The 144,179-nt window shown below is 45.4% G+C and overlaps 1 protein-coding gene and 1 long non-coding RNA gene across 3 annotated transcripts; both read right to left on the bottom strand.

Annotated features, from left to right (window-relative positions):
* Positions 1 to 6,973: 6,973 nt before the first annotated feature.
* On the bottom strand, positions 6,974 to 12,682 carry LOC135183357 (uncharacterized). Of its 2 annotated transcripts, none has more exons than XR_010305524.1 (3): positions 12,520 to 12,682; positions 9,854 to 10,063; positions 6,974 to 7,095 (listed from the first exon to the last, which is right to left on the bottom strand). It is a non-coding gene; the product is annotated as an uncharacterized LOC135183357 (long non-coding RNA). The 2 variants fall into 2 exon arrangements; XR_010305523.1 differs by having other exon boundaries at positions 6,974 to 7,092; positions 12,520 to 12,679.
* Positions 12,683 to 31,418: 18,736 nt separating this feature from the next.
* Positions 31,419 to 142,298, bottom strand: ADGB (androglobin). The gene is made up of 35 exons (XM_064158188.1): positions 142,045 to 142,298; positions 136,520 to 136,670; positions 132,340 to 132,432; positions 130,382 to 130,453; positions 128,922 to 129,110; positions 124,213 to 124,352; positions 123,233 to 123,319; positions 119,331 to 119,533; positions 115,795 to 115,920; positions 112,481 to 112,575; positions 108,716 to 108,890; positions 106,345 to 106,435; positions 103,600 to 103,744; positions 96,958 to 97,003; positions 94,606 to 94,765; positions 92,052 to 92,115; positions 87,911 to 88,013; positions 85,753 to 85,894; positions 80,376 to 80,490; positions 77,975 to 78,142; positions 75,939 to 76,077; positions 69,108 to 69,242; positions 67,907 to 68,000; positions 63,725 to 63,859; positions 63,380 to 63,533; positions 58,122 to 58,309; positions 56,210 to 56,394; positions 51,529 to 51,713; positions 49,949 to 50,060; positions 42,414 to 42,601; positions 40,137 to 40,292; positions 36,909 to 37,017; positions 33,597 to 33,684; positions 32,802 to 32,985; positions 31,419 to 31,848 (listed from the first exon to the last, which is right to left on the bottom strand). The coding sequence occupies exons 1-35, from the start codon at positions 142,296 to 142,298 to the stop codon at positions 31,651 to 31,653; spliced, it is 4,869 nt and encodes a 1,622-aa protein (XP_064014258.1). The 3' UTR covers positions 31,419 to 31,650.
* Between the last annotated feature and the right edge of the window lie 1,881 nt (positions 142,299 to 144,179).

The raw sequence follows: 144,179 nt of genomic DNA, 5'->3' as shown, positions 1-144,179 counted from the left end.
TGGAACCTGCACATTTAATGCACTAGTGGTGTATCCCAGGGATCAGTGCTGGGCCTGGGCCTGTTCAGTATCTTTATTGATGATCTGGACCAGGGATTGAGTCCAGCATCAGTAAGTTTGCAGATGACACCAAGTTAGGAGCAGGTATCAATATGTTGAAGAGTAGTAGAGCCCTGCAGTGATGTTGTCTGTGACATGAGGGAGCTGGGCCTGTTTAGCCTGGAGAGGAGGAGGCTCAGGGGTGATCTTATTACTGCCTACAACTACCTGAAGGGGCATTGCAGCCAGGTGGGGGTTGGCCTCTTCTCCCAGGTAACCAGCAATAGAACAAGGGGACACAGTCTCAAGTTGTGCCAGGGTAGGTCTAGGCTGGATATTAGGAAGAAGTTCTTCACAGAGAGAGTGATTTCCCATTGGAATGGGCTGCCCAGGGAGGTGGTGGAGGCACCGTCCCTGGGGGTCTTCAAGAAAAGACTGGATGAGGCACTCAGTGCCATGGTCTAGTTGACTGGCTAGGGCTGGGTGATAGGTTGGACTCGATGATCTTGGAGGTCTCTTCCAACCTGGTTGATTCTATGATTCTATGATTCTATGATTCTATGATTCTATGATTCTATGATGTTGCTCAAAATGTCTTATGTGCTGTCACTTCAAAGATCCAAGCTAGACTGCCAGCCCATGAAATCACTTAGAGAGCTGGGAAAAAAACAGAACAGCAGTTCTGGAGTTTGTACCCAGGCTTACTGGGTAATGAGGTCTGTTCAGCAGGAAGCAGTGGGTAGGATCCAGTTCTGCCCACACAACCATATGATATCTACTGGTCATGCTGGGAACTGTGTGGCAAGGCACCTCGGGTGCTGCATGTGAGATCCATCAGTACAGTTGTGCAGTTCCTCTGAGGAGTGCAGGAGATGCCACATGTCTGGACTTTGATAAAACCCAGTCCAGACTTAGTCACAAGGCATACACACATCATTCCTCTCTGTATGATTCCGCACTGGATCCTAGGATCATGCAGGAGTGCATGTGGGAAAGGTGTGGGGTGGCCCTTCCAGCTATATTTGTACAGGCCAAGTTCAGCACTGTTGTCATTTAAGCTTTCCTGGAGCTCACAAGCTCAACAGAACAAAATTTAGGATAGAATCATAGAATCAACCAGGTTGGAAGAGACCTCCAAGACCATCCAGTCCAACCTAGCACCCAGCCCTATCCAATCAACCAAACCATGGCACTAAGTGCCTCAGCCAGGCTTTGCTTGAACACCTCCAGGGACAGTGACTCCACCACCTCCCTGGGCAGCCCATTCCAATGCCAATCACTCTCTCTGCCAACAACTTCCTAACAACATCCAGCCTAGACCTCCCCTGGCACAGCTTGAGATTGTGTCCCCTTGTTCTGTTGCTGCTTGCCTGGCAGAAGAGACCAACCCCACCTGGCTACAGCCTCCCTTCAGGCAGTTGTAGACAGCAATGAGGTCAGCCCTGAGCCTCCTCTTCTGCAGGCTGCACACCCCCAGCTCCCTCAGCCTCTCCTCACAGGGCTGTGCTCCAGGCCCCTCACCAGCTTCGTTGCCCTTCTCTGGACACCTTCCAGCACCTCAACATCTCTGCACCAATTCATTATTCCATTTTCTGCTGCCTGCTGGCATTGCTCTCTACCACTGGCAGTGATTTTGCCATTGCCTTCTGCAGCATTATGCTTTGCTAAGCTGTACGTTATCTCTGCTGAACTGCCTGGAAACTGCCTGCTTTGAATTCACCAGGAGCAGGCACCAAGCAGCTTCACGTGACAGGCTTGCACAGCCAGAGTGACATCATGCCAAGACTGCACATTGCAAGACATCCTGCCTGCACCTGCCAAGACAAGGAGCCCTGGAAGGGGCACACAGATCATCCAGAGAAATCAGGATAAGGCCAGAGACTGTCTGCCTCTTTTCCCCAGCACCCTGTGAATCCTGGGAAGAACCAGAAGCCTCAGCAGCTAAGAAGACACCACCAGAACCCTTTACAAGTGTTTGGGTATTGTTTGAAGCTGTAGTTAGTCCCAAGGAATCAGGAGACTAATATTTTGTGAGTAAATACTCAAAGCTTCTTTAGCAAAATTCTGTAAGCACTTAATTAAATCCTAGCCCCTTGCCATAAGCAGAAAGGAGCTCCTCGAGTCCTTGCCCTAGTGGGCAAGTGGTATAACTGACCACAGGAATCTTCCCTTCCAGTTTAGTTGAGTTCATGCTGTAATATTGCTAGTTATTTCTTAAGCATTCTAGATCCCATGTTATCACCTCCATAATGCTTCCATGACCCTTGCAAAATCAGTGGTTGGGGTGAGGAGACTCCTGGACATTGAAAATCAACACACAACATTAACTTTGAGAAATACCAACTCGCAGTCCATTAGTTACCCCCTCCACTACACCCTCCCAGGTGCACATCTCTGGTGGCTCCATCCACATGCCATGGTGGTGACTGTTTATGGAGCTGGTACTACTCCTGCAGAAATCAAATCTCCCAATTGGGAACTGTGTGGCAAAGTAGGAGACCAGGTGCAAGGGAACCATATTCCCACATGTCTGGTGGCTCCATCCACATGCCATGGTGGTGACTGTTTATGGAGCTGGTACTACTCCTGCAGAAATCAAATCTCCCAATTGGGAACTGTGTGGCAAAGTAGGAGACCGTGGTGGGAAGACATGGAGGCAATGCACATATCCATCAAACTGATCCTGTTCTTTCTTTTACCTATTGCCCTAGCTGATTCTGCTTTGGCAGAGGGTTGGATTTGATGAACTCTAGAGGTATCTTCCAACACCTAACATTCTGGGATTCTTCCTAAGCTGAAGATTCCTACCTTTGCCCATGTGAGGACATTATCCAGCTGCTTAGATCCAGTCCTGCATGCAGAAGGGCCTGTACTGAGAGTGGGGCTGAAGCTGTCTGCAGTGAGGAACCAGCAAGAATCATGGTTGTGCTGGAGCTCACAGCTCCTCATTGTAGATGACTTTGACTGTGACCCTGCTCTGAAGGCAGCTTGGGCCTCTGTTTTGGTCCCTCTTCATTTGCTAGAGAAGTCATGAACACAAGACTTTTCCCTCAGATGTCAGCAATACCCAGTGATTATTCCCCTGCTCACTTAGAACTGTTCAGCAGCTGAATCACTTCTCAGCCAGCAATTGTGAGCTCAGAGATGGAGACATCTGTTCACACAAACTGAAGGTGTGGGAACAAATTAACTCTAGGTTTGGGAAGGGGTGAAAGGGAATGGGGAGATTCATTTTAAATGCAAGTTTCTCCAGCCCTAAGGCAGGCAAGACAGGCCAGAAAAATGCCCCACACTGCTGTTGGAAATGGACTTCTCTAAATCACACAGAACCAGGTTTTGACCTTACAACAGGAAACAAACCTCACAAACAGCACTAAAGCTGCAGGGTTGCACCCTATTGTTATCTGTTGCCAGTCCAGTTCAGATCTTCATTTTGTAGCTTGGCCTGAGCAGCTGACCACATTCCGTGGCTGTGCATGGCAATGGGATTTGATGTTTGTTCTGGTGCAGGAAAGCTTTCACCAGGGTGAGATGATGAAGGACTCATCAGTCTGGAATTGCTGGGTCCTGATGGCTGAAGCACTAAACAGAGAGCCCTGTTGGTTTTCCCCCATTTCTCCTGCTCTCCTCTATGTCTGCTCAGTGTATTTCCTAAGCACAACAGACTGCCTCTCAGCATCTGAGCTGGCTTCCCACCGCTCGCTGTCTCATGGAAGTCTATTCAAGAACAGTCCTCGCATGCTCGCCCCGGAGCCGGTTTGCAGTCTGCCAAAAGCTTCACGGACAAACACATGGACAATCAGCTACTTAAAAGCATCTTTTCCAGGGGAGTACTCTGCATTCTTAATGGCAGTTTTCTGGAGGTTAATTAGAATATGTCCAATTTTCTTTGCATTTCCATCACCACCGCTTCCTTGCAAGCTGCTATAAAGCAGCACAGACCTTTACAGCTCTTACCTCTCGCAGTGACAGCTTTAGGCTTGGCAAAGGATGAGCAGGGAATAAGGGAGGAAGGGGAGAAAGAATTGTCAGGCCTGAGGTGGAAAAAAACAGTGAGAATCTGTAACCTTGCAGAATTCATCCCCAAGTGTTACCCCTGCAGCCTTTCAGACAAAACCCTTCCTTTCCAGTCTAAGGTGCCCACATGCCCTCACCATCATGCCCTCTGCAGTCAGTGTTAAAGAACATAAAAGACCAAACCACCCAATAGACAAAACCCCTGAGGGCTGGCATCACTTGAAAAGAAAAGCATGGGGCCTCAAAACCACATTTTGAACCTATTTCTCCTTGCAACTCGTCTGATCTGGACAGCTCCATACTCTCTTTGGAGTAACTGCCGCATCCTCAACCTGTCATTGCCCTCCCCACTGAGTATGTCAGCATTCCCAGTGTCTTTCACATCTGTGTGTGGTCATGTCAGGAGCTCTAAGAGATGGCTAACAATAAGAGAAAATATCCACAGGAGCAGCAAGCACAGATCTTTTGCAGTGTGGTTTGGTCTTCGTGTACTTCTGGTACTTGGGGTCTGCTTTTGGTTAGATTTGCTAGCCCTAGGAAGAGTCAGAGCAGAATGCTCCAGTGCATGCACACTGAGGTGCAATTAACAGTCACCCTTTCTTTCCTTCAAGGGTAAGAACTAGAAGTGACAAATTAAGACTTGCTCCACTGCTGCCTTTTGTAGAACCACAGGAAGATTTGCACACACAGCTGACTGAAGTAATTTTCATAGCATCTCCTGAAAAAGAGGAGGAGATGAGAGCTCTGTCTGCCTGTCTTGACAAGGGCTCAGGAAACAGGATGTTTAAGCAAAGGCAAAGGTCATACCACTGTAGTTGTTGGGGAAGAGAACAGGTCCCAGAGCCACTTGGGTCTAAGGGAAAACACAGCACCGTGGTGCTGAGAGTCTTCTTACAGAGAAACCTCTGAAAGGGGCCTTGTTTTCAGCTTCAAAGTGAGACAGCACAGCTGTAGGAATTTACCCTGGAGTGGCAACCCTGTGAAGGAGAGATATTCAACATGCATTAAGACTGGAGATGAAAAGTTACCATGACTGTCCAATGCAGATATTGAGGAGAGGTCCAAACCTGAGCCAGAGCACCTGCGAGGTGACACCTGAGTGTTAGCTCTGCTCTTCACTTTGGCTCAGTACTGCAGACAGACTACTGCAGACACACAGACATAGGGGGCACTCAGCAGTTTGGTGAACTAAGTGGACTTCACAGAATCATAGAATCAACCAGGTTGGAAGAGACCTCCAAGATCATCCAGTCCAACCTAGCACCCAACTCTATCCAATCAACTAGACCATGGCACTAAGTGCCTCATCCAGTCTTGTCTTGAACAGCTCCAGGGAGAGCAACTCCACCACCTCCCTGGGCAGCCCATTCCAATGCCAATCACTCTCTCTGGCAACAACTTCCTCCTAACATCCAGCCTAGACCTCCCCTGGCACAACTTGAGACTGTGTCCCCTTGTTCTCTTGCTGCTTGCCTGGCAGAAGAGCCCAACCCCACCTGGCTACAGCCTCCCTTCAGGTAGTTGTAGACAGCAATGAGGTCTGCCCTGAGCCTCCACTTTTCCAGGCTGCACACCCCCAGCTCCCTCAGCCTCTCCTCATAGGCCTTACGTTCCAGGCCTCTCACCAGCTTTGTTGCCCTCTTCTGGACACATTCCAGTACCTCAACATCTCTCTTGAAACAACATCCTGCAGAAGAGGTCTCTGTAATCAGGCAGCTCTGAATTCCCAGCAACCGTTGCATGCTTGCTCACAGGTTAGGTACCAGGGCAAAGTCAAAGGAGAATAACTAAAACTCTTTAAAAGGCTTTCCTCCAGAGTCAAAAATGTAGCTAGGCATTTGTACAGGATTGGCTATCATTATAAGCAGAAATTATCATCTTACCATCACCTAGCTATGAAGTGCTTGTTAATCTTCCTCTCTTGATCAACTTAATTAACAGATCTCAGGATAAATGGTTTAGTTATTTACTGGAGAGCTGATTATTTTGTGATAAGCATCCTCACTGTTTGTGTTCAGTTGATTAAACTGTAGAATAAGCTGAGGCCCTGTGTGAATTGATAACAGCAGTTCCTCACACTGGGGAGGTATTTGTCAATCCAAAGTGTCCTGCATTCTCCAACATGCCAGCATTCAGGTGAAAACAACAACAATGACCACCAAAAGAAGAAATAAGGGGTTTAGAGTATAGGAAAGTCAAGACCTTGGCAGCTCTCACAAGCCTTTCTCACTGGGAAAAGGTTTCATCTTTGCAGACATGAAGGTGAGCCAATATGCACCCCAAAGCCAAGCTGGAGCAGCACAGCATTACTGCAGTCAAAAGTGGAAGAAGAATCCTTGTGGCTTCTGAGGAAGCCTGCTAGTGCTGAGGTTGCTTCAAAGCAAAGTTATATCAGCGAAGCCAACGGAGGATTTGGAAGTTAATGCCAAGGCAGAGCAGCAAAAACTTCCTGGCCTGTGCTCGCTCTGCAGAAATGCTGTGGTTTCCTTTGTCCTGACATAGCACAACTTCTTCAGCAGCATCTAAACCACCACCAACAGAAAAAGGAAGACAGAAGAAAGCTACTCTGAAATGCTGTGACATTTTGCTGGTGCCGTTGGAGTTGCAGGAGATGATCACTGCCTGTTTTCAGCGGCTTCTGGAAGGGCCATTTAAAGATTTTTCCTCATCCAGCATCTTAGCTGTGCAGTTTGGCTTCAGAATCCCATGATGAAGAAATCTTAGACGATAGCAAGCTGTAGTTGCATGTGTATTGATGAAATTCCCATTGGATCACATGCACATTATGTATTGATCTTCAGAGAGCAAAAGAGATGAAGGGATTTAAGTCAAATTTGTCAGTGTCTTTTATTTCTGCATTTAACAGCATTGTATACTTCAGCACAATGCACAGAAACAGAAGCACATTCCAGGACAATTTCCAAGTTAAGAATTTATTTTGGTTGTTTCCTGCTGTCTTACAATAATTCTTTCAGGGAAACAAAGAGCCTCTGGGCACTGTACAACTGACCAGAACAGTCACCATGTCAGCCAACTCTGCTAGAACAAGGAATTGCATCAGTGTGGAGCTAGGAAAGCCTAGGGTCTCATAGAGCTGTGTTAGACAACCCCTGGTTGCACTGATCTTAATTCCTGTATCTTGCTTTCTCTATCTATTTAGTGTTTAAATTTGGGGTCATAAATATTCCCCAGGGCTACAGGCTGGGGACAGAGTGGCTGAGAGCAGCCAGGAAGAAAGAGACCTGGGTGTATTGGTAGTGGAACATGAGTGAGCAGTGTGCCCAGGTGGCAAAGAGAGCCAATGGCATCCTGGCCTGGATCAGGAACAGTGTGGCCAGCAGGACAAGGGAGGTTATTCTACTCCTGTGCTCAGCACTGATCAGGCCACAGCTTGAGTGCTGTGTCCAGTTCTGGGCTCCTCAATTCAAGAGAGATGTTGAGGTGCTGGAAGGTGTCCAGAGAAGGGCAACAAAGCTGGTGAGGGGCCTGGAACACAGCCCTGTGAGGAGAGGCTGAGGGAGCTGGGGGTGTGCAGCCTGCAGAAGAGGAGGCTCAGGGCTGACCTCATTGCTGTCTACAACTGCCTGAAGGGAGGCTGTAGCCAGGTGAGGTTGGTCTCTTCTGCCAGGCAACCAGCAACAGAAGAAGGGGACACAGTCTCAAGCTGTGCCAGGGCAGGTCTAGGCTGGATGTTAGGAGGAAGTTGTTGGCAGAGAGAGTGATTGGCATTGGAATGGGCTGCCCAGGGAGGTGGTGGAGTCACCATCCCTGAAGCTGTTGAAGAAAAGCCTGGATGAGGCACTTTTGTCCTCTCAATTCCCTTCTCTCATCAACTTCAGGAGCACTGCAGTTACACATAACTGCAATATCCTCAGTTCTATCTGCAACACTTTCAATTTGCCAGCTCCACTTCTATCCCTGCTGCAGATTTCTATCCCCTGCGCTCAGCACACCTGCAATCCCTCAGTGGCTTTCCTGCATGCTCCTCTCTGCCCTTGCTATGCACCCATCCCACCACCTCACCTGTGTTTGGTCTCGATTGGACAAAAAGCAGCAAGTAATTGAAGCAACTGGGAGCTGTGTATGTAGTGACAGGCCAGTCACTTGGCTGACCCAAGGCTGCAAGGCAATGGCTAAAGCCTACTTCTCCCTCAAGTGTGGTCTTCAGTAAGGTCTCTTTACTCTGTAAAGAGTCTGGAAAAGCCTGGAGGAACTTAGTATCTCCGAGATATCCATCAGCTCCTTTGCCAAATTTAGCTGATGTGTAACAGCTGATGGGAAGGGAAAAGGAGAAGACTGGACAAAAAGTGGCAGGCAGACCTGCCACATCATCTTAGCTTTGATAGCAAAACAGACTTCCAGCCAGCTCTGAATAATGCTACGTCCTCAGATGCTGTGTTCCAGTTGGTTTGCCTTCTCCTCCCCAACAGCCTCACTGCCCCTCAGAGCAGAGGCAGTTCAGTCAGCCACACAGAAGGATGGGAAGCTGCTCTGAACAAGAATGCATGTATGCTCCTTCCTCCACCCAACAACCAGCCTGGAAGTATTAAACCAGATGTTAAAATATTGTTCACACATGTGAATTATCACAGCCTGATTCCACTCATGACACAAGTGGTTTATAAGTGGAAAACAAGATATTGGTGGCACAACAAATTCATGATGTCAGATTCTGGCTGCAGACACTTCTCTTGGGCAAGAGCTCCCCCTCTGCTCTGCTGACACCCCACCTAGAGTACTGCAGCCAGTTCTGGAGCCCCCATTACAAGAGGGATGTGGAATGGCTGGAGCATGTCCAGAGAAGGGCCACGAGGATGCTCAGAGGGCTGCAGCAGCTCTGCTGTGAGCACAGACTGAAAGAGTTGGGGCTGTGCAGTCTGCAGAAGAGGAGGCTCCCAGGTGACCTTCTTGTGGCCTTCCAGGATCTGAAGGGGGCTACAAAAAAGCTGGGGAGGGACTTTTTAGGCTGTCAAGGAGTGACAGGACTGGGGGGAATGGAGCGAAGCTGGAGGTGGGTAGGTTTAGTCTTATTATGAGGAAGTTGTTGAGCATGAGAGTGGTGAGGCTGGCATGGGTTGCCCAGGGAGGTGGTTGAGGCCCCATGGCTGGAGGTGTTTCAGGCCAGGCTGGCTGAGGCTGTGGCCAGGCTGATCTAGGGCAGGGTGTCCCTGCCCATGGTACTGGATGATCCTTATGATCCCTTCTAACCTTGACTGATTCTATGATTCTAGGACGTTCTCCCAGAAGTGTCCTTCTAACTGCAATGCAATTTGAGGCAGCATAGAGTGTTTGGGATAGTTTTATCCCAGCATTTAACCATATTGCTCTGGGAATATTTTCATTATGAGGAGGGATAGGTGAAGATGCAGGGAGCCAGCTAAGTTCTTTATAGGCACATAGGAGGGGAAGGCCCTCATTGTCCTGTGCAGTTCCTGGTCAGAGAGCAACAGGCACCATGGCATGTGCAAAGCAATTCTGTGCTTCTTTCCTCTCTCATTAGCGCCGCTTGTCCGTCCTTGTCCTCTGAACTTCTTCCTCTCAGCCCCTGCTCCAATTCTCACTGAAGTGAATCACACAGCTTTTGCATAGTGCACATCCCCAGGCAAAACAACCCATGGAAATGCAACTGCAGTTTAGCTGCAGTTTGACTTAAAGCTGCTCAGGCAGACGCTCTGGGGGGGTGGGCTTTGTTGATTTGTTTGTTGCGTATATGCTGCCTGTTCATTTTTACTGCTTGTCAACTTCCTCTCTATAAAATCTGTGTGAGAGCTGAACTACCATGTTAAAGGGAACTTACCAGATGGGGAAAATATGGCTGATTAAAGTGGCTGTTTCCATGTTTGCAGAGTGTTGTGACACATCTTCACGTTGAGTAAGGTGATTGGCAGAGAAACAACAGCAGCGAGAGCTGATGAGTGTATGCGTCATGTATAAATGCCTGGAGCTGAGTAGAGCTTGGTTCTGCAAACTTCACAGGGCTCCCAAGTCTGAGTTATTGTAGATCTTGCTGAAGGAAAAAAAAGAGTAGTAATAATAATAGCAACAATAATTTAAACATATATTTATAATTCCTGCTTTAGACTACTAAAGACAACATGAGAGAAAATCAGGGAGATTGTCTCAGACATGGAATTAAGGTTATCCTCACATTACAAGTGCTCTGCAGCAGGTACACTGCTGTTTAGTCCTGTTTGTGTTATATCCTTTCTTTCCATTCCAGCAAGGAAGGATGGATTTCTCTTGAAGCCTGAGTTTCTAGATCTGTCACAGACTTTGAGTATGATCTGGAACTCACATCATCTCCTGTTCCTTCAGCACTCCATCTACAACTTGTGGGTAACACTTGATATGGGAAAAAGGGCTAGAGAGCACAGAGTGCAAGAACCTAGTTAAGGCATTAACTGTGTGAGCACTGATGTAAAGCAGCATCAATCAGATAAACACAGAGGAGGTGGGTTAAATCACTGAATAGAATCATAGAATCAGTCAGGGTTGGAAGGGAACACAAGGATCAGCCAGTTCCAACCTCCCTGTCATGGGCAGGGACACCCTACCCTAGAGCAGGCTGCCCACAGCCTCAGCCAGCCTGGCCTTAAACACCTCCAGCCATGGGGCCTCAACCACTTCCCTGGGCAACCCAGTCCAGGCTCTCACCACTCTCATGCTCAACAACTTCCTCCTTAGAGCCAGTCTGACTCTCCCCATCTCCAGCTTTGCTCCATTCCCCCTAGTCCTGTCACTCCCTGACAGCCTAAAAAGTCCCTGCCCAGCTTTTTTTGTAGGCCCCCTTTAAATACTGGAAAGCCACAAGAAGCTTAAGCTTGAGAGAATCTTGAAACACTTATGGAGAAAGAGAATACTGTGTTCAAAGATGAGAACATTGGAGACTCCAGCCAAGAATGTGGCCCCTTCTGGGCAAGGGTCAGAGCAGACAGAGATGCAGAATGTCAAAAGCAGAGCTGAGAATTAAGGAAGTGTTTAGACAAGAGTTTCTTCTGAGCCAAACAGACCCCAAGTTTGCCTGGAGGGAAGGCAAGGTCACCAGACTCTCTGAGCCCTGGGACCTGCCTGCCATGAAATACACCCCTGCAGCACTCAAGCCTGCTCCACCTGTGAGCTGCCAGTTACAGCTTTCCTTAGGAGCACCTGTGCACTGCTGAATTCACTGAAGAGTTAGTTAGGTTGTTGCATGGGGCATTAAACGCCTGGATAACTCTAGGAGATCTCACTGAAAACAAAGGGCATTACCTGCCACTGCAGCTAGCAAAGCCCTAAGGGTGAAAAAAAAGTCATCTGAAATGAAAGGAAGAAAAGTGCTTGTAGCAGCTCCTGCAGGGAGCACCTGCAGAGAGGGAAGCTGCTCTCCAGATTGCACTGGAAGCTATGTTGTGTGCTGCTCACGCATACACTGTGCAATTTCCCTCGGGCAGAGCAGGGGAAGAAGGTAAATCTAGGTGATGCAGGGATGCTTTTCAGCAGAACTCTCATAATACAGCAAGGGAACGAAGCTTGGCTGGAAGATTACGGAGGGGTGGGACTGGCTGTTGAATTCCCCATAGAAAAATTGAAGTGAGACAAGGGCAAACAACAGAGAGGTTATGCTAACGCTGGGCTGAAATGATGAGTGTTCAGGGAAGATGGCTGAGCTGGTTGCTGGGTGACAGTCCCCTGCTCCCAGACCTCAGAGGCAGCAGAAATACCAAATTCCTGGAGGCCAAAAACGGGCACTGAGACTGGCTCTAGTTGCAAGGGCATATTTATGATGAACACAACATTCTTTCTATTTCTGTCACCAATGTTTTTGTTCCCTAAACCTTGCTTGATACCCAAAGAGTTACTCTGCCTGTGTCTCAGGTCTAACTGAAATGTCCCAGAGACTCAAACATAGGTAGCAGAAATAACAACAATTTATAGGATGCCTTTCCCTCTCCCCCCTCCTTTCCCAAAGAAAAGGACTTAGATGTCTACAACTACCTGAAGGGGCATTGTAGCCAGGTGGGGGGTGGCCTCTTCTGCCAGGCAAGCAGCAATAGAACAAGGGGACACAGTCTCAAGTTGTGCCAGGGTAGGTATAGGCTGGATGTTAGGAGGAAGTTCTTCACAGAGAGAGTGATTGGCATTGGAATGGGCTGCCCAGGGAGGTGGTGGAGGCACTGTCCCTGGGGGTCTTCAAGAAAACCCTGGCTGAGGCACTTAGTGCCATAGTCTAGTTGACTGGATAGGGCTGGGTGCTAGGTTGGACTGGATGATCTTGGAGGTCTCTTCCAACCTGGTTGATTCTATGATTCTATGATTCTATGATTCTATGTAGAGAGAGGAAAGATAAAGCACACCCAAATAAGCAATCCCATTTCAATTTGAAAGTGAAAAGAAGAAAAGTTTAACAAGAAATAAAAGTATTTGAGGTAGGGAAACTACAAAAGGAATAGGGAAGGGAAAAGAAGGTACCAAACATATACATACGACCAGATGTGATGGCAGTGGTTTGTCCTCCTCAAGGGTTACGGCTGCGTGGTGAAACAAAGAGTAGCAGGACACAGGGTGGTGATGCTGGCAAGCAGGGAAGCAGGGCGAGAGAGAGGGAAACAGGCAGTTCCTCTGTGTTTTATAGGGGGTCTAGGCAGGAGGCAGGAGTAGGCTAACCACCACACCTGGTAGTGTTTGTGGAGAGGTCAAGATCACCTGGGGTCAGGGTCAGGACCACTCCCCCAGGAGGGTTAACCTTTTACAGCCTGGTGAAAGGCTTTGCAACACATAATCATTTTTAAAGGAACAACCAACGATGTGCAGCTCTGGTGATGGATTTTCTTTTGAATACTCTTACAAATGGGAAGAATAATGAGACTGTGAGGGATTAGGCAAAGTGAATAACCTGCATTAATTCTGCTGTCCAGGCAATGATTGTTAACAACTATGGAAACTGTTTATTAATGCTCAAACTCGCCAGAAAACTTATTTGCAGGTTCAAAAAGTACACAGGTTGGAAATGTATAGAGGCAGGGCACAGGCAAAACCTGAGCACTTATTGAGCACTTATTGCTTAAAGTGGCAAACACAAATGTGATACTGGAAGAGGCTTTTGAGTGTTTACTCACAAAGTATAAATCAGACAGTACCAAAGCAGTGGAACTTTGTCTTATTGGCCACTGAGACTTGATTCTTCTGGGGAAAGGAGGCAGCCAATCTCTGACCTTGTCTCCTGGCTCCTCTGGGCAATCTGTGTATCTCCAGGGCTTCTAGTCTTGGCAGGAGACTTTCAGGTGCAGGCAGGATGCCTTGCCATGTGCAGTCTCAGCACAATGTCATGCTGGCTATGCAGGCTGATCACGTGCAGGCATTTGGAGCCTGTTCCTGGTAAGCTCTCCAAGCAAAATTCAGGATGCAATATGAGGCAGCAGCAGCAGCCCTGTGCTACCTGCTTATCCCTTTATCAATATCCAGCCTGAGACTAGTGGGGCACTGGATGTAGATTAGCTAGTTAGAATGGCACTTTGCCAGGCCTCACCACATTAGGTGAAACCAGGGGTTTCACCCTCCCCTCCCAGGATTGCCCCCTCCCAGCACAGGAGGAGCAGGGAAACACCTTTTGGCAAGCCATCATGGATAAGCCCATGTTTGCCCCATCAAGCCTGCCACCTTGCTCTGGTGTGCTAATGTATGAGCTAGCTGATGAGCAACAGCTTACAATCCTCCCTTAGTTCTTCCCTTGGCCTGCATGAAGTGCTTTCAGCCAAAAGTACCATTCCTTCAGACGCTTTTCAACTTGTGCAAGCTTGGTTTTTCCTTCTCAGACTTGCTAGCAGAGGATGCCTTCCCACTCCAGGCGTGTTATGAAAGGAAAAACACAGTATGGGATAATTTCTGCGCCAGAACATGAAATGCAGATGAGCTTGGTGGCATGAGGTAGGCAAAATAATCCATTTCAAGGGACACTTTGTCATCTCTGCAGTTGAATATTCAATTGTAGCCACTGGCCAAGAATTCAATTACCAAGGTGTCCTCTCTTCTAGTTTAGTTTTTGCAGCCTGATATGCAAAGGGCAGATACACTTCCCTTGACAATTCTCTTTCAGTCACTCTGAACATCTTAGTTGAAGCTTTAGCTTTCAGCATCACTCTGCTTCTGTTGGTGGCCAGTTGGCAAGGGAGACAAAAAAAAGAGCAATTACTTAATGGTTACATAATTATTTGCTGCTGAATTTGCAGAAAACTCGGACATATGGAAACTATGTTTAAAATCAAATGTGTGTCCAGAGAACAAAACACGGGCATAAACTGTTACAGTATTTGACTGTGTCCAGGGAAGGGCCAGGAGGATGCTCAGAGGGCTGCAGCAGCTCTGCTGTGAGCACAGACTGAAAGAGTTGGGGCTGTGCAGGCTGCAGAAGAGGAGGCTCCCAGGTGACCTTCTTGTGGCCTTCCAGGATCTGAAGGGGGCCAACAAAAAAGCTGGGGAGGGACTTTTCAGGACATCAGGGAGTGACAGGACTGGGGGGAATGGAACAAAGCTGGAGGTGGGGAGAGTCAGAGTGGCCACAAGGAGGAAGTTGTTGAGCATGAGAGTGGTGAGAGCCCGGCATGGGTTGCCCAGGGAGGTGGTTGAGGCCCCATGGCTGGAGGTGTTTAAGGTCAGGCTGGATGAGGCTGTGGGCAGCCTGCTCTAGGGTAGGATGTCCTTGCCCATGGCAGGGAGGTTGGAACTGGCTGATCCTTGTGTTGCCTTCCAACCCTGACTGATTCTGTGATTCTATTTGCTTCTAGATGTGCAGATGTGAGAAAACACTCATGGAAACATAAACAGAAGCAGCTCATTCTGCACAGTCATGCTTTTCCCTTTCCTGGTATCCATGAAAGGTGACACTTTTAGTTTGTAGCTCTGTGACCAGCGCAGCACTGGCACTCCAGGCACACAACTTTCCTTCAGGCAAGTGGCATTTGAGAGAGAGTTGCTGCTATGTGGTGCCTGCCGCTGGGCAATCCAGGCACTGGAACTCCTGATTTCAATGCTTCTGGAGGTCAGTGCAGTACTTGGAGGTGGATAATCAGCCTGACTTTACTCCCACCTACAAATAACAGAACCCATGGGGATGAATTGTTTTACCTTTCCCCCTTGAGTTCAGACCACAATCTGTTCTCTCTTGCTAGGTCCATTGACACAGGTACAGCTTCTGCCAAATGCCCTTGACTTTGCTAGACTGCTTCCAAATGATTTACTGATTGTGAGTGAAAAGAGACACATTCTCTTGAGCAAGAGCTGGGAGGAGGCTAATATTAGTCTGGTGCTAGCAGTGGGTAAGGCACTGAAGTAGATTTAAACAAACAAACAAAGTAATTTTCCAGCCTGACAGAACTGATGAAATCAGTGCCTTCTTTTGACATAGTACTCTTCTTTGCTCACTCTGCTGGTGAGTGAGGCAGCAGGGGCTGGACTCCAGTCAGCTGCAGCACAGCAAATAACGCTGCTGCTGCCTGCGCTGCCAGGAGCTCCCCGAGTTTCAGTCACACCATCTGTGGCACAGTCTCTCCTCATTAGCACTGTCCTCATGAAGAGAGAGGACTTCACATAGCCAGAAGGTGTATGGCTGTGACAAGCAATGCTTTCCACTTTCACTCAGAAGGGAAACTTACACAGCATCCATGCAGACCCAACAGCATCTGGAAGCCCTCCCCTGCCTCTTGCCGTATCTCGTCTGTGGACAAGGATGAGTGTCTCAGCCCATCCAGTTAGCTTTAATGCAGCACAGCTGACTGTCAATTGCTCTAGGACAATTAACTTGCTGCAGCCTGAAGCTAAACCCTGCTGGAATCCTAGAGAAAGTGCTGCCCATCCCACGGCTTCCAATGGCCAGGGTTGAAACATCCCCATCCTCCTAAAATTACACTCCCTTCTTCTCGATCTCATTTATTTCTCATCACTGTGACTGTGATTTCCTCCCCCTCAAGCCCTCTCTCCCTCCTACCAGCATACTTTGCCTAATTCCTCCCGAGACGCTATCAGCTGGGATGATGAGCAGCTGAGCTCCCTGTGTTACTGCTGACCCAGCCTGAGACCTGCAGGGTCAGCTTTTGCCAGGAGCAGAAGAGGAAGGCTGGTGAGCTAGCTAATAACCAGAGCCAGCAGCTCTCCATCGCCCTCTCCTTTGTGGCTGTGGACACGGAATGATGCAAGGGAAAAACCCACATGCTTCTCTGCCCTGGGCTTGCCAAAACCCTCTGACTGCCTGCCTGATCTGAGCCCTGTCCAGCCCCCTGCTACACAGCCAGCTGGCATCTTTGCAGAGAGGCTCAGTGCTTTTTATTAGGTTCTTTGCTGGTTCTTTTTCTCCCCTTGCATGCAACTCCAGCATAAAGAAACCTGCGTGGCTTGACTGCCTAAGGCCTACTCTAGTCCAAAATGCTGCAAGGCTGTGTGAGCTGAAGGCACCACCTGAAAAATAAAGAAGCATGCCCTTAGTTTCTCTCCCTGGATCTTCCCATGTTCACAGTATGGTCCCTGTGACCGCAGTGCCTTTGGATTCAGAAGCTAATCAGCGAGCAGCCAGAGGCACAGTTTCATTCTGCATATTCAGAAGCACTCACCCCAAAATGGTGTGTTCAGTATTGCTTGTACAATGAAGGATGCTCTGGGGAACAGAGAAAGTGCAGGATTCACAGTGTTCATCTTTCCACAGCACACAGAAAGAGCAGCAGAGTTCAGGAGGAAGAGGGTGATGACTGAGGCTGTCAGGCTCATGAACCTTTTCCACTGCCATGCCAGCTCCTGGCAGCAGCAGCACTACTGTAACTAACTGGATGAACAACTGGGCAAGGCTGGCCCTTGACAAATGCTAAGCCACACAGGGCTGTCTAACTTAACATGGAAAGAGCCAGCATTAGAGGAAACAGCAGTGAGCCAGGAGACAGGCTAGGGACAACTGCAAAAAGTGAGGAAAGGAGGAGTTCTGCTTTGAGAAGGGAGTTACAGCATTCTTTGCTCTGTGCTGCTAGAGCATCCTCTGCTCACAGCTTCAAGAGAAGAACTAGAAGCATGCCTTTACTTAAGCAGAGAAGTGCTTCTCTGCCACTGAACTGGTGGCAAGATGCAGAAGGAACAATGTGGTTCCACATATTGGCAGTATCAGACATGCTTCTTTCCTTGCCATTTCCAAAGGACCATTGGGTACTCTCACAGAGAGAGTGACTGGCATTGGAATGGGCTGCCCAGGGAGGTGGTGGAGGCACCAGCCCTGGAGGTGTTGAAGCAAAGCCTGGCTGAGGCACTTAGTGCCATGGTCTGGTTGATTGGACAGGGCTGGGTGCTAGGTTGGACAGGATGATTTTGGAGGTCTCTTCGAACCTGGTTGATTCTATGATTCTCTGTCATTTTGCAGTGTGATTCCTCCTCAGATAAACACTTACTGAGTTAAGAAGAGGAAAAGCCTTCTTTTCTCCTTTGGCATAGGGTAATAAGATGCTGTGGTATCTACTTGTGCTGTGCATGGTGGGAGCAGGGCCAGGAGGCCAAGCAGCAACCCTTCCTCCATCCACCAGCTCCTATTCAAGTCTCATGATTTTAGTACTTGGAATTCTCCCTAAGCCTTTGTCCTTGTCATCAGCTCAAAATATGGGAAGTTCACCTTTGTCTCAAAAATGTGTTATTTCCAGATCTGCACTTGGAAATCCATCACTGGGCATGCTCAAGGGGATCCCAACTGATGGAGTAATTCTACAACATGATCTCTAGGTGACTTGTGGGCATTCAAAGTCTACCTTTCCTCAGAAGACCATCACAACACCTTAAGCTGAGCTTATTGCATTGCAATTACTGTGACAAGCTGCCACAAGGTAAAGTCAGGAAAACACAACAGCAGCCAGCACTTCTCCACTCTTTTACCAGCTTAGCCATCACTCCCTGTGTGTTCACCTGCTGCTCCAGGTGAGATGGTGTTTTTCCTTTTGTACTTGACTGATTAAAAGACAATGACTATGTTTATACTCTGCTTCACAGTTCTGCTTCACAGATGCATCCAGTTCTAGAGCTCCTATTCCAAGAGGAATGTGGAAATGCTGGAGCATGTCCAGAGAAGGTCTATGAGGATGCTCAGAGGGCTGCAGCAGCTCTGCTGTGAGCACAGACTGAAAGAGTTGGGGCTGTTCAGTCTGCAGAAATGGAGGCTCCCAGGTGACCTTCTTGTGGCCTTCCAGGATCTGAAGGGGGCCTACAAAAAAGCTGGGGAGGGACTTTTCAGGCTGTCAGGGAGTGACAGGACTGGGGGGAATGGAGCAAAGCTGGAGGTGGGGAGAGTCAGAGTGGAGGTGAGGAGGAAGTTGTTGAGCATGAGAGTGGTGAGAGGCTGGAATGGGTTGCCCAGGGAGGTGGTTGAGGCCCCATGGCTGGAGGTGTTTAAGGCCAGGCTGGCTGAGGCTGTGGGCAGCCTGCTGTAGGGGAGGGTGTCCCTGCCCATGGCAGGGGGCTTGGAACTGGCTGATCTTTGTGGTCCCTTCCAACCCTGACTGATTCTACGATTCTGTGATTCACAAATAAATCTGGATTTGTATGTGGAAGTGTCAAAAGAGTTTGGGAGAAAATGTACTCTAGAATGCAAAGGGCTTGACTGACCATTCCTGCAATGGCCTTTCCTCCTTTAGAATCCATACTCAACTCCTGGGAAGCAAGGTGGATGCTGGTGGTCATTATACCCAGGGAGACAGGCCCTTTCTAGGTCTCACTAGATAGGGCAGGAACCCATTAATGCCTGCTGCTTGCTTCACTGTGGTTGGCTGATACTATTTTCCATTATTCTGGATAAAATAAGTCCCAACAAAGGAAAAAAAAATCTAAAATAAATTATTATTATTATTATTAATGTTACTATTTATTTATTTATTTATTTATTATTTATCATATAAAACATTTTATGACTTATTATATGATTATTAAGAACAATTACACTGTTAAATTAAATATTACTACCTACATCCTATGCTAGGTTGTTGAAGTGGGGCAGAAACAAAATGCGGTGCCCAGCGCTCTGTGTGGAAACCAGTGGGGAGGTGGTGGCCCTTGGACCGTGATTGAGTGGGTTCGTTTCACCACTAGATGCCACTCGTGTCTCTTGGAAAGGAGCCTGCTGCCCTCACCGTTGGCCTCAGGTAGCAGAGACATCGAAATCTGAGCCGACTCTCCTTTCCAGGTGGGAGCTCCCTGAATACCTCTGGAACATAGTCAATGCCTGATTAATGCAAGCAGTTGTAGATTAGAAAGCCTCACTTTTTCGTTTTGCAAAAGTCAGGTGAGGAAAAAATGAGTTGACTTCACATTTTGGTTTTCCTGCAACAGCAGGAACACGATGTGCTGTCAGCAGGAGAGTTCCTTGTACTGAGTGGTGGATGAATGAGAGGAGGCAGTGATTTGATTCTACGATTTGGTTGTCAGAAGCATGGTGTGCCCACGACCCAGCATATGCAAGACCCCAAACCATGAAACCATGGCCATTTTGTGTCTCCCACCAAACAACACTTCCCAAAAGACACAATGCTTAAGTGAGTGTTATTGATAATACCCAAATCACTCTCTGCAAAACAAGGACAACTCCTTGCCATCCAATGCTCAGAAGACAGAAATCATTCCTGCATGCAAGTGCATGAACGCTGTGGGGTAACATGCTGCAGCCACTACTGCAATGGGAAACGTTTCATGGAATCATAGAATCAGACAGGTTAGAAGAGACCTCCAAGCTCAGCCAGTCCAACCTAGCACCCAGCCCTGTCCAACCAACCAGACCATGGCACTAAGTGCCTCAGCCAGGCTTTGCTTGAACATCTCCAGGGACAGTGACTCCACCACCTCCCTGGGCAGCCCATTCCAATGCCAATCACTCTCTCTGACAACAACTTCCTCCTAACATCCAGCCTAGACCTCCCCTGCCACAACTTGAGACTGTGTCCCCTTGTTCTGTTGCTGCTTGCCTGGCAGAAGAGACCAACCCCACCTGGCTACAGCCTCCCTTCAGGTAGCTGCAGACAGCAATGAGCTCTGCCCTGAGCCTCCTCTTCTGCAGGCTGCACACCCCCAGCTCCCTCAGCCTCTCCTCGCAGGGCTGTGCTCCAGGCTCCTCACCAGCCTTTGTGCCCTTCTCTGGACATGTTCCAGTATCTCAACATCTCTCTTGAATTGAGGAGCCCAGAACTGGACACAGCACTCAAGGTGTGGCCTGAGCAGTGCTGAGCACAGAGGCAGAATAACCTCCCTTGTCCTGCTGGCCACACTGTTCCTGATGCAGGCCAGGATGCCATTGGCTCTCCTGGCCACCTGGGCACACTGCTGCCTCATCTTCAGCTACTATCTACCAGCACCCCCAGTTTGCTTTCTTGATGGCAGCTCTCAGCCACTCAGTCCCCAGCCTGTAGTGCTGCTTGGGGCTGTTGTGGCCAAAGTGTAGAACCCTGCACTTGGCCTTTTTAAATCTCATCCCATTGGCCTCTGCCCACCCACCCAGCCAGCCTGGCACTGTTTCCTCACTTGGCCAGGCAATTAAGTTGCAAGCACAGTCAGTCAGTAGGGCTTTCCTGAGTGTATAATGCAGTAGGTAAAGAGATAAAGATAGATCCTTTTAACCATGTAAGCTTTCTGCAATAAACCTGAGTGTTCACTCCTCTGGCAGTAAATCCACTTACCTCCTTTTAATCATGATGATGAAATCAAAGATATTTTACTTGTCAGTTCAAAAACTCATGAGGAGAATATTTACCAGCAAGCAGAGTGTTCTTGATACTGAATCATGGGATGGAAACTCAGAACCCTTGAGCTATCCCCTAAATGTGCCAGCATAAGAAGTCTAGTTAAGACTGTTGCAACGCTAGAAGAGTCTGAAAGCACTCCAGACCATCAGTCCTTTGTTCCCGCGGCAGAACAAAGCAAAGGCTGTGTGTGTGATGAGAGCTGTTACCATCCAAAGGGGAAATCAGCTCATATTAAGGAGCCAATTTACAGGAACAGCTTGTTTGCTTTCGGACAAACAGTACTGCCTGCGAGAGCCCCAGCTCAAGCACAGCTCCTGCTGACTTCAGTGGGAATCTGGTATGAGTCAAAAGTGGAGGCTCAGTAGTGCTCCACAGAGAAGCATATTCCTAATTATAGCAAAGATTGTAATTGGAGACTTTCAAAGTCAATCAGGCTGTTTCTGTTAATATCAGTAGCTGTCTGCTGGCTAAATTGCCTAGGCTAATTCTTTCTTAACACCTCAGCCATAAGACTCATCCTTAGACAAATGCCATCTCCTAATATATACAGCATCTTAAACACAATGAGAGCTTCAATCTGTTTCTTAATCTCTGTGATATTCTGTCTTGTTGCCCACATACTGGGGAAAAAGAATAAAGTTTACTGTAGGCAGAAGACTGCATGGACTCTTCCCCAACAGAAGTTTCTGGCAGTCCCTGAGAAGTGATAGGCTTCTGCAGACCTTTGGTGCACACTGGAGAAGAGGAGGCTCAGGGGTGACCTTATTGCTCTCTACAACTACCTGAGGAGTGGTTGTGGCCAGGAGGAGGTTGCTCTCTTCTCTCAGGTGGCCAGCACCAGAACAAGAGGACACAGCCTCAAGCTACACCAGGGGAGATTTAGGCTGGAGGTGAGGAGAAAGTTCTTCACTGAGAGAGTCATTGGACACTGGAATGGGCTGCCCGGGGAGGTGGTGGAGTCGCCATCCCTGGAGCTGTTCAAGGCAGGATTGGACGTGGCACTTGGTGCCATGGTCTGGCCTTGAGCTCTGTGGTAAAGGGTTGGACTTGATGATCTGTGAGGTCTCTTCCAGCCTTGGTGATACTGTGATACTAACATCTGAAAAGTAAGCAATAGCCAAAGTTTCAAATGAATAAGCAAAGTGTAGCTCTCAATGCTCCAACCTACAACTTTGCTGAAGAAAATTAGGATATAAATATGTATCATCAGATTTGTAAGTGGGGAGGGGGAAAGGTCAATCAGATGTTCAAAAACCTAAACAGCCCCTGGTATGATTCAACTTACTTGTGGAGTTGACTGCTCATGCTGTGCAAGAGTGCTTGGGAAGGGAGAAAGCAGACCTCTGCTTAGCTCAGCCTCCCCTTTTCCTCTTGTACAAAAGGCAGCTTTGATACCCCAGCTGGAGAACCTCTCCAAGGTCAAGCAGATGCACATCCAGTCAAGATGGCACTTCTCCTGTGTCTTCATTCAAGGTAAGGGCCTTCAGCTCATGCTTCTCATTGGCACACGCAGGGTCAGTGATACTGAATAGTACCCTGGAATTGCCTCGTGTATTTTCATGCTTGCTCATTCCCAGGAGCTGTTTTAACTGGCAAGTGTGGTACTTGGAGATGGCAGCCCATGTTGTCAGAGCTGGACTCCATTAGCACTTCAAACTGGCCTGATTTTCAGTGCCCCAGTTTGAAGCAGGTTTCTCATCTCCTTGCAAAATTGAGTCATTTTTAGAGCCCTACCTTCGGGTAAGTGATTAGGAACATCCTGACCTGCCTTCAAAGTGTAATGTGTTACAAAATCAGAAGGACAATTTATGGGACAGCAGATAGTTCCCTTTTCAAACTACTGAGTCTTTAGTGCATTGTAGCCCTAGAAGGACTTAATAAAACAAATGACAGCTACAGCACAATGAAAGGCAAGAGGCAGAGTGGGCAGCAGGTATATTATCTGATTTATCCTGATCAGCCTGCTGGACAGTTTGGAAGTTCACTGTACGACACTGCTTGCAGCAAGTGACCATCAGTATTTCAGCTACACCTCTTGTACTGCAGTGAGATCAATACTGTGCACCAGTGTCAGCCTCACTGAGGGACAAAGGCCAGCTGAGCAGTCCTCTGGCCTGAGGATGAGCATTGGAAACAAAAAGTAGGAAAGGCTTCCAGGACTCAGAGGCTTGAGGGAGCTAACACTAACCACAGACACCGCCTGCAATCACGGGGCTTGCAGCAGAGACAATTCAGCTGTGGGGTAGCTGAGCCAAGCAGTCACACAGGAGGCTGCTGAATCATTGCATCATAGAACCAACCAGGTTAGAAGAGACCTCCAAGCTCATCCTGTCCAACCTAGCACCCAGCCCTGTCCTCTCTTTTAACTCCCAAATCGAAGTGAGACTATTTATTGGGGTGTGTTTTACCTTTTCCTCTCCACATCTAATTCTTTTTCTTTGAAAAAGGAGGGGGAGAAGGAAAGGCATCCTATAAACTGTTATTGGTGCTATTAACTGTATTTGGGTCTCTGGGAAATCTAAACTAGAACTGAGACATAGGTGGTATACTAAACACACATGTTCCTCTTGCTAAGGTCAGTGAGAAGACTGGAAATGGAATGACAGCTCATCTTGCTTTTGTTTTCTGTGAGCCCAGTCTGTAAATGGTATGGCATGGAACTGCATTCTTCTTGGTTCTGCCAGGTGTCCAGATTTGGGGTTTGTTTTTGTTTGTTGGTTGCTTTGTGGTAAGGAAAGCAGAGTTGTTAATAGAAAGCAAATATGGATGTAGACAGCCAAACACCCTAAACTGAGGGGGAAGCTCTTCAGCATGAGAGTGGTGAGAGCCTGGCATGGGTTGCCCAGGGAGGTGGTTGAGGCCCCATGGCTGGAGGTGTTTAAGGCCAGGCTGGCTGAGGCTGTGGCCAACCTGATCTAAGGTAGGGTGTCCCTGCCCATGGGAGGGAGGTTGGAACTGGCTGATCCTTGTGGTCCATTCCAACCCTGACTAATTCTGTGATTCTAAACATCACTTGACCATCTCAGTCTATGCATAAATGGTATTTCAGAGCATCAGTTATCAAAAGTTTCCAACTGCAGCATAGCAGCTGCAAAGCGTTGAGCCATTAATCATAGAATCATAGAATCAACCAGGTTGGAAGAGACCTCCAAGATCATCCAGTCCAACCTAGCACCCAGCTCTATCCAATCAACCAGACCATGGCACTAGGTGCCTCATCCAGTCTTTTCTTGAAGACACTCAGGGACGGTGCCTCCACCACCTATATAAACACTCAAAATAGCTCAGGTGCCAGGAAGTCCTTGGAACTGCGTTTGCTGAATGAAACTAGTCAAAAAGGTGAAAGCCACTTAAGAAAGTCAGCAGTGTGCCTCAGGGAAACTCACTTTCTGCAGAGGAATAATAAAACCCCCATTGCCTTGCTTTTCCTAATGCTTTCACTGACAACGGGGAAGCTCTGTGAAACATTCTATTGAAAGTAAGGATGAGGTGAGAGGAAATCATCTCCTCACTTCTTCATTAGCAAAACTTCACATCCCCTCTGTTACACTTTCGAGGTGTAAGAGAGACAAAGGACAAGCATTGCTTTAGGCACTTGTGATGAGTTTCTGGCCTCTTGCCTCTCTTCAGTTCCCAAGAGTCATATTCCTACAGGGTATGTAAAATGCTGTGACATGTAAGTTTTCAACCCCTTCTCTGCCTAGTTGTCTTAGAGGGCTGCGAGTAGAGAAGCTTTAGTCTTTCCTGGGTTTTTAGATCTATGATTCTAGCTTCAACCAACAAATGGCTCCAAAACCAAATCAAGGTTTCTCTTTAGCGCAAAGAAACAAACTGAGTAAGAGTCTCATGGCCTTAAAGCTGAAGGGAGAGAGCCACATTGTGGTCTGCCATCAGCAGAGAAGAGGAAGAATGGATTTTTCACTGCCCCTTTGTGTCCCTGTAGGCAATGTGTTGTCTGAAGTTGCTCCTGGAGTCACCGTCCCTGGAGGTGTTCAAGCAAAGCCTGGATGAGGCACTTAGTGCCATGGTCTGGTTGACTGGATAGGGCTGGAGGATAGGTTGGACTGGATGATCTTGGAGGTCTCTTCCAACCTGGTTGATTCTATGATTCTCTGCAACTGTTGCCCTCTGGGTTTTGCCATCTGTAGAATGCCCAACCAGAGGATAGAAATTTAGGACACTCCAGGCCATAAAGTAGAGGTCTCTTTTAGCAAGATACTTCATTTATGAGACTTATTAGCAAGTTTAACCTTACCAACATCCTCAAACACACATCTGCTGTATGACTCTTCCTTGTTTATTCCAGCTTTGCAAGAAGTTGGCTTATATAGAGGCTCAGGCTCTTTTTTTGCTGTGCTTTGTACCTGGTCTTGTGAGCACTACACAATGATCCCAACTGCAAGATAGCTGGGAAAGGTGTCTGTGATTCCCTGATGGGATGCACAACCAGAGTCCACATCAGCTTCCTTGGGCTAAAGGTACAGAAGCCTGGGTGCTGCTTTAAATGGAATGTGCTGCACCCACTGGGCTACCATGTGCAAGGCAAATGCCTCTTGTGTGTCCCTGTTGAAAGAGTGAGCATTCTGGTGCTAGCTGGACTTCTTGTCCAGGCACTGGGCAGAGGAGCCCAGGTTTCAGAGAGGAGTGGGTACTCTGACCTGACCAGAAGGGACATGTCCTGGCTACACTTCATAGAATCATGGAATGTCACGGGCTGGAAGGGAGCTCAAAAGATCATCTGATACAGCCCCCCCTGCCAGAGCAGGATCTCCTATACCAGATCACACAGGAACATATCCAGGCAAGTTTGGAATATCTCCAGAGAGGAAAGCTCCACAACCCCCCTGGGCAGCCTGTTCCAGTGTTTTGTCACCCTCACAGGGAAAAAAAAATCCTCCTCATATTTAAATGAAACATCCTATGCCTCAGCCTCCACCCATTGCCCCTTGTTCTGTCATTGAGCATCACCCAGCAGAGCCTGGCTCCAGCCTCCTGGCACTCACCCTTTATGCATTTACAAACATTGATGAGGTCACCTCTCAGTCTCCTCTTCTTCAAGCAGCACAGCCCGAGCTCCCTCAGGCTCTCCTTGTAAGAGATGTTCCATTTCCTTCATCATCTTTGTGGCTCTGTGCTGGACTCTCTCAAGCAGTTCCATGTCCCTCTTGAACTGGGAGGCCCAGAACTGCACACAGTGCTCCAGATGTGTCCTCATCAGGGCAGAATAGAGGAGCAGGAGAACCTCTCTCAACCTACCAGCCACAGTCTTTCTGATACAGCCCAGAATGGCATTGCTCCTGCTGGCCACGAGTGCACCTTGCTGGCTCATGGGCAACCTCCCATCGACTCTGTACATTATCTCATTCTCAGATCAGCCTGCCAGCTTCTGAGCCACTGTGCCTAGTTGCATCTTTATTGCCACAGAAACCACAGAATCATAGAATGGTCTGGCTTGGAAGGGACCTCTGTAGGTCCTCTAGTCCATCCTCCTCTACAGTCAGCAGGGACATCCTCAACTAGATCAGGTTGTCCAGAGCCCTGTCAAGCCTCACCTTGAATACTTCCAGGGATGGGGTGCAAACCACCTCCCTGGGCAACCTGGTCCAGTGTTCCACTACCCTCATGGTAAAGATCTTGTTCCTAAGATCCAATCTAAATCTGCTCTTCTCCAGTTTGAAGCCATTGCCCCTTGTCCTGTCACCTCAGGCCTTTGTAAACAGTCTCTCCCCATCCTTCTCGTAGGGCCCCTTCAGGTACTGGCAGGTTGATATTAGGTCTCCCTGGAGCCTCCTCCAGACTGAACAACCCCAGCTCCCTCAGCCTCTCCTCCTAGTAAAGGTGCTCCAACCCCTTGATCATTTTCATGACCCTCCTCTGGACCCACTTCAGCAATCCTGACTCCTACCTGACCACCCCTACCTCTTTTCTCTTATTTTAACTAGTGACATCTTCAGTGCACCTTTCTTTGGTTCTGTTGTCTCACTTCATACCATGTAGACTATTTCCTCTCCTGTAGCTTTCTATGTTTCCTGCCTTGGTCCTCCTTTAGGATGGAGGACAACAGCATTTGGTTTTTCTGCAAATAATATTTCAATGATTGAAAAATTACCTGGACTGTGAACCTATTGGGGCTTATTCAAGAAATGAGAGGGAAAAAAAGGGCTCTGAAATTGAGCTGACTTTCATTCTGCAAAGTGCCCTGTGATTATGCAAAGCTATTCTCTTATGTTTTCTGCCAGACAAAATATGTAGGCACTTTCCTTGCCTTTTGGAGGGGAAATGCTGTGCATGTGCATAAATGCTGTGTCTGTTCCTTGAATTAAAATGAGACCTTACATAGCTGGTAAATTGCACATTGCCAGGGTGAGCAGACTGGCAGCTCAGAACTGAGCCTTGATTCCACAGCACATTGCTTGTCTCAGCAGCGAGGCATCCTGGAACGGGCTTGGTCTGCTCTTTGGTCTGTAACTCATTGTGTAAATGCCAGCCAAATTAAAGCAAAGCAGATGGGACAAGTCATTTGAAGATTAATGAAGCTACTTGCATGAAAAAGTAACTTCAGATACATAATTTAATGAAAATGATCCTTTCTATTTCCTAATAGCTGGTCAGGAAAAAAGATCAAGCAGCAAAAGCAACTACAGCTTAGGAGAACACACCTAAAAAGAACGATTACAAGTGATTAACTCTTTACAGAGTTAATCCCTATAGGCATGAATTATCATGTCAAAGACTTAAATTCTGTCTGGTGGCCACATTGTGGATGCTACCATTTCTACTAAACTGTAGAAGTAAAGCAAGCAAGCTTTGAGAAGTTCTTTAGGGATGAGTCACAATGCAGCCTAATGTTAAAAAGTTCTCATTCTCTGGTGGCATTTGCAGCTTCCTTCAAAACTTGTGCTGAGCAGTGACATTTTCCATTGTCTCACTGCCTGTGCTTCATAGGAAAGAGAAATGAACGTCAGGATTCAGGACAGTGAACAAATGCTTTATAGCATTACCAAAAAATGCAGCTCAACCTTACAGAGATTATTTCAAGATCATCTCTCAGAGCATCTAAATCTTTATCCAAAATTGTCATGGAAGGCCAAAATAGGCTTAAACATATCCTGGCTTGCCCAGACATGTTTCCTGCTCTCCCTTCTTCTGCTGATGGGAGAAGCAGCTGCAGGAAAGGAAGACAAAGCCTCTATGTCTGTCCAAACTTGTTCACAAGGAACCTGCCTGTGTTTACACACTTGTTTGTGTTCTGCCCTAAAAAGGTAAAAGTAAGCCCTGCTTTCACCTGATCTGGTTAAGCTTGGCAAAGTGCCATTCTGATTGGCCAAAGAGCCATTGGCCTCAGCATGCACTGACAAAAAGAGAGGAGCAGGTAACACAAGGTGCTTTTGCCCTGTTGTGCTCTCTGCTTCTGGCACTGCTCTGCCTCGTTGCTCTCTGCCATTGTGTCCTGCCAGGCTAAGCTACAAGCTGGCTTGTTACATAATAACAAGCCCTGATGCTTTGGGTTTGCCTACTTGGGAACTGCTGTGCCTTAAGTTTACCAGGAACAGGCCTTAGGTGCCTTGCTTAGCCAATGTGGCATCGTGCCAAGACTGCACATCTGCAAGCCTGGGAGTCCTGGAAACAACACAGATCGTACAAGAGGAACCAGGAACCAGAGAGCGTCTGGCTCTCTTCCAGCACCCTCGCTAGAGCCTGAATGGCCAGGAAGGCACCAACAGAACTCCCTGCAGGTGTTTGGGTGCTGTCTGAAAACTGTAGTTAGCCCTGGGAGGCCAGAGAGTTAACTTTTGTGAGTAAATGCTCAAAAGCCTCTTGAGCAGACCGCTGTAAAACTCTCTACATCTAATGCCAAGTGCTTGCTGCCTCAAGCAGAGAGGAACTTACTGGCTCCCCCTAGTGGGCAAGCAGCACAAACAACTGCAAGATCCTCTTTCCAGTTCTAATGGTTTCATGTTTGTTACATTATTGCTAGTTAGTTCTTCAGTGCTCTAGGCTCTGTTATCATCTATGTAACATTTTCATGACCACTGCCTAGAACCCATTACTATTTAAAAAAGCTGTGGTCAGTAGTGAGAGTTCTGAATATCAAAATTAATAAACTGTATTCATCTTGAAAAAAATACCCTCTTGCATCCATTCCTGGCTGGAGTGCAGCCAGCAAGAAAGACACCTAGGGGTGCTGGTAGATAGTAGCTGAACATGAGCCAGCAGTGTGCCCAGGTGGGCAGGAGAGCCAATGGCATCCTGGCCTGGATTAGGAGCAGTGTGGCCAGCAGGACAAGGGAGGTTATTCTGCCCCTGTACTTGACACTGGTCAGGCCACACCTTGAGTGCTGTGTCCAGTTCTGGGCTCCTCAATTCAAGAGAGATGTTGAGGTGCTGGAACGTGTCCAGAGAAGGGTGACAAAGCTGGTGAGGGGCCTGGAGCACAGCCCTGTGAGGAGAGGCTGAGGGAGCTGGGGGTGTGCAGCCTGCAGAAGAGGAGGCTCAGGGCAGACCTCATTGCTGTCTACAACTCCCTGAAGAGAGGCTGTAGCCAGGTGGGGTTGGTCTCTTCTGCCAGGCAAGCAGCAACAGAAGAAGGGGACACAGTCTCCAGATGTGCCAGGGGAGGTGTAGGCTGGATGTTAGGAGGAAGTTGTTGTCAGAGAGAGTGATTGGCATTGGAATGGGCTGCCCAGGGAGGTGGTGGAGTCATCATCCCTGGAGGTGTTGAAGCAAAGCCTGGATGAGGCACTTAGTGCCATGGTCTGGTTGACTGGCTAGGGCTGGGTGCTAGGTTGGACTGAATGATCTTTGAAGTCTCTTCCAACCTGGCTGATTCTATGACAACCCAAAGTAGATGTGGTTAAACAGCAGGACAGTAATTCACCCCCTTACCACAGACCCTTATTGTTGAACTGATAAGTGGAGACATCCACAAACTACAGAACAGATTTTGATGTTGCCACATTACTCTTTAAAATAAGGGAATTAAGAAATGTAGAACTGTGTATAACATCAGAGCTCGATCTGATAATGTAGACCTGAGCACACTGTGCCTGAGTTGAAGCCAGTTTATAGCATATTACATGTGGGGACTGGTTCTGATCAGGCAGGTTATAGGCTGAATTTTTGACATTTAGATGCTGATTATGCTAGCTTTTGGAACTGGATTGATTTTTTTACAGCAGAATGTCATTACAGCATTTGCAGTGACATCAAGAACAGAACTTCAGCTTGATCTTTCTCTACAGAAGCTCATTAGAGATTCACATAAGAAGACAACCAACACGTGCTATTGCCATGGAAACAAGATGGAATAGTACGAAGCAGTGTGGTCCATATTCCAAAATAGAGAGGACAAAGTCAGAACAATTATAGCACAAGACTGACAGGCTTTTTATCTGCACCCTGTGTGGGTCAAAGCAAAACTTAGCTCCTGCTCTTTGAAATGAAAGTCATCCTTGCAGTTTTAGGACTCTGTTTTCAATGTCTGCTTTTCATATGTGAAAACTCCAGCCAGATAGTTTAATTTATGCTCTATGGGAAGAAGGAGGCCAAATGGAGGCAGAGGCATCACAGCACGCATGTAGGTGTGATGATGTACAAAGAACAGACAACACAGAACTGATAGAGAAGCGAGGCAAGTTCAAGTCAAGCAATGAGCTACTGATAGAACAGAGGTGAGCAAAACCAGCAGAAGTGAAACATCTGGCATGCCATTAAGATGCAGCAGAAAGGACAGTTTGAATTGCAAAGGCTACTCAGCACCAGCGTTTCAAATGCAAAGAAGATCACTTTGTCATGTATTGAGTTGAATCTGCTGTTGCTATCCAATACCATGCTGCCGTTATGCCAGCTTCAAAACGTGCTGGCTAGAGCAAAGCACCACCGAACTTCAGCTTATAACATGAGAGGCTTCCTGTTCTCATTGCTGCTTCCAGTTTCTGGGTTTTGGGCTGTTGAGCTTTGCTGGGCAGGCTGTGGGTCAAGATTTGGGGGAGGTTGTTGCCTTCTGCTGCTGCTTCTGCATTTTGCTGTGCTTTTCAGCAAACGGGTTAGGTAATTGTGTATTGTATGATCTCATTTCCAGAAAAGCTTCTTTATCTCAACAGGGATCTGCTAGAGAGGGTCCAGTGGAGGGCTGCAAGGATGATCAGGGGACTGGAGGGCATGGCTTAGGAGGAAAGTCTGAGGGACCTGAGGCTGCTTAGTCTGGAGAAGAGAAGACTAAGAAGGGATTTAATCAATGTTTATAAACATCTGAGGGCTGGTCAGGAGTGGGAGGGACAGGCTCTGCTCACTTGCTCCCTGGGATAGGACAAGGAGCAACGGACAGGAGGTTCCACAACAACACAAGGGAGAACTTCTTTACTGTAAGGGTCAGAGAGCACTGGCAGAGGCTCCCCAGAGAGGCTGTGGAGTCTCCTTCTCTGAAGACTTTCAAGGCCTGTCTGGATCTGTTCCTGTGTGACCTGAGATAGATTGTGTGGTCCTGCTCTGGCAGGGGGGCTGGGCTCAATGATCTCCTTGGCTCCCTTCTAATCCCTAATATTCTGTGAACTGTAGGTCATTCCTGACTGGTTCGTTTTGATTGGTAAGACAGAAGGAAAGACACCCTGGCTTGGGGAGAAGAATCTGAACAGAATGTGATTTTTTGCTGGAAAATTTTATTCTGGCAAAGCATTCAAACTTTAACAGTAGTGAGAAGCAAAATGCCAAACACTTTCTTAGGAAGAGGACTGTTAGATCAGTGTTTTTACTAGCATCAGGTGAAGAGATAAAATGTGCTACAGTTGACACAAAGACTGGAAAGTAACAAAACATTTTCTCACCTTTGCATGGAAACTTCCTTTCTCCATCTGTTGAACATAAGTCAGTAGTGCTAGCAACTACTTTTTTTCAGTAAGCCTTTTCCATCCTTTTTTTTCTGTGCATCTGGGCTCTTCCTCTCTTGCTCTGCTTGCAGAGCTGCTTCCTGAGCTGCCAGCTCTTCTTGCTTTCTGCGCTCAGCCTCAAGCAGCTTACTTCTGTATGCTTCCCGAACGCTGAGAATTCGGCCTCGTTGTTCATCTAGGGATGCCTAGCCAAAACCAAACAGCAATCCCCTGAAATACATGAATCTTGATTTCAGCACAAGCAACCTTCCTCTCACGTACCACTGTGTGACTCAATGTACAGGGAGAGCATCTGTATCTGCAAGGATTTGTCAGAGTTAACACAGACTTCTCACCCTGAAGAAAAGAAAGTTTGTGAAAAACCTTTTTAAACTGCTGGCATAATTGTGTGAAAGCAGAACAGGGAAAGAGAGGAATCACATAATCAGTCGAGGCTGGAGAGGACCACAAGGATAATCCAGTTCCAACCCTCCTGCTGTGGGCCGGGAGACCTTAACCTAGATCAGGCTGGCCAGAGCCCCACCCAACCTGGCCTTAAACATCTCCAGCCATGGGGCCTCAACCACCTCCCTGGGCAACCCATTCCAGGCTCTCACCACTCTCATGCTGAACAACTTCCTCCTCACCTCCAGCTTGAATCTCCCTATCTCCAGCTCTGCTCTATTCCCCCTAGTCCTGTCACTCCCTGACAGCCTAAAAAGTCCTTCCACAGCTCTTTCTGTAGGCCCCCTTTAGGTGTAGACCTGTAGCTAAGTAATATAAATGATGCTGTCAGGGAACTTGTTAAAGAGATGCTGTCAAAGGATTTCTGTAAACAAGTTAGCTTGTATGAAGTGATTTCACTACTTCTTATCCAGTTTTAAGAGCTCTAGCTGGTTGCCAGTGGTTATGGATCTTTGACACTGTCAGAGAGTGACTGGCATTGGAATGGGCTGCCCAGGGAGGTGGTGGAGTCGCTGTCCCTGGAGGTGCTGAAGCAAAGCCTGGCTGAGGCACTTAGTGCCATGGTCTGGTTGACTGGCCAGGGCTGGGTGCTAGGTTGGACTGGATGATGTTGGAGGTCTCTTCCAGCCTGGTCGATTCCATAATTGTGTGCTATCACAGGAACCATTGCTAGAAAGTTATCTTGTACACCTACCTGCAGATTCTCATACATTTCGAGTACATTTTGCTTCAATACACTTCTGGCATTCTGTTCTTTTTCCCTCTGCTCCAAAGCCAGTTCTCGAAGCTCCCTGAAGTGGTTGATCTTTTCAGCCTTGCGTCTCTCTTGCTGTTGAATGACAGACTCAGTCCTCAGCACAGCCTGAGGCATGGTTTTGCTGAAAAAAATACAAAGATTTTTTTTCCTTTCCTTTTATTTTTTATCAATTTCAATTTAATTCATTTATCAATTTTATTCAATTTCAAATCAATTGAAGTTGATCACTTCAATGTTAATCACTTCAATCTAATGTCAGTTTCCTTTTCAATTTAAAATGCAACTTGGAAGATGTTTTTCAGCAGGATTGAAGGTACTGTGAAAATCACTGAGCTGCATAAATGCCAAATTACCACCAAATGGACTTGCACATGAATTGGGTTCAGGATGCAGCACAGCAAACATACAGGTGCATGTATATTAGACAGGTTCACATCGACACATGTAAGAGAGAGCAAAGTTCTTTGGAATAAAGAATGCAATTAATGTCATTATTTCAGCTATTGGTATCGACTGAACTGCATTTTTAAAGCAGATGATTTGAATTTGTAGCTTACTTCAATGAAGTAAAGGATAAAGTCTAAATTCACATCTATTCTACTGCCCCAAATCATACATAGGAGACAAGTGCATGAGATGTATTTCATTCCCTGATTTCTCTATGTGGAAATCTTCCAGCAGACTTTCATGTTTCTGTTCATCTGGGACTCAATAGTTCTTGCTGGAATTTACCTCAAGTAAGGACTAAGGTCAATAGGCTCCCATTTTTTTGGGTGAGTTCGTAAGCTTGAGGCAATAGCTGCTTGTGATGTTTTCTTTCCTGTGGTAAGAGAATATACAACACAACAGGTTAAACTGATGATCTGGTTATGCCAGGAGGCTCCATCTACATTCTTATATACAACACAACAGGTTAAACTGATGATCTGGTTATGCCAGGAGGCTTCATCTACATTCTTATATACAACACAACAGGTTAAACTGATGATCTGGTTATGCCAGGAGGCTCCATCTACATTCTTATATACAACACAACAGGTTAAACTGATGATTTGGTTATGCCAGGAGGCTCCATCTACATTCTTATATACAACACAGCAGGTTAAACAGATGATTTGGTTATGCCAGGAGGCTCCATCTACATTCTTATATACAACAGAACAGGTTAAACTGATGATCTGGTTATGCCAGGAGGCTCCATCTACATTCTTATATACAACAGAACAGGTTAAACTGATGATCTGGTTATGCCAGGAGGCTCCATCTACATTCTTATACACAACACAACAGGTTAAACAGATGATTTGGTTATGCCAGGAGGCTCCATCTACATTCTTATATACAACAGAACAGGTTAAACTGATGATTTGGTTATGCCAGGAGGCTCCATCTACATTCTTATACACAACACAACAGGTTAAACTGATGATCTGGTTATGCCAGGAGGCTCCATCTACATTCTTATATACAACAGAACAGGTTAAACTGATGATTTGGTTATGCCAGGAGGCTCCATCTACATTCTTATATAGATTATTCTTCTTTTGGCTTAGCAGTCCCCAGAGGAGTTCAAGTAGCATGTGATGCTTAGGGACTCAGTTTAGTGTTGACCTTTCTGTACCAGGTCACAGGCTTACAGGGTGTTAGGGGCTGGATGAGATCCAAAGAGACCAAGTCCAATGCCCCAACCAGAGCAGGACCACACAATCCAGCACAGATCACAGAGGAGCACACCCAGACAGGCCTTGAAAGTCTCCAGAGAAGCAGACTCCACAAACTCCCTGGGGAGCCTGTTCCAGTGCTCTGTGACCCTTAGAGTAAAGAAGTTCCCCCTTGTGTTGAGGTGGAACCTCCTGTGCTGCAGCTTTCACCCATTGCTCCTTGTCCTATCCCAGGGAGCAGTGAGCAGAGCCTGTGTTCCTCCCCAACCCCTGAGTGGCCCTCAGATGTCTATAAACATTTACTAAATCCCCTCTCAGTCTTCTCCAGACTAAGCAGCCCCAAACTGAAGTCAGTATTCAAAATGAGGTCTCACTGGGGTAGAGCAGAGGGGGAGCTCTCAGTCCAGCTCTCAGTCTGTCCAGATCTCACTGGGTGGCAGCACAGCCTGCAGCTGTCTCAGCCAAGCCTCCCAGTTTGGTGTGATCAGCAAACTGGCTGAGCAGACTCTGTCTGTGCTTTCATCAATGTCATTGATGAAGATGTTGAACAGGACTGGACCCAGCACTGATCCCTGGGGGACTCCACTGGTTAGAGCTCTCCAGATGGACCTGGCACCATTGATCACCACTCTTTGAACTCTGACTTGTAACCAGTTCCTAGTCCAGCTCCCTGCCTGCTCTTCCATCCCACACTTCCTGAGCTTGCTCACTAGAATATCCTGGGAGGCAGTGTCAAAGGCCTTGCTAAGGTCAAGGCAGACTACATCCACAGCTCTCCCTGCCTCTACCCATTCAGTTATGTAGGGTTGAAGGTTGAGCTGGATGATCTTCAATGTCTGTTCTAAGCAGACTTATTCTGTGTGATTCTGTAATTACTAAATGATAACATGGGTTGTCGCAGAGAACACAATATTTGTGCCATTTTATTTCCAACACTCCTGACAGAATCAAAGATGCCCAAAAAAAACCCCACATATGCTAGAGTGAAATGAATATCTGTATTTTAGCTACATTCATGCTATACATTCTCACAGTGGAATGACATATCTGATATTAAGCACACCACTGTGATGAGCTGCACTGTGATTATTCCAACACTTCCTTCTTACACTTCACCTGGACAGGCTGATAATGCCTGAGAAATTGGGTAGGATTTAATAATGGCTGCAGAAGTTTGCTTCTATAATAACTCTCTTGTCACCCTCCTTTCAAAAATAGAAAAGAATCATAGAACCAACCAGGTTGGAAGAGACCTCCAAGATCATTCAGTCCAACCTAGCACCCAGCCCTAGCCAATCAACCAGACCATGGCACTAAGTGCCTCAGCCAGGCTTTGCTTGAACACCTCCAGGGACAGTGACTCCACCACCTCCCTGGGCAGCCCATTCCAATGCCAATCACTCTCTCTGCCAACAACTTCCTCCTAACATCCAGCCTAGACCTCCCCTGGCACAACTTGAGACTGTGTCCCCTTGTTCTGTTGCTGGTGACCTGGGAGAAGAGGCCACCCCCCACCTGGCTACAATGTCCCTTCAGGTAGTTGTAGACAGTAATAAGGTCACCCCTGAGCCTCCTCTTCTGCAGGCTGCACACCCCCAGCTCCCTCAGCCTCTCCTCACAGGGCTGTGCTCCAGGCCCCTCACCAGCTTTGTTGCCCTTCTCTGGACACGTTCCAGCACCTCAACATCTCTCTTGAATAGAGGAGCCCAGAACTGGACACAGCACTCAAGGTGTGGCCTGAGCAGTGCTGAGTCCAGGGGCAGAATAACCTCTTTTGTCCTGCTGGCCACACTGTTCCTGATCCAAGCCAGGATGCCATTGGCTCTCTTGCCCCCCTGGGCATGCTGCTGGCTCATGTTCAGCTCCTACCTACCAGCACCTCCAGGTCCCTTTCTTCCTGGCTGGAAGCTGCCAGGAAGTTGATGTTACTGAGTATGCACTTTTTGACACCATCCATGCACATTATCAAACAAGATGCACACTAAAGGAATTAGTGCCTTACTTAGACCTGCTTCATCTCTGAATGTTGTTTCAGTACTTCCTGACTAATGGTCTCTGGTACCCAATTTGGAATTGAGGGAACAGGTATTTTCCACTGAACTTCAAAAAAATTCAGGTTAATTTAGAGCTAGAATACTTGTACAGATTTGCTGTCTGAAGTTTGCTTAAGGTTAAGTTGGCAGGCTTCAAGTGCCATGAGGCTGTATCTGTGTCTAACAATAGATCAATGCAACAGGTAAAACAAAGAGGAGATAAAGAAGATAGGAACTCAACGTGCCATTTGCACACCTTTGTCATGGCTTTCTGTCTCTTTGCTACCAGCACTTCAGGAGCTGAACACAATGAACATGAAGACATGCTTGACAGAAAGTTATACCCTTACCTCTTTCTTCTGAACTAGGTGTTAAAGCAGCAGTCTCAGTCTCAGCTCCGGGCTTCTCCGAGTCTCTCCCAAGACAGCTATTAATAAACCTCATGCGTTCCTGAAAAGCCTGGAGACCAAAGTTGAAATCCAGACAAGAAAAATTCCACTCTGTGCTTTAAATCCCAAAAGCAGGAATCCATCAGTGGTCAATAAGACAATAAATCTTTAAATCCAATGCATGTGAGGTATGATCCTACTTCATCTTACTGGTGAGTGTATTTCATTGCTCTGATCTACGAAAGCCTCACTTCTACACAATCATTTTTTTGTTCCCAGTAAGAATAAAAAAGAGATAAAAGCAAGAGGACTCCAGTTCATGTCAGAGTCTTATTCAAGCTATCCCTCCAAGATGTATTTTTGTTTCCTGAAGTAATAACCTGTCAACATTAAACATCCCATTTTTAAAGTTATCGTTTGGAACCTTTATTTGTTTATTTAACATGTTCATAGAATCAGCCAGGTTGGAAGAGACCTCCAAGCTCATCCAGTCCAACCTAGCACCCAGCCCTGTCCAGTCAACCAGACCATGGCACTAAGTGCCTCAGCCAGGCTTTGCTTCAACACTTTCAGGGATGGTGACTCCACCACCTCCCTGGGCAGCCCATTCCAATGCCAATCATTCTTTCTGCCAACAACTTCCTCCTAACATCCAGCCTAGACCTCCCCTGGCACAGCTTGAGACTGTGTCCCCTTCTTCTGTTGCTGCTTGCCTGGCAGAAGAGGCCAACGCCCACCTGGCTACAGCCTCCCTTCAGGTAGTTGTAGACAGCAATGAGGTCTGCCCTGAGCCTCCTCTTCTGCAGGCTGCACACTCCCAGCTCCCTCAGCCTCTCCTCACAGGGCTGTGCTCCAGGCCCCTCACCAGCTTTGTGGCCCTCTTCTGGACACCTTCCAGCACCTCAAGATCTATCTTGAATTGAGGAGCCCAGAACTGGACACAGCACTCAAGGTGTGGCCTGACCAGTGTCAAGTACAGGGGCAGAATAACCTCCCTTATCCTACTGGCCACACTGTTCCTGATCCAGGCCAGGATGCCATTGGCTCTCCTGACCACCTGGGCACACTGCTGGCTCATGTTCAGCTACTCTCTATCAGTACCCCCAGGTTCCTTTCTGCCTGGCTGCTCTCCAGACACTCTGTTTCCAGCTTGTAGTGCTGCTTGGGGTTGTTGCACTGAAAATCTGACAGTGCACATGGAAGACCCATGTATGAGCTTAATTCTGTAAAAAAATTTACAAAGTAGGCAAAATGCTTCTGAGCTGGGAATTCTGGCTGGCTGTCCCTCACAGTAGTCAGTGGTGGTGGTGAGAGGGGACTGCCAGGTCAGTTTAAAGGCTGCATTTTTGAGGCAATGTTCCTTTTTCCAGTAATGATACTTGCAAATCTGACTCAGCAGTGTAACTTTTTGCTTTGCTAAAAATACCTTGCATTAGCTTCCCATCTTAAGCACATGTTATGTTAAAAGAGCCCTGGTGCAGCTGACATCTGAATTAGTATTGCTTCTTCAAAACAGTGAATTCATACAGAGCAGTGTGTACAGGGCTGGGTGCTAGGTTGGACAGGATTATCTTGGAGGTCTCTTCCAGCCTGGTTGATTCTATGATTCTATGGGCAACCTGCAATGCAGAATGAATTTGGGAATCCTGGCTGCAGAGGCCAGTTTCAGTGATTATACATTCAGGTGCCAGTTCTTCATAGAATCAGCCAGGTTGGAAGAGACCTCCAAGGCCATCCAGTCCAACCTAGCACCCAGCCCCATCCAGTCAACCAGACCATGGCACTAAGTGCCTCATCCAGTCTTTTCTTGAACACCTCCAGGGACGGTGCCTCCACCACCTCCCTGGGCAGCCCATTCCAATGCCAATCACTCTCTGTGAAGAACTTCCTCCTAACATCCAGCCTGTACTTTCCCTGGCACAACTTGAGACTGTGTCCCCTTGTTCCGTTGCTGGTTGCCTGGGACAAGAGGCCAACCCCCAGCTGGCTACAGCCTCCCTTCAGGGAGTTGTAGACAGCAATGAGGTCAGCCCTGAGCGTCCTCTTCTGCAGGCTGCACACCCCCAGCTCCCTCAGCCTCTCCTCACAGGGCTGTGCTCCAGGCCCCTCACCAGCTTTGTTGCCCTTCTCTGGACACCTTCCAGCACCTCAACATCTCTCTTGAATTGAGGGGCCCAGAACTGGACACTTTTTGGTATAACAGCATATTTTTCACTAGAACCTGTTCAAGCTGAAGATCTGACTTGTCACAAGTAGCAGCTTTACAATTATGCAGAGGTAGTGGCCATTCCAAGGCAAAACACTCCTCTGTTTTGTGAAGTGGAATCGAAAGCCTTGGAGATCTGTGGTCTCGAGTAGATTCTATGGATTCCTGCCCAAACTTCATGCATATAGAATCATAGCATGGTTTGAGTTGGAAAGGCCCTTAAAAAGCATCTATTTCCAACTGTGCTACTTGGAAGCCAGAATGTTTTGGTGAGAAGGATTAGATTACAGGCTGTGAAAGGAAAACAATGGTGATGTCTCCTTCCATCACAGGCTTGCTGAGATGTGTAAGAACAAGAATCAAGATATAGATAAGGCACAACTACTCCTGGTGGGGAGCTCCAAGCTGCATCTCTCTCTCTAACCTCACCCTTTGTTTCTCTGATTAATCCACTTTGCTTCCTAATCCCCTGGCCAAACCTCCATTCTTCCTTGGGACTTGGGGTAAGGTTGAGAGGGGTGGGAGAAGCTGAAGGGGCCGTTGGGAGCCCCTCCTGGGGACTCAGGTTTCTGGGAGGGCTGTTGTGTTTCTGTATTACCTTTTACCTTGTCTATTTCTGTCTATAACTGTATACACTGTAAATATCTGCTTGTATATTGTGCTAGCTGTAAATATAAGCTTCATTCAATTTCCAGAGCTGGCTGAGTCTAGTCTGGCAGATTTCCAAAGTGTGGGGGGGTGAGGAACACCCAAACCATCACACCAACCCCTCTTGCTGTGGTCAGAGACCCCTTTCCACTAGACCAAGTCATCACATAATCACTTTTGATTCATCAAGCTGTGTAAAATTTCTTGTCTTCCACAGAACAGTGAAGAGGACAAGAATCAAGTCAAGTATCTATTGTGGCAACTGCTCTACCATCATATAGTACCTCTTGGAGCACAGAAGAAACATTACTGCAAAGATTGCACTCTATTATTACCTTGACAGCTCTTCCTAGCTCTGCAAACTCCCATGCTTGCTTCATGGCTTTGATCTCATCTGCTCGCTGGGTGTCTTTCTTCACCTCCACAACATCTGCGTCTCTCTGTTCACTCACTACACGTAAAGTCCAGTAAGGTTTGTTTGAAGCAGCTTGCTGAAAGTGAAGTACCATAAACATCATGGATTCATTGGTATACAGCTACTGCAACTGCTTAGGATGAAATTATGTTCCTTATCCTGGTACTTTTCCCAGCTGATACATGTTACACATTGATAGACTTTGACAAGCATCACTACACAAGCATTAGAATCATAGAATTACCCAGGTTGGAAGAGACCTTCAGGATCATCCAGTCCAACCTAGCACCCAGCCCTGTCCAGTCAACCAGACCATGGCACTAAGTGCCCCACCCAGTTTTCTTGAACACCTCCAGGGACAGTGACTCCACCACCTCCCTGGGCAGCCCATTCCAATGCCAATCACTCTCTCTGGCAACAACTTCCTCCTAACATCCAGCCTAGACCTCCCCTGGCACAACTTGAGACTGTGTCCCTTTGTTCTTTGCTGGTTGCCTAGCAGAAGAGACCAACTCCACCTGGCTACAGCCTCCCTTCAGGGAGTTGTAGACAGCAATGAGGTCTGCCCTGAGCCTCCTCTTCTGCAGGCTGCACACCCCCAGCTCCCTCTGCCTCTCATCACAGGGCTGTGTTCCAGGCCCCTCACCAGCTTTGTTGCCCTTCTCTGGACACATTCCAGTATCTCAACATCTCTCTTGAATTGAGGAGCCCAGAACTGGACACAGTACTCAAGGTGTGGCCTGACCAGTGCTGAGTACAGGGGCAGAATAACCTCCCTTGTCCTGCTGGCCACACTGCTCCTGATGCAGGCCAGCCATTGGCTGCCAAGAGAATGGAACATTACTCTGCCACATCAAGAAGTTGTTTGAGGTATTTATGTGCTTCCCCCCATGCTCATGCAGCATGCTCCACACCCAGTTTTTCTGACAGTTCTGTATGAACAAGAGGATTTTGTAATGATATTTCATGTGATTGTCTTATCTCCCTACCAACTTTTCTCTTCCTTTCTTTATCTAGCTTTTTCTCTAGAACTCTTAAGCATAACTATACGTTCAGCTTTGATTTGTTTGGGGTTTTTTGTTTCTCTTTGGGGGTTTTTGGTTGGGTTGTTTTTTTGGAGTTTGGGGGTGGGGTTTCTTTGTGTGTAGAAATAGATCTTGCTCTATTTCATTTTTTTTTTCCCAATTATCCAAACCACCAAATTGCCAAACTACCTAAACCACTTTAACACATGTTTTCTCCAGAGTGCTGGAGTGCAAGTAGAACCTGAAAGGTAGGAGACCATTCAAGTGACTGATGAGCAAGATATTTTCCTGTATAAATTCCTGAAAACTGTAGTTTGAGCCTAGCTGGGATATTTTGGTGAGAAGAATTAGATGATAGGCTGTGAAAAGGGAACAATGGTGATGTCTGCTGCACTCCTAGGCTTGCTGAGATGGATAAAACAAGAACACAAATGTAGATAACACAGTTTGCTCTCTGGCTTTGGGCTGCACTTCTCTCTCTGTAAACTGTTTTCTGTGTGACTAATCATTCTGCTTCCTAACCTCCCCCCAGCCAATCCTCCAAACTCACCTTGAACATAAGGCAAAGTCTGGGATAAGGTAAAGGGGTGGAAAGGAGGTGGCAGGGTGGTTGGGAGCCCCTCCTGGGGACTCTGGTTTCTGAGAGGGCTGCTGTGTTTCTGAATTACTTTTTAACTTGTCTATTTCTGTCTGTAGCTGTATAGATTGTAAATACCTGCTTGGATATGGTGCTAAGCTGTAAATATAAAGCTTCGTTCTGATTTCCAGGTTAGTCTGGGTGATTTTTTTAAGCTGGGGGAGGGAGGGGGGCAGGTAACACCCAAACCATCACACTGTATCATCTGAACAAGTCATGAGCCCCAAATTTAGAAACAGGAGTTCAGCTTTGGCTTAAAATGAAAGGTAAACATCTTCTTCATATGCAAGCAGTCTCATCTCAAAGCTTGCATCTGTTTTAGGTGCAAACTGAAGAACTCCCACAAACCATCATGCCTACACCTGCAGTGTACCCCATCACTGGAATTGAAGGCAGGAATCTGGCACAGCCTGCAGATGCACTGTGTGGCAAGGCAGGGCATAGTGGAACCCCAGGGATACAGCAGAAGCAGGTAATAGTGACTTACAGACTTTTTTGCACATGCAACAATTTCAGGCTTTGTATTTGTTCTCACCCAAGATTCAGATCGGGATGCAAGCGATAAAATTGATCCCCTTTCTTTAGTGGAATTCTCTTTTTCTGTCTTCTCAGGTGCTCTCTCTTTTGATTTTCTGGTTGATTTAGGAATACTTGCAATCTTCTGTCCTTCCAAAGTATTAAGCATTAGGGGAAAGCTGTGCTTCTCCTGCTTTTCTCTGTACACTGTTCAGATGCAGTTACGACACGTGACGAATTAGAGGATCCCATTGTCATCCACATGCAATATCCAGGGTGGAATAACAGCATGAAATGACCATGCAGAAAGACAAAGAAAAGATGCTTAATCAGTTGACATTTTGAAGTGCTACACTAACACTTATAGAATCATAAAATCATTCAGGTTGAAAAAGACCTCTAAGTCCAGTTGTCAACCCAACACTGCCATGCCTACTTAAAGACCTCTATGTCCAGTTGTCAACCCAACACTGCCATGCCTACTTAAAGACCTCTAAGTCCAGTTGTCAACCCAACACTGCCATGCCTACTTAAAGACCTCTATGTCCAGTTGTCAACCCAACACTGCCATGCCTACTTAAAGACCTCTAAGTCCAGTTGTCAACCCAACACTGCCATGCCTACTTAAAGACCTCTATGTCCAGTTGTCAACCCAACACTGCCATGCCTACATAAAGACCTCTAAGTCCAGTTGTCAACCCAACACTGCCATGCCTACTTAAAGACCTTTAAGTCCAGTTGTCAACCCAACACTGCCATGCCTACTTAAAGACCTCTATGTCCAGTTGTCAACCCAACACTGCCATGCCTACTTAAAGACCTCTAAGTCCAGTTGTCAACCCAACACTGCCATGCCTACTTAAAGACCTCTATGTCCAGTTGTCAACCCAACACTGCCATGCCTACTTAACCACGTCCAACAGTGCTATGTCTACATGAATTGTTTAACACCTCCAGGGTGCCAGAGGAAGCCTAGGCTAAATGTTAGGAAGAAGTTCTTGACAGAGAGTGATTGGCACTGGAATGGGCTGCCCAGGGAGGTGGTGGACTCGTTGTCCCTGGAGGTGTTCAAAAAGAGACTGGATGGGGCACTTAGTGCCATGGTCTGGTTGGTTGGCTAGGGCTGGGTGCTAGGTTGGACTGGATGATGTTGGAGGTCTCTTCCAACCTGGGTGATTCTCTGATTTTATGAGAAAAATATTATTGCCTTTTCAAGTAATAACTCTGCTTTATCACATTCTAAGTTGTACAAAAATAAGATGAACAATAAAAGGCATTTTTATTCACATGCATCAACAACTTGTCAACACTTCTATTCCCACGAGTCCTTACCTTTTTGCTTATAATAAATACTTCTCCTAACCATTACAACTTTCCATGCTATCCACATTATGTTTATAGATTGTTGGACTGAAGTACTCACCATCCAATGAAGTTTCACTATGTATTTTCCATAGCTGCTGTACAGTGGCATGTGTTCCCTGCTAGCTTTACACAAGGCATATATGTCTTCCCATGGCACTCAGTGCCATGATCTAGTTGATTGGATAGGGCTGGGTGATAGGTTGGGCTACATGAGCTTGGAAATCTCTTCCAGCCTGTTTGATTCTATGAATTATAAAAAGTTACCTTTCACTAGACAGCAACTACCTAAAGGGAGGCTGTAGCCAGGTGGGGTTGGGTTCTTCTCCCAGGCAGCCAGCAACAGAACAAGGGGACACAGTCTCAAGTTGTGCTGTGGGAGGTCTAGGCTGGATGTTAGGAGGAAGTTGTTGGCAAAGAGAGTGATTGGCATTGGAATGGGCTGCCCATGGAGGTGGTGGAGTCTCCATCCCTGGAGGTGTTCAAGAAAAAACTTAATGCATGGTCTGGTTGATTGGCTAGGGCTGGGTCACAGATTGGACTGGATGATCTTGGAGGTCTCTTCCAAACTGGTTGATTCTGTGATCTGTTCTGTGATTTTCCAAGCTTTTTCCACTAAGGACAAATCACTGCATGATTAATGAGACCTGCTATGACATGGATAAAGTTATACATATAAAACTGCAAATATTAAATATACTGAAGCATATTTATACCACATAACTAGCCACAGAAATATATATATTGCATGATATAGAATCATAGAATCAACCAGGTTGGAAGAGACCTCCAAGATCATCCAGTCCAACCTAGCACCCAGCCCTAACCAATCAACTAGACCATGGCACCAAGTGCCTCATCCAGTCTTTTCTTGAAGACCCCCAGGGACGGTGCCTCCACCACCTCCCTGGGCAGCCCATTCCAATGCCAATCACTCTCTCTGACAACAACTTCCTCCTAACATCCAGCCTAGACCTCCCCTGGCACAACTTGAGACTGTGTCCCCTTGTTCTATTGCTGGTTGCCTGGGAGAAGAGGCCACCCCCCACCTGGCTACAATGCCCCTTCAGGTAGTTGTAGACAGTAATAAGATCACCCCTGAGCCTGTACATTATACAAGTGCTTATCAATTAACTGTATTATTCATGTACCCCCATGCTACTTAAATAATGAACAGTGGCACTGAAGTGCTAAGCTTCAATTTACTCAGTGCCACCATACATTAAAAAACAAAGATTACAGCAGTCTCCACAATAATCAGGATGCTGAGACAACTCCAGAGGAAGTGCAAATGAAATAACTAGTGCTGACATTGTTTGAGGAGCACTGCATAAATTGCATGCATTCCATGGAAAGCCATTTGCATAACATATGAACTCCATATATCAGGATGGTGGATTTGCATTACTCAGTGCATCGCTCATTTTGAAAGAGAAATTATTTACTGTCTATACAAACACTAAAGAGAAATCCAGTGTCATTAGCTAAATGGTATCAGGGCAAGACTTTCTATGTCATGGGATACCACAAGCTTTGTAAGGCTTCTGTTTTACAGCTCTGATTTTGAATGTTCTGATGTTCTGCACTCTGGAAAGGGCAGCGGCTGCAGTTTAGCACTACGGGATGCACCCGTTCTGATTTTAAGGAGATGTGAGTAGATTCTCTATGCCTTTCCAAGGACAAAGGGAAATGCTTGGTGTGAGATGTGATAAGAAGAAAAGCAGGGAGAAGATAAAGAAAATCATGGGCACACTGTTGCCTCATAGTATCACAGTAGCACAGCATCACAGTACCATCAGGGTTGGAAGAGACCTCAGAGATCATCATGTCCAACCCTTCACCATGGGGCTCAAGGCTAGACCATGGCACCAAGTGCCACGTCCAATCTTGCCTTGAACAGCTCCAGCGCTCCAGGGACGGCAACTCCACCACCTCCCCGGGCAGCCCACTCCAGTATCCAATCAGTCTCTCAGTGAAGACCTTCATCCTCACATCTGGCATAGTCAAAACAGTTCAGCTACTCTCTACCAGCACCCTCAGGTCCCTTTCTGCCTGACTGCTCTCCAGCCACTCTGTCCCCAGCCTGGAGCACTGCTTGGGGTTGGTGTGGCCAAAGTGTAGGACCCTGCACTTGGCCTTGATCAATCTCATCCATTTGGCCTCTGCCCACCCATCCAGCCAGTCACAGTCCCCTCTATAGGGCTCTCCTACCCTGCTGCTCCTAGCTTAGTGCCATCTGCAAACTGACTGATGCTGGACTCATTCCCCTGGTCCAGATCATCAATAAAGATGTTGAACAGGACTGGGCCCAGCACTGATCCTTTATCTGTTATTTCATATATAATAAATATGACCAGAGATTAGACATGAAACAAGTTTTGCTAACATAGTTCTTTTCATAAGTACTGCTAAACCACAGTATTACAGATTAGAAAGAAAGAACAAAAATCAACAAATACACAATGCAAAACTGTCACAGAATCTGTGTGCCAGAGAAATTGTTTTCACCAAAATGGGTTTAAATAAATATTTATAATAAAATCATATGATTCTATGGTTTAAATATTTATAATAGAATCATAGAATCAGTCAGGGTTGGAAGGGAACACAAGGATCAGCCAGTTCCACCTCCCCTACCATAAGCAGGGACACCCTATCCTAGAGCAGGCTGCACACAGCCTCAGCCAGCCTGGCCTTAAACACCTCCAGCCATGGGGCCTCAACCACCTCCCTGGGCAACCCAGTCCAGGCTCTCACCACTCTCATGCTCAACAACTTCCTCACATCCAGGCTGAACCTACCCATCTCCAGCTCTGCTCCATTCCCCCCAGTCCTATCACTCCCTGAGAGCCTAAAAAGTTCCTCCCCAGTTTTTTTGTAGGCCCCCTTTAGGTGTAGACCTGTATCTAAGTAACATAAATGATGCTTTCAGGGAACTTCTTAAAGAGATGCTGTCAAGGGATTTCTGTAAACAAGTTATCTTGTATGAAGTCCAGTAGGACAAGGGAGGTTATTCTTCCCCTGTACTGAACACTGATCAGGCCACACCTTGAGTACTGTATCCAGTTCTGGGTCCCTCAATTCAAGAGAGATGTTGAGGTACTGGAACATGTCCAGAAAAGGACAACCAAGCTGGAGAAATGCCTGGAACATAAACCCTATGAGGAGAGGCTGAGGGAGCTGGGTTGTTTAGCCTGGAGAAGAGGAGGCTCAGGTCTGACCTGATTGCTGTCTACAGCTACCTGAAGGGAGGCTGTAGCCAGGTGGGGGTTGCTCTCTTCTGCCAGCCAGCCAGCAACGGAACAAGGGGACACAGTCTCAAGTTGTGCTGGGGGAAGTATAGGCTGGATGTTAGGAGGAAGTTGTTGGCAGAGAGAGTGATTGGCATTGGAATGGGCTGCCCAGGGAGGTGGTGGAGTCACCATCCCTGGAGGTGTTTAAGTAAAGCCTGGCTGAGGCACTTAGTGCCATGGTCTGGTTGATCAGATAGGGCTGGGTGCTAGGTTGGACTGGATGATCTTGGAGGTCTCTTCCAACCTGGTTGATTCTATAAGTGATTTCACTAGTTCTTACCCAGTTTTAAGAGCTCTAGCTGGTTGCCAGTGGTTACTGGTTGTATTGATGAATATTTATGGTATAATAGCATAGTTATTCATTTAAAGGGAGATTTGTTAAAAACCTCCCCAAAATGCTAATGCAAAGCTGAAATACTCCTCTGCCAGGATAAATTCGCTCTGATCCAAACCTATCAGCAGATGGCACTGTTGTCCTGTGTGAAAAACTGCTATTTGAAACGGTGAAAATGTGTTGCAGGAATTTTCCACCTGGTTCCACAGCAACACTGCTATTACATGACTTGCGTGTTTGACAGCTGCTGGTGGCAACTTCAAATGGCAAAGCACAGCTTTCAAACTGCTCTAAGGCAGAACAAGATTCAAAGATTAAACGTTTGGGGTTTTCTCCAAAATATTTCCCCACAGCAAGCACTCCAGATAAATATTGTGATTAACAGAGGTACATAAAATAAATGCCAAGCTGTTAATATATTCAGTGTTGGTGTTTAAACACTACGAGACATGGTTCTAAACTCTGTTGTTGGCATCTTAATGTAAACAGTAACATCCAGTTATCATAGAATCATAGAATCAACCAGGTTGGAAGAGACCTCCAACATCATCCAGTCCAACCTAGCACCCAGCCCTAGCCAGTCAACTAGACCATGGAATCACAGAATCAACTAGGTTGGAAGAATTGGACTGGATTATCTTGGAGGTCTCTTCCAACCAGGTTGATGCTGTGATTCTATGATCATCCAGTCCAACCTAGCACCCAGCCCTAGCCAAACAACCAGACCATGGCACTAAGTGCCTCATCCAGTATGCTTTTGACCACCTCCAGGGACAGTGACTCCACCACCTCCCTGGGCAGCCCATTCCAATGCCAATCACTCTCTCTGCCAACAACTTCCTCCTCACATCCAGCCTAGACCTCCCCTGGCACAACTTGAGACTGTGTCCCCTTGTTCTGTTGCTGCTTGCCTGGCAGAAGAGCCCAACCCCACCTGGCTACAGCCTCCCTTCAGGTAATTGTAGACAGCAATGAGGTCCCCCCTGAGCCTCCTCTCCTCCAGGCTAGCTCAGCCTCTCCTCACAGGGCTGTTTTCCAGGCCTTTCACCAGCTTCGTCCCCCTTCTCTTGACACCTTCCAGTATCTCAACAGACACATTCCAGTACCTCAACCATTCTGCAAAAGCCTAAGTCACATTATGCCTAACTTACCCTCCACTGCCTGTGTTTTCATGTGAGTGCTCTGAGTGTCTTACTATGATCTGTATGGCTGGCAATGTCTACACTGTATGTTATGTGTGTGTCTTCTGCAAGCTTGTGCTGGCTGTCACATTTTCAGCCTTGCTAATGGCTGGACCTGGGGACATACACCTCCCAGATCATCCAGTTCACCCATGGATTGGCAGCAGTCTCACCTTTCTTATGCTGTTGGATCCAGCATGATAAATTTTCACCTCACATTCTACGACATCGCGAGACGTAAAAGGAGAAGAAAATGTGGCCATGTATTTATTTTCTAGACTACTGAGTAGTAGTCTATCTGCTTTTAATATGGGGGGGTGGGTTGGTTTGTTTGTTTGTCTGGAGTTTATTGTGTTTTGTTGGCTTTTTTTTTCCACTCAGGCAGCAACTAGGAGAAAAAATGTCATATGGTCTCAGCTTGTAGTGATGTAAATCTGTAATAAGATGCATTTAGAACCATAGAAGCAGGGTTGGAAGGATCATCCAGTTCCAACACCCCCCTGCCATGGGCAGGGACACTCTACCATAGAGCAGGCTGCCCACAGCCTCATCTAGCCTGGCCTTAAACACCTTCAGGCATGGGGCCTCAACCATCTCCCTGCACAAACCCATTCCAGCCTCTCACCACTCTCCTGCTCAACAAACTTCCTCCTCACATCCAGGCTGAACCTATCCATCTCCAGCTTTGCTCCATTCCCCCCAGTCCTGTCACTCCCTGACAGCCTAAAAAGCCCTTCCTCAGCTTTTTTGTAGGCCCCTTCAGATCCTGGAAGGCCACAAGAAGGTCACCTGGGAGCCTCCTCTTCTCCAGACTCCACAGCCCCAACTCTTTCAGTCTGTGCTCACAGCAGAGCTGCTGCAGCCTTCTGAGCATCCTCGTGAACCTTCTCAGGACATGCTCCAGTATCTCCACAACCCTCTTGTCATAGGGGCTCCAGAACTGGATGGGGTCCCAGCAGAGCAGAGCAGAGGGGGAGAATCACCTCCCTGGCCCTGCTGGCCACAATTCTCCTGATGCAGCCCAGAAAGATAACCAGAGCCTTGCCTGCAAGTGCACACTGCTGGCTCCTGTTGAGCTTCTCGTCCAGCAGCACCCCGAAGTCCCTCTCCTCAGGGCTGCTCTCCTGCCACTCACTGTCCAGCCTGGATTTCTGCTTGGCATTGCCTCCACCCAGATGCAAGACCTTGCACTTGGTCTTGTTGAACCTCCTGAGCTTGGCTTGTGCCCACCTCTCCAGCCTGTCCAGGTCCCTCTGGATGGATCCCTGCCCTCCAGCTGGTCTGCTGCACCACACAGCTTGGTGCAGTCAGCAAACTTGCTGAGGCTGCACTCAATGCCTCTGTCCATGGCACCCACAAAGTTGTTGACTTAATACAGACCTACCTCTGTTTTCATTTTTCTCCATTTCTTTCAGTTCTTGAACAAACAGGGACTCAGTCTTAGTAAGTGGCCAACTATCGTACAACACCACTGCTTGTATGATGTACCTGTGAGACTGGGACAGAAAACTCAGTAAGTGAACATGCTGAAATGCATAACAATTACAGCAAGCATTCAAAACTCCTGTAGGTTAGTAAACTGCCACCTACTGAACTCAGCAAACAAAACACATCATTCATTTACAAGCTGCACATTACAGCATTCACAATAAGCTTAAAAAATGAGTGCTCATTCCACTGATTCCTCTGAAATGAAACAATTACTCATGTGCTTATCAAGTGAAATTAAATGGGACTGTACAATAAGGAGCTCCATTCCTTCAGGATCTCCACGTAACTTTCCTATGTATGCCATGTGCTAAAACAAAGACTTCTTGTCTTCCATTTCAAGACCTCATACAGGGCTCTGAGTCTTAATGGTAGCACTGAATAATGTCTTAACTTGAGGTTGAGGTGACAGGGCTGCAGAGGTTACTTTAAAGGTTGCCTACACTGAACAGGTAATTATTCTCTTTAGCAATTGTTTCCCAAATTCTAAAGCTAGTTCTGAGTCAAAGGAACAAAACTGGAATTTATGTCTTCATTTTTTTTTTCTTTCTTTCTTAGACTATTTTGTTGCAGTTGAACTCAATTACCAGGAAAAGTCACAGTACAGAAACATTTGGAGACAGTAAAACAAGAACTATTTTTAAAAACCCAATTTTTTGTAAGATAGGCAGCAAATATTAGGTGAAGTCAAGGAAAAATAGGTTTGTTACGTTATGGGTGTAAGCTGCAGCACAGGAGGTTCCACCTCAATAAAGGTGGCAACTTCTTTACTGTAAGGGTCCCAGAGCACTGGTACAGGCTCCCCAGAGAGGCTGTGGAGTCTCCTTCTCTGGAGACTTTCAAGGCCTGACCTGTGCTAGACTGTGTGGTCCTGCTGTGGCAGGGGGGTTGGATTCGATGATCTCCTTGGATCCCTTCCAACCCCTAACATCCTGTGAGCCTGTCCCTCTATAAGAACCTTGCCTCATGTAGCAGTTCTGTGTGTGCTACTGAAAGCTTTCAGCAGGCTCACAATACTTGTTTCTTTATTAAAAGTATTAAACATGAGCTTCTCTTATGTTGTATTTCAAAGAAAACAGGGGAGCATCAGAAATGTAACTTCATTACTGGTAGTTCTTGGCCCTTAGCTGCAAGTTATGCTGTACTCCAGTGGGATTTACAAATAGAGATTGTTTAAAGATTGGGTTTATCACTTTGACTTGGGAAAAAAAAAGACCCACTGCTATTTTTCATTCATGTCTGTACATTGACTTTCCTTCCTGGCCTCATTCAGAAACTACCAACAATCTTAACTTTGGATTCTTTGATTTTGGAGGTCTCTTCCAGCCTGCTTGAGTCTATGATTCTATGATATCAGCTCTCTGCCTGAACCAAAATAATTAGCATTGTTAGTTCTGGGTGCATTTGTGGTGGTGGTGTTTTGTTTTGGTTGGTTGGTTTGCTTTCCCTAAATCCCAGTGATAAGGAGTCTCTTACTTGTTGTAGACTTCTGTCACTATTTGGAGAGTTTTCCAAGTGGAAAGATTCATCTTCCAATAAGGATGGACCTGTCTTCAAAGAAGTTTTGCTGTCCTTGACAGATAAAATTTGACCTTTTTTTTTGGATCCTCCAGTTCCTGATTCCTTCTTTGTATTACTTTGAATCACCTGGGCTTTGCTTGCTGCAAGATGATAAGAGATAAAAAAAGACCTGCTTTATAAAGAGTAACAACAGTTACATAGAGAGCATTTCAGTGTTTTGTCCTGCTCTGCTGACACAGAGCCACAGCATTGCTCTCATCCAGGCATGTTTTACACAACCACAGACATGTCCAGGTTGGCAAAGCCCCTCAGGAGCACCAAGTCCAAGCTAGAACCCTACTCTACAAGATTCACCTTCAACCATATCCCTAAGCACCACATCCAAACCACCTTTAAACACATCCAGGGTGGGTGACTCCACCTCCCTGGGCAGCTCATTCCAGTGCCTGACCATTCTCTCCTTTAAAAATCTTTTCCTAATGTCCAATCTAAACCTCCCCAGCCTCTGCTTGAGGCCATTCCCCCTTGTTTTACCTGTGAGAAGAGCCTAGCAGCAGCCTCTCCACAATGTCCCTTCAGGTAGTTGTAGACAGCAATGAAGTCTCCCCTCAGCTTCCTCTTTTTGGAGGAGGAGTCATTGTCAATTGCCAGAAATTCTATCAATTACCTGAGATCAGCAGGTGTCCTGGCAGGCTAACAGGCCTATTAGATGTCCTGGCTTGCCCCACCCTTCTGCTGATAGGGGAAGCAACAGGTGGGAGGAAAACAAAGCTTTGGGCCATTATGTCCACTCCCAAAGTGATAAACAGCTACCCACAGGTGTTTAGGTACTTGTTGGTGTCTTGTCCAAACAAGTATGATCAAGCCCTGGGGTCACCCATTATGGTCAGTTTGGCAAATGCCATCTGATTGGTGAAGCTCTGTGGCCAAAGGAGCCTTTGTGCTTGTGCAACTAATATAAATTGAATCACAGAATCACAGATTCAGTCAGGGTCAGAAGGGACCACAAGTTCCAACCCCCCTGCCATGGGCAAGGACACCTTAACCTCTATCAGTCTGGCCTTAAACATCTCCAGGCATGGGGCCTCAACCACCTCCCTGGGCAATCCGTTCCAGGCTCTCACCACTCTCATGCTCAACAGCTTCCTCCTCACCTCCAGTCTGAACCTCCCCTTCTCCAGCTTTGCTCCATTCCCCCCAGTCCTGTCACTCCCTGACAGCCTAAAAAGTCCCTCCCCAGCTTTTTTGGAGGCCCCCTTGAGATACTGAAAGGCCACAAGAAGGTCAGCTGAGAGCCTCCTCCTCTCCAGCGTGAACAGCCTCAACTCTTTCAGTCTGTCCTTATAGACTCCAACCCTCTGATCATCCTTGTGGCCCTGAGCTAAGTTGCAGGCAGTTGTGCTGCTTCTGCCATATGGAGCTGCCTACCAATTCAACATGTCCCAAGGAACCATAAGAAAGAACTGCTGCTGTGAATGTTCTCATGTTGCATTACGCTCATAAGGCTCCAATTACAACTATGCTTTTTTGAGTACTAACCTGGTTTAGTTCTGCATCCCAGTCACACATCTCTTCAAAATAAACACTGAAAAGTTTGAAATACTCTCTGTATTATTGCTGTTGCTGTTTATAAAGCATGTCCTTTTTTCCCCCCTCCAAACCCACACTTCTCTGTACTACCCAGCACAGCACCACGCTGTATGTTACTCAATGCATCAGATAGCCTTGTGCTCTGTATGATGCCCCTGTACTCTGCACTGGTTAGACCAACACCTTGAGTCCTGTGTTCAGTTCTGGGCCCCCCAGGTTAGGAGGGACATTGAGATGCTTGAGCATGTCCAGAGAAGGGCGATGAGGCTGGGGAGAGGCCTTGAGCACAGCCCTACGAGGAGAGGCTGAGGGAGCTGGGATTGGTTAGCCTGGAGAAGAGGAGGCTCAGGGGAGACCTTATTGCTGTCTACAACTACCTGAGGGGTGGTTGTGGCCAGGAGGAGGTTGCTCTCTTCTCTCAGGTGGCCAGCACCAGAACAAGAGGACACAGCCTCAGGCTGCACCAGGGGAGATTTAGGCTGGAGGTGAGGAGAAAGTTCTTCCCTGAGAGAGTCATTGGACACTGGAATGGGCTGCCTGGGGAGGTGGTGGAGTCGCCGTCCCTGGAGCTGTTCAAGGCAGGACTGGACGTGGCACTTGGTGCCATGGTCTGGCCTTGAGCTCTGTGGTAAAGGGTTGGACTTGATGATCTATGAGGTCTCTTCCAACCTTGGTGATACTGTGATACTGTGATGTGGTCTCTGTCTTGCTAACCTAATTGACTCAGTTGTGTCACACTCGTGGAAGGAAGGTAAAGGTCAACTCTCCTGGCAAACCATACCCTTAGAGGGATATTTTATTCCAACCTGACAAAAAAAGTCACAGCTGACCAAAGTTTAAAACAAAACAATCTTGAAAGGAGCTACAGAACAAGAGTTTGTACTCAGGCAATCTTTGTCAACTCCATCAAAGGAGTCTCCTAAGGAAAACATCCACATAAAAAAACTGTGAAACCAGGAATGATTTTATTGGCTGTAACAGAAGTGTTCACCCAGAAATGCAAACTTGTGTTCACTTCTAAATCTATGGTAAAATCTTGCCTGAATGCCTATGGAGAAAGGAAATAAGTCTAAAAGGGAACACTTCATAGTAAACCAAATAAAGGCAAAATAACCACTCTGGGAAAACAGCTTCACCTGTGTTACATTAACAAAGGGCTGGACCATTAGTTGGTAAAGAGGTCACATTTTTACTGCAGACTTTACTCTTCCCACGGCTTACTGTAGAGGCAAAGAAAGATACTGTATCACTGCAACCCTTCAGACACGTAGAGTTTCATGTGTGTTGGCAAAACCTCCTGACAAGTTCCACCTCGTTCTGCTTTCCTTCTTGGAAAGATGACTGGGCAGAGTTCCCAAGCATGCACACACATCCAAAGCAACAGTTCTGGCAGCCGTCACCAGGTGGTGCTCTGGCACTAAATGACTTACTAGATACCGAAATACTCAGTGGTGTTTTTCCTAAGCAAAGTTCTCATCAGGTGTGGAACTCCTTATTGGCCCTTACTACACAGCGGAACGGGATTTTAGTACCTTGAGTCCAGACTGAACCAGACTTTTGCTATAGAAAATGAAATGAAAGGATGATATTTAACAAGGCTAAGTGCAGGGTTCTGCACTTTGGCCACAACAACCCCAAGCAGTGCTACAGGCTGGGGACAGAGTGGCTGGAAAGCAGCCAGGAGGAAAGGGACCTGGGGGTACTGATAGATAGTAGCTGAAGATGAGGCAGCAGTGTGCCCAGGTGGCCAAGAGAGCCAATGGCATCCTGGCCTGGATCAGGAGCAGTGTGGCCAGTAGGACAAGGGAGGTTATTCTGGCCCTGTGCTCAGCACTGGTCAGGCCACACCTTGAGTGCTGTGTCCAGTTCTGGGCTCCTCAATTCAAGAGAGATGTTGAGGTGCTGGAAGGTGTCCAGAGAAGGGCAACAAAGTTGGTGAGGGGCCTGGAGCACAAACCCTATAAGGAGAGGCTGAGGGAGCTGGGGGTGTTTAGGCTGGAGAAGAGGAGGCTCAGGGCAGACCTCATTGCTGTCTACAACTACCTGAAGGGACATTGTAGCCAGGTGAGGGGTGGCCTCTTCTCCCAGGCAACCAGCAATAGAACAAGGGGACACAGTCTCAAGTTGTGCTGGGGGAAAGTCTAGGCTGGATGTTAGGAGGAAGCTCTTTCCAGACAGAGTGATTGGCATTGGAATGGGCTGCCCAGGGAGGTGGTGGAGTCACCGTCCCTGGAGGTCTTCAAGCAAAGCCTGGCTGAGGCACTTAGTGCCATGGTCTGGTTGATTGGACAGGGCTGGGTGCTAGGTTGGACTGGATGATCTTGGAGGTTTCTTCCAACCTGGTTGATTCTATGATTCTATGATTATGAGAATTCCCTTGCCCATCTGTGCTTACAGGACTGCTGTGCTTGTATCAACAAAAGGACTGGTACCTGCTGCAAGTCCATATGTAACTTCTTCAGTGGTAAGCAAATGTTCACAGTCCAAAGCTTTTCATGTATTTTGACGCTAATCCTAACCTGAGCTCTTTTATAGTTTTCCTGCTACACTTTGGCCACAAGAACCCCATGCACTGCTACAGGCTGGGGAGAGGAGTGGGTGGACAGCAGCCAGGAAGAAAGGGACCAGGGGATATTGGTAGATAGTAGCTGAACGTGAGCCAGCAGTGTGCCCAGGTGGCCAGGAGAGCCAGTGGCATCCTGGCCCAGATCAGGAACAGTGTGGCCAGCAGGACAAGGGAGATTATTAGGGTACTCTTGGAGGGGTCTCCCTAGAGCAGAGAGATTTATCCACAAAACTCTTTGTTCAGACCAAAACACGGAGGAAGAATATAAGGTTAGAGTCCATTTGGTACATTTCCTCCTTGCTGAGGACAAAGGAGTTCTGTTCATTGCTGAAAAGTGTAGCTGGTTTCACTCAATCATGAAGCAATTGTGGACCCATGGAAACAGCAGGGAAAAATATTTTCTTTGATTACATACAAGTTACAGAAAGAATCTGTGTACCTCAGCTAACAAAATTATCAAGTACAGAATACAATACTTACAGTGGGAACTTGGAAGCATTTCATTGCTCAAGAAATGAAAAGCAGGGATGACTGCATGGCCTTTTCCAGTGACATTCACCATTTCTTCCTCATTATCTAGAACTTGCAGCTTAATGAACACATCTGCTTTAGAGGTTTGTACCTGCACTGTAGCAACATGTGATGCTGTGACTTTGACTGAATACCTAAAGAGGAAGAAAAAAAATTGATAGTAATATAACCTACTGCACCAGATCATGCTTTGTTAAAGAAAATACCTAAATCATGTGCTGACCAGGAAGCAAACACTTAAAATGGACTTTGTAGTCTACTGTTTTCCTGCAATCAAAGGAAAGCTTCCTGGAGTGAAATTTAGTACAGTGAATCTATGATTAGTACAGTGTGTACAGTACAGTATTAGCACAGTAATCCATCATACATAGGAAAAAATTACAGTATTAGCATAGTAACCTATGATTTAGTACAGTGAATCCACTTAGAGCCATGGTCTAGTTGATTGGGCAGGGCTGGGTGCTAGGTTGGACTGGCTGAGCTTGGAGGTCTCTTCCAACCTAGCTGATTCTATGATTCCATGATTCTATGATCAAAGTGTGTGCTGCTGCAAAAAAAAAGGGATGATCACAGGATTTTAGGGGTTGGAAGAGACCCAAGGAGTTCATCAAGTCAATGACATTAATGAGGAAACAGAGAGTCTGCTCAGCAAGTTTGCTGATGACACTGAACTGGGAGGCTTGGCTGATACAGCTGCAGGCTGTGCAGCCATCCAGCAAGACCTGCACAGACAGAGCTGAGCACAGAGGAACCAAATGAGGTTCAACAAGGACAAGTGCAGAGTCCTGCACCTGGGGAGGAAGAATAAACTGCACCAGTACAGGCTGGGAGGTGATCTGCTGGAGAGCAGCCCTATCCAATCAACCAGACCATGGCATTGAGTGTCTCATCCAGGCTTTTCTTGAACACCTCTAGGGACGGCGACTCCACCACCTCCCTGGGCAGCCCATTCCAATGCCAATCACTCTCTCTGACAACAACTTCCTCCTAACATCCAGCCTAGACCTACCCTGACACAACTTGAGACTGTGTCTCCTTCTTCTGTTGCTGGGTACCTGGCAGAAGAGACCAACCCCACCTGGCTACAGCCTCCCTTCAGAGAGTTGTAGACAACAATGAGGTCTGCCCTGAGCCTCCTCTTCTGCAGGCTGCACACCCCCAGCTCCCTCAGCCTCTTCTCACAGGGCTGTGCTCCAGGCCCCTCAACAGCTTCCTTGCGTTCTGGATACATTCCAGCACCTCAACATCTCTCTTGAATAGAGGAGCCCAGAACTGGACACAGCACTCAAGGTGTGGCCTGACCAGTGCTGAGTACAGGGGCAGAATAACTTCCCTTGTCCTGCTGGCCACACTGCTCCTGAGCCAGGCCAGGATGCCATTGGCTCTCTTGCCCACCTGGGCACACTGCTGCCTCATCTTCAGCTACCATTTACCAGCACCCCCAGGGCCCTTTCTTCCTGGCTGCTCTCAGCCACTCAGTCCCCAGCCTGTAGTGCCACTTGGGGTTGTTGTGGCCAAAGTGTAGAGCCCTGCACTTAGCCCTGTTAAATCTTATCTCATTGGCCTCTGCCCACTCATTCAGCCGGCCAAGGTCCTTCTGCAGGGCTCTCCTACCCTCTATCAGATCCACACCTGCTCTTTCACACCTGTTCTTCAGTACTTCATTAGTAACACTTTCACAAATGAAATGTTCAATTTATTATTGCACTTTAAGGCCCCAGAAAGTTCATCTTGCTGCCTCTTTCTTAGCAAGAGACAGTACTAAGGCAGTACATACTTTTCTGTCAGGGATGGTCCACACAGAAAGCAGAATTTAGTCATTCTTCTCAATGGTAATTAAACTTCTATCATTAATATTTACCTGAATATTACATGGTTGTCATTAGGTAGGTAATAGTCTCTAATTGCTTTAGTAGAGTAGTCATTATTTACAGCCTCACGGGAGAGAAACGGGAGCGGGCTGTGAGAACCGATGAGCCGGAGCCTCCACCTTCCAGCTGCCAGAGGCAGGTCACCAGTATGTGCTTCAGCCATGAACGTGTATCCTTTCTGAAGGGACAAAAAGCCATTCTTATTTGGAAACAACACTACTTGAAATGCCCTCTGTGACTACATGCAGTACAGTTTTTGCCCATACTGCACTCGGTGATACAACAAGATGTCCTTCGTGAGCGAGAATCACAGAGTTCTATCAGAGTGTAACGTTGGAAGCATCTCTTGCTGCAGGCATTCATAGCTTGTGAAAAGTTACTGAACAAATCAAATACAACCTCTTCTAACTTCAAAGCTGGCACATGATTTTAAGGGCAGGTATAATCAAACTCCTCAGGTCCCTTTCGAATCAGATTATTGGATGATTAGTTAATATAAGTTGATATGATAGGTTGATATAAAGAGTGCAGTGCCCAGGTGCAGTGTAGCTGATGAACTATGGACTATGTCCCTTCTTCATATTCCCTAAGTCATTCCTACCAGCTTGCTATTTTCACAGGCTCACAGGATGTTAGGGGCTGGAAGGGACCCAAGGAGATCATCGAGTCTAACCCCCCCTGCCAGAGCAGGACAATACTATCTAACACAGATCACACAGGAATACATCCAGATAGGCCTTGAAAGGCTCCAGAGAAGGAGACTCCACAACCTCTCTGGGGAGCCTGTGCCAGTGCTCTGTGATCCTTACAGTAAAGAAGTTCCCCCTTGTGTTGAGGTGGAACCTCCTGTGCTGCAACTTACACCCATTGCTCCTTGTCCTATGCCAGGGAGCAAGTGAGCAGAGCCTGTCCCCCCATTCTGCCCAGCCTTCAGATACTTATCAACATTTATCAAATCCCATCTCAGTCTTCTTTTCTCCAGACCAAACAGCCCCAGGACCCTCAGCCTCTCCTCATAAGGCAGCCCCCATTCCCCTCATCATCCTTGTAGCCCTCTGCTGCACCCTCTCCAGCAGATTCCTGTCCCTCTTCAACTGGGGAGCCCAAAACTGAATGCAGTATTCAAGATGAGGTCTCACCAGGGCAGAGTAGAGGGGAAGGAGAACCTGCCTTGATCTGCTGGACACACTCTTCCTAATACACCCCAGGATCCCATTGGCCTTCTTGGCCACAAGGGCACATTGCTGTGCCATGGCTAACTTCTTACCCACCAGCACTCCCAGGTCCCTCTCCACAGGACTGCTCTCCAGCAGATCACCTCCCAGCCTGTACTGGTGCAGTTTATTATTCCTCCCCAGATGCAGAACTCTGCACTTGTCCTTGTTGAACTCCATCTGGTTCCTTTGTGCCCAGCTCTCAGTCTGTCCAGGTCTCGCTGGATGGCTGCACAGCCTTTGGCTATATCAGCCAAGCCTCCCAGCTTGGTGTAGTTTTAAACACTTAAACTGTTATGTTTTACGCAAGAAATGCTCCAGATGAAAATTCTTCGAAAGCTTTTCCCTCTTAGCAGTCTTGTACTACATTTCAGTTGAACTAAATCTGTACTCACCAGCAAAAGAGCTCTGTTGAAAAAAATCTTATAAATAGGGTTGTGATTTCCAGACTACCCAGTAATGAAGGGTTGTGATTTCAGGACTACTGAATACTTAAAAGAAATGATTCATGAGTCCAATTCGTGCAATTGTAACTGCAAGGCATTTTATACTCATTATTCACTGAGAGGTAAGAGCAGCCATTCAAAGCTACAACTCAGGAGAACTCACGTGTTTAAATACCCAGTCAAGCATATAGTTGAAGTCTTTTCTGTTCTTAACAAGTGCACTTGGAAACTGAGAAGGAATTAGCCAAATATTCAAGTACTTTCTGGCAGCATGGTGCACATGAGAAAAACACTTCCTATTGTGTATCTATAAATCTTAATGTTCCCTACACACATGCAGAAACTATAGATTAAAAAACTATTTGAGTAGCCACTTTCTGAATACTATATACACTGGATGTGATTCACTAAAGTACTTCAATTGTAAATGGCATCCTGGCCTGGATCAGGAACAGTGTGGCCAGTAGGACAAGGGAGGTTATTCTGCCCCTGTGCTCAGCACTGGTCAGGCCACACCTTGAGTGCTGTGTCCAGTTCTGGGCACCTCAATTCAAGAGAGATGTTGAGGTACTGGAATGTGTCCAGAAGAGGATGACAAAGCTGGTGAGAGGCCTGGAGCACAGCCCTATGAGGAGAGGCTGAGGGAGCTGGGGGTGTGCAGCCTGCAGAAGAGGAGGCTCAGGGCAGACCTCATTGCTGTCTACAACTACCTGAAGGGAGGCTGTAGCCAGGTGGGGTTGGTCTCTTCTGCCAGGTATCCAGCAACAGAAGAAGGGGACACAGTCTCAAGTTGTGCCAGGGCAGGTCTAGGCTTGATGTTAGGAGGAATTTGTTGGCAGAGAGAGTGATTGGCATTGGAATGGGCTGCCCAGGGAGGTGGTGGAGTCGCTGTCCCTGGAAGTGTTGAAGCAAAGCCTGGCTGAGGCACTTAGTGCCATGGTCTGGTTGACTGGCTAGGGCTGGGTGCTAGGTTGGACTGGATGAACTTGGAGGTCTCTCCCAACCTGGCTGATTCTATGATTTAAATATAGTGTATGCCACTAGTCATTTTGTCAAGATGAATAAATTAGAGCATTCAATTCTTCAGGAAAGCACCTAGATTCTAGAAGTACACAAGTTAACAATGGTGTTGCAAAATAGGGCAAGCACTGCACTTGGACATATGAGCAGAAGTAAAGCTAACAGACACATAAACTAATCATTCCTCACTCCTGGTGGTCACAAATTAATCCTGATCACAAAGGTTACTGTGCTTAGCATTGTACATAATAAGAAAAGACACAACAGCAACTGGAAAGAGTCTAGAGGACCGAGTAACCAAGAGTGTAGAACATGCAACTTTCAAGGAAAGACTAAGCAAACTTTGTTAATTTCAGGGATAAAGGCAGAAGGAGATTATTATTTAGAAGTTTCCACTAATGCTTCTCAGGTAACATACAGGCTTTGAGGACCATATCTAAAGCTGTATCTAGCATCAATGCTGAAACTACCATTAGCAACTGAAGATGCAGATTAATTTCATGATTGTAACCATGCCTTACAAGAGACTGTTTAAACCTCATCATTACTTTGGCCCCTGACTCTTGAAGGTTTCTCTGGCAGACAGTGAGTATGAGCAGTAACCCTATCACTACTGAGTAGCACAGTGTGATGGTTGTGATGGTTTGGGTGTTATCCGCCCCCCCACACTGAAGAAAATCACCCAGACTATACTCAGATGGCTGGAAGTTAAAGAATTAAGCTATATATACAGCTTAGCACAATATACAAGCAGATATACACAGATATATACAGCTATATACAAGTTAAAGTAGCACAGAAACACAGTACCCCTCACGGAAACAATCAGAGTCCCCAGGAGGCTCCCGACCCAATGCCCTCTTCCCACTCCTCCTTTCCCTCCCTCCAGAAATAACCAGATCAACCCACGTATATCTCACATGATAAATCTGGAGATCTGAGGTGAGATGTCAAAACAGATGACAAGGAGGTTAGAGGAAAAAGGGTTATGTCAGATTAGAGTTAAGGCAGAGGCGGCCACAGAGACCAGACTGCCAGAAAGAAGGCACAGCCAGAAGTGAGAGCTGAGCAGTGTGTGAGCAGTCAGTGTCTTATCTATATTTTGACTAACTGCATTTCTCAGAAGAAGAATGGGGGTATGGGCTACTGTTGTTTTTTTCCCTTCTCACAGCTAAGGATTTCATTTCTCTCAGTAAAATATTCCAATTAGTCTCAAACCAGCACAGGCAGCCCAGGCAGCCCAAGCAAGTGGGATGGTATTTCTCCATTTAGTGACAGAAAACAATACTGTGCTAGTTTGAAGCAGGTTAGAATGTTTTGGTGAAAAGAACTAGATTAGAGGCTGTGGAAAGAAAACAATGGTGATGTCTACTTCACTCATAGGCTTGCTGAGATGGATAAAAACATAGGTCAAAACATACATAAGACACTCAGCACCACGCTGCTGCTGGCTGAGCTGCATCTTACTCTCTAACCTCACCCTCCATTTTTTTGGGACTAACCCATTTTGCTTCCTAACCCTCTGGCTGAACCTCTGTACTTCCTTGGGACTGGGGTAAGGTTGAGAGGGGTAGGGGGAAGGTGAAGGGGTGGTTGAGAGCCCCTCCTGGGGACTCAGGTTTCTGGGAGGGCTGTTGTGTTTCTGTATTACCTTTTACCTTGTCTATTTCTGTCTAGAACTGTATATACTGTAACTATCTGCTTGTATATTGTGCTAAGCTGTAAATATAAGCTTCCTTCATATTTCCAGAGCTGGCTGAGTCTAGTCTGGGTGATTTCTAAAGTGTGGGGGGTGCAGAACACCCAAACCATCACAAAGACCAAAGAAAAATAAGGCTTTTCTTTCATTGTTCAAATGTAAAAGGTTTCAGCACAGAAGCAGATCAGTGACAGAGTCTGTTCAAATCTGCTAATGACAAGGGAGGTTATTCTTCCCCTGTACTCAGCACTGGTCAGACCACACCTTGAGTGCTGTGTCCAGTTGTGGGCCCCTCAATTCAAGAAAGATGTTGAGGTGCTAGAACATGTCCAGAGAAGGGCAACAAAGCTGGTGAGGGGCCTGGAGCACAAATCCTATGAGGAGAGGCTGAGGGAGCTGGGCCTGTTTAGCCTGGAGAAGAGGAGGCTCAGGGGTGATCTTCTTACTGTCTACAACTACCTGAAGGGACATTGTAGCCAGGTGGGGGTTGGCCTCTTCTCCCAGGTAACCAGCAATAGAACAAGGGGACACAGTCTCAAGCTGTGCCAGGGGAGGTATAGGCTGAGATATTAGGAAGAAGTTCTTCACAGAAAGAGTGATTTCCCATTGGAATGGGCTGCCCAGGGAGGTGGTGGAGTTGCCATCCCTGGAGGTGGTCAAAAGCATACTGGATGAGGCACTTAGTGCCATGGTGTGGTTAATTGGATAGGGCTGGGTGCTAGGTTGGACTGGATGATCTTGGAGGTCTCTCACAACCTGGTTGATTCTATGATTCTAAGTGGATCATTAAGACATGGCTAAAAAAGTCTGCAGAATTAGGGTGATTGTTGCCACTTAAATTGTACTTCTCACAATGACTCTGCACTTACCTTGTTTTTGCTATAAACACGAGGTGCCACTTGGTGAAACACATGTGGCATTTCTTCCAGCGTGTCATTATCAACAACATGAAGCCTACAGGAAGGGATAGCAGTGTACACCTTTGGCACTATAAGCATATCTTCTGGAACAAGAAATACTTCCCTATAAAGAGATAAATCTTTTATTACAATTATATCCACAATATTATTTGTGCCACAAGAAACATACATTAGAACTGAAATAAAGCAGACTTTATGTAAAAAAAATTACATTTTTATCACAGGTTAGTATGAAGCCAGAGTGGACCAACAGTACATCCCTGCAGGAGTTATCCAGGGCAATGGGAAACTCACCTAAATACCACAAACCACACATTTGGTGCCTGATCACCATACGTTACAGCATAGTCAGCAAAGGACAGCTTACACCACTCATCTTCATAACAAGGAAAATTTTCAACTGACTTACAGTTTCTCTTAAACATTTCTCTGGAAAGAAGAAAACAAGAGAAATATTTAATCAGGTGGGCACATACATCTTTAGCCTGGAGGAGAGGAGGCTCAGGGATGACCTCATTGCTGTCTACAACTACCTGAAGGGAGGCTGTAGCCAGGTGGGGGTGGTCTCCTCTGCCAGGCAAGCAGCAACAGAATAAGGGGACATAGCCTTAAGTTGTGCCAGGGGAGGTCTAGGCTGGATGTTAGGACAAAGTTCTTTTCAGAGAGAGTGATTGGCATTGGAGTGGTCTGCCCAGGGAGGTGGTGGAGTCACCATCCCTGGAGGTGTTCAAGGAAAGCCTGGCTGAGGCACTTAGTGCCATGGTCTGGTTGACTGGATAAGGCTGGGTGCTAGGTTGGGCTGGATGAGCTTGGAGGTCTCTTCCAACTTGGTTGATTCTATGATTCTATGATCTTGACTTCAGCTTTAGGCATGAAAAGCAGTGCTTCATAATGTAAGACAGTGATAGAAAATCATAGAATCATTATGAGCATATTTTAGCTCATATGGATATGTTAACAAATATGCTTATTATGAGTATGAATAGGTGAAGGAAAGGATATCCTCCTCCCTGCCACTCCCTCTGCCTTACATTATTTTTTAACTACCTGCTTTCTGCAGTAAGCAATCTATATATAAATGCACATATACACATATGTATTTTTGGCTATCTTTTACTTGCTCTAATTCAAAGTTTTGGTTACATACTTTACACTAAAGAGATCGACTAAAAAACCCACATAATATCCATTTTCAGTGACAGTTGTTTTTTCTGTGTCAAACATGAGCATATTCACCTGCTCCACAATCAATTTTTACCCACAAAATTTGACAATCCTACTTTGATACTCCTTTATTCCTGCACAGTAATCAGAATCACAGAAACAATCTTCACAATCATCTGTTGTGGTAGGCCTGATAGGCCAAAAATAAGCTTATCCATGCCCTGGCTTGCCCAGGCATGTGTTTCTGCTCTCTCCCTCTTCTGCTGTGGGGAGAAGCAATCACAGGAGAGAGGACAAAGGACCTGAAGCCATTGAGTCTAAGGACTCTGGCTTGTCCAGACATGTTCCCCTGCTCCCCCTCCTTCTGTGCTGGGGGAAGCAATCACAGGAAAGGCCAATGAAAGCCCTGGCTTCACCTAATATGGCCAAGCTTGGCAAAGGGCCATTCTGATTGGCTAACCTATGTCCAAAGGCCCATTAGTCTCAGGTTGGTATTGATAAAAAGGGATGAGCAGGTAGCACAGTGCTGCTGCTGCTGCTGCCTCACTGCATCCTGGAACTGCCTGGGAACTCCACTGCCTCGAGTTTACCAGCAGCAGGCTCTAGATGCCTGCATAGCCAGCTTGACACTGTGCCAAGCCTGCACATGGCATTGCATCCTGCCTGCCCCTCTGCAAGGCTGCTGCTGAATCAGGAATCAGGAGGAACCAGGTCAGAGACTATGCTATAGACTCCCAGCCTCCTCAGAAAAGAGCCTGGGAAACAACAAAGCCTCTAATGGCTTTGAGACCACCAAAGGCAGCCCCTCCACATGCTTTGGGTACTGTCTGATACTGTTTTGTGAGCAAACACTTAAAGCCTCTTGTAACTCACTAATTACCTTCTGCCATAAGCAGAAAGAGGCTTCCTGTGTCCATCTAGTGGCTAAGCAGTATAATTAACTGCAAGAATCTTCTCTTCCAGTATAATGTTTGTATTTGCCACTTCAAGAAATAACTGCTCTAGTTGTGCCTGTTCCCTGCATGCATACATTTCCAAAACTTGCATTTTTGAACCTTCTGAATAAGTTTTCTGGTGATTTTCATTGCTAATAAACAGCTTTCATAGTTATTAACATTCATTGCTTGGATATAAAAGTTAATACAGGTTATTAATTTTGCATGATCTGCCACATCATGTTTCTAGCAATGCTGATAGCTGACCTTGACATTCAATTGAGTGAGGCACTGCGTGGATGCAAACACTGCCAGAAGTGATTTAAAATAGAACAGGTTGAAATCTTAGGCCAAGAAACTTTGCAAAAGTTCCTTCCAGAATTATCTTGGAGGTCTCTTCCAACCTGGTTGATTCTATGATAAACAGCACAGACAAAGACTGAACTGAGAAGTTTTAGGGCATTTGTGTTGTAAAATGGCACTGCTTCCAGCAAGCCTGGGGTTAGAAAATGGGAAAGCTAATACTGAACTTGAAAAAATCCTCCATGTTACTTTATTTTCCAAGCTGCTAGCTTGTTACATTATATGCAAGTCTGTTCAGCTGTTAAAAAGAAATAAACAAATAAACCACTATTTTAACACTCAATTTTATCTCCTGGGATAAGCAAAGAATCAGTCTGACAAGTTTTGAAAGTCTGAAGGTAGATTTAAAACTGTGTCTTAGCTTTGCTGATTTAGATACACTGCAAATATGGAACTGAGGTCTATTAACATGGCAGTGGTTGCAAAGTTCTGGTCCCATGAACATACAAAGGTTTTATAGGATTAAAAATACCAATTTTTATGCCAATTAAATATACTCCATTAATACCAATTAATGCCAGTTAAAAATATACTCCATGTAAGTGTTCCCCCAATTGCTGGTTATAAGGAGTGAGGAGTAATTATTGTTGGTTCTTGCTCCTCACTGCTAACAAAACTTACCTAATGCTAGATCAGCTGTATGAACTCTTGCACAGGGATTTTTGAGGGGCTTGATGGAAATATGTGTTCTCCAAAGAGTGTTATGCTTTTAAATGAGTGCACACTACTGAAATTGAGAGTAACTGTCTTTGCAAAAGCTGTAATTAAATAACAGACAAAGCATCTATCTAGAAATGCACCTACTTGTCCCCAGGCAAGTGCTAACAACAAATCCTCTGACAATATCAAGCAGGTTGGAAGAGACCTCATTCAGTCCAACCTAGCACCCAGCCCTGTCCAATCAACTGGACCATGGCACCAAGTGCCTCATCCACTCTTTTCTTGGACACCTCCAGGGATGGCAACTCCACCCTGTGGACATATAAACTATGGTATGATTAAACAGTACCACTATTTCCTTTCCAGTGTCAACCAGGATTCTTTAACAGATAGCATGCATCAAAATGCTCTTTTAAAATCAACTGCTTAGCTGTTTAACTGAGGAACCAATATTGGAATCATAGAGTCATAGAATCATAGAATCAACCAGGTTGGAAGTGACCTCCAACATCATCCAGTCCAACCTAGCACCCAGCCCTAGCCAGTCAACCAGACCATGGCACTAAGTGCCTCAGCCAGGCTTTGCTTCAACACCTCCAGGGACAGCAACTCCACCACCTCCCTGGGCAGCCCATTCCAATGCCAATCACTCTCTCTGACAGAAACTTCCACCTAACATCCAGCCTAGACCTCCCCTGCCACAACTTGAGACTGTGTCCTCTTGTTCTGCTGCTGCTTGCCTGGGAGAAGAGAGCAACCCCACCTGGCTACAGCCTCACTTCAGGTAGTTGCAGACAGCAATGAGGTCAGCCCTGAGCCTCCTCTGCTGCAGGCTGCACACCCCCAGCTCCCTCAGCCTCTCCTCACAGGGCTGTGCTCCAGGCCCCTCACCAGCTTTGTTGCCCTTCTCTGGACACCTTCCAGCACCTCAGCATCTCTCTTGAATTGAGGGGCCCAGAACTGGACACAGTACTCAAGGTGTGGCCTGACCAGTGCTGAGTACAGGGGAAGATATAGATTTATATCTATTCTATATCTATTTATATCCATAGATTTATATTAGATTTATACTTATGAAATAGCCTATGAGGTATTAAAAATAGTAAATACAGGAGAGAGCCAATATTTTACCTCAAGTCCAGGAAAAACCTGTAGCAAACACACCTAAAAAATAGATTTGCTATGTAGGGTACAGAGAATAAAGCATGGCATACATTCACTGATCTCATCCCTTCCTATAGAGCCTTGTAATTTTAAACCTAGTAAATGATCTGAGCACAGCTATTTTGTAAACCAGCAATTTCTGGCAAGTCTATGGCAGTGCCTGCAATCAAACAATTTATTAGATGATTACCTTAAGAGCATTACAGCATAGTGCTCAAAATTCAACTCAATCACAGCCCACAGTTTTTGGAAGGTTTCTTGGACGTTAGCATTTTCTTTAGTACCTGAAAATAATAAAGCAAGTTAGAAAATGTAACTTTTGTATTGTACTAAATACACACTGGCCAAATACCTGCAGAAACTGGGACTCACACAAGCAAATTGTCTTATGAAGTGCTTGGGTTTATTTGGAATTTTACAGAAGTCTCAACTGAGCTGAAAAAACAATTTCTCCTTTGACAGGAGAATTCTCTTCATCATTACCTCTGTGCTTCTAAGCACTCCTACAACTCCAAACATGCTGTGATTGATATTTTCTCTGATTTACAAGTTGTTTTTTTTCCCACTGTAATATGCTAAAGTGATGTGATCTTTGTCCTCAGAAAATACGCTGTTTAGCTAGCAGCAGCTTTTACTTAGAATCATAGAACCATAGAATCAAGCAGATTGGAAGAGACCTCCAAGATCACAGAATCAAGCAGGTTGGAAGAGACCTCCAAGATTATAGAATCATAGAATCAAGCAGATTGGAAGAGACCTCCAAGATCATAGAATCAAGCAGATTGGAAGAGACCTCCAAGATCATAGAATCAAGCAGGTTGGAAGAGACCTCCAAGATTATAGAATCATAGAATCAAGCAGGTTGGAAGAGACCTCCAAGATTATAGAATCATAGAATCAAGCAGGTTGGAAGAGACCTCCAAGATCATCCAGCCCAACTTATCACTCAGCCCTATCCAATCAACTAGACTTGTAGATATCATATCAAGCAAAGCCTGGCTGGGGCACTTAGTGCCATGGTCTGGTTGACTGGACAGGGCTGGGTGTTAGGTTGGACTGGATGATCTTGGAGGTCTCTTCCAACCTGGTTGATTCTATGATTTTATGACTTAATAAAGAGAGCTAAATCTACATGAATGTAAATTCTGGATTAATATGTACAAAATTCTGGAGAGCAGTGTCTTTCCTCTACCTTTAACTGTCTCATATGCTAACTGACTGGTGAGGTTGAGCACTACTCTTTCATAAGAGATCACAGATTCAGCTGGCTCTTCCTATTGCATTTGGGTTCATTTTAACTAGATATCATTTAGTAACACCATTTTTTACAGTAAATACTTGAACAAGGTGAGGTATGAAGCAGTTTTAAAAGGTGTTTTTAAAGGACACACCTGGTTTTCTGCTGTTCAGCACTTTCCTAACATAGGTCCCTTTCCAGATGGCTTGAAGTTTAAGAGCTGCTGCTTCTTCTTCGGGAGTGGGAGTTCTGTTCTCCCAACTACTAAGAGTATTCTTCTCACAATTCTCTGTAAGAAAGGAAGGAGAATGAGCAGTGTCAATACAACTGAAAGTCCTGTAACTGCTTGCAACAGAGCTGAAAAGGAAAAAAACCCAAAGCACCAAAGAGAACACAGTGAGTTCTATATCCCAGAAATAGAATGGTTTCTTTTGATGAGAAAAATGGAACACAATTTTCCTCTTAGCATGGTAAAATTAGACAAAATACACTGTGTAATTACACAGTCAGAATGCATCTACTATGCTAATTCCAAACACCACCTCAATGAATTCTCACTTCTCTTTATGCAGTGCATTTTTAACACTCAAGTCTCTTAATGTCATTTCAAAACATTCTTTCAAGCAGGAAGCAACAGGATCTGATACATTAAAGCCTGACTCTGAATACAGCTTAAAACAGCTTCACAAGCTTTTAAGTGCTTCTGTCTCTCATTCTCATCATTTTATTAAGTAATAATTTAAACACCAGAGTGTTCCCAAACATTTTATTCAACCTTTGCTAAGGAGCCATGGAATAAGGGTAAGATCTATGATGAAGTGAGAGATCATTTAGCTGGCTGTGACCTCCTGTTATTATGGAGTTTTGGAGTGGAATAGAAATGAGTAGGTTCTGACAGGTTAGTAATGAGTTCTTTGAAAGCATCCTAGCCTGCAATTAGCATCCTGCAAGCAACTTACATCAGGGTTTAGGGGGAAGGTGCAGTGAACAGCGCTACAGGGAGGCAATGCCACAAGGACAGTTCAGAACTGCACAGATACAGAACAAGGGCAATGAAAAAATACACAGTGCTCCAAAAGGAAGTAACAACAAATATAAAGGAGGAGAAAAGAGAGAAATGAACTTGAGAAATATGGACAAGCCTGCAAACAAACAAACTAGCTGAAGAAAAGGTATTTCTGTCATCAGACAGGAGATCACACATCTCGATCTAATCTCTTCCACTGGATATTGTTAAGTGTGTCTATGTTCCCAACCAGCATTCCTCATTATCTTTTCATTGCTAAAACCAGAGGTTTTCCCCAGAAAGCCTCTTTAATAGTTAGAAATTCTGAAAGGTTACACGAGGCCAGTTTAACAGACAACAGAGTAGAACTCAACAATATGGATGGCACAAGCACTTTTATCAAACAGAAGCATGGAACCACAGAATAATGCTGAAGGTACCACTGAACAGCATCTGGTCCAACCCCACAGCCAAACCAGGATCAATTTAGAGAAGGCTGCTTGTGGTCTTCAGCAAATGTGTCCTGTACTGCAGCAGCCCTGTGGTCACACTGGTGTAAACTGCTATGTAACCTCAGCTTGACCCCAGAGGGTGAATAAGTACTTATAGCTGTGGTCAGCAATTACAAACATGTCTTACTCTTCTGCTGAAGAGGAGGTTATGCACAGACAGAGGAATTAAAGGCTTGCATTTCCCAAAGGCTGGAAGTTACAGTGCCATAAGGACTTATAAGGGCACTTATGGTTTTGTACACTGCTATTTATTACAGAACTGTTCATCTGATATGTCTCCTTTCCCAGAAAACATCACATACTTCTGTAAATTTGGCATCCTGACAAACCAAAGTTCTCCAGGGCCTCTTTACCTACTCTCTTCCTAGAAGTCCATAGAAGAGTCATGCCACGGAGAAGCACTCAGCTTCTCCAGCTTCAGAAGCTTCCATCACTCGTTCACACAGCACAGTCTTTCACAGTGTGGCCAGCAGGACAAGGGAGGTTATTCTGCCCCTGTACTCAGCACTGCTCAGGCTGCACCTTGAGTACTGTGTCCAGTTCTGGGCTCCTCAATTCAAGAGAGATGTTGAGATACTGGAACGTGTCCAGAAGAGGGCGACAGAGGTAGTGAGGGGCCTGGAGCACAGCCCTGTGAGGAGAGGCTGAGGGAGCTGGGGGTGTGCAGCCTGCAGCAGAGGAGGCTCAGGGCAGAGCTCATTGCTGTCTGCAACTACCTGAAGGGAGGTTGTAGCCAGGTGGGGTTTGGTGTCTTCTGCCAGGCAAGCAGCAACAGAACAAGGGGACACAGTCTCAAGTTGTGCCAGGGATGGTATAGGCTGGATGTTAGGAGGAAGTTGTTGTCAGAGAGAGTGATTGGCATTGGAATGGGCTGCCCAGGGAGGTGGTGGAGGCACTGTGCCTTGAGGTCTTCAAACAAAGCCTGGATGAGGCACTTAGTGCCATGGTCTGTTTGACTGGCTAGGGCTAGGTGCTAGGTTAGACTGGATGATCTTGGAGGTGTCTTCCAACCTGGTAGATTCAATGATTCTTGTGGCTACTGTGTTAATTGCTCCATGTGGATGGATGGGATTTGGCAAACAAGTAAATGTCACCAGATCAATTTCAGAATGGCTTCTTACAAACTTTACCAGGTATGACTGCTAACTGCAGTGTAGCATTAATGTCTTTGCCCTCAGCAAGTTTTGGAATTAAATCAGCACACAGTGCAAAACGAGTATCACAGTATCACAGTATCATCAGAGTTGGAAGAGACCTCACAGACCATCAAGTCCAACCCTTTACCACAGAGCTCAAGGCCAGACCATGGCACCAAGTGCCACGTCCAATCCTGCCTTGAACAGCTCCAGGGACGGCGACTCCATCACCTCCCCGGGCAGCCCCTTCCAGTGTCCAATGACTCTCTCAGTGCAGAACTTTCTCCTCACCTCCAGCCTAAATTTCCCCTGGTGTAGCTTGAGGCTGTGTCCTTTCGTTCTGGTGCTGGCCACCTGAGAGAAGAGAGCAACCTCCTCCTGGCCACAACCTCCCCTCAGGTAGTTGTAGACAGCAATAAGGTCACCCCTGAGCCTCCTCTTCTCCAGGCTAACCAATCCCAGCTCCCTCAGCCTCTCCTCGTAGGGCTGTGCTCAAGGCCTCTCCCCAGCCTCGTCGCCCTTCTCTGGACATGCTCAAGCATCTCAATGTCCCTCCTAAACTGGGGGGCCCAGAACTGAACACAGTACTCAAGGTGTGGTCTAACCAGTGCAGAGTACAGGGGCAGAATGACCTCCCTGCTCCTGCTGGCCACACCATTCCTGATGCAGGCCAGGATGCCACTGGCTCTCTTGGCCACCTGGGCACACTGCTGGCTCATGTTCAGGCAGGTATCAATCAGCACCCCCAGATCCCTCTCTGTCTGGCTGCTCTCCAGCCACTCCCACCCCAGCCTGTATCTCTGCATGGGGTTGTTGTGGCCAAAGTGCAGCACCCTGCACTTGGAGCTATTGAACGCCAATATAAAATGGAAGTACCATTTAAAAACCATCCAACCATCCCTCAGATTCCATCTCATATGCTCTTAGACAAAGAAAATAAAAACATTTAATTCACCTGTTTGTAGTAGTTACATTGATGACTGCTAGGTCTCAAAGCATTATAATTCAAGCTTTGACAAGATCTGAGCAACTAAGCTGACAGAGCACCATTACTAACACAGGCCAGGCAAATCAGTTGATGTCAGTCCTCCTAGGCCTTCATGCAACCTTTTTCTTCTATTATTTTCTTGACACTTCACTTGATTCATGCTTTTTTTTTTTTTTAATGCATCTGTGTCCATTTCTTTAGAGTTGTGAGATGGAAGTTGAATAAAAAGCATGCACTTACTTCAATGTGACCTTTATTACACGGGGAAAGCTTTAGATGTGAGTTAAATAAAGCCAAAGGGAAACAAATGATTTTCCAGACTGGTAAGAACCTTCTGTAATTTAAGTCTAGAAAGGTGAATAAATTTAAAAGATATACTGGATGCAGGGGAAACAAACTGAAGCAGAACTTCCTCCCTCCCTGCAAATGTGAAAAACATTCTGCCATACTGGGGCTCATAATTCAGTAATATATACGAGGTTTTTCCTACAACCTGTCAACTCTGCCAATTGTTCATATCTAACTAAACCTTATCTTCTTTCCCATTGCTGACAAGTGTTTAAGTTTCCTAGGAACACAGAAACCAGGAGCACAACCATCCTGAAAACTGTGACAGGTGTGACTTCAAATGGTGTGTGACAAATGTCAAATGCTGACCCTTCTAACTTATTTTGCCATAGAAGATAATTCTGGGAAAACCACAATGAGTTATTCACTCCTTCTAGCTGATTCTATGATGTCTCACAGAAGTGTGTGATGTGTCTCACAGAAGTGTGCCCAAGTGGCCAGGGGAACTAATGGCATCCTAGCCTGGATCAGGAACAGTGTGGCCAGCAGGACAAAGCAGGTTATTCTGTGCCTGTACTCAGCACTGCTCAGGCCACACCTTAAGTACTGTGTCCAGCTGAGCTCCAACTTACTCAAAAGCAAGGCTATTACCCAGGTTTGATCTCAATCCCTACTGATACATCTCATGTTACAAACCCAGCAGCAGTAACTACAACATCCTAGACGTTCCAGAACAGTAGGTGCCAGGAGGCACATTGAGCCCATTGCCCCTGAGCAGTACTTCTCAAATCAAAGCCTTTCAACCAGCTCTCAGGTGCAATGTAAGGCTGTCAGAGTCAGCCCAACGGGTTGCAAAACAGAATGTCTGCAAGGCAGTCAAAGAGCAACGAATAAACTATTAGATCATGCAAATGATTCACCAATCACATCATATTCACTTCAATAACACCATTACAACACCAGAAAGACTGTGTGCATTGTGCCACTACCTTTAAAGAATAGGATCTGATCCTTTTCTACTGTACAAAAAGAACTGAGGAGGATGTATATAAATTACTGGCATATAAATCAAGTGTACTGTTGATTAGCATGAATGGAACTTCTTTACTGTAAGGGTTCCAGAGCACTGGAACAGGCTCCCCAGAGACGCTGTGGAGTCTCCTTCTCTAGAGCCTTTTAAGGCCTGTCTGGATGTGTTCCTCTGTGATCGGTGCTAGATTGCGTGGTCCTGCTCTGGCAGGGGGGTTGGACTCAATGATTTCCTTGGGTCCCTTTTCCAGACCCTAACATCCTGTAATAGCTTTTATATCACAGTAGCCACGAGGCTGCAGCAGTTCAGCTTACAGTGAATTAGTTTTCCTCTCCTTCCTTCAGGATTATAGTTGCAGGTTTTTGAAAGCATCTTTATAGAGGAATACTCCCCTAGGATATCTGTGCAATGTGAGTAATTGTTGGGCTAGTTTCTGTAAGTCTCCTTAAGTTTTAAGACTTGGCTAGTTTATCATCACTCAGCAAACATATTTCATCTACCTTGTGACCAAATCCCCCAGTATTGCCTGTTGTGTGTCCTTAGTATTTGCCTGTATTCCACTGTTCTGTTTCCCAAGTTCTGCTTGTCTCAGACTACTTCATTCTGTGTTTATAAATACCCTTTGTGTAAGTCCCTGCCATCGACTGAGAAATGGAACAAAATTAATGCAATCTGGAGGGGATTTTTTTATGAATAAATATTAATGAATACTGGAAATTCATTCTCATATTTAATATTTTTTATATACAATTAGCACACGAAAATTAAGGGGTTAAGGAGTTAAACAGACTTCAAAAGAAGTCTCCTAAAAGTGAGAAGAGAAATGCATTTGGTTACCAGGCAAACTTATTTCTAACTACTTATGCCTCCAGTCTGCCCAAAAAATGAGCAAGAACCTGTGGGAAGAGAACTGATTATTCTGCTTGCAACAAATCCATTTGCTTTTCAATGTCTCCTCACGCAATATCTTGAGGTACACAACATACACTAAGCACAGGCTGGAGAAGAGGTGGGATGATGCTGTAGCTACTTCCCAACTATATGTATGTGACTCACCAGATAACTAGCCAGCCAACGTGGTAATTTGCCAAATTATAGGCTTAAAAAACAAGTAAGCAAATGAATAATAATAAAAATAAATCCAAACTGCATCCAGTTCAGGAGCCCCTATTACAAGAGGGATGTGGAGACACTGGAGTGTGTCCAGAGAGGGGCCATGAGGAAGATCAGAGGGCAGGAGCAGCTCTACTGTGAGGACACACTGAAAGAGTTGGGGCTGGAGAAGAGGAGGCTCCCAAGTGATCTTACTGTGGTCTTCTAGTACCTGAATGGGTCCTACAAAAAAGCTGGGGAGGGACTTTTTAGGCTCCCAGGGAGTGTCAGGACTGGGGGGAATGGAGCAAAGCTGAAGGTGGGGAGATTCAGACTGGATGTGAGGAAGAAGTTGTTCAGCATGAGAGTGATGAGAGGCTGGAATGGGTTGCCCAGGGAGGTGGTTGAGGCCCCATGGCTGGAGGTGTTTAAGGCCAGGCTGGATGAGGCTATGGGCAGCCTGCTGTAGGGTAGGGTGTCCCTGCCTATGTCAGGGGGGTTGGAAGTAGATGACCCTTGTGTTCTCTTCCAACCCTGACTGATTCTATGATGATGCTATGATAAATACCACACACCCTGCAAAGCCCTGAAAGAAAGAAGCAAACCATGACCCATCAACAAGAAAGAGCACTGAAAATGAGGGTATTAACTCCAGCCTTCCTCCAAGCAGCTATAGATACTTGTGCTAATTCTTGTCACTACTGACAAATGCAAGTCAAGGAAGACACAGGGCAATTTTGTAAGTTAAAACAACAAACAGACTCTCTGGAAAACCAAGACATACAATATCTGTTCTGAGTGTCAGACATGTTGTCCACAGCAGAAGTAAGCAGAAATGAACCATGCTTACTTAGGCAAGAAAACAGAGCTGGCTTCCTTGAAAGGAAGAATGAGCAGATATATTTGAAGTGACTACCAATACCAATACGGTACCTGAAGACACAGTGTCATCCTCCAAAACATCAGTGTCTTTAAAATCCAAAGAGAAGGACCTGAAGGCAAATTTATAGCTGTAAGGAACCTTCTTGCTTAATATGTATTTCATCAAACACCAAAATGATGCATTGAAAACCTAAAATCAAGAAGAGGAAAAGCATTCAAAGAATGATTCATTTTCAAAAGGTACTTTATATTGCTTCTCATTTATTATTATGTTAGGGCTGTTCAGTCTGGAGAACAGGAGGCTCCCAGGTGACCTTCTTGTGGCCTGCCAGGATCTGAAGGAGGCCTACAAAAAAGTTGGGGAGGGACTTTATAGTCTCCTAGGGTGTGACTGGACTAGGGGGAATGGGGCAAAGCTGGGGGTGGGGAGATTCAGCCTGGACATGAGGAGGAAGTTGTTCAGCATGTGAGTGGTGAGAGACTGGAATGGGTTGCCCAGGGAGGTGGTTGAGGCCCCATCCCTGGAGGTGTTTAAAGCCAGGCTGGCTGAGGCTGTGGGCAGCCTGCTCTAGGGTAGGTTGTCCCTGCCCATGGCAAGGGGGTTGGAACTGGCTGATCCTTGTGGTCCCTTCCAGCCCTGACTGATTCTATGATTCTTATCATTTCAAAAACTGTTTAGATTTTTTTTTCATGTAAAAATGAAATCTTTAGATTCCTCTATCAAATTAGTCCCAACTGTTATATTGGACTACATTGCTTCCAGTGAATAATTAAGAGAAAAAAATCTGAGGTCTTGCTTACTAACTACAGGAGTGATTATATCACTTGAGAATCTATTACTAGCTTATGTAAAGCAAAGACCATCACCTCTAATTCCAAGGATGTGGTGGAGTCACCATCCCTGGAGGTGTTCAAGATAAGACTGGATGGGGGACTTAGTGCCATGGTCTATTTGATTGGACAGGGCTGGGTGATAGGTTGGACTGGATGAGCTTGGAGGACTCTTCCAACCTGGTTGATTCTATGAACTGATGGTCTCATCGCAGAGGACAGAAGAACACACTACAATCACCATCATAACAACTAGCTTTCTGATTAGAGGTTTCAGAACACAAAGCAACAACTGAATGAGCATGCTTAGTGAATTAGGAAGTGGCACCACAGGGAAAAGTAGCAACATGGGAAGATTTGTTGTCCTACTTCTGTAACTAAAATGATGGCTCTGTTTTAATTCTCAACATAAAGATACTCTTCCAAGAGCAGAAATTTTGTCCTTTTTGTCCTATTCAAAAGATGGAAATTTAAAGGGGTGCTTTCCAGTGCTTTTTTCATGATCTGGATTGAAAAATACAGCTGAAATTGAGGCTGGTGTCAAGCCCATCTATAAAAGCACTAGCTTAGGTGTTCTATTATCTAATATCAGAGCTTATAAAAGATATGAAAGAGGCTAAAGGCAATGTTAAGTGCTTATTCACCTTCTGTAGCCTTTAGGTATCATAGCATGAACCTGGTTGGAAGAGACCGCCAAGATCATCCAGTCTAACCTAGCACCCAGCCTTGTCCAATCAACCAGACCATGGCACTAAGTCCAGGCTTTGCTTCAACACCTCCAGGGACGGTGACTCCACCACCTCCCTGGGCAGCCTATTCCAGTGTCAATCACTCTCTCTGTGAAGAACTTCCTCCTCACATCCAGCCTAGACCTCCCCTGGCACAGCTTGAGACTGTGTCCCCTTGTTCTGGTGCTGCTTGCCTGGCAGAAGAGACTAACCCCACCTGGCTACAGCCTCCCTTCAGGTAGCTGTAGAGAGCAATAAGGTCTTTCCTGAGCCTCCTCTTCTCCAGCCTAAACACCCCCAGCTCCCTCAGTCTCTCCTCACAGGGCTGTGCTCCAGGCCCCTCACCAGCTTTGTTGCCCATCTCTGGACACCTTCCAGCACCTCAACATCTCTCTTGAATTGAGGGGCCCAGAACTGGACACAGCACTCAAGGTGTGGCCAGAGCAGTGCTGAGTACAGGGGCAGAATAACCTCCCTTGTCCTGCTGGCCACACTGTTCCCAATATGTGTTTAAAATTATTTGTTCACCTTGAAGTGTTCTTCAACCACTCCAGTATCACAGAGACCAGGAGGACAGTGAGTTAGTTCCAACTCCTTCAAGGCTTTAGAAAGCTCTGGCATACTGCTGAAATTATTTATCACATTTCCAATAGCTTTCATAATAGCTGTAGCTTGCTCTATAAACCGGCAGCTTTCCTGGAGAGAGAGAAGGAAAAAAAACAAACTCATTGTTAGAAAGATTGAATTAAGGTTTTCTTCTCTTTTCTTTCTAGAGCATGACAGTGTGCAAGCATTTTTTATCATGATGAAGAATAAAACTTGAGTTATGATGAACAACTGCAAATCATTTTACAAACTATAAAACCCATCAGGTGTCTGGTAGTCAAAAGCCCACAAAATGTTCCCTCTTTTCAGCTACTGGAATAAAAATGTTGCAACACTAAACCAGCCACAGTAACATGTAACTATTAAGGATTCTATTTTTTTTCAGTCCTAGGACATTTAATCAAACATAAGATGTGTATAGAGACTTACTGCTTGTATCATATATATATGACATTTTAATATCATTTCATAGATATGAATATATGCACACATACATCAATACATATATATAATTGCATATATATAGATGAAATTTTAGTATGATTTGATATTTATATGAATGTAGCTACGTCAGGGGAAATTTAGGCTGGAGGTGAGGAGAAAGTTCTTCCCTGAGAGAGTCATTGGACACTGGAATGGGCTGCCCGGGGAGGTGGTGGAGTCACTGTCCCTGGAGCTGTTCAAGGCAGGATTGGACGTGGCACTTGGTGCCATGGTCTGGCCTTGAGCTCTGTGGTAAAGGGTTGGACTTGATGATCTGTGAGGTCTCTTCCAACCTTGATGATACTGTGATACTGTATGCAAACACACATCAATACATATATATAATTGCAATCAATACCTATATATAATTGCATATCTATATGCAATTTGAATGTATAGATATGAATGCATGCACACATACATCAATACATATATATAAGACTGGATGAGGCACTTGGTGCCATGGTCTAGTTGACTGGATAGGGCTGGGTTGAACTGGATGATCTTAGAGGTCTCTTCCAACCTGGTTGATTCTACTAAATTAATAATAGTTATGAATGATGAATATTAATTTCTGTATGAATGTTACTTTTTACTATTAATATTTAAAATATCAGGAAAATTCGCTGAGATTCTTTGGATTTTTGGTCAAAAGGAAGCAACTGCACAGAATGAAACAGTTTAAACAATCAGAACTTGGAAAATAGTAACTCAAAAGCAGGGAAAATTCTAACTGTGCTTAGGGAGTCTTGGCATTGACTCCAGCAGATTTACTCACGATGCTTTTCGTCTCCGAGTAAGTCTCTTGTATCAAAGACACCTTCAAACTCGGGATAATGATCCCAATATAAAATACTCCAGGCAGAGCAAAAGGAGTTGGTGCTAAGACATTAGTGTTAGTTGCAACACGTGGCTGCCTTTAATGAGCTGCAAATGATGAGAGGCAGGAAGGCTCTGTGCTGAAGGCAGGATGCAAAAGGCTGAATGCAGGAAGACAGCGGTATCTAAATCATCCCCCTTTAAATACTTCATTTTGATAATCAAACTGGCCAATAGGCACTAGCACCATTGTTCTGGCCAATGAATTCAAAGCTTCATGCCTGGTTTGAACATGCAGGCACTTCGAGGGCAGCATAAGACACCTGAGAGGTGGTGCTAAGCCCTTTTAGCCCTCAAGGCTTTGCTGGGTCCAACCCCTTATTATTTGCTCATCTAACTCCACTCCCAGACCCCACAACAGGAGGAGGAGAGCAAGGCTTAAACTGGTCTAGCAGGATTTATGTCCTACCAGGACACTGCTGCAGTGCTAATAAGACTCTTGTTAGATGAAATACTCTGCATCTCTATTAATAATGACAGAGGAGTACTTGTATCCTGCTGAAAACAAGGTCCAAAGACAGGCTTGCCTAAAGCATCATTCATCTTTGTCAGGATTTCTGTGCAAGAATGTGGGCACTTTCCTGCAAATGACACTGTGGGGAAATTATCTTCTTAAAAACAGTGCAGAGAAGACTTCAAGATAAAATACAGCAGAATTTTCTTGATGAGGAACAGGATTTCATCCACAAATTGAAGAAGAGCCACAAGAAATTGTTAATGACCAAACTTACATTAAAAACTTCTTTGCCACAATAAACATAATAAATTTGCACAAGCTGCTTTGATGTCCTACTGTTAGGACACTGAATCTGCAATGCTAGGCAAATTTTCTGTACACTGGACCTTCCAAAATGTTTTTGCACAACTCTGCTCTGGAAGCTATATGCTCTCTGACCTGAATCATAGAATCATAGAATCAACACTGTTAGCACAGTGAGTGACTAGCTCTGGTTATGTGTACCTTTTCAAGGCCTGGAAACACAGCATCCTCCTCTCCAAAGACACATGGCACCATGCTACATATCTGAATATGGTGCCCTATGGGAGAACTTACTGTGAAGAGCAATATATGTCGCCTGCAAGCAAAGAGAAAAATGAAGTTAAAAAAGCAAATTAAAAAAATCCAAACTACAAAAAACCCACCCAAAGCAGGAACAACTCTCCACAAACCAACCAACCCACCCACAGAAATTCTTAACCTTTTCCTTTAATGCATTTGCAAAATTTAAATCTTTTCCTTGGTTCTTCAAATCCTGTATTTCTAATTCTGTTGCTGTACCAGAGAGTGATTTCCAATCTTTAAAAGAATTATTAAATAGCATTAAAATCAAGAAGGTTGGAAAAGACCTTGAAGGTCATTGAGTCCAACTGGAAGCCAGCTACCAGCAATGCTAAAATGGAGCCTCAAGCACAACATCCACTCGCTTCTTCAACTCCTCCAGGGATGGGGACTCCACCACCTCCCTTAGTAGGCTCTTCCCAGGCATAAACCACTCTCTTTCCCTTCTAATCCACAACCATAGCCTTCTGTGCTCTCAGTTTCTGCTTTGACCCCATCCTCTTCCTCTGGGTCATCCCCACCATCCCAAATGTCCACTCAACAACACCATCTCAATCCCAAAGCAAACCAGTTTCTCCCCAAACCCTCCATAGCCTCTCCAAGCTCAGAATCTTTGCCTCAAAGTGGAGACAAGGAAATAGGAAAAGGACACAGTGCAATAGACCACGACACAGAGGGGAAAGGGTCTGGAGGGGGAAGAGGAGGTTGACACAAAGGAAGGGGAATGGGATGATGCAAGTAAGGATGGTGGAGAGGAAACAGGGGACAAAGTTTGAGGGCCTGAGGCACATCTCAGAATCAGTCTGTCAGTGCCAGGACTTGTGGGAACTCAGAGGAACAAGGGGATGAGTAATGGGGAATTGTGACAGACTGAGTAATAAAAAAAAATCAGTGGAAAATGGGTTTAGGGCCCGGATCAAAGTGCTCCCCAGGTGTGCCTTGGAAGTAGAATCATAGAATCAACCAGGTTGGAAGAGACCTCCAACATCATCCAGTCCAAATTAGCACCCAGTCCTAGCCAGTCAACCAGACCATGGCACAGACAGGCTTTCCATGAGCACCTCCAGGGACAGTGACTCCACCACCTCCCTGGGCAGCCCATTCCAATGCAAATCACTCTCTCTGCCAACAACTTCCTCCTAACATCCAGCCTAGACCTCCCCTGGCACAACTTCAGACTGTGTCCCCTTGTTCTCTTGCTGCTTGCCTGGCAGAAGAGACCAACCCCACCTGGCTACAGCCTCCCTTCAGGTAGTTGTAGACAGCAATGAGGTCAGCCCTGAGCCTCCTCTTCTCCAGGCTGCACACCCCCAGCTCCCTCAGCCTCTTCTCAAAGGGTTTGAGTTCCAGTACTTGGAAGGATACGTAAATGGTGAGCCTAAAAAAGGGCTTACCTAGATCAGTATCACATCCAAACTTGAAGCTTTTTAGTCAAGATCACAGTGAGGTAAACTTAAAAACGTACTTCACTGTACACAGGTACACAGCTTAGAGAAGTCAAGTACTCTGGTACTGAGACAAGTGTACTGAGACTGTAACTTCTGTGTTCTTCTTGATAAAACCAGAAAGCAAATGAGCCCATAACCCATGTCAGGCTAGATGATATTACAACATGATCATTTTGTGGAACAACTGTGGGCCAGATCACTCAACTGAAACCTCGTAAGGTGGGAAGTAACAGAAATTCAATATGTCTTATTGGGATTCACTCAGCTCATTCTTGTTCCCTTGATCATATCCTGTAATGGATTCCATTCATAGGAGAAAACATTCCTAATTACAGTTTTGCAACACAGAGCATTCATGCTCTTCTCTCCAATGTTGTGCAGTCCCACTGAAATACTTTGGAAGCTTGCTGATGCCAAACAGTAAAGTTTCACAGTCTTTTATCATTGTCAGAATGGCATTTAGCTGGAGAAGTTCATCCAGGCAGCCACTTCAAGGTGTTAATCAGAGATCCAGCAGTGAAATTAATACACATATGCACTCTCACTTCTAAGTTGCATCTTCTTGGGAGCAGAATTTGAAATGTCCCCTGGCCACCAACAGAGGAAATAAAGAGCCCTCCTGGCTCAGCAAGCCATTTCTCATTTGGAATGAAATGGGGAAGTAGTCAATAAGCCCATTTGTCTCCCAGCCCTGCTGCAAATTAAATCTTCTTGAAAGCCTGCTGGCTCTTCCTGGTGTGAAGGAGAATCAAAGGTGAGAAGCTTCTCAATTTGAGCTGCCTGGATCTCTGGTAGCTTTGAAATTTGCAGGTGCAAAAAGACATATAAGTTTTCTGCTTCTCTACAGGACACAACACTAAGAAAACACATGTGGTGGCAGAACTAACCTGTAAGCACCATAACAACTTCTCCAATGAAAACAAGTAGTATTTCCAAAGATGTTTTATATAGTACCAGCACAACAGCTTGGTGGATTTTTGTTCTGTGCCTATTTATTTGTTTGGAACCTCAGTTGATTTTTTAAAGCCACATTTTGTCTCATTTCTATGAAATTAAACCAGTGAGCCTCTATTTGTGGAGAAGGAGAAAGACTCAGTGAATTAGTCTGCAACTTTATGCTAATGACAAGAGATGAAGATGTTATATTCCTTGCTTCACTGTGTTGTACTTTAAGGATTGTCTGTGTCATGGCCTGATGGCCAAAAATAAGCTTATCCATGCCCTGGCTTGCCCAGGCATGTGTTTCTGCTCTCTCCCTCTTCTGCTGTGGGGAGAAGCAATCACAGGAGAGAGGACAAAGGACCTGAAGCCATTGAGTCTAAGGACTCTGGCTTGTCCAGACATGTTCCCCTACTCCCCCTCCTTCTGTGCTGGGGGAAGCAATCACAGGAAAGGCCAATGAAAGCCCTGGCTTCACCTAATATGGCCAAGCTTGGCAAAGTGCCATTCTGATTGGCTAATCTGTGTCCAAAGGCCCATTAGTCTCAGGTTGGTATTGATAAAAAAGGATGAGCAGGTAGCACAGTGCTGCTGCTGATGCCTCACTGCATCCTGGAACTGCCTGGGAACTCCACTGCCTCGAGTTTACCAGCAGCAGGCTCTAGATGCCTGCATAGCCAGCTTGACACTGTGCCAAGCCTGCACATGGCATTGCATCCTGCCTGCCCCTCTGCAAGGCTGCTGCTGAATCAGGAATCAGGAGGAACCAGGTCAGAGACTATGCTATAGACTCCCAGCCTCCTCAGAAAAGAGCCTGGGAAACAACAAAGCCTCTAACAGCTTTGAAACCACCAAAGGCAGCCCCTCCACATGCTTTGGGTACTGTCTGATACTGTTTTGTGAGCAAACACTTAAAGCCTCTTGTAACTCACTGACTTCTGCCATAAGCAGAAAGAGGCTTCCTGTGTCCTCTAGTGGCTAAGCAGTATAATTAACTGCAAGAATCTTCTCTTCCAGTATAATGTTTGCATTTGCCACTTCAAGAAATAACTGCTGTAGTTGTGCCTGTTCCCTGTGTGTATAAATTTCCAAAACTTGCATTTTTGAACCTTCTGAATAAGTTTTCTGGTGAGTTTCATTGCTAATAAACAGCTTTCATAGTTATTAACACTCATTGCCTGGATAGCAAAATTAATACAGATTATTAATTTTGCATGATCTGCCACACCATGAGGAGAATTCCTCCAGATGTACTAGAAAGTGTCAAGGGGAGGCATTGGATATTCTCATAAGTTATACCATTCTTCATCCTGTATTATTGCTATAGAAGAAGTAGACCTTCTGGTCAGCTCTCTCTTGCCTCATGGCATTTGCCTTTGCTTGTTATGCAGAAGAGAGGCTCTGCTGGCAGGAAATTTATTTCTGCTGCATAGAGAGGCCTATCCTCAATGTCTTAGTCTGGCAGGGCTCAGCCATTGCTGGTCTTACACATCCTTTTTCAGTTAATACCTTTTGTACTTCATTTATATTTGTAAATAAGATTTCTATTTAACTTCCACTTCTGTTAGAGTGTTCTTATTTACTTCTTTGGGGTAAATTCTACATTCTGTCCAGACCTGACAGCTCAAACACAGTACTTGGGAGTAATGGTAGATAGCAGCTGAACGTGAGCCAGCAGTGTCCCCAGGTGGGCAGGAGAGCCAATGGCATCCTGGTCTGGATCAGGAACACTGTGGCCAGTAGGACAAGGGAGGTTATTCTGCCCCTGTGCCCCTTAGTTATTCAGCACTGGTTAGGCCACACCTTGAGTGCTGTGTCCAGTTCTGGGCTACTCAATTCAAGAGAGATGTTGAGGTACTGGAACGTGTCCAGAGAAGGGCAACAAAGCTTGTGAGAGGCCTGGAGCACAAACCCTGTGAGGAGAGGCTGAGGGAGCTGGGGGTGTGCAGCCTGCAGAAGAGGAGGCTCAGGGTAGACCTCACTGCTGTCTACAACTCCCTGAAGGGAGGCTGTAGCCAGGTGGGGTTGGTCTCTTCTGCCAGGCAAGCAGCAACAGAACAAGGGGACACAGTCTCAAGTCGTGGCAGGGGAGGTCTAGGCTGGATGTTAGGAGGAAGTTGTTGGCAGAGAGAGTGATTGGCATTGGAATGGGCTGCCCAGGGAGGTGGTGGAGTTGCCGTCCCTGGAGGTGGTCAAAAGCATACTGGATGAGGCACTTAGTGCCATGGTCTGGTTGATTGGCTAGGGCTGGGTGCTAGGCTGGACTGGATGATTTTGGAGATCTCTTCCAACCTGGTTGATTCTATGACAGTGGAAGCATTTTCAGAATTTAGCAAGTATCAAAGGCTCTTTCTTTTATCTACTTTTTTATTTAACATTGGGTAAATGCTGTACACTGAGTATCTAGAGCTACATGCAAAAAAAACCATATTAAGCACTACATGAATCTGAACATATGCAGGCCTTCATGGCTAGCCTCAGAATTTCTCCTACAATGTCTATAAATCCTGTTTCAAGAATAGCTATGAAACCTCCTATAGTCCTGCCTTGTTCATATAATTCCCCTAAAAATCCCTGTTCCAGGGCATATTTCAAAATCATTCTGGTTAGAAACCCTTTTAAGTGGAAATTTGAATTCTATTTCACTTTTTAGCAGGTCAGTGTGATTATTTTCTTTGCTAATGTGCTTAGACAGGAGTAAAGAATTCAAAATACTTATACAAGTTATGTTAATTATTTAACTTCACCCCAGTTTTGCAGCCTAACCAAATCCTAGCTGTCAACCAGCTTGGTATATATTCCACAAACTTCTATTTTGGGAAGTGAACTTTGAATTATTATTAAAGAATTCAGACTACAGTTTTAGGACAGGAATAAAGCCTCATACATACCCAAGAGGAAGATTTAACACAGTAGCTTTGGTTGCAGATGTATGCATCTTTAACACAAGTTCTCCAGGAGTCACACACTTCCAAGAAAAACGTTCAACCATCAGCATGCCTTTTGGAGTGCTAGAACATTCTTGTTTAGTACCTAGATTAAGACAGAAAATTCCAAACCAGCAGTGCAGTGAAATGAAGAGAAGTACACTTATGGAGAATCTGTAGCTACAGTCATTGAAGTCTTCATTTTGGTGTGGACAAAAGAGACAGTCATTTCAAATGCATGAGTGGTTCAGAATACAGCTTACTTCTATTGTTAACTAGAAAATGATGGTTAGAAGGATGTATAAATCAGATATGATCCAAATCACATAAGGCTGTTCTGAAATTCCTTAAAAGTGCATTCTGCTCACATGCAAAGGAAGCAATCTGACATATACAGCATACATGTATATTATACTTTGATTATTTTAACAGGATGGTCATTCTGGTGGGTTTTGCAAGCCTTCTTTTGGTTTGTAGAATCACAGATGTTAGAGGCTGGGAGGGAACTCCAGAGATCATTGAGTCCAAACCCCCTGCCAGAGCAGGGCCATAACCTAGTGCAGGTCACACAGAAATGCATCCAGACTGCTCTTCAAAGCCTGCAGAAGAGACTCCACAGTCTCTCTGAGAAGCCTGTTGCAGTGCTCTGTGACCCTTACAGTAAAGAAGTTCCCCCTCATTTTGAGGTGGAACTTCCTGTGCTGTAGTTTATGTCCATTGCACCTTGTTCTGTCCCAGGGAGCAAGTGAGCAGAGCCTGTCCCCTCCCTCCTCACATCCAGCCCTCAGATATTGACAAACATTTATTAGATCCCCTGTCAGTCTTCTTTTCACCAGACCAGGTTATCTCTACTTTACTCTAGATGCACTGAATTTATGTCCATACACAATGCTTAAATGACCAATTAAGCTGACTGCCATAACATATATTAGCTTTTCTGAATGCCATTCTAGGATTTTCACAACATAAAAATTATTTCTATTCAAGCCACCCAAGCTGTAGGAACTTGAAATAAGCCAGCTGTAAATAGACCTTCTGCATCAGTTGGAAAAAGCATTTCAAATACAAACTTTTGGTCATATTGCTAATTTTACTGCATTTTAATCAAATAAGACATCAAGAACCTTGTAAGAACCTTGTCCCCTTCCTGGGAAGAGAGTGGTTGAAGAGCAGCCAGGCAGAAAGGGATCTGGGGGTACTGGTAGAATGTAGACTGAACATGAGCCAGCAGTGTGCCCAGGTGGCCAAGAAAGCCAATGGCATCCTGGCCTGGATCAGGAGCAGTGTTGCCAGCAGGACAAGAGAGGTTATTCTTCTGTGCTCAGCCACACTTTGAGTGGCAGTGTCCAGTTCTGGCTTCTCAATTCAAGAGAGATGGTGAGGTAGTGGAGTGCGTCCAGAAAAGGGCAACAAAGCTGGTGAGGGGCCTGGAGCACAGCCCTGTGAGGAGAGGCTGAGGGAGCTGGGGGTATGCAGCCTGCAGAAGAGGAGGCTCAGGGCTGACCTCACTGCTGTCTACAACTCCCTGAAGGGAGGCTGCAGCCAGGTGGGGTTGGTCTCTTCTCCCAGGCAACCAGCAGCAGAACAAGAGGACACAGTCTCAAGTTGTGCTGAGGTAGGTCTAGGCTGGATGTTAGGAGGAAGCTGTTGGCAGAGAGAGTGATTGGCATTGGAATGGGCTGCTCAGGGAGGTGGTGGAGTCGCTGTCCCTGGAGGTGCTCATGGAAAGCCTGGATGAGGCACTTAGTGCCATGGTCTGGTTGATTGGCTAGGGCTGGGTGCTAGGTTGGACTGGCTGATCTTGGAGGTCTCTTCCAACTTGGTTGATTCTATGACTCTAACAGAATTTGTAGAAAAGAAACTTCAGGAAACCAAAGCAAGTCCATATCAGAAATATACTGGTGAAAAGCTTGCAATAAATAGTAATAAACAGTAAAGGTAAGGAGAAAGATTCATCTTCAATATGAAATAACAAGAAAGCATTGTATGAATACTAGTGTATTTCCCACAGTCAGTTTGGCTATTTAATGCTAAAGTCTCAAGCTATGCCAAATTACACCACAGTCCAACACAACACTGATAAAACACAATGTTAACATGCACTTTTCTATGTTGGCCTTACCTCCAATATCACCCCAGCATACTAATGCAGAAAAGCTAACCAGGATTTCAATGGGCCTCAGGCTGTCCACAAGTAAATAATAGAAGACTCGGTCCTCTGTAAACTGTACAGCAAAATGGACATTGGTTCAGCTTTCATTTTCATTGAACACTGTCTGCCTGGACTTACACAAAGTATGATCAAGATTATGGATATTGGAACCCTAGATATAATAATGCAAAGTAATTAACTGCCCCTGTACTCTGCACTGGTTAGACCACACCTTGAGTACTGTGTTCAGTTCTGGGCCCCCCAGTTTAGGAGGGACATTGAGATGCTTGAGCGTGTCCAGAGAAGGGCGATGAGGCTGGGGAGAGGCCTTGAGCACAGCCCTACGAGGAGAGGCTGAGGGAGCTGGGATTGGTTAGCCTGGAGAAGAGGAGGCTCAGGGGTGACCTTATTGCTGTCTACAACTACCTGAAGGGTGGTTGTGGCCAGGAGGAGGTTGCTCTCTTCTCTCAGGTGGCCAGCACCAGAACAAGAGGACACAGCCTCAGGCTGCACCAGGGGAAATTTAGGCTGGAGGTGAGGAGAAAGTTCTTCCCTGAGAGAGTCATTGGACACTGGAATGGGCTGCCCGGGGAGGTGGTGGAGTCGCCGTCCCTGGAGCTGTTCAAGGCAGGACTGGACGTGGCACTTGGTGCCATGGTCTAGCCTTGAGCTCTGTGGTAAAGGGTTGGACTTGATGATCTGTGAGGTCTCTTCCAACCTTGGTGATACTGTGATGCTGTGATACTTCTAATTTCAGATGTGCTGCATATGTATAACCATAATGTTCGGTCAAGAGAGAAAAGGAAACAGGAAAGTTTCTTGGAAAAGTTCTTGACTCTTATATTTTTGTGCTACTTTGAGCCTAGTTGGGATAATTTGGTGAGAACAATTAGATGATAGGCTGTGAACAGGAAACAATGGTGAGGTCTGCTGCACTCACAGACTTGTGGAGTTGTACAAGAACACAAACATAGATAACACAGTTTGCTCTCTGGCTTTGGGCTGCATTTCTCTCTCTAACCTGCTGTCTGTATAACTAATCCTTCTGCTTCATAACCCCCCTGGCTGATCCTCCAAACTCACTTTGCATGTAAGGCAAAATCTGGGGTAAGGTACAGCAGTGGAAAGGAGGTGGAAGGGTGGTTGGGAGCCCCTCCTGGGCACTCTGGTTTCTGGAAGGGCTGTTGTGTTTCTGTATTACTTTTTAACTTGTCCATTGCTGTCTCTAGCTGTATAGATTGTAAATACCTGCTTGGATATTGTGCTAAGCTGTAAATATAAAGCTTCATTCCTTAATTTCCAGCATGGCTGAGCCTAGTCTGGGTGATTTTCTGAAGTGTGGGGAGACAGGTAACACCAAAGCCATCACAATTTTTCATACTCACCTGTGATGGTTTGGGTGTTCCCTGCCCTCCCCCCCCCCCCCCCACTTTAGAAATCACCCAGACCAGTCTCAGCCAGCTCTGGAAATATGAATGAAGCTTATATTTACAGCTGGCACAATATACAAACAAATATTTACAGTACATACAGTTATAGACAGAAATATGCAAGGTAAAAGGTAATACAGAAACACAACAGCCCTCCCAGAAACCTGAGTCCCCAGGAGGGGCTCTCAACCACCCCTTCTCCTTCCCCCTATCCCTCTCAACCTTACCCCAGTCCCAAGGAAGAACAGAGGTTCAGCCAGAGGGTTAGGAAGCAAAGTGGATTAATCAGAGAAACAACAGAGGGTCTAGAGAGAGGGAAAAGCAATGCAGCTCCGAGCTTCCCAGCAGAGGAAGAAGCAGTGCCTTATCTGTGTTTGGACTCCTGTTCTTACACCTCTCAGTAAGCCTATAAGTGAAGTAGAGATCATTCTGTTTCCCTTTCACAGCCTGTAATCTAGTCCTTCTCACCAAAACATTCTGGCTAGCTTCAAACTAGAACAGCACCTCAGTTTCACAGCACTATTTGCCAAACAACATTCAATGAAAGACCAACAAAAAATTGCTTTGTGCTGGAACTTTCTGATTCTAATTACTGTAAGCTTGAAAGGAATAAAGCACTTTTAATTTGCAATGCATGACTGATTCTACCTCATAGTAGGGTTTTTTTTTTGCTATGGAAATATATGTCAGCTTTAATACATAAGTCCTATGCCAATAAGAGAAACTATAGTGTGATTCTACCTTTTCCTATAGGTTTTTTTTTCAACATGAAGAGGTGAACAAGCTTCTTTGCTTCACAGCTATTCTAACTCTTATCTTCCTACATTCTCCAGTCACATCAATACACTTGTTTTATATTTGCCCCTGCGACATCGCTACTGTTATCTTCACAGCATCCCATAAATGTGTTCCTTTGTATGTCTGATAGAGAATGTATCTAATGTTGTAAATACTTCATCTGTATCAATGTAAAAACAAGAAATCATTTTACAGCAAAAGATGGGTTTTTCAACACAACAGCACAGAGGCTTAACGTAGTCTTGAAGCTGATTACAGCTTGGGAAAGTATACAGCACTACATGAAGGGACATTGTAGCCAGGTGGGGGGTGGCCTCTTCTCCCAGGCAACCAGCAATAGAACAAGGGGACACAGTCTCAAGTTGTGCCAGGGGAAGTATAGGCTGGATGTTAGGAGGAAGTTGTTGGCAGAGAGAGTGATTGGCATTGGAATGGGCTGCCCAGGGAGGTGGTGGAGTCTCTGGGAAGTGTTCAAGCAAAGCCTGGCTGAGGCACTTAGTGCCATGGTCTGGTTGATTGGCTAGGGCTGGGGGATAGGTTGGACTGGCTGATCTTGGAGGTCTCTTCCAACCTGGTTGATTCTATGATTGGGAAATTTTCTTGTGGTGATTACAAATACAGAGAGGTGTGAAACTGCAGGTATACTGTAATTCTGGAGCATAATCCATGTAGTTAACCTTCTCAATACAGGATTTTACATGCAGTCCATGCCTGGGGTTTGCATTTCTATACTCTACAATTACACTTCAATCATAGTATAAAACTAGAGCTGGAACAAAATATTCAAGCATGTTGAATGACCTTCTGAAAATATAAACTAATGGCAGATTTGAAGAAATACTGTAATTTCAGTGAAACTAAGGGTTATTTCTAATGCCTGGAAGAGAACTTTGCAAGTTCACAGCATCACAGCATATTAGTGGTTGGAAGGGACCCAAGGAGATCATCAAGTCCAACACCCCCTGCTACAGCAGGACCACACAATCTAGCACAGATCACAGAGGAACACATCCAGACAGGCCTTAAAAGGCTCCAGGGAAGGAGACTCCACAACCTCTTTGGAGAGCATGTGTCAGTGCTCTGGGACCCTTACAGTAAAGAAGTTCCCCCTTGTGTTGAGGCAGAACCTCTTTTGCTGTAATTTACACCCATTGCTCCTTGTCCTATCCCAGGGAGCAGTGAGCAGTGCCTGTACCCCCTCTCCTGACCCCCAGCCCTCAGATGTGTATAAACATTTATGAAGTTCTCTCTGTCTTCTCTCCAGACTAAGCAGCCCCAGGTCTCAGCCTCTCCTCATAAGGCAGTGCCCTCCAGACCCCTCATCATCCTCATAGCTCTCTGCTGGACCCTCTCCAGCAGATCCCTCTCCCTCTTAAACTGGGGAGCCCAAAACTGAAGGCAGAGTAGAGGGTAAGGAGAACCTCTCCCCTTGATCTGCTGGACACACTCTGCTTAATACACCCCAGGATCCCATTGGATCATCTGCTAAGGGACTTAACAGTGAAGTGAAAATGAATCTATCTATACAGGGTCCTGATTTGGGTTTTAGGTGACAGGTGACAATGAAGGACAACTGAAGAGCAGATTCTACAGCTGAATCATCATAAAATTTCATTTAGTTTCTAGATGTGTATAAAGTAGATTCTAATCAAGATGAAGCTAGGATGGCTCTCTGATGCACAGGCATATATATTCTCACTGCAAACTGTCATGCTTTACCAACTCCTCCTCCTATCGTATGACAGCATCCCATAAGACTGTGATTTTTCAGTAACAGCAGCTCTATGTGCTCTACCAATGTAATTTAACAGATCTGTATTATCTAATTGTGTAAGACTTTGATGAACAGATAAAAGGCATAGGAAAACTCAATACAGTCATACCTTAAAGTCCATTTTCTGATAGTTATAAGCATAGGTTTGTGGCTTGTGAAAAACATACAGGTTCCTAGGGAGAGAATAAAATAGAAACACACATAGGAAAATAATCTTAGTGTACCTTATGTATTTCCAGTAAATATCTATTTCATTACATAAGAAACTAAATTTACTTTGATGTAACAGAATCCCAGCTACTTCTCAAAAATGGTTCAGCATTTTTAGTTTCAGAGAAGGTGAATATAATACATCCCCAGTAAAATGCAGCTGGTGTTAATCTCTGCCTTTGCTGCATTTCTACAGTCTTCCATTGGAAATCAGGCCCATAATCATAGAATCAGGCAGGGTTGGAAGGGATCACAAGGATCATCTAGTTCCAACCCCCCTGCCATGGGCAGGGGCACCCTACCCTAGATCAAGGTAAATCTGTCCATTTGAATCTACAAACAGTAATAAGCTAATATTATTCTACATCTTCGATGCCCAGCTGAAAGTCAGTGTGATAAAGCTGTCTTTAAAGTATCACTGTAAGAAAGAACTTCCTGTTTGCATAGCTCATTAATGGGCTTTTTCAACTCTAAGCTGTTTGTACAGCTTCAGCTGCTTGGTTCCTCACTATTTTGATTGTGACTTTGATTTAACCCAGAGCAACATAAATTACTCCAGCTTTAACTGAGGATGGAATGAGATGCACAGTCCAATGTTTTATGTCAAGAACACATTTTGATGACTCAGAATGTCACATTTCAATGATCCATTGCTGACATATCAATTCCTACAATGACTGAAATTGTCCTCATTTCTCTAAGTTGATATGAGCTCTGAACAGTCATATTCATTTCACTATATCTGACATGTCCGACAAGGAAATACTTCCAACAGAACTGACTGGTAAATTTGTGTGCCTAAATGCTTCTCAGAGATAAATCCCTCAGAAGCTGGTCAAGGTGACTTTATTAATAGCTACTTTATCATTTCACATGCAAAAGTAAGTAAACTCTCAACGGTTTATGGACAGGAATTAAGAAACTTAGAAATTCTCTATACTTTAATTAATACTACAGTGGGATATAAAAAGTCAACAGTACTTTAATGTTTGGTTAATAAGCTAAAAAGTCCATATCTTACATTCTGTCTGTAAGAAAGTATGAGCAAGACTTTGAAAGGGAAGGAAATCACTTTACTTGTGATGCCTTTTTTCCCCCTGAGGGCCTTGTCTTCCTATTTCTGGGGCAAAGTAGTTGAGTAAACCTTAACAAGGTCTAAAGGTGATCTATGATCTTTTATTCCCAAAGATTCTATTGTCCTGCTATTAGAAAAGTTATACATCCTCTGTCACAGAAGAAACAGAACTTAGTATCTTTTCAAGAACACACTTGATCTATGAAAATAAAAGCTTCACAAAATCTCAGTTACAAATTCAAACAAACAGAAGATCTGGGTGATTTTTTTCTGCCAAAAATCACTCCCCTCAGCAATGCCAGGTTTTTCAGAGGACCTGGATTGTACCAGGCTTGGTATTATATTGAAAAGGGAGTGAAAGAAAGCATCTAGTTGACCAGGAATGTTTTTTTTTCCTTAGAACTGCATTATTCAGATGCAGACTGTGTCTCCCAGCGGCTGACAAATTGGGTACGTCAGCACTCTCTATCAGTATGCTCTATGACCCAGACCTTCCACACACATTACAGTCTGAGACATGCCTCATGCAGCTGCTGGTTGTATTCTCCACTGTACTCTGGGGAACATGCCCAAGATACAATGTGCAGTGGCACTGACAGATGCACTATCAACAGTAAGTCTGCTATGAAGATCACAGGCTCACAGGATGTTAGGGGTTGGAAGGGACCCAGGGAGATCATCGAGTCCAACTCCCCCCTGCCAGAGCAGGACCACACAATCTAGCACCGATCACAGAGGAACACATCCAGACAGGCCTTAAAAGGCTCCGGGGAAGGAGACTCCACAACCTCTCTGGGAAGCCTGTGTCTGTGCTCTGGGACCCTTACAGTAAAGAAGTTCCCCCTTGTGTTGAGGCAGAACCTCTTTTGCTGCAATTTACACCCATTACTCCTTGTCCTATCACAGGGAGCAAGTGAGCAGAGCCTGTCCCCACCCTCTCCTGACCCCCAGTCCTCAGATGTTTATAAACATTATGAAATCCCCTCTCAGTCTTCTCTTCTCCAGACTAAGCAGCCCCAGGTCCCTCAGCCTCTCCTCATAAGGCAGTGCTCCAGTCCCCTCATCATCCTTGTAGCCCTCCGCTGGACCCTCTCCAGCAGATCCCTGTCTCTCTTCAACTGAAGAGCCCAAAACTGAACACAGTTCTCAAGATGAGTATTCAAGAGTTGCCTTCAGAAAAGAGGTACAGAGTTATACATAGAAGACTTTTATATAGCCACATTTAATATTTTACTATTGTTGTGTATTTTATGGGGAAAAAAACCCACATCACAAACCAAAACCAAACCACAATCAACCAAAACAAACAACCCCCCCCCAAAAAAAACCCTCCAACAAAACAAAACAAAAGCCCAACACCAAAACCTCTGTTCCTTACTGGAAACAAACACAGAAGTCTTCATAGCTAATCCAGGTTTCCCTGGAAACAGAAGTCTTTTCAGACTCGGGCTCTTCCTCTGATTTATCCCTTGCCTGGTTGTTCAGAACAGCATCAGCTGTTTCTGACACTTGCTCTTCATCATTCTCATGTAATTTTCCTGCAGAGATAAGAAGACACACAGAGCCAATAGAGTCACAATGTGGCCACTGAAGTAGTGTCATTTTTATACTGAAAATTATCCCAAAACTACTTGGATATTCTCCACACATCTCAGAGTTTACAAAATAACCCACTCGACCCAAAAAGCTCAAAAGCTAAGGGAAACAATTCTGTAGATGTAATTGTGGTTTACATCTGTCATTGCTCAAGTACTGTGCCTCAGTATACTGTCATCTATTGACTCCTGCACTAGAAACTTTAAGGTAAAGACACACAGGAATTCTGCAAACCTGAAGTCATCTACATGAAGAAAAATACCCCCTCCCTTGTTCAAAGCTCCTATTCAGTGAAAAGCAGATGATGCAGTATCATAACATTTTTTACAACCTGCAGAAAAACAGAGAATCAGCCAGATTGGAAGAGACCTCTAAGCTCAGCCAGTCCAACCTAGCACCCAGCCCCAGCCAATCAACCAGACCATGGCACTAAGTGCCCCATCCACGCTTTGCTTCAACACCTCCAGGGACAGCGACTCCATCACCTCCCTGGGCAGCCCATTCCAATGCCAATCACTCTCTCTAGCAACAACTTCCTCCTAACATCCAGCCTAGACCTCCCCTGCCACAACTTGAGACTGTGTCCCCTTCTTCTGTGGCTGGTTGCCTGGCAGAAAAGACCAACCCCCACCTGGCTACAGCCTCCCTGCAGGTAGTTGTAGACAGCAAAATAAGGAAATACAGAGAATTGTGGAAGACACAAAGGCCAATCCTTCCCATGTTACTTAGTACCTCCTATGGCATTACTCCTGCATATCAAAGTACTTAGAAACAGATTTGAACTGAATTTTATTGTAGGAAAACCAGAAATATTGTCAGATTCATATCAAAATATAAAGACAGAAATGTCTGTTTTGGATAGGCCAAAATAGGCTTATACATGTCTTGGCTTGCCCAGACATGTTTTTCTGCTCTCCCTCCTTTAGTTTTGGGGAGAAGCAACTGTGGGAAAGAGAACAAAGAAGCTGGAGCCATTGTATAAGGACTCTGGTTTGGCTGACTTAGAATCATAGAATGGTTTAGGTTGGAAGGGACCTCAAGGATCATCCAGTTCCAACCCCCTGCCATAGGCAGGGACACCTCCCACTAAACAGGTCACTCAAGGCCTCATCCAACCTGGCCTTGAACACCTCCAGGGAGGAAGCATCCACAACCTCTCTGGGCAACCTGTGCCAGTGTCTCACCACTCTTGCAGTAAAGAACTTCTTCCTCACATCTAGTTTAAATCTCCCTTCTTCTAGTTTAAAGAACACAAGCAGTTACTGAAGGTGTTTAAACAGGCTCCAAAAGCTTTGAGAATAGTTCAGAACAGCTAAGAATAGAAGAAAACAATTCAAACATGAACAGCTCTTAATTCAGAAAGTTTGCTGAGGAAACAGATGTATCTAAACAGGTGAAGAATGTTAATTAGAAAAACAAATAAGGTACATTGAAATGATCCTTGTCATACACACAATGGTGTGCTGGCCAATTGATTCTATTCTAGGCCAATTCATCCTATTTTATGTAATTAAACATACTGTCACCATTTTTTCCCCCACATCTTTCCCTGTAAAATGAACACACATAAATAAGTCTGTTGAGATTTGCACACAAGGATTAACACTGGGAACTGCAGAAATCTGGGTCGGGGCAATCTCAAGCACAAACCCAGGCTGGGCAGTGAGTGGCTGGAGAGGAGCCCTGAGGAGAGGGACTTGGGGGTGCTGCTGGAGGAGAAGTTCAACAGGAGCCAGCAGTGTGCACCTGCAGCCCAGAAAGCCAACCAGAGCCTGGGCTGCAGCAGGAGAAGTGTGGCCAGCAGGGCCAGGGAGGTGATTCTCCCCTTCTACTCCAGACTGATGAGACCCCACCTTGAGCACTGCATCCAGTTCTGGAGCCCTTGTGACAAGAGGGATGTGGAGATGCTGGAGTGTGTCCAGAGAAGGGCCAGGAGGATGCTCAGAGGGCTGCAGCAGCTCTGCTATGAGGACAGACTGAAAGAGTTGGGGCTGTTGAGTCTGGAGAAAAGGGTAAGGTGTCCCTGCCTGTGGCAGGGGGGTTGGAACTAGATGATCCTTGTGGTCCCTTCCAACCCTGACTGATTCTACAACAGAACCACGTAAGTCTGAGTATAAACTTAAAATATATTTACCTTCAATGGGTTTCTCTGTATTTTGTTGAGAAAAGAAGGTGGTCTCCTGTAGGGTGAAAAAGAAACCAAACAAACCAACATTGTGATTAGAACCTTGCATTATTTTGCTAAAGAAAATTCTTCTCTTTGGGGCAGTACTTCCTGAGATGGCAAAACAGACTAGTAATTTATCACTGCAAGTTGGAGGGTTTTTCTGTTGTTGTTTGGGCTTTGCTTTTAGACATCACCAATAGGCAGACTGAGGTTTTTCTAGAAAAGTACATGTGATCTGGAGTCTGGTCTACAACTACCTGAAGGGAGGCTGTAGCCAGGTGGGGTTGGGCTTTTCTGCCAGGCAACAAAACAAGGGGACCCAGTGTCAAGTTGTGCCAGGAGAGGTCTAGGCTGGATGTTAGGAGGAAGTTGTTGGCAGAGAGAGCGATTGGCAATGGAATGGGCTGCCCAGGGAGGTGGTGGAGTTGTTGTAGTTGCTGTCCCTGGAGGTGTTCAAGCAAAGCCTGGATGGGGCACTTAATACAATGATCTAGTTGATCATCGTAGGCTAGGGCTGGGTGACAGTTTAGGCTGGATGAGCTTGGAGGTCTCTTCCAACCTGGCTTGATTCCATGACAAAAGATGCTCCATATGCCTACTCTTCTGCTATTGAAAAAAAAATGCTCTTTGATATACCTATTCTCTGACAATAGAATGTGGTCTATTCTAAGAACTGATTAGTTTTATTCCAAACCCAGTTCTGTTCTTTTCTACTCTAATTTTCCTTTCTTGGAAAGTATACAGAGGGCTCCTTTTCCAATAAACGTTTCTTGGCATGCAAGTGTGCACAACTGTCAGTAGCAACAACATGAATGACTGCTGCAGTATTTTTTGAGTTTTATCTCTATCAAGTGGCCTTCTCTTTTTTCATGTTTTGGGCAAACTACTTTACCCTAATGGATCTCGGTTCCAAGCTAGTGTTGCTTAACTAATATGAATGCAATACAGCTCACATTTACAGCTGAAATCAAGTTAGCTAGCCTGCTAGACAGTCTACTCCTCATATCCACAAAGCAAGGGTCCTCTTCTTTGAGGATGTGGCCATTTGAGCTAGATTTCTAGCTCAGACATCAAAAAAATTCAGCACAGAGAAACTTAGAAGTGGAAGCTCTGAGAGGAGAGGTGAACATTGTATGGATAGGCCACTGAATGACAACAATGGGTAAGTTACTATCATTTCATTGGAGCATCAAGAGCTTTATGTCTGGAAGCACAGCTTGGATCTTCCCCTTGCTGCTTCTGCTGCACCCACTGCTATCTTTCCCCACTGTTTTGGCTGCTGCTGCTTTTGCTGCTTCGCTGCTGCTAGACCACTTCCTCATCTTCCTTAAGGTTATTATACTTCTGTAATAGATTTTCTCCTTATACTCTCATATTTAGTTTGAACTCTAAGAAATCCAATTTAATTTCTCCTGACTTTCCAAAAGTCCACGTTGTAGTGAGTTTACTCTACCAGGGTTAGGATCCACTCTAACCTGGGACAGAGGGATTAGAACCACCTGCACTGTTAAAAAACATGATTTTGTCATCCTTCCTTCTGGCTGTTCTCCTACCTGCAGTTTGACACAGACTGCACAAGACTCAGTTGCACTTCTTTTCTTAATTGCAATGAGTGGGAAAGGAGGAAAAAGATTTGTTTCCATCTTATTTCATCTTTGAATGTGGTACTATTAATGGGGTTAACTAGCTTTGCCTTTGCAAAAGACTTTAAAAGACTGTTGTAATAGTATTGTACATGACAATAGCATTGTAAGAGTTACAATAATATTGTAAAATAATGCTGGTTCCTTTCATCCCAGGTTTTCCTTTCCTCAGATTTGTCATCCTTCTCCTCATCTGAACTTCTCATATGTATCTATCTTTACATGTGCCAACAGCACTACCACTGAAACTGATAGCACTGAGCCAACAAACATCTGGATACACATTGAATTTTTATTTCATCTGCATTTCAAAGAGGAGTTCTGGAATCTACACTGACTTGGAGCTGCTTTATGCTTTCTAAATATAAGCTAGAAGGAGTTTTTGAGGGGCAGCGACATAAAGTCTGAGTAAGTTTGACTGTACGGCAATTCACTACAGTACTTAAAGCCTGCATGAGGTCACTGTGCTGTGACAGCCAGATGAACAATGAGAAAGCAGCCTGCTCAGGTGGCTAAGGCAAACAACATCCTGGCCTGAATCATAGAATCAGTCAGGGTTGGAAGGGACCACAAGGATCATCTAGTTCCAACCCCCCTGCCATGGGCAGGGACACCCTCCCCTAGAGCAGGCTGCCCACAGCCTCAGCCAGCCTGGCCTTAAACACCTCCAGGCATGGGGCCTCAACCACCTCCCTGGGCAACCCAGTCCAGCCTCTCACCACTCTCATGCTCAACAACTTCCTCCTCATGGCCAGTCTAAACCTACCTATCTCCAGCTTTGCTCCGTTCCCCCTAGTCCTGTGACTCCCTGATATCCTGAAAAGTCCCTCCCCAGCTTTTCTGAAGGCACCCTTCAGATCTTGGAAGGCCACAGGAAGGTCACCTGGGAGTCTCCTCTTCTGCAGACTGAACAGCCCCAACTCTTTCAGTCTGTCCTCATAGCAGAGCTGCTCCGGCCTTTTTCTTTTAATTTATTAACAAAAAAATTTGTTGAGACCATCAAGTAATATTTTACTGTGAGTCAATCTGTGGCTTTGTACAGCTGCCAGGGGTATCAGGAAGAGCGTGACAAGTAGGATCAAAGAAGGATGCTGTACTCAGCACCAGCAAGTTCACACCTTGAGAATTCTGTGTTCCTACTGAAGAAGAATAAAAAGAAGCCTCTTCATAAACCAGAGCCCAGCTATTTAATGGAAGTTTTTACACAGGGAAAAAAAACCCCACAAAATATATTTGCTTAATAGCAGAAAGATTCCAGAACTGGAAAAAATAAGTCTTGAAAAGGATTCTTTTCCTAATGCAAATCCAAGATTTCAGAAACGTAAAAATCAGAAGAAAAGGGAAATTCATGGGGGGAAAAGTATGGAGAAGTCAATAATGGAGCATTTTTGTTCTCTGGTATGTGTGCTCTGGGGACATAAGGGATAATGCCACGCCCTTCAATTTGATATTCATCAAAGAAGGTACATCCAGCTCCTAAAATGTTATCTTTCCTTTATCACTAGTCTCTGTTTCTCTGACAACAGACCTTAGGAGAAGTGAATAAGGTGTTCAGTGATGTGACCTCATATGGTGAAGAGTGAATTGAAATATTCCAGATGAAACTTACTTAGGATCTGGTACAGCAGCTAACTGAATTTCAGTCAGCTTAACAGATAAAACTGCTGCATCCTGAAGATTTTCCAAATCTACACCAATGGTTTTAAAGTAGATATCTACTGAGTAGCAATTGCACATGGAGACAAAGTTAGTCACTCTCAGTATATTACAAGAACATATTCTATGTATTAGTAATACCCTAGCAAGTTGGGGAGATCAAAGCTTGTCTTTCAGTATTTTCTTTTTTAATCATTACATGATGTTTTCTTTTAGTAAAAGTATAGAGTTGTGTTGTTATTTCAAGTTTTAAATAAAGCTAGTTCATAGGATCAACCAGGTTGGAAGAGACCTCCAAGACGATTTAGGCCAACCTAGCACCCAGCCCTAGCCAATCAACCAGACCATGGCACTAAGTGCCTCAGCCAGGCTTTGCTTCAACACCTCCAGGGATGGCGACTCCACCACCTCCCTGGGCAGCCCATTCCAGTGCCAATCACTCTCTCTGACAACAACTTCCTCCTAACATCCAGCCTAGACCTCCCCTGGCACAGCTTGAGACTGTATCCCCTTCTTCTGTGACTGGTTGCCTGGCAGAAGAGACCAATCCCACCTGGCTACATCCTCCCTTCCGGTAGTTGTAGACAGCAACAAGGTCACCCTTGAGCCTCCTCTTCTGCAGGCTGCACACCCCCAGCTCCCTCAGCCTCACAATAATGAATCTCCCAGAGGTATCCACATAATTTTTTTAGTGAAAAGATTTGATATGTGCAATAGATTGTTCTGCAAGTTAAAACCCATTCTTTTCTTTATTCATACAAATGCAATCTTACATACACACCACAGCTATTAACAGGCATGTTTCAGCTGAGATTTGAACTGAAGCAAAAGTGAAGGCCAAGTACAAGCCAATTAGCTGCTCAGATTGTCCCCAGACTAAGTCACATTCCTGCCACCTCTCAACCATTCCAGTTTTATCTATGTCTCTGCCTCTTGTATTTTCTAACTCACCCTTGCCTCTCCTTGACTGCACATGCTCCTGTGACAGAGCAGCTTTTTAGAATCACATATTTCTTACACTCCTGGGTCAGGGGAGAAAAAAAAACCAACAATATTTTGCATGCAATAGTGTCCAGAAACTCTTCAAAAGCATTCTTTTCCATCTGCTCAACACAGCAGATTTAAATATTCCAAGGAGCATTTTGTTGAAATTTCTTTTAGAAGCAGAGTTCTGAAGCATATGCACATACCAGTTTAAAAACAAAAACAGGACCAAGGAAAAATAACCACACATGGGGCAGTTACAACTACCCAAAGTCATTCCAGTAATGTTGTACTGAACTTGGGTAAGGTTTGCCTTGAGGGCATGGAGTTAGTCATCAGCAAGTTTGCAGATGACACTAAGCTGGGGGCAGATGTGGCTGGGTTGGAGGGCAGAAGGGCTCTGCAGCAAGACCTTGACCGCCTGGACAGATGGGCAGAGTCCAATGAGATGGCTTCAATAGCTCCAAGTGCAGGGTGCTGCACTTTGGCCACAACAACCCCATGCAGAGATACAGGCTGGGGTTGGAGTGGCTGGAGAGCAGCCAGACATAGAGGGATCTGGGGGTGCTGATTGATACCTGCCTGAACATGAGCCAGCAGTGTGCCCAGGTGGCCAAGAGAGCCAGTGGCATCCTGGCCTGCATCAGGAATGGTGTGGTCAGCAGGAGCAGGGAGGTCATTCTGCCCCTGTACTCTGCACTGGTTAGACCACACCTTGAGTGCTGTGTTCAGTTCTGGGCCCCCCAGTTTAGGAAGGACATTGAGATGCTTGAGCATGTCCAGAGAAGGGCAACGAGGCTGGGGAGAGGCCTTGAGCACAGCCCTACGAGGAGAGGCTGAGGGAGCTGGGATTGGTTAGCCTGGAGAAGAGGAGGCTCAGGGGTGACCTTATTGCTGTCTACAACTACCTGAAGGGTGGTTGTGGCCAGGAGGAGGTTGCTCTCTTCTCTCAGGTGGCCAGCACCAGAACGAGAGGACACAGCCTCAGGCTGCGCCAGGGGAAATTTAGGCTGGAGGTGAGGAGAAAGTTCTTCCCTGAGAGAGTCATTGGACACTGGAATGGGCTGCCCGGGGAGATGGTGGAGTTGCCGTCCCTGGAGCTGTTCAAGGCAGGATTGGACGTGGCACTTGGTGCCATGGTCTGGCCTTGAGCTCTGTGGTAAAGGGTTGGACTTGATGATCTGTGAGGTCTCTTCCAACCCTGATGGTACTGTGATACTGTGTGATACTGTGAAACTTCTACACAGTGACTACTGTTCCCTTGGCTAGCTTGGGCAACCTGTGTGTGGTCAGTGTGCCACAGCTAGAGAACCTGTTTGAAGAAATGTCAGTCTCTCATGGTGTCTCTCTGGGAGTCTGAGTTTGGAAATGATGGCTGAAGATTCTCTTAGAAGGCAAAGCTTTTGAAATTTAAGAGCAGGCAAACTCAGCATGGAAGCCTGAAGTCTTTAAATAAAGAACCAAATGAGGACACCATTTGGAGCCATGTGCTTATAAAGTTTAGATTTTCCAAGTAGTTGTGTGCCTGGGTAAAGCCTTTGTTACAGTTAAAATACACTAACTGTAACATTCATTCACTAAGTAAGATTTAACGATGAAGATCCCTGACTATCTTCTTAAGATTCCTCCATTAAAAGACTTTTTAAGAAGAAACTCAAAATATTTTGTAGTGTTAGCAATAGAACTTTCAGAATCTGAGGAATAAATCATTAAAAAAAACAACAAACAACCAAAAAACAACAGTTAAAGCAAGAAGTACTAAGAAAGATTTCCCACCTAGTACATGGCAACACAACTATAAAGCGGAAAGGGTAGGGAAGTTGCTTAAATACTTTCTTCAGCGTGGAGAAGAGGAGGCTCAGGGCTGACCTCATTGCTGTCTACAACTCCCTGAAGGGAGGCTGTAGCCAGGTGGGGGTTGGTCTCTTCTGCCAGGCAATCAGCAATAGAACAAGGGGACACAGTCTCAAGTTGTGGCAGGGGAGGTCTAGGCTGGCTGTTAGGAGGAAGTTGTTGGCAGAGAGAGTGATTGGCACTGGAATGGGCTGCCCAGGGAGGTGGTGGAGTCACTGTCCCTGGAGGTGTTGAAGCAAAGCCTGGCTGAGGCACTTGGTGCCATGGTCTGGTTGATTGGCTAGGGCTGGGTGCTAGGCTGGACTGGATGATCTTGGAGGTCTCTTCCAATCTGGCTGATTCTATGAATAGCAGGGCAAAAAAAGCTTACTGAGAAGTCTTTAAAATATGCATTAAGTGCTTTCTCCTTTGTCTTTCACTATCCTTTGGAATAGAAACTAGGTCAAGTTAAAAAAAGTAGGAAAATTATTACCTGAGAACAATATTCTGCATTTGAGTCTCTCCCATTATGATTCACATCCACATTACTGTCATTTATATTTTCATCACATTCAGCAACAGAAGGGAGACAGGATACAGAACGAAATCCTTTTTTGGTGGCAGACTCTGGAAAGTGGCTAAAGAAAAGAAAACCCAAACACTTTAATCAATACATTTACTTTCAAATAACAGTCCTCATAATTGTTGGTCTTAACAAAACGTTGTCAAAATAATTTTTGTGCTTTTCTTCACAGAGAAAGTGATTGGCATTGGAATGGGCTGCCCAGGGAGGTGGTGGAGGCACCATCCCTGGAGGTGTTCAAGCAAAGCCTGGCTGAGGCACTTAGTGCCATAGTCTGGTTGACTGGCTAGGGCTGGGTGCTAGGTTGGACTGGATGATCTTGGAGGTCTCTTCCAACCTGCTTGATTCTATGATTCTTTTTTTCGACAGTCCAATGGGGCACAAAATCTATATGTGCAGGTATTCTTTATCATTATCAACATCTATGCTCAAAGTCTAAAGTGCTGACCTCTTGACTCTCCAAAATACCAAAACCCAAAATACAATTGAGTTGAAATACGATGCCACAAGATAATAAAATTTCTATGACCCCTAAACCAGAAAAAAATTTAAAAAGTTATCATGTGTGCTTCTTAAATGCAGGCAGGAAAAAAGAAAACAACAAAAAGAAAAGATTTGTGTTAGAAAGGCTTTGTCTTTCCCCTCAAAATAGGTCTCCATAGATACCAGAGAGCTAAAATACATTATAACCAAGGAAACCTGTGCAAAGCCTATTCTGGTTGTAGTAAGAGCAAGCTCTGTTGCTAACTTGAGTGGAGAAAGGAACAGAAACTGGGGGAAATACAAATAACTCTTTGTTAAGTGAACTAAGAGAACAATCTCAAAACAATGTTGAATGCATGCCAATTAGACATAAATATGCAATTGTGTTATTGCAGCAATAAAGAACAGATAAAAATGTAAGCATATGTTACCTAGTCCCTCTTAAGGTTTCAGATGATGAAGTACAATACTGGAAGGTGTCCAGAGAAGGGCAACAAAGCTGGTGAGGGGCCTGGAGCACAGCCCTGTGAGGAGAGGCTGAGGGAGCTGGGGGTGTGCAGCCTGCAGAAGAGGAGGCTCAGGGCTGACCTCATTGCTGTCTACAACTCCCTGAAGGGAGGCTGTAGCCAGGTGGGGTTGGTCTCTTCTGCCAGGCAAGCAGCAACAGAAGAAGGGGACACAGTCTCAAGTTGTGGTGGGGGAGGTCTAGGCTGGATGTTAGGAGGAAGTTGTTGTCAGAGAGAGTGATTGGCATTGGAATGGGCTGCCCAGGGAGGTGGTGGAGTCACTGTCCCTGGAGGTGTTGAAGCAAAGCCTGGATGAGGCACTTAGTGCCATGGTCTGGTTGATTGGACAGGGCTGGGTGGTAGGTTGGCCTGAATCATCTTGGATGTCTCTTGTCACCTGGTTGATTCGACAATTCTATGAACAGAGCAATCTATCAATCTATTAAATATGAAAAACATAAACCCAACCAAAAAACACACAAATATCACAATATCTTCTTCATTATTGTTTTGAAAACCTATAAATTGAGTGTTGTTTAGAGCATCATTATATATTTCTACTACTATCTTAAAACAAACAATAATTTAATGAATTATTAATCCACAAAATGCAACTGTGTCAGAAAAAAAACATTTACAGAATATCTCAAGGGAATTTGTTATAAGGGAAAATGCTGAAGTTCAAACAATCAACATCTAATTGGTTTACTATCAACCCATTCAATCATGATGGTCAAAACTCAAGTACCTGAAGGGGGCCTACAGTAAAGCTTGAGAGGGACTGTGTCCCCTTGTTCTGTTGCTGCTTGCCTGGCAGAAGAGACCAACCCCACCTGGCTACAACCTCCCTTCAGGGAGTTGTAGACAGCAAGGAGGTCACCCCTGAGCCTCCTCTTCTGCAGGCTGCACACCCCCAGCTCCCTCAGCCTCTCCTCACAGGGCTGTTCTCCAAGCCCCTCACCAGCTTTGTCGCCCTTCTCTGGACATGTTCCAGTATCTGAACATCTCTCTTGAATTGAGGAGCCCAGAACTGGACACAGGACTCAAGGTGTGGCCTGACCAGTGCTAAGTACAGGGGCAGAATAACCTCCCTCGTCCTACTGGCCACACTGTTCCTCATGCAGGCCAGGATGCCATTGGCTCTCTTGGCCACCTGGAAGACATTTGACTAACAGACTGGAAGCTGCCAGTGTGATGCCCATCCACAGGGAAGGCTGGAGGGAGGAACCAGGAAATTCCAGACCTGTCAGCCTGTCCTCAGTGCCAGGCAAGGGCATGGAGAAGGTAATTTTGAGTGCCACCACAAAACACCTACAAGATGGCCAAGGGATCAGGCCCAGCCAGCATGGGTTTATGAAGGGCAGGTCCTGCCTGACCAACCTGATCTTCTTTTATGATCAGGTTCCTGCCTGGTGAACATAGGGCAGGTTGTGGATGTAGTCTACCTGGACTTCAGCAAAGCCTTTGACACTGTCTGCCACAGCAAGCTCCTGGCACAGCTGGCAGCTCCTGGCTTGGACAGATTGTCTCTGCTATGGGTCAAGACCTGGCTGGAGAGCTGGGCCCAGAGAGCGGTGGTGAATGGTACCACATCCAGTTGGCACTTCCAGTCTGTTAGTCAAATGGACTAACAATGCTAATGCTGAACAAAAGGTTGAATACTTACAAATCAGTGGCTACTGTGAGAAGATTCAATTTGTAGTTCAGAAATGGGCTAGTAATCTCAACATAGTCTTCAGGTTTCTTTTCCTCAGGCTCTGGACAAAAACAACTTGTTAAATATATACTCATAAGGAATATTTAATACTATAATTCTAGCAAATGGTCACTGCAAATACTGGAATGGAAGAGTACAGAATCATAGAATCAACCAGATTGGAAGAGACCTCCAAGACCATCCAACACAACCTATTACCCAGCCCTATCCAGTCAACTAGATCATGGCATTAAGTGCCTCATCCAGTCTTTTTGTGAGCACCTCTGGGGATGGCAACTCCACCACCTCCCTAGGCAGCCCATTCCAGTGGCAAATCACTCTCTCTGTACAACCAGGGTTAGCTCTAAGCAACGTATTTTTGTTATGGTAAGTGCTTAACACTCAGATCCCCTGTCTCTGGGGGTGTTAAAAGTGTGCTTAATCTGTACATAAGGTTATTCAGAAAAACTATGGCAGCTTTTTTGCCAGTTTTCTGTTTCTGATCCCAGTGCATTTTGCTAGCCTGCTTGTAATGGATTGGGTCCAGCATCAGTAAGTTTGCAGATGACACCAAGCTAGGAGCAGGTGTGGATCTGTTGGAAGGTAGGAGAGCCCTGAAGAAGGACCTAGACAGGCTGGATGGGTGGGCAGAGGCCAATGGGATGACATTTAACAAGGCCAAGTGCAGGGTTCTGCACTTCAGACACAACAACCCCAAGCAGCGCTACAGGCTGGGGACAGAGTGGCTGAGAGCTGCCAGGAGGAAAGGGACCTGGTGGTCAAGAGAGCCAATGGCATCCTGGCCTGCATCAGGAACAGTGTGGCCAGCAGGACAAGGGAGGTTATTATGCTCCTGTACTCAGCACTGGTTAGGCCACGCCTTGAGTACTGTGTCCAGTTCTGGGGTCCTGAATTCAGGAGAGATGTTGAGGTGCTGGAAGGTGCCCAGAGAAGGGTGACAAAGCTGGTGAGGGGCTTGGAACACAGCCCTGTGAGGAGAGGCTGAGTGAGCTGGGGGTGTGCAGGGCTGCAGAAGGGGAGGCTCAGGGCAGACCTCATTGCTGTCTACAACTACCTGAAGGGAGGCTGTAGCCAGGTGGAGGTTGGTCTCTTCTCCCAGGTCACCAGCAATAGAACAAGGGGACACAGTCTCAAGTTGTGCTGGGGAAAGTGTAGGCTGGATATTAGGAGGAAGTTCTTCACAGAGAGAGTGATTGGCATTGGAATGGGCTGCCCAGGGAGGTGGTGGAGTCATCGTCCCTGGAGGTGTTGAAGCAAAGCCTGGCTGAGGCACTTAGTGCCATGGTCTGGTTGATTGGCTAGGGCTGGGTGCTAGGTTGGACTGGCTGATCTTGGAGGTCTCTTCCGACCTGGTTGATTCTATGATTCTATATTCAAGCTCTCTCACATCACACATTGAATTCCACTATGTAGTAGGGCCACACCTGGAACAAGTGTACTTCTAATACTGCCAGTTATTGCAGCAGTCACACACTTTAAATGTTTGAAAGATGTTCAGAAGCTTTCAGATACCTGCATCACAGAGCTTCTGTGTTGCTTGGATAACAATTCCTCTTCATTTGCTCTAGTAGAGTGCTTTTTTGAGATAAATGAAGACTCTTCTCAAATAATTTAAGAAAGAAGAGGGCTAAGGGGAAGTAATACAACAGCTGGGGGGGGGGAAATTCTCAGGGAATGTCTTGGTTCTAATTTAAATTGCCCAGAGACTCAAATACAGTTGATAAACCCCGTAACAATTTATAGGATGCCCTTCTCTTTTCCCCCTTCTTTCCCAGAGATAAAAAAGGAATGAGATGGAGAGAGAGAATAAGTAAGAACACTAAAATAATCCGGAAGTTAATAGAAGAAAAGTTTAACAATGATAAAAGGTATATGAGGTAGGGGAGTTACAAATGTATAGGGAAGAGAAAATAAGATACAAAACATGTAAACATACAACCAGATTTGATGGCAATGGGTTTTGTCCCGTGGTTGGTAGCCATGTGATATGACAAAGAGCAGCAGGAAACAGGATGGTGATTTCTGGTGAGGAGGAAGGCAGGGGAGAGAGAGAGAGAACAGGAAGTCCCCCTGCTTTTATGGATCTTAGACAGGAAGGGGGAGTGGGTTAACCACTATCATCTGGTAGTGTTCAGACCCACCCCTGGAGAGGGGTCCTGAGCACCTAGGGTCAGGTTCAAGATGACTCCTCCAGGAGGGTTAACCCTGTACAGGGAAGTTCCATTGAAATTAAGCTAAACAATGTCATGTATAGCTCTGAAAACATTTTTATATTTAAAATGCAGTTACAAATTGAACTTAGAATTTTGAGTAGACAAACCTTGGGGTTCAGATGTCACAACAGTTTCCTTTTTCTGACGGAAAACCTTCCAACGAGGAACCGGTGGTGGCTGCAATGGTGCTACCAGAGGGCAAGATCTAGTTCTAGTGAGGAGGACAGGGTGGCTGTATGTATGGGAAAGCCCATACAGCCTCATTTTTTCTGAAGAATCAGCCTATGAAACATGGGAAAAAACGACTGGGGTCAGATCTTCTTTCTCATCATCTCTCTCTCACAAAGAACCCTGTGCAGACAAAAGCATCTAATGCGTTGAATAACAAATCAGGCAGGTTGTTCACTTGCTAAGGCTATCCAAAACCATTCCAAAAAGAATTTGATATTCAGCAGGAAAAAAGTACAATGGAACACTGAAAAGCCTTTAGTTTACTTTCATAATAGATTCATCACTTCTTTCAACCTTTTATATAACCAAATTATTTTAGGTGCTACAAGAAACAGAAGTGAAGCAGAACGAAGACGTAAGAAAACAGTGCCAACATTTTGGTTCTACACAAACATGTTTAAAAATACTCCTGAGCAAAAAACATGCTTCAGGCTGAATTCATAAAGTGGCAGGACTTTAAAAGCAACATGGGTTTTTTCTTTTTCAGTTGACCTGTGATATCTCCATAGTGTAATATCACTCTGAGCCAACATGTCATTAAAAGGTAAGCTTTTTTACATTGGTTAATTTAGAAGGCCTTGTGGTGGACCTGTCTATCAAAGTCCTTAACAGACTTAAGAGCAATTTTAAATGTGGACATTGAGTGGTGCTCTTTCCATTAAAATAGAATGTTTCTCCACTTCTAGAAGTTCTGTTACATTTGTACACCCTTTTTATTTAAAAAATATGCCTTATTTTATTTTGCTAAATAAATAACTCATCATTTATAACATGCCTCTCAGCAAGTCTCTTGCTGTTCTTGCTCATTGTTCATAGAATCAAGCAGGTTGGAAGAGATCTCCAAGATCATCCAGTCCAAATTAGCACCCAGCCCTAGCCAATCAATCAGACCATGGCACTAAGTGCCCCATCCATGCTTTGCTTGAACACTTCCAGGAACAGCAACTCCACCACTTCCCTGGGCAGCCCATTCCAATGCCAATCACTCTGCCAACAACTTCCTCCAGACATCCAGCCTAGACCTCCCCTGACACAACTTGAGACTGTGTCCCCTTGTTCTGTTGCTGGTTGCCTGGCAGAAGAGATCAACCCCACCTGGCTACATCCTCCCTTCAGGTAATCTTGAAGTTCTGTAATCACTAACTCTTCAGAGAAGAGTGTAGCTGTGATTGTCAATTGTTTGAATTGAGAGCATCAAATTAAGCACAGTAAGGTACACAATCCTCATCTGATCTCTAATGTTTTAAAGCAGTGGTGACTGCTTTAAAATCTGTTGCACACATATTCAAGCAACTTAAAAATGTACATTAAAGTATAGATGTTTACATTAAATATAATATACAAGTTTAATGTATACATTAAAGTATACAAGGGTGCCCCTGCCCATGGCAGGAGGGTTGGAACTAGATGATCCTTGTGGTCCCTTCCAACCCTGACTGATTCTATGATTCTAAGTTCAGCAAGGATTTGGAAGATCAGTTAGGTGCAGAAGAGAACTCATCAGCTGCTGTGTAGGAGACATTCAAATGAGTCAATTTTTGATTTTGTTTTTTTAATTCTATTTCAACAAGCCTGAGACAATTAAATTCAAGCCATAGCAATCCAAGCACATACACACTAGAAAGTAAACCTAAAAGGGATACTGCAAAAATTCTAGAACCACTGCAGTCCATGGCAAAATTTCCAACCATAGAATCATAGAATCAACCAAGTTGGAAGAGACCTCCAAGATCATCCATCCCTGTCTAATCAACTAGACCATGGCACTAAATGCCCCATCCAGTCTTTTGTTGAACACCTCCTGGTGTTCAAGACACCCTACCCTAGATCAGCCTGCCCAGAGCCTCATCCAGCCTGGCCTTAAACACCCCCAGGAATGGTGACTCCACCACCTCCCTGGGCAGCCCATTCCAATGGCAACTAACTGAATCAGCAACTCTTATGCCAATGAATTCGGCCTGTCAAACTTTCATTAGCTTCTATTAGTGTATTATGTTTCCACCCTCAAATAAAGCTTGGAATTGGCTTTCTTAACCCACAACAAAATTCATTGGTATATTTGATTTCTGTCAACTTCCATTTTTCTATCAGTCTTTACTAAAATATTGTCTTAGGCATATATATTTATCCAGCTCATCCTATGTGGTCTGACATCCCTCCTCTACAGTAGTCTCTGTTGGCTAGCAGATTGAAGAGAAGTGTGAGAATTGAGAGATTAGGTGAAAGGAAAGATGTAACTCTATGTCATTCCTTCCAGTTTGCTCTTTTGAGTACTATTACTTGTTATTAGCAAATAAATAGTATTGTCTGAGACTTCAAAGTAAGTTAATAACATTTCAGAGAACAAAACAATATAAAATACACAGCACAACTATGAAAAAGAAAACTGCAAGAATTAAGAGCAGTGAAGCATAATTCCTGCAAATCCTTTTTGGACATTTCTTTATTCTATAAATCCCATTAAGTTTCCTGAGAACACAGCTTATATTTTAATTCCTGAGAACACAGCTTATATTTTAATGTTCTAATAAGTGCAATTAATTATCAATTCAAGAATGCCTGCTCCATCATGATGAATAGCTTTATGTAGAGTATCAGTGGCTAAGTGGAAATTTAAGCATGGTTTTTACCCCAGGTGCATGAAGTGCTGCACTGTGTGACAGTTTGGGTGTTAGCTGCCCTTTCCTCCCCCCCTTTATGAAATCACCCAGACTAGACTCAGTCAAGCTGGACATTAAGGAATGAAGCTTTATATTTACAGCTTAGCACAGTATCCAAGCAGATATTTGCAATCTATACAGCCATAGACAGAAATATGGAAGTTAAAGGCAATACAGAAACACAACAGTACTCCCAGAAACCAGAGTCCCCAAGAGGGGCTCCCAACCACCCTTCCACCTTCCTTCCAACCTTCTGCCTTATCCTAGAGTTTGCCTTACTTGCAAAGTGACACTGGAGGGTCAGCAAGGAGGGGGTTAGGAAGCAGAAAGGTTAGTTACACAGAAAACAGGCTAAGGAGAAAGCATAAGCTCTGATAGAGACCCACACACACTGTGTCATTATCTATGTGTTCTTGTTTTTAATCCATCTCAGCAAGCCTATGAGTGCAGCAGACATGACCATTATTTCCTTTTCACAGCCTATTATCTAATTCTTCTCACCAAAATATTCCAATTTGTCTCAAGCTATCACATAGATACTCTCCAGCTGCTTTCACCATTAATGCTAGAAACAGTTACAAACATGCTGTTTCTCAGAATGCTACGTATTGCTATGTATCAGAAATTGTGTTATCACAGAAGTCATTAACTGTAGGCTTAAAAAAAAAATCGTGTTATTTAAGTAGATCTACAAATTATTAATCTTTCCCTTCAGAAGCATTTCATTGTGAGGTATTTTTGAGTGCACATCTAGTCTCTCCCAGGAGACTTCGGCTCCTAGGACGCAGAGGGAAGGGAAGTAAAGTTGATGAGGTGAACAGGCTATGGCAGGAAAAGGAATATTCAAAGTACAAAAGTACTAAAATATAGATTTAACTAATAAGTATTACCTGGTAAGCACTTACTATTTTTGTTACAAAATAGCTTCTATACAATGAAACACTAAGTAATGCTTTCATGTCCTGAGATATAGAATCTTACCATTTGCCCTAATGTAAAAACATCCTCTTCAAACAGATGTAGTGGTACACAGCATGCATACACAACCATTTCTGGATGGGTTGACACAGAAGATTCTACAGAGAAAACATTAACATGCTTCAGAACTGGGTAAACAGTAAGTAAATGTTGTTCTGCTCTAGAGTAGTTTTCCTCTGCCTTAGTTTTCCTTCTTTGTCTGGCTGTTAACACAAGAGCTCATTGTAAAGGTCTCCGCAGTGAAGCAAGGGATGGGAAAAATGCATTGTTTTAATCCTTACTCATTTAGACCACCACCAATTTATGCACATTTCACCTTTTTGGACACAAATTATTAACATAAAATACAACTTAGAACTACAACAGAGAGAGCTCTTCACATAGTTCTTTTCAGGATTAAAAAAAACCCTAAATATTAAATACTGGTAGAAGGAACACAATGCATATCCATCTAGGTAGGTGAACTAAACACACACTGATTGGTCAGCACTAGCTAAATGCTTCTCATCAGTGAAAGCAAAATCTGAAAGCCAAAGCCCTGGCCCCTCCTGCCATTGGCTATGAAGACTGAGAAAAGCGCTTTGAAAAACAGAGTGCCTTTAAACCAACGTTACTGCTCTTTTCTGTCAGTCAGGTGGAAACCTTCAGGTAATGATGGCTAGTTCAGAGTGTGAGGCTGTGACCCCACAGTTCTTATCCCACATGCCTCACTGAATTTATTTTTGCCTGTAATTCTGCCACAGGCAGGACAAAGCAAAGGCTCATTCACATTGCTGCTCCTAAAAATCTGTTGCACTAGGCAACCGCTCACTCATATCTGCATCTGTGAAAGAAGCCGCTGTTAATTCCTGACTGATGAAAAGAAACCAAGGCTGGCAGGCTGACAGCCAGGTCACTTATGCTGAAGGGAAATTAAAAGTCTAAAACACACAATACCAAAATCATAAGCCTAGTGTTGGACCTAAAAAGTCAGTTCACAAAGAAGAGCATCTTTCTTTCTCCTCAGCCATGTAAAAAAGCATGTGGAGGCAGGATATCAGTACACAAAATGTGACACCTGTTTTTCAACAGGGTTTTGTTCTTGTTCCTCTCAGCTCCACCTCAAATACAGGATAATTGCTTCCTGTGTTTAGTAAGTATTCAACCAGAAGATGCTGTAAGCATAGTTATTTTCTGTGAAATGGAATAAAAGAATGCTGCCAACATAACAATGAAAAAGGGAAAAGTAAAGCAAAGAAGAAAACACGAAGGTAGGGAAGTGTCTGGAAAATAGAATTGATCAGATTTTAGATCCATCTATTTAGAAGATACTCAACTCCTTTTTCTTAAAGCAGTCAGATATCTCTGCTATTTCAACATTCTCACAGAAATTCAATTACTCTATTGAGTACAAGCAGATAGTAAGCCCACTTACTTCACAGTGGATTCTTAGTATTTCTCACTGCATGTTCGTGATTCTCGCACTAAGCACAGCTTTTGTATTAGCACTGAGATTCAGCTCACTCAAAAGCAAGGATATTACCCAGGTTTGACCTCAGTCCCTACTGATACATCTCATGTTACAAACCCAGCAGCAGTAACTACAACATCCTAGACGTTCAGAACAGTAGGTGCCAGGAAGCACATTGAGCCCATTGCTCCTGAGCAGTACTTCTCAAATCAAAGCCCTTCAACCAGCTCTCAGGTGCAATGTAAGGCTGTCAGAGTCAGCCCAACGGGTTGCAAAACAGAATGTCTGCAAGGCAGTCAAAGAGCAACGAATAAACTATTAGATCATGCAAATGATTCACCAATCACATCATATTCACTTCAATAACACCATTACAACACCAGAAAGACTTTTGTGCAAGTACCTTTAAAGAATAGGATCTGATCCTTTTCTACTGTACAAAAAGAACTGAGGAGGATGTATATAAATTACTGGCATATAAATCAAGTGTACTGTTGATTAGCATGAATGGAACTTCTTTACTGTAGGGTTCACAGAGCACTGAACAGGCTCCCCAGAGAAGCTGTGGAGTCTCCTTCTCTAGAGCCTTTTAAGGCCTGTCAGGATGTGTTCCTCTGTGATCGGTGCTAGATTGTGTGGTCCTGCTCTGGCAGGGGGGTTGGACTCAGTGATTTCCTTGGGTCCCTTTTCCAGACCCTAACATCCTGTAATAGCTTTTATATCACAGTAGCCACGAGGCTGCAGCAGTTCAGCTTACAGTGACTTAGTTTTCCTCTCCTTCCTTCAGGATTATAGTTGCAGGTTTTTGAAAGCATCTTTATAGAGGAATACTCCCCTAGGATATCTGTGCAATGGGAGTAATTGTTGGGCTAGTTTCTGTAAGTCTCCTTAAGTTTTAAGACTTGGCTAGTTTATCATCACTCAGCAAACATGTTTCATCTATCTTGTATCTGAAGGGTGGCCAGGACTGGGGGGGGCAGGCCCTGCTCACTTGCTCCCTGGGATAGGATAAGGAGCAATGGGTGTAAATTGCAGCACTGGAGGTTCCACCTCAACACAAGGGGGAACTTCTTTACTGTAAGGGTCACAGAGCACTGGAACAGGCTCCCCAGAGAGGTTGTGGAGTCTCCTTCTCTGGAGACTTTCAAGGCCTGTGCTCCTGTGTGATCTATGCTAGATTGTGTGGTCCTGCTCAGGCATGGGGTTGGACTCGATGATCACCTTGGGTCCCTTCCAACTAAAAATAATTGAGGAGGATGTATATGAATCATTTGCATATAAATCAAGTGTACTGTTGATTAGCATGAATTCAGTATCTGGGGAAACTGGTTAAAACCAATATCCTTGATAAAATTGTGCTAATAGATGACAAATGATGTAACAATACAAAACCCCCAGTATATTCAGAAACCAATAATTTCCATCCATCACTTTGGATTTAAGGATTCTGCTGGGACTTATTGAAAATTTCAATCCCTGTAGCTGCTTGCATTTCACATTTGCAGCATTGTAAATTTATGAAGAGCAACCACTATGCAACCTAAAGAAATGTTTCAGTCCCTAGAAGAAGTGAAAGCAGAATTCAAAGTGACTCATATAAATATCTGTATTGATGATCTGGACGAGGGGATTGAGTTCAGCATCAGTAAGTTTGCAGATGACACCAAGCTAGGAGCAGCTGTGGATCTGCTGGAGGGTAGGAGAGCCCTGCAGAGGGACCTGGACAGGCTGAATGAGTGGGCAGAGGCCAATGGGATGAGACTTAACAGGGCCAAGTGCAGGAATCTACACTTTGGCCACAACAACCTCAAGGCTGGGGACAGAGTGGCTCCTGTTTGTATTTTAACTTCAAAAGAACAGAACTTACTTTCAGTAAAGGCCTGAAGACAATGCTGGGCTTCTGCCAACTTTTGTGGAGACTTAGGTGCTAGCTTGTTTTTTTCTTTTTCTCCTCTGCTTTTCTTCTTTCCAGTTTCTCCCTTCTCTGCCTTTTCTAATACGCAAAATAAAGATTAAATTTTCTTTTCCCAGATACAAACTATCAGTTGTAAAGTCTCACACTGTGTAAATGCTTCAATGTTATTCATAAAATCATAGAATCAACCAGGTTGGAAGAGACCTTCAAGATCATCCAGGCCAACCTAGCACCCAGCCCTAGCCAATCAACCAGACCATGGCACTAAGTGCCTCATCCAGGCTTTTCTTGAACACCTCCAGGGATGGCGGCTCCACCACCTCCCTGGGCAGCCCATTCCAATGGCAAATCACTTACTGTCAGCCACAAACCACTTCAAGGCAGATGAGTTCACATAGTATGAAGAACTAATGCCATTCAGTTAAATCAAATCCTAAAACCATTCCCAAGATGTCAACATAGATTTGTTGAGAAAAGGCCAGAGAATCTTTGGCTCCATCTTGCTGTCACTGTAGAACTCTCATATCCCTATTATCATGTTTAGAACCCCTGTATTCCTGGCACCATGTCAAGTATTTTCTTCATGTCTTTGCTCCTATAGCACAGTAATTGAAAAAAAAAAAAAGGAAATCTAACAGAGACAAGACAGATTCTTAACAGACATCAAAAGAGAAAGTATCCCACAATTAGAACTGTGCTAGTTTGAGGCTCATTAGAATATTTTACTGAGAGAAATTAGATAGGCTGTGAAAAGGAAACAGTGGTGATGTCTGCTGCACTCATAGGCTTGCTGAGATGCATAAAAACAAGAACACAAACATAGATTAGAGTGGGTCTCTGTCACAGCTGGTGTCTGTGCTTTCTCCCTGGGCTGCTGCCTCTGTGTAACTAATCCTTCTGCTTTCTAACCCCCTGGCCGATCCTCCAAACTCAGCTTGCACGTAAATCAAAGTCTGGGATAAGGCAGAGGGGTGGAAGGAAGGAGGGCAGAAGGGTGGTTGGGAGCCCCTCCTGGGGACTCTGGTTTCTGGGAGGGCTGTTGTGTTTCTGTATCATCTTTTTAACTTGTAAGTATTGTAAATACCTGCTTGTATACTGTGCTAAGTTGTAAATATAAAGCTTCATTCCTTAATTTCCAGCTTGGCTGAGTCTACTCTGGGTGATTTCGTAAGAGTGGGGGGGCTGGGTAACACCCAAACCATCTCAAGATCCTTCTTTCAAGCCTTAGAGCTTAGACTACAGGAAAATACATTTCAAATGAAAAAAAAAAACCTCAGGCATTATCAAAGCATTTGAACAGAAGTAGTACCCTCAGCCTAGGGAGCTGTATTGCAACATAATGCTTCCTCACTTAGCTGCATCAGTAACTAAGACAATTTGTAAACCTTAGGCAGGATTAAATTGACAAAGTTTAGTGTGAATAAATTAGGGCATCTCATTGGATGAATGACAGTGCTCTTCCCAGTGGCTGCATCCTCATGCATGTCCATTCCAAACTCAGAAATATCTACTATCAAGGTGGCCTGGTCATAAAAATGATAGCAAAAATTCCTGAGACCACTCAGCTAGGTCTCTTCTAATATTTGTGTCACACTTTCACCATCATGACTTAGTATATGGGATTCAAAGTGGGCAAGGCAGGGATTTTTCTGAAAATCTAGGAAGAAACTGAAATTTTAGGGCAAATTTTTGACCTTCCAAAAAGTATTGGAAATGTTGTGCAATCCATGCCTTCGAGGTAAAAAGCATCATCTAAGAAAACTCAGTCTGAAGAACACACTGGGAACAACTAAGTTTCTAAACCTAAGTTCTTTCAGTTAATTCTAAATAGGATTAGGCAGCTGTTGAATAAAAGTTAATACTTAGACCCAATAGCATAACCAGAAAAGCTGCTATAAATGAAAACTATCACACATCAGAATGTACTTGTCAGACTGTTCTGCAGGTGATCAAGCTTTGTAACATTCATTGTGAAATGTCTAATTTACTGACAGTCAGAGCAGTGTTCCCTCATGGAAACTCTTATCTCTCTGCTAGGAACCAAAAGAGGAGACTATGAAGAAATTGTCCAAACATCAGGTTAAGAAAGCAAAAGCACAGACAGAATTAAACTGGGCTAGGGACACAAAGGGGAATAAGAAGAATTTCCCTGGTGGCTATAGAAGTGGAGCTTCTCCAAAAGGAAAAGGGAAAGCTGGTTATGACAGATATTGAAAAGACTGAGGTGCTCAGTGACTACTTCACCTCAGTGTTCACCAGCAATGGCTCTAGCTGCACCACCCAAGCTCCAGAATACACAGGTGGGGTGTGGGAGAAGAAAGATTTGCCCACAAATACAAACTGGGTGAAGAATGCCTTGGGATAAGTCTCAAAAAGGACCTGGGAAAGGCCAGTTGGTGAAAAACTCAACATGAGCTGGCAATGTGCACTTGCAGTCCCGAAGGTCAACAGTGTTCTGGGCTGTGTGAAAAGAAGTCCGACCAGCAGGACAATTGAGATGATTCTTCAAGGCAACCAGCAACAGAACAAGGTGACACAGTCTCAAGTTGTGCCAGGGGAGGTCTGGGATGAATGTTAGGAGGAAGTTCTTCGCAGAGAGTGATTGGCATTGGAATGGGCTGCCCAGGGTGGTGGTGGAGTCACCGCCCCTGGAGGTGTTCAAGCAAAGCCTGGCTGGGGCACTTAGTGCCATGGTCTGGTTGATTGGCCAGGGCTGGGTGTTAGGTTTGACTGGACGATCTTGAAGGTCTCTTCCAACCTGGTTGATTCTATGATTCTCCCCCTCTGCTTCTTCCAACCTGGTTGATTCTATGATTCTCCCCCTCTGCTGTCATGAGACCCCACCTGGAATACCGCATTCACTTCTGATGCCCCCAACATAACAGGCACATAGAACTGCTGGAGGAGGTCCAGAGGAGTGCCACAGAGATGATCAGAGTGCTGGAGAAGCTCTCCTATAGGGACAGACTGTAATAGTTGGGACTGTATAGCCTGGAGAAAAGAAGGCTCCAGGAACACCTTATAGCATCCTTCCAGTACCATAAGGGGACCTACAAGAAAGATGGGAAGGGACTTACTACAAGCACTTGCAAATACAGGACGAGGGGCAATGGTTTCAAGCTTGAGGGAGTTGGATTTAGACTGGATAGTAGGAAGAAATTCTTTACAGTAAAGGTTGTGAGACACTGAAACAGTTTCCTGAGGGAGGTTATGGATGGCCCCTCCCTGGAGGTACTGAAGGCCAGGTCAGATGAGGCTTTGAGCAATGTGATTTAGTGGAAGGTGTCCACTGCCAGAGGGTGGAGGGAGTCGGGGTTGGACCAAGATGATCTTTAAGATCCCTTCCAGACCAAACCATTCTATGAATCTATAAATCTATTTTCAGTGACACAAATCCAGAGAGTTGCATGAGATCATTTGAAGCCAGAGGTTATGTTAAGTTCATTTCTGCTTTGCCTGCAAAGAGAACACTGCCTAAAATTACAGACCTTTACCAATTTTATCAGCTTTCTCAGGTTTGTCTGATGGCTTATTCACAGATGAAACTGTGGTGTTTAACTCTGAGACTCTGATCTCTTCAGGTTTCATATCTGACTGAGGAATATCAGGTTCTGGAGTTTTCTTATTTGGCAGCCTAAATTCCGGCACAGTCTCTTTCAAAAAGTCCCAGACTTTGTCCAAGTATTCAGGCCTTTAAAAACAAAACCAAACCAAAACACACATGTCAATGGAAATGACACTTGCAATAAGAGAAGAATGTGTTATTTTCCTTTAAACAACACTATAAACTACTACTTACAGTACAACTAAGACTGTTAGTCCAGTAAATAAAATACACCTGCTTGATTTTCTGTAACAGCCTATTTGAGAGATAATGGTCAGAGCCCAAAGAAAGAGGTGGTGCTCAGTGAAGCACACAAACGAGCATTCTTTTCAAGTTTTTGGTAGATGAAAGTTTCAGTACTGAAATTCACAGAGCATTTTGAAGCTTGACTTTAGCTCTATAGTCAAACAAAAATCAAGGCAGTTAGGAAAACCTAGTTGAGAAGTGTTTCAGCACAGGTAGTTCCATGCTTCTTCCACTTGATTCCATCAGCCATAACAGCTTTTTTATATGAAATGAGAGTTGCAACCTTACTGGTTCTCCACAGAAATTCAGTGAGTCCATAAACAATCTGAAATTGAGGAAGCTGATCAGGGTCAGTGCCATGGACAGTGGCAATGAGTGCACCCTCAGCAAGTTTGCTGACCACACCAAGCTGTGGGGTGCAGCAGACAGGCTGGAGGGCAGGGATGCCATCCAGAGGGATCTGGACAGGCTGGAGAGGTGGGCACAAGCCAAGCTCAGGAGGTTAAACAAGACCAAGTGCAAGGTCCTGCATCTGGATTGGGGCAATGCCAGGCACAAATCCAGGCTGGGCAGGGAGTGGCTGGAGAGCAGCCATGAGAAGGACTTGGGGGTACTGCTGGATGAGAAGCTCAACATGAGCCAGCAGTGTGCACTTGCAGCCCAGAAAGCCAAGCAGAGCCTGGGCTGCAGCAGGAGAAGTGTGGCCAGCAGGGCCAGGGAGGTGATTCTGCCCCTCTACTCCACTCTGCTGAGACCCCACCTGGAGTACTGCATCCAGTTCTGGAGCCCCCATTACCAAAAGGATGTGGAGATGCTGGAGCATGTCCAGAGAAGGGCCACAAGGATGCTTAGAGGGCTGGAGCAGCTCTGCTCTGAGGACAGACTGAAAGAGTTGGGACTGTAGAGTCTGGAGAAGAGAAGGCTCTGAGGCCTTCTTGTGGCCTTCCAGGATCTGAAGTGGCCTCCAAAAGAGCTGGGGAGGGACGTTTTAGGCTGTCAGGGAGTGACAGAATTAGGGGGAATGGACTCCCAACCCTGACTGATTCTATGATTCTAAAGCCAACTGCATGCAATCCATTTAAAAAATAATAAAGAAATAAAAGGAACTGATTGTAGAATGACTCAAAGCCCTATTATACTACTATTACAAAGACTGTGCTATTCACATCATCTTATATCACAATATAATACATTTGCATGAAATAACAGAGTCACAAATACTGTTTGTGGGGTTTTTTTTCCTGTTGAAGTTGTAAAACAAACTACATAAAGAAACAAAAATTAGGTTACTTAAAAATCTAAATCCATGGACTACTGTGAAGTTTGTGTCTCACCAGTGTGAGACACAAACATATCAAAAACCTAAATCACAAGCATAGCCTGGGACACAAAAACAGCTTAAAAAAGTGCTGAAATAACTTCTTATTGAAATTAAAAGTGAAACATCATTATAATTAAACAACTGCACTTAAATACGTTAGATAAATAGTTGCAGGTTTTATTTATTTATACAGGTGTAGCTCAAAAGGCAAATAGAATCAACCAGGCTGATATATAGGCAATACTTGTCTCAAGAAAGCTTATGATCACAGTATCACAGTATCATCAGAGTTGGAAGAGACCTCACAGATCAAGTCCAACCCTTTACCACAGAGCTCAAGGCCAGACCATGGCACCAAGTGCCACGTCCAATCCTGCCTTGAACAGCCCCAGGGACGGCGACTCCACCACCTCCCCGGGCAGCCCATTCCAGTGTCCAATGACTCTCTCAGTGAAGAACTTTCTCCTCACCTCCAGCCTAAATCTCCCCTGGCGCAGCCTGAGGCTGTGTCCTCTTGTTCTGGTGCTGGCCACCTGAGAGAAGAGAGCAACCTCCTCCTGGCCACAACCACCCCTCAGGTAGTTGTAGACAGCAATAAGGTCACCCCTGAGCCTCCTCTTCTCCAGGCTAACCAATCCCAGCTCCCTCAGCCTCTCCTCGTAGGGCTGTGCTCAAGGCCTCTCCCCAGCCTCGTCGCCCTTCCCTGGACACGCTCAAGCATCTCAATGTCCTTCCTAAACTGGGGGGTCCAGAACTGAACACAGTACTCAAGGTGTGGTCTAACCAGTGCAGAGTACAGGGGCAGAATGACCTCCCTGCTCCTGCTGGCCACACCATTCCTGATGCAGGCCAGGATGCCACTGGCTCTCTTGGCCACCTGGGCACACTGCTGGCTCATGTTCAGGCAGGTACCAATCAGCACCCCCAGATCCCTCTCTGTTTGGCTGCTCTCCAGCCACTCCGACCCCAGCCTGTATCTCTGCACGGGGTTGTTGTGGCCAAAGTGCAGCACCCTGCACTTGGAGCTATTGAACACCATCCCCTTGGACTCTGCCCATCTGTCCAGGTGGTCAAGGTCAACTTCAGCAAAGACTTCTAGTTTGCTTTATAGTTAGCTGACTCAAAAACTGGACATGTTGTGTAATATATACTGTTTTTTCTCCTGTTTATAGAATCATAGAATCAACCTGATTGGAAGAGACCTCCAAGGTCATCCAGTCGAACCTAGCAACCAGCCCTATCCAATCAACCAGACCATGGCACTAAGTGCCTCATCCAGGCTTTTCTTCAACACCTCCAGGGACTGTGACTTCACCACCTCCCTGGGCAGCCCATTCCAATGGCAAATGGTGTAATAGTGTAAATAAATAGTGTCATTTAAACAAAGGTTTAAATATTTAGACTATTTACTGAATGACTAATACCCTTTTACCTTCAGTAAAAAGAATGTTTAGATGAAAACTTAGAATCTCTCTTCTTTAAATCCACAAATTAAAACACAGAAGAAAGAAGAAAAACTATATATAGGTTGGAAGTACTAGTTTTGCTTGGACATAAAAGTGTATCAACTGATCCAATCTGAAAGGTAAAAACAGCATACTAACTCAAGTTGATTACTTATAAGTGTAAGCTACTTATGTAGCCAAGTAGGGGTTGGTCTCTTCTGCCAAGCAGCTGTGCCAGGGGAGGTCTAAGCTGGATGTTAGGAGGAAGTTGTTGCCAGAGAGAGTGATTGGCATTGGAATGGGCTGCGCAGGGAGGTGGTGGAGGCACTGTCCCTGGAGGTGTTCAATCGAAGCCTGGATGAGGCACTTAGTGCCATGGTCTGGTTGACTGGACAGGGCTGGGTGCTAGGTTGGACTGGCTGATCTTGGAGGTCTCTTCCAACCTGGTTGATTCTATGATTCTATGAAATTCATTATGTATATTTTCATTAGTAATTTCAGATATGAAATTAGTGTTAGTTACAAATTTTGTAATAAATACAGATCAGTTTAACATTATAAACAGCTTTACAAGCAACTGTATGACATGCAAAGGAAAAAAACCTATAAAATTCAATTCCTTAAAGGCACATTTTGTAAGTACCAAAATTAAAAATTTTGCATCTCCCAAAACTGATGCTGCAGCATTTTTAGAACTCAGCTTTATTTCTCATAATTCCTTATAGAACTAAATATTAAGCAACTAATTAGCAAATCATTATTAGAAGAACTTACTGGAGAGGAATAATTTCTGGTATCCATCCAGTCAGTGTATGTAGAACTGTAAATTCCTCCAGCTCTCTTTTTCCAGTGTCATGTATACTAGAAGACAGAAATAGACATTTCACAGAATCATACAATCAACCAGGTTGGAAGAGACTTGCAAGCTCATCCAGTCCAATCTATCACCCAGCCCAGTCCAATCAACCAGACCATGGCACTAAGTGCCTCATCCAGACTTTTCTTGAACACCTCCAGGTGTTCAAGAAACCCTACCCTAGATCAGGCTGCCCAAAGCCTCATCCAGCCTGGCCTGAAACACCTCCAGCCATGGGGCCTCAACCACCTCCTTGGGCAACCCATTCCAGGCTCTCACCACTCTCATGCTGAAAAACTTCCTCCTCACGTCCACTCTGAATCTCCCCGCCTCCAGCTTCGCTCCATTCCCCCCAGTCCTGTCACTCTCTGAGATCCTACAAAGTCCCTCCCCAGCTTTTTTGTAGGCCCCCTTTAGGTACTGAAAGGTCACTTCATAAAACTTCATTATAATCTTTTGGACATTTTCATTTGGCAGACAACTACAGGCAAACTTTTAAGCAAACAGGTAAGTCAATCAGGGAGAGGACTCCAGTTTGGGAGAGGACTCCAGTTTGGGAGAGCACTCCAGTCTGGGAGAGCACTCCAGTCTGGGAGAGCACTCCAGTCTGGGAGAGCACTCCAGTCTGGGAGAGCACTCCAGTCTGGGAGAGCACTCCAGTTTGCTTGCAAAGATGTCTGTGCACAAATTTTCAAACACGTCTGCAAAGGACATGTTGCAGCTTCTGCAGGTACAGCTGATTTTTGCTTTACTGACTTATGGTTTTGACTTCCAGAAAATTGGATATTTGTCGTTATAAAGAGTTATCAAAACATGTTTCTGATGTATACTAATCCAACTTTTTGCAAATGTTACCTGACTTCACAAAGTGAAGCCAAAGCAAAATGACTAAACATACCTAGTATTTGCCAGCTTAATAATAGCTTTGGACAGCAACATTGGCCATAGTTCAGTTTGACAGGTCGTAGCTGGTAGTAATAGATTATCCTCTTCGTTGAAAGGCATAGTGTCATCGACAGTGATCTTTCTCCAGCACCCCTATGACAGAGGGAGGGGAAGAACAGAAGAAAACACTCAGTTTGTGGGCAGGAAACAGAACTTGCATGCAAGAGAACTTTCAACACTTTCCAAAGAACCCAATTCTAATGTAATTTTACAGATAGCTTTACAAGAAGTTCTCATGTAGTGTCTGAAAAAGACAGAAACAATACTCATAGCATTTCTTTACTGCTGTAACTACATTTTAACTGCAAAGACCCCAATTCTAGTGTAATTTTACATTACAGATGCCTTTAAAAGAAGTTCTTATATAGTAACTGAGAAAGACAGAAACAATACTCATAGCATTTCTTTCACAGAATCACAGAGTCTCTTAGGTTGGAAAAGCCCTTCAAGCTCATTAAGTCCAATCATTAGTTTCACACTGACAAGTCCTTGACCAAACCGAAGCCCTCAGCACAACATCTAAGCACTATGAATTGCTATGCTTGGAAAGGACCACCAGCATCAGCCACTTCAACCTTCATCTCAGCAGCCTTCATCACTAGACCATAGCCTCAAGCACCACATCCACTCTCCTTTTAAACACCTCCAGGGATGGTGACTCCACCACCTCCCTGGGCAGCCTGTTCCAGTGCCTGACTACCCACTCAGGAAAGAACTTCCTCCCAACAGCCAACCTAAACCTCCCCTGATGCAACTTGAGGCCATTTCCTCTATCCTCCCTATTAGTAATCTGGGAGAAGAGACCAGCTCCAGCCTCACTACAACCTCCTTTTAGGTAGCTGTAGAGGGCAATAAGGTCCCCTCTCAGCCTCATCTTCTCCAGACTAAACAACCCCAGCTCTCTCAGTCGCTCCTCACAGGCCATGCTTGCCAGACCTCTCCCCAGCCTCATTGTCCTTCTCTGCACCTGCTCCAGTACCTCAATGTCCCTCAATTTCTTTACTGCTGTAATTACAGTTTACTTGCAATGAATCTAACTGCAGTTATTTCCAAATATATTTCCTCTCACATGCATATGTTCACTTCTGTTTCTTTAGCTACCATGCCAGATGCCCAAGAAACAGTCATTATTAAAAAGAGGCTTACCTAAGATATCTATTTTCCAAATGCCTCTTTAAGGTCTTAGCTTAGAAAACATTTTTCATATAAGCATTGCTTTTCCAGAACTACCTGAGGAATTGTTTGCAGTGGTTAGCATTAAGCATTAAGATAGTGTTTTATACAAAACACTACAGGGAATAACACAAAATGACCCAATCTAACCAATACACCTATTTCCATGATAAGAAAGAAACAGGTAACACATGGATGTCTCCAGTGCCAGATATCTGAGTAGTAAATTCTGACCTGAACTGCTGGCCACACTTTCCTGCTGCAGCCCAGGCTCTCATCGGCTTTCTGGGCTGCAAGTGCACACTGCTGGCTCATGTTGAGCTTCTTGTCCAGCAGCACCCTCAAGTCCCTCTCCTCAGGGCTGCTCTCCAGCCACTCACTGCCCAGCCTGGATTTGTGTTTGGCATTGCCTCGACCCAGCTGCAGGACCTTGCACTTGGTCGTGTTGAAACTCATGAGGTTGGCTTGTGCCTACCTCTCCAGCCTGTCCAGGTCCCTCTGGATGGATCCCTTCCCTATCTGCTGCACCACACAGCTTGGTGTGGTCAGCAAACTTGCTGAGGACGTACTCAATGCCACAACTTATGTTGCTCAGGTTAGTCTGCAAAGAACATTATTCTGTGTGTAAATTTAATACTGCAATGGTTGTGTTATTCATGTGAGAAGAGGTTGTATTGTAGAGCCTCTATGAGAATCATCAAGATGTTTTGGTTTGTCAATTTTGGTTTTATTTTGTTTTGGACCTTTGGGTTTATTTAATTTCTTTTCCTCTGGCTGTACAGCTGCATTTCATTGAAAGAAAACCAGGGAGAAAAAGGTGAGTCAGATGGTGGAAGATTAAAGAAAAATGTGCAAATGAAAAAAAAAAAGCAAATATAAGTAGAGCTAGAGGAGAAACTGATTCAAGAGGAGAAAGTGGAAAATTAAATTAAAAGGGAGAGAAAGCACAGTTGGAGAACTGATTTCAGTAGAATGCTGTATTGAGTCCTGAGGGGATTGTCATTCACCAGATCAAACCTGTGGATAACAGTTTTCCATCACTGGCACAACAGTTTTCAGCTCTACCCTGCATCCTACTTTCACTTTGCATTCCTGAAGCTTATTGTATTTGTATCATTATTTCCACTTTTTCTCACCTTCTGCCCCACATATCTATCTTTCTCCTGGTGTCTTATATCCTTAAACCTGCATATTTGTCTTTAAAGTCGGTAGTGAAACGCTATGAAAAGGTTATCACTGATGCAGAATGACTGCATAATGGATTCTGATGTTTATTAAGATGAGCACCTGGCAAAGAGGAGGAAAAAAAAATGATGGAGATACATTTGCAAGAAATACTCTTCCCTTTTCAGCAGCCTCAGCAAGCTTGCTGATCACACCAAGCTGTGTGGTGCAGCAGACAGACTGCAGGGCAGGGATGCCAGCCAGAGGGACCTGGACAGGCTGGAGAGTTGACCACAAGACAACCTCAGGAGGTTCAACAAGACCAAGCGCAAGGTCCTGCAGCTGGGTGGTGGCAATCCCAAGCACAAATCCAGGCTGGGCAGGGACTGGTTGGAGAGTAGCCCTGAGGAGAGGGGTTTGGGGGTGCTGGTGGACAAGAAGCTCAACAGGAGCCAGCAGTGTGCATTTGCAGCCCAGAAAGCCAACCAGAGCCTCAGCTGCAGCAGGAGAAGTGTGGCCAGCAGGGCGAGGAAGGTGATTCTCCCCCTCTACTGCACTCTGGTGAGACCCCACCTGGAGTACTGCATCCAGTTCTGGAGCCCCCATTACCGGAAGGATGTGGAGACGCTGGAGTGTGTTCAGAGAAGGGCCTTGAGGATGCTCAGAGGGCTGGAGCAGCTCTGCTGTGAGGACAGACTGAAAGAGTTGGGGCTGTGCAGTCTGGAGAAGAGGAGGCTATGAGGTGACCTTCTCGTGGCCTTCCAGGATCTGAAGGGGCCTACAAAAAAGCTGGGAAGGGACTTTTTAGGCTCTCAGGGAGTGACAGGACTGGGGGGAATGGAGCAAAGCTGGAGGTGGGGAGATTCAGAGTGGCCGTGAGGAGGAAGGAAGTTGTTCAGCATGAGAGCGGTGAGAGGCTGGAATGAGTTGCCCAGGGAGGTGGTTGAGGCCCCATGCCTGGAGGTGTTTAAGGCCAGGCTGGATGAGGCTGTGGGCAGCCTGCTCTAGGGTAGGGTGTCCCTGCCCATGGCAGGGGGATTTGAACTAGATGATCTTTGTGCTTCCTTCTGACCCTGACTGATTCTAAGCTTGGCCTTCTCAAACAAGTCTCATTCCCCACATGAATATGTTATTCTGTCTGTGGAGGCCATTAATAAGGAGTGAGGAAAGCAGAGGCTGATCAACTAAGTGCTCCCTCTTATAGGAAAGCTAAGATATTCTTCCAGTTTTAACAGCTTTTCTCTTGCTCCTCAGTGCTGGCTAGCTGACATTGAATCATAGAATCAACCAGGTTGGAAGAGACCTCCAAGATTATCCACTCCAGCCTAGCACTCAGCCCTATCCAATTAACCAGACCATGGCACTAAGTGCCTCATCCACGCTTTTCTTGAACCCCTCCAGGCACAGTGACCTCCCTGGACAGCCCATTCCAAAAACAAACTGTATGAATTTTCCTTTCAAAATACCAGATTAGGTCTGCACTGTATTAAATATGTCTGCCTTCATCAAATACATGGGTTTGGATTGTTTGAAAATAAAAGTTAAATATTTAGGATTTCTTTCCCTCCCAAGAGACATATTGAAAACTGCTGTTTGACAGAAAAAAATGTTACAAGTATCAGAAAAACTATTTCAATAGCTAGTTTGAACATATGCAACACTAGCAACTGCCATTGTAATTGAAAAACAAACAGATAAAAGCATCAGCAAAATTCTGCATCATCTATGCCTGGCTGCCTGGAGAAAAGGAGGCTCAGAGCAGACCTCACTGCTATCTACAGCTCCCTGAAGGGAGGCTGTAGCCAGTGGGGTTGGGCTCTTCTGCCAGGCAAGCAGCAACAGAAGAAGGGGACACAGTCTCAAGTTGTGCCAGGGGAGGTCTAGGCTGGATGTGAGGAGGAAGTTGTTGTCAGAGAGAGTGATTGGCATTGGAATGGGCTGCCCAGGAAGGTGGTGGAGTCACCGTTCCTGGAGGTGTTCAAGAGCAGACTGGCTGAGGCACTTAGTGCCATGGTCTGGTTGATTGGCTAGGGCTGGGTGTTAGGTTGGACTGGATGAGTTTGGAGGTCTTCTCCAACCTGGTTAATTCTATGAGAAAAATATTATTGTCTTTTCAAGTAATAACTCTGCCTTATCACATTCTAAGTTGTACAAAAATAACATGAACAATAAAAGGAACTTTTATTCACATGCATCAACAACTTGTCAACACTTCTATTCCCACAAGTCCTTACCTTTTTGCTTATAATAAATACTTCTCCTAACCATTACAACTTTCCATGCTATCCACATTATGTTTATAGATTGTTGGACTGATGTACTCACCATCCAATGAAGTTTCACTATGTATTTTCCATAGCTGTTGTACAGTGGCATGTGTTCCCTGGTACCTTTACATAAGGCATAAATGTGTTCCCATGGCTTCCAAAGAAGTGTGGATGTTTCATTAGTGAAGGTCTTTTCATTATATATCCTCCAGACTGCGTATATGTCACTTACAATCCATCTCATCAGCTGAAAATGGAGAAAAATAGAACTGGTTGGGTTTTTTTTTCAGCTTATTATCTTTTTGGAAAAATAAAATCAAGTTATACAATCAAAGAATGCTGAAGAAGTGACAAAAGTGTAGCTATTGTTTCATGCTAAAAATAACTTCCTAAAACTCTCCTATCTATCTACAATAACATAAAATGAAATGAGCTAAGGGCACAATAAAAATTATGCTGCCCATCATTTACCAAATAAATGTAAGGACATATGATTTCAAAATAAATTATGCTAAAAGATTCATGAACTTTGACTTCTTCAATAGCTTCTTGCAACTTATAGCTGCTAAAAGTCAACATTGGCTTTATAACTTGTTATTTGTACATGGGAAAAAGCAATCCCGAATCACTAAATGTGCTTGTGAATTTAAAACATCTAAAATAGAAGCTTTAACTAATCACAGAATCAACCTGGTTGGAAGAGACCTCCAGGATCACCCAATCCAACTTATCAGTAGGACAAGGGAGGTTTTTCTTCCCCTGCACTCAACACTGGTCAGGCCACACCTTGAGTGCTGTGTCCAGTTCTGGGCCCCTCAATTCAAGAGAGATGTTAAGGTGCTGGAACGTGTCCAGAGAAGGGCAACAAGGCTGGTGAGGGGCCAGGAACACAAACCCTATGAGGAGAGGCTGAGGGAGCTGGGCCTGTTTAGCCTGGAGAAGAGGAGGCTCAGGGCAGACCTCATTGCTGTCTACAACTACCTGAAGGGAGGCTGTAGCCAGGTGGGGTTGGTCTCTTCAGCCAGGCAACCAGCAACAGAACAAGGGGACACAGTCTCAAGTTGTGCCAGAGGAGGTCTAGGCTGGATGTTAGGAGGAAGCTGTTGTCAGAGAGAGTGATTGGCATTGGAATGGGCTGCTCAGGGAGGCCACCAGCCCTGGAGATGTTCAAGCAAAGACTGGATGAGGCACTTAGTGCCATGGTCTGGTTGATAGGACAGGGCTGGGTGCCAGCTTGGACTGGATGATCTTGGAGTTCTCTTCCAAGCTGGTTGATTCTATGATTCTAGGTTTGTAAACTCTCTTACTAACATTGACATATTTTTTTTAAATCCTAAAAGGGAAACAATCATTATACTAATTTAGGTGACCTATTGCCATTTTGTTCCCATCATTCTTGTTTTCCTTGCAATTTACTTCTTCATATTAGAAATATGGAGTGCAACCAATTAAAAAAAATCAAAGAGTTAAAAAGCAAGAAAAAAAACTTGAAAGGTAGAGGAATGTATTTTTACTTACCTCACTACGAAATATATGCTCATTTGCTGAAACAAGGTCAAATGAGGTTTCATTCTGGACCACCACAGGAATCTAGAAAGAAGTAGTTAAGTTCATTAAAAAGAACCTTTTTAGGCTCTCAGGGAGTGACAGGACTGGGGGGAATGGAGCAAAGCTGGAAATGAGGAGGTTCAGACTGGCCGTGAGGAGGAAGTTGTTGAGCATGAGAGTGGTGAGAGGCTGGACTGGGTTGCCCAGGGAGGTGCTTGAGGCCCCATGGCTGGAGGTGTTTAAGGCCAGGCTGGCTGAGGCTGTGGGCAGCCTGCTCTAGGGTAGGGTGTCTCTACCCATGGCAGAGGGGTTGGAACTAGATGATGCTTGTGGTCCCTTCCAACGCTGACTCATTCTCTGATTCTTTGCTTACCACACTAACCAGGCTTGTTTATGCCTTCTTTTATAGTTACCAATAGATTAGGTAGCACATTTCATCTTAAGAGCCTTTCATCACTTCAGATTTCCATTAATCTTTAACAATTTACAACATTTGTAGTAATCAGTGGTTTGGTTCCAAGATACGTTGGACCAAACAAAAGAAGCATCAAAGTTTTAAGCAGGTCTTAAAGAAAAACAAATGCTTTTCTTCATAGTGCTTTAAGAATAGATGTTAAAAGCTATTTTTTTCATACAGATATGTGTCTCCACAGCTTTCTGGGCTGCCAACACTCTTGCCCTCATCTTTCAGATACCTCTACTCAGTTTATGCATTTTGGCAGTGTTTGTCATCCAATCTTTTGGTCTTGTCAATTACTCTCCTGACCTGCTCCTCTCCTAGTTCCATTAAAAAAAAATAAACTTGGACCTGTTTAGTGTCTAGCTAATAAAAAAATAGATCTGACAAGCTGACAAAAGGAAAACTGACAAGCCTGAACAAGCTGGAAGGGTGGCCAAAGTGTTTTAAAGCTTCAGTATTCCATCTGAAACAAAAATGGTTTAACACTTAGATTAGCAACAGCACTGGAGAACACTAACCTTTTTAATGGTTGGCTGGTTATTTTCTTTGCAATTACCTTTAAAAATAAGCTGAATAAGAGCACTGCATCGTTTTAAAACGTTATGGTTACTTCCCAGAACAGTACTGTCAAAGATGTGGACATGTTCTGTATGTACACTAGAGAAATACAATAGCTGAAGTGACACAAAGTGCTGTATTTCTGGGCAAGCTAATTCAGAGGTTTAGGACAGATACTTCAGGGAAGCCTTAGCTGGAACAAACACAACTTGTTTTGCCATGACACTGAGTTTTAAGGGAGAATACGGGAACACAAAGAAAACCAAAAAGACCTCTGTCCAAGTGTCTTCTAAATCAATGTGGAGCCAAAAGACTTAGGAGGATACAATATGATGATATTCTTTAGCACCAGGGGGTGCTGGCCCATGTGATCCTGGTAAGAAAAGCACATAGACTCAGTCAAACATCATTTTCATGTTGTTCACTGAAAGGCTGTTCACATAAGAACTTGCTGCTGCAGTCAGATAAAGGCAAGAGGACACAAGTTGTGCAGTTGCTGGTAACAAGTAGGAACTGCCTGCAGGCTCCTCTATGACAGCAAGATGCCTGAGTTTCTCCAGCAACCCTGGATTACACACAGCACCATACAGACCCAAAGACTGGATGAGGCACTTGGTGCCATGGTCTAGTTGACTGGCTAGGGCTGGGTGCTAGGTTGGACTGGATGATCTTGGAGGTCTCTTCCAACCTGGTTGATTCTGTCATTCTATGACCTCAAGGCCAAACTGTGCATGCAGCACAGGTTAGCTGCTGTATGCATCACTGACTCCTCAAAAAAATTTCTTGGGACAGGATTACTATGCATGGTGAGGTTTCATCCATTGAACTCATTTCTTCTGCTAATGTTACACTACTTGGGACATAGGTAGGCAAGTAGCATCTTTGCATGATGATCTTACTTGTTTCTTACCTTAGTTGTTAAAAACTCATGTGGACGTTTCCATGAATGCACCTTCAATGACTTTGGCAACTCAATTTTCCCTTCAGGATCATCAAAGACAGGCTACATAATACACACATGGACAGAAATGGAACAGTTTAAATTAAGCACAGTATTGTATCTTCCACACAATTTATAATCACATATTGTTTATGAGATAATCATGAAGAGGTTCCACCTCAACACAAGGGGGAACTTCTTTACTGTAAGGGTCACAGAGCACTGGCACAGGCTCCCCAGAGAGGTTGTGGAGTCTCCTCCTTCTCTGGGGACTTTCAAGGCCTGTCTGGATGTGTTCCTCTGTGATCTGTGCTAGATTGTGTGGTCCTGCTCTGGCAGAGGGGGGTTGGACTCGATGATCTCCTTAAGTCCCTTCCAACCCCTAACATCCTGTGAGCCTGTGATAACCAAGTGAAAAAACAGTGCAAAAAGGAACTACTAGTGTCTGTAACTGAACCAAAACAGGGCAAAGCCCAAAATGAAGATTCAGCACAAAAGCTGCTTCTGTTGTTTAAGAAGCCTGTGTGGTCTGCATTGTCTAAATATGACTCTATGAAATGGCTTCATTGTTTTCCACCTTTCAGAAAAAAAACTCACAGAAAGCTGGTGAAGCTTCAAAATCAAGCTTCAACCAAGCTGCTTCTAAGTACTCTAACTCAATTCTAAATTGAAGACTGAAAACAAGTATCTAAAGCAGCATAAAGGATGACCCTGGGAACTACAGACCAGTCAGTCTAACTCTGTGCCTGGCAAGGTCATGGAGAAGATCCTCCTGAAGGCTCTAAGGCAAATGGAAAACAAAGCAGAGGTGATTGGTGGTACCCAGCAACAGCTGCACCAAGGGTAAATCCTGCCTGACATATTTAATGGCTTTTGATGATGAAGTCACAGCAACAGTGAACAAGGGAAGGGCAACTGACATCATCTACCTGGACATGAGTAAGGCATCTGACTCTGTCCCACATGACATCCTGGTCACCAAACTGGAAACACACAGACCGGATAGGTAGAGCACTGCTGGGTATGGAATTGGGTGGGGGCACACAGAGAGTGGCGATCAAGGGCACAATGTCCACCTGGAGACCAGTGCCAAGTGGTGTCCCTCAGGGGTCAGTGCTGGCACCAGTGCTGTTTAACATCTTTGTCAGTGATACGGACAGAGGAATCAGTGCACCCTCAGCAAGTGTGCAGGTGGCACCAAGCTGTGTGGCACAGTCGACCTGATAGAGGATGGGGATTCAGCCAGAGGAACCTGGACAGGCTGCAGAGGTGTGCCCAGGCCAACCTCATGACATTCAAAAAGGCCAAGTGTAAGGTCCTGCACCTGGGTGGGTGCCATCCCAAGCACAACTCCAGGCTGGATGGGGAGTGGCTGAGAGCAGCCCTGAAGAAAAGGACCTGAGTGTCTAGAGTGATGAAATGCTCAACATGAGCCTGCAGTGTAAGTGCAGCCCAGACAGCAACCCTGTGCTGGGCTGCAGCAAGAGCAGTGTGGCCAGCAGGGCACGGGAGGGGATTCTGCCCCTTTACTCTGCTCTCCCCAGACCCCACCTGGACTACTGTGTGCGGTTCTGGAACCCCAACACAAGAAGGACATGGAAGTGTCGGAGCCAGTCCAGAGTAGGCCATGAAGATGCTCAGAAGGCTGCAGTAGCTCTGCTATGAGGTCAGGCTGAGAGAGTTAGGGCTCTGCAGCGTGAAGAAGAGAAGGCTTTGAGGAGACCTTGGAGTGGCCTTCCAATATCTGAAGAAGACCTACAGGAAGACTGAGGAGGGACTATTGACAAGGTCTTGTAATGACAGGACAAAGGTTAATAGGTTTAGACTGGCAGAGGGGAGATTTAAACTAGATGTTAGGAAAGGGTTCTGTCCAGTGAGTGTGGTAAGACACTGGACAGGTTGCCCAGGGAGGTTGTGGCTGCTCCCTACCTGGAGGTTGTTCAAGGCCAGGTTGGATGAGGCCTTGAGCAACCTGTTCTAGTGGGAGGTGTCCCTGCCTATGTCAGGGTGTTGGAACTGAATGATCCTTGAGGTCCCTTCCAACCTAAACCATTCTGTGATTCTATAATTTAGACACAGAGCAGGTTCCACACAGTTAACACTGCTATAGAAACCAGAGAGCTATAATTATACAGCAGAGTGAATTAGCCCATTAAAAGGAGCCTCAAATACTTTTCAAATTCTCATTTCAAAAGTGTTACTTATCTGCTGTGTGAACAGAAGGTGTCAGGATCTATGATATATTTTTACTTAATAGTACAATGTAGGGTGAAGAGATGCTTCTGCTCGTGTGGACTCTGAAATTAATCAGATACATGCTTAATGCCTTTTATTTGTGCCTGGAATTTTAAATAGCTTTTAGGCATATATTTATATATATATATATGTTATTTATATATATATTTCTGTGTGCTTTACAGTCCATGATATCTACAAACCAAACAAGAGAAATACTTTCTGGGTAGGAAAAAATATGATATTTTGAGTATATACTGATGCAAGCAAGACAAAAGCTTTACAAAAATATACAACTGGGGAAAAAAAAAAAAAACAACTAACCCAAAAACAAACAACAAAACCCAAAAATTCTAAAATAGCATTTTCCATGCATGCAAATGCATGGTCCCCTTGGTGTCTTCTGCCAGGCAGCCAGCAGCAAAACAACCCCACCTGGCTACAGCCTCCCATCAGGTAGTTGTAGGCAGCAATGAGGTCTGCCCTGAGCCTCCTCTTCTCCAGGCTGCACACCCCCAGCTGGGCTGTGCTCCAGGCCCCTCACCAGCTTCGTTGCCCTTCTCTGGACACATTCCAGTATCTCGACATCTCTCTTGAATTGAGGAGCCCAGAACTGGACACAGCACACAAGGGGTGGCCTGAGCAGTGCAGAGTACAGGGCCAGAATAACCTCCCTTGTCCTCCTGGCCACACTGTTTCTGATGCAGGCCAGGATGCCATTGGCTCTCCTGGCCACCTGGGCACACTGCTGGCTCATCTTCAGCTACTATCTACCACTATTCCCAGGTCCCTCTCTTCCTGGCTGCTCTCAGCCACTCTGTCCCCAGCCTGTAGTGCTGCTTGCAGTTGCTGTGGCCAAAGTGCAGAACCCTGCACCTGGCCTTGTTCAGTCTCATCCCACTGGCCTCTGCCCACCCATCCAGCCTGGCAAGGTCCCTCTGCAGGGCTCTCCTACCCTCCAACAGCTCCACACCTGCTCCTAGCTGGGTGTCACCTGCAAACTCACTGCTATTGAACAGGACAGATCGAGTCCAACCTCCCTGCCAAGGCAGGATCCCCAAGGGTAATTCGGCTAGGCAGATTTTGAAAGTCTCCAGAGAAGCAGACTTCACAACCTCTCTGGGCAGCCTGTTCCAGTGCTCTGTCACCCTCACTGTGAAGAAATTTCTCCTCATGTTGAGGTGAAATCTTCTATGTTCAAGGTTTTACCCACTGCTCCTTGTCTTATTGATGTGGACTACTGAGAAGACATTCATCCCATCCACTTGATACTCATCCCTCAGATATTTATAGACACTGATGAGATCTCTTCTCAGTCTTCTTCAGACTAAAGAGATCTCTCAGTGTCTCTCCATTGGCAAGGTGCTCAAGATCCCCAGTCATCTTTATGGCTCTCTGCTGGACTCTCTCCAGCAGGTCCCTACCTCTCTTGAAATAGCAAGGCCAAAACTGGACGCAGTATTCCAGATGTGGTCTCACCAAGGCAGAGTAGAAGGGGAGAAGAACCTCCCTAGACCTACTGGACACATTTTTCCTGATGCACCCCAAGATGCCATTGGCTCTCTTGGTCACAAGGGCACATTGCTGTCCCATGCAGAACGTGCTGTCCACCAGGACTCCAAGGTCTTTGTCCACAGAGCTGCTTTCCAGCAGGGCAGTCCCCAACCTGTACTGGTGCCCCAGATGCAGGATCCTGCCCTTGCTCTTATTGTCCTTGATATGGTTAGGCTTTGTCCAGCACTCCAGCCTGTCCAGCTCTCATTGGATGGCTGCACAGCCTGACAGGGTGTCAGTAAACCCCCCTCCAGTTTTGTATCATCAGCAAAATTAATTCTACTTTAGTAGAAATACTCTACTAAACACAGGCACAAAAGCCCAAAACTAGAAATACATATGTGTATGTCATACAACTTACTGAAATGGGACTTTTCCCAGGCTTTTCTTTCTCTTTCCCAACTTTTCCAGTATCCCATTTTTCTGCATTGATATCTCCTTCATTCCATTCTGGCCAAATAGGAAATCTCCCCTTCTCATTGGAAGCACCTAAATTCAAAGGTACAATTGTCCTGGGAAACCAACAGAGGAATGGATAAAAAAGGAATAGTCCATTAGACAAGGGGAGCAGGAAGATTTTCAGCCCAGAAAATATTATTCTAATTAACCTACTGGAATAAAGTGGCAGTGACAGTAACTCAAATAACATTTTGTGACTAAGGTGGGCATGCCTATAACAGAAGTGCACGATAGCATTATCAGTATAATCACAGAATGGGTTGGGTTGGAAGGGACCTTAAAGATCATCTAGTTTGTGGTGGTTTAGAACGGACATTCTGGCCTAGTTCTTCATTATAAGCAAGAAATAGGAACTTTATGGACATATTTGGACAGTGAGGGTGATGGAGCACTGGAAGAGGCTGCCCAGAGAGGTTCTCTGGAAACTTTCAAAACCTGCCTGGATGCATTCCTGTGTGGACTACCCTAGGTAATGCCCTAGGTAATGCTGCTTACAGCAGCGGGGTTGGACTTGATCTCTGGAGGTCCCTTCCGACCTCCAACATTCTGTGATTTTGTGATATATGTCCAGATGTTGAGATACTGGAATGTGTTCAGAGAAGGGTGACAAAGCTGGTGAGAGGCCTGGAAAATAGCCCTGTGAGGAGAGGCTGAGGGAGCTGGGGGTGTGCAGCCTGCAGAAGAGGAGGCTCAGGGCAGACCTCGTTGCTGTCTACAACTCCCTGAAGGGAGGCTGTAGCCAGGTGGGGTTGGGCTCTGCTGCCAGGCAACAAGCAACAGAAGAAGGGGACACAGTCTCAAGTTGTGCCAGGGGAGGTCTAAGCTGGATGTTAGGAGGAAGCTCCTGCCAGAGAGAGTGATTGGCATTGGAATGGGCTGCCCAGGGAGGTGGTGGAGTCGCTGTAGCTGGAGGTGTTCAAGCAAGGCCTGGATGGGGCAGTTAGTGCCATGGTCTAGTTGATAGGACAGGGCTGGGTGCTAGGTTGAACTGGATGATCTTGGAGGTCTCTTCCAACCTGGTTGATTCTATGATTCTTTATTTCTGGACATGTTTGAAACAACAGAGGAGCATTTCTGATGTAAATTTGGTGCCTTTGTAGGAGACTGAAAAAAACTTGACCCTATTTCTCCAAAGTATTTCTTGATAGCCCTGGTAATAAATGAGTAAAAATATTGGCATCTTTAAGCAAATAGCTTTTACCTGAGGTATTACATTTGCTTATGAATAAAGATGTAGTGTTTCAGGTGTGGAAAGAAGAGGCAAGATTGGGGTAAGAGGTTGGATGTGATGATCTCAAAGGTCTTTTCCAACCTTTTAAATTCTGTGATTCTATGAATAAAAGGTAGATAAAATAGGGGATATCCTCATATCCTGTGATCCTGTGAACAGAATCCAAGGGCATTTCCCTCCTCCTTCTTTCCCCTGATTCAAGCCACATGGTTCTCTGTTCTCTAGCATGCCAGCCCTAACATTCACAACTCAATTCAACTCATTAACCCACCTGAAGGCTTTCCTCTTATTTTTTTCCCCTCACCATCTAACTTTTTTTAAACAACCAAAAGGAGCTTGCCATGGAGAAAAAAGACATACTGGGGAAAACCACTCTCATTTCTGGGCACCTGTTTGCTGCTAGACTAGCCAGCTCTGTCTCCAGTAAGATTCATTCTCATAGATTCAACCAGGTTGGAAGAGACCTCCAAGTTCATCCAGCCCAACCTGTCACTCAGCCAATCAACTAGACCATGGCACTAAGTGCCTCACTCATTCTCCTTCAAACATGCTCTGTGAAGAAGTCACTTAACTTTTACCCTAACCTTTTCAGAAGTCAAAAGCAAAAGGCCTTTTTGAGGATCTTATTCATGGAGAAAAATTATTTTAAACTCTAATCACTGAAATGGCTTTTTAAAAGTAGCCTCTGAATATCTAGGAAGCCCACAGCAGAAATCATGGCAACACTGAAGTTCAGAAGAATCTGGAAAGGATATGAGAACATTTGACCAAGTATCAGTTACTCTGTGGCAAAATTATTTATTCTTTTTCTTCATACTTAGTGCCATTCTTCAGAAGAGAAATGAACAGAATGAGTCATGATCAGACTACCTAATAAGCAGCTAAGGCAGCAGAGCTTTCTCCTTATTACTAATATAGTCATCAGCATCAGCAACTACAAATTAAACCCCGAATATGTATGTGTCATAACTTACAACTAATCTTATCTCAGAAACTTACCTAAAGAACTCTCTGCAGAAGAAAAATATACTACCTGAAATGCTCAGAGATGCCATGTTTGGGGGGAGACTCAAGCCATGGATGCAGGTCAGCTAGGCTGAACAGAATAAGTAACTGCAAAGCACCTAAGCTGTAGTGCTAGCTGCTTGCAAAACCTGTAACAACAGGTTTTGGTCACTGCGATCCTACTGGAGTAGGATTTCTTGCACACAAAATAAAAGCACAGAGTGCACACTGTGTAAAGCAAGATAAAAAATGATAGAAAGAAAATATGACTCCCAACTATTATTTTTAAAAGGCATTATTAGTTTTAAAGGAGTCTGTAATTTGGATCACAACTTTCAAGTGTAATATTCTAATTTCTAAATATAGCTGAGATGCTTGTAGCTGTCAGACAAACTGCTAATTGGCTTCAGTAATGTGCCAAGAATGAGGCTATTTCAAACGTGGGCACATTCACTGAGACAGAGTGGTTACCTAAGCCTCCCATTTTGCCTTTCCAGCTCCTGAAAGTCCACGTGTTTTCTTAGTTTTATTTGCCTGCATATTAATGGGAGGTGAGATCACAGAATCACAGAATGGGAAGAGTTAGAAGGCATCTCTGGAGATCATCTAGTTCAATCTCCCTGCCAAAGCAGGTTTATCTACAGGAGGCTGCACAAGACAGCATCCAGGCAAGGTTTGAATGATTCCGGAGATGGAGACTCCAAAGCCTCTCTGGGCAGCCTGTTTCAGTGCTCTACCACCCTCAAAGTAAAGAAGCTCCTCCTCATAGAATCATATAATCATGGTAGGGTTTTGAGAAGAACTCTAGATATCATAGAATTGTAGAATCAACCAGGTTGGAAAAGACCTCCAAGATCATCCAGTCCAACCTAGCACTCAGCCCTGTTCAATCAACTAGACCATGGCACTAAGTGCCAGAAATTAATCTGTTCAGTCTATATTCTCTAAAGCACTACTGTAGTCTAAACCTTAAGAATACTTACCTGAGGAACACATGAAGGTAGTGGATAAAACCTCAGTTGTAAATGTTGGCTGAATCTTTATCCTAGGCATATGAGACTTCAAGTATGAATTAGCAATGATGCTCATATTTTAGTTCTTACTATTCTAGCCTTCAATCTTAATAGCAAACATTAGGTAATCCTAGGCTTTAGTGCAGCGACTCCCTACCCAGTAGCAGTTGAGCAACTCACTACACAATAGCAGTCCAGCAACCTGCTGCTCATTTCAATCAATCAGGCACACAAATAAAATCAAATCACTTCTTCCAGCCAGTTCAGGCTCCAGGCTCTCTTTGCAGGTTCTTATGGATCCATCAGCAGTAAATACTGCTTTTAGCTACTACTCTTCCTAAAAAGGACTTCAGCAATCACTCTGATCTTCCCCTTCACATAGGTGAACTACCTCTGTGCCACAACTATCCCTGAATCATTTGCTTCTCTTGGCCCTGACTCCTCATTTTGTCCCTAATAATCCAAATCACAATTGAGATAAATGCTGATGACTAAGATTTAATTCAGAAGACTGTGCCTGATGGTATAGAGCTTCATCAAATTAATTTTAAAGGCATTTTAATTCATTATCCATTCTTACTAGCCAGAGTAACTTTCAGTGCTGACAAAGACATCAGTTCCTATTCACTACAGCTGGTGAAAACTGGGGAAGATCAGATTCTCAGTAGCCTCTAATGGTGCAATTAAGAAAAGCTCTAAGGACAGCAGTTCTTTTGAGCTCTTCAGCTTGTCATCTCCAGCAACTGCCTAGCTTCTGAAGCGAACTGCTACCTAATTAGAAAGCAGTAAGAGAGACCCAGTGGAGCATCCTGCAGAAACCCACACGAGTCCAAAGGAATTTTCCTTCCTTCCTATGCTCTTGAGGTGTTACTCCAGCATCACAAAATAACCATTTTCCACAGTGCAGATGTACTGTTCTGACTGTTGCAAGCATTTACAGTAGGAGGTAAAAAAACCCAAACAAATAAACAAAACTTAAAAAAAAAGGAAAGTCTGATCTCACTAAAAATCAAGCAAAGTAATTTCAAGGTCATCAAAAATATACTGCCCAGCATCTGTAGATGAGTCTCAGAGGGCATCTCAATTAACTCTTAGCTACAAGACCTGAAAATGGACCACTGTAACTCTTGGTAGTAAGCACTGACAGACCTCTTTCAGAATTACTTTTTTAACAAGTTATTTCTAAAAGGCATTGACCTTTTTTTCCTCTTTTTAACCCCACTGAGCATTTCAGCCACTAAAGATATATAAACCCAAGTAGAATTTACTATCAGAAAGAAAATATTAGGCAAGAGACAAAATAATTTTTTTGCATTTTTCTCCCTGCAACTGCAAGTTGCATTCAAAAATAAAACAGAGATCCTCAGGAAAAAAAAACTTATTTGTGATCATCACAAAATACTAAACTTTCAAGGCAACATTTTGTCAGGCAGCTTGCAAACAAGCTTTCCTCTTTCAGACACAGAAACAGAATCACAGAATCAACCAGGTTGGAAGAGACCTCCAAGATCATCCAGACCAACCTAGCACCCAGCCCTAGCCAGACAACCAGACCATGGCACAAAGTGCCTCAGCCAGGCTTTGCTTGAACACCTCCAGGGATGGTGCCTCCACCTCCCTGGGCAGCCCATTCCAATGCCAATCACTCTCTCTGCCAACAACTTCCTCCTAACATCCAGCCTAGACCTCCCCCACCACAACTGGAGACTGTGTCTCCTTCTTCTATTGCTGCTTGCCTGGCAGAAGAGCCCAACCCCACCTGGCTACAGCCTCCCTTCAGGTAGTTGTAGACAGCAATGAGGTCTGCCCTGAGCCTCCTCTTCTGCAGGCTGCACACCCCCAGCTCCCTCAGCCTCTCCTCATGGGGTTTGTGTTCCAGGTCCCTCACCAGCTTTGTTGCCCTTCTCTGGACACCTTCCAGCACCTCAACATCTCTCTTGAATTGAGGAGCCCAGAACTGGACACAGCACTCAAGGTGTGGCCTGACCAGTGCTGAGTACAGGGGCTGAGTAACCTCCCTTGTCCTACTGGCCACACTGTTCCTGAGCCAGGCCAGGATGCCATTGGCTCTCCTGCCCACCTGGGCACACTGCTGGCTCAAAAAACAACAACGAACCCCCCACATCTTATCCACTGAAACCATTTTTAACGAAGCCTGCGCTCGAGCAAGTCAGGTACTTGCATGCACAGCACTTGGAGCAAGCAGCTGTGTCGAGCCAGCGCCAGTAACGACAGGGGGGGCCCTGGGTGGCAGGGGACCGCCCAGCCCAACCCCGTCCGCCCGAACAGCCGCCCGGGCCCGCGCAGTGGCGGGCGAACGGCCGAGACGCCCTGGGACATGTTTCAAGGCGGCCGAGGGGTTGGCTCGCCCCGGCCAGGCACCCAGGGCTGTTCCCCTGGCCCAGCCGCCTAGACCCTGGTGGGCGGCCCATGGCCGGCAGCCCTCGCCTGCGTCCTTCCTCCTTCCCTCCCAGGGCTCTTACTCTTTGGCGACGGCTCCCAGCAGCGCGGAGCTGTTACGGCTGCCGAACCGCTTGCTCGCCTTGGAGGCCATGGCCCCGGCTCCCGCCGCGTCCGCCGCGTTGCCAGGGGACCCGGCCCACAGGAGGTGGAGGCTCCAAGGCCGCCCCGCGGCCAGGCGGCCCCCAATGAGCACCGGCCCTGGCGGGAGGGAGGGAGGGAGGGAGGGCCGGCAGGAGGCCGCCAGCAGGTGCCACCCGCCGCACAGGCGGCCAGGAGCGCGGGCTGCCCGTCCCGAATCCACAGCGCCGGCTGCCCGTCCCGACACAAAAGCGCCTTCGCAGAGAGCTGCCTGGCTTGGTAGGCGACCAAACGCTGCTTTCGGAGCTCCTACGGCAGCTCCAAGGATCCTGCCCAAGATACCGACTGAAGAAAGAAATCGAAAGAGACTTAACGATGCATTTCGGTCACAAACACGATCACTGCATGCTCGTATTGCTGCTGAACATGTGAGGGGCAAAGTATCTGTTGAAACAGCAGCAATGTTTTGTGCCTTTTTCATTCCAGTTCGTACAAAACGTGAGAGGAGGAAGCAAAAAAGAATCAGTTCTGCAAGGAGCGGCTCTTAGAGCTGAAACGTGCAAGCATTTTCTCATCTCAAAATCATAGAAACACATCATAGAAACAGTCAGGTTGGAAGAGACCTCCAAGATCATCCAGCCCAACCTAGCACCCAGCCCTGGCCAATCAACCAGACCATGGCACTAAGTGCCTCAGCCAGGCTTTGCTTGAAGACCCCCAGGGACGGTGCCTCCACCACCTCCCTGGGCAGCCCATTCCAATGCCAATCACTCTTGCTGTGAAGAACTTCTTCCTAACATCCAGCCTATACCTACCCTGGCACAACTTGAGACTGTGTCCCCTTGTTCTGTTGCTGGTGACCTGGGAGAAGAGGCCACCCCCCACCTGGCTACAATGTCCCTTCAGGTAGTTGTAGACAGTAATAAGGTCACTCCTGAGCCTCCTCTTCTCCAGGCTAAACAGGCCCAGCTCCCTCAACCTCTCCTCATAGGGTTTGTGTTCCAGGCCCTTCACCAGCTTTGTCGCCCTCCTGTGGACACCTTCCAGCACCTCAACATCTCTCTTGAATTGAGGAGCCCAGAACTGGACACAGCACTCAAGGTGTGGCCTGACCAGTGCTGAGTACAGGGACAGAATAACCTCCCTTGTCCTGCTGGCCACACTGCTCCTGATGCAGGCCAGGATGCCATTGGCTCTCTTGCCCACCTGGGCACACTGCTGGCTCATCTTCAGCCTACTATCTATCAGTACCCCCAGGTCCCTTTCCTCCTGGCTGCTTTCAGCCACTCTGTCCCCAGCCTGTAGTGCTGCTTGGGGTTGTTGTGGCCAAAGTGCAGAACCCTGCACTTGGCCTTGTTCAGTCTCATCCCATTGGCCTCTGCCCACCCATCCAGCCTGTCCAGGTCCCTCTGCAGGGCTCTCCTACCTTCCAACAGATCCACAGCTGCTCCTAGCTTGGTGTCAACGTAGCAACTCCTGACAGGATACCTGGGGTTAGCAGAGCCAGAGGAGTTCCACTGAGGTCTTTGAAGTACAAAGAGAAATGAGAAGCTGACGGATTGTAGAAGAGGTAATTCAAAAGGCACGAGGGAAGATATGCATAGAGGCTTCTTTTACACAAATGCCAGATCTGGATTTATATCAAGATGACAAAATCCCAGAGGAGGTTATTCTGCTTCTGTACTCAGCACTGGTCAGGCCACAGCTTGAGTGCTGTGTCCAGTTCTGGGCTCCTCAATTCAAGAGAGATGTTGAGGTGCTGGAAGGTGTGC

This window comes from Pogoniulus pusillus, chromosome 18, assembly GCF_015220805.1.
Source record: "Pogoniulus pusillus isolate bPogPus1 chromosome 18, bPogPus1.pri, whole genome shotgun sequence".
Lineage (NCBI taxonomy): Eukaryota > Metazoa > Chordata > Aves > Piciformes > Lybiidae > Pogoniulus > Pogoniulus pusillus.
Note: the sequence above shows the minus strand (reverse complement) of the source record. Positions and strands in the feature narration are given on the sequence as shown.

Bases quoted from the DNA above. Each gene is read 5' to 3' on its own strand.
- ADGB (XM_064158188.1), bottom strand. From the start codon at position 142,298: ATGGGCCGCCCACCAGGGTCTAGGCGGCTGGGCCAGGGGAACAGCCCT. The intron at 115,921-119,330 runs GTCTGTAATTTT...TTTGCGTATTAG, and splicing joins AGCTGATAAAATTGGTAAAG to AAAAGGCAGAGAAGGGAGAA. The intron at 94,766-96,957 runs GTAAATATATTT...TTATCTCTGCAG, and splicing joins TACAGAGAAACCCATTGAAG to GAAAATTACATGAGAATGAT.